This window comes from Adiantum capillus-veneris, chromosome 8, assembly GCF_014529385.1.
Source record: "Adiantum capillus-veneris isolate H3 chromosome 8, ASM1452938v2, whole genome shotgun sequence".
NCBI classification, from domain to species: Eukaryota; Viridiplantae; Streptophyta; class Polypodiopsida; order Polypodiales; family Pteridaceae; genus Adiantum; species Adiantum capillus-veneris.
In genome coordinates, this window is record NC_140938.1 from 116,405,038 (window position 1) to 116,535,204 (window position 130,167).

The window sequence follows — 130,167 nt, forward strand, 5'->3', positions numbered from 1 at the left end:
CAGATTTTGCATCCAGGAGCTCCTCCTCCGTAGCGAGCGAGACTACCACTAAAAAGAATGTTCAAACAACAACCATGCCAAATGTAGAGCAAATGATAGAAGATGCTCTAAAAAGGATGGCATCATACCAAAAACCATTGCCAAAACCACTGAAATGGTGTGCTATTGAACAAAAATGGACAAATCATCCAACAGAGGAGTGCTATTACAACAAAGGGTATGTAAGGGAGCGCCAGTATGCACCTCCTGCTCAGGTAGCACCACCTCAGATACATCCAGTACCTCGATACCCAACGGGAAATGTACCGGGACCTATGGGGATAGAAAGACGGCAACCGGTATTGGGACAACAACCACCTTTACCAGGAGCAAGACCAGTGGGCATTAGATATGCACCAACCTTAGGGAATCAGGAAGAACAAGCCTTAGTGCCTGTTCAAGCCTATTACGAAGAATTGGGTGCACACATGTCTACGACAATGTATTACCCACCAGAAGAACCAAAACAACCAGAACGATGGGGCATGATGGGGAATGTTGGAACACCAACAGTTACAAGTGCTTCTGATGAAGAGAGATACAATATGGACGCAAGAACATTGATGTTCATAGCTCATGGAGGGTTAACAGGACAAAGACCATCCTATCCACAAAGGACGAATCAAATGGGACCAAGACCAGCACTAGGACCCTGTTACAAGTGTGGAGGTGACCATCTGATGAATGTTTGCCCACATACGGAAATCATTAGAATAAACGCTTATTGCACTGAGTGTGGGGTTACTCACTTCATTGAGGATTGTTCAAAGAATCCAAACAAAGTGCAAAAGACGACATTGAATATGTTAGAAACTATTCCTACCAACAGTGGGTCTGAAAATGAAACTCTGATACCAACGCAAGTTGTTACTAGAGCTCAAGCTAAGAAAACCACTAGAGAACCTGAGAATGGAAAGTTAGCGATTGACGTGGTTAGTCAAGGACCGCGGAGTCAGAAAAACACATGGAAAGCTAGAAAAGCACGCATGAAGTTGAGAAAAGAACGTGAAGACGCTATTCTAGCTGAGGAACTAAAGCAAATTAAAGCTAGATTAGAAAAACTTGAGAGTCAAAACGGGAAACGAGAGATGAGCCCGGAAAGAACGAAACAAAAGAGTATCAAAGAAACAATGAGCTTAAGCTCAGGGGGCTCAGTGCTAGTCGACAAAGTACACGAACCATTGGACGCACTGATGAGAGCTTACGAAGCTAGGTTAAAGAACAACCAAACACAAGAACAGAGGTGGATGACATACCCAAACGCGGAATTGGAAAAGCAGAGACTTGAAATGTGCCAGAGAATGATCGAGACTGCACAAGCCTTATTAGAACCACCAAAAGAAACAATGAATTGTGGAAAGGAAAACCCAATTCAGCAAGAGACTATCGTTTCACGGGTAGCTGAAAAGACTCCCAGTGCACAAAAGCCTGAAAATACACAAAAGGATGACCGCATAGTATTGAACACAACCGATCAGGAGATAGAGAGTTTTCATCCAGTCATACAGAGGAGTTACGGAAAAGATGAGGATTACAATGAATTTTGGAAACAAGTGAGAGAGGCAAACTTTGCAAACGAGCTAAGTTGCCAAGCTAATCAGACAAATTGGGAAAAGGACATCAGGAATCCTCCCATAGTGGAATTTGAGGCAGGATCTCAAGTGGACTTGGTGTTACCATATACATGTGGTAGTGATGTGTGTGAACACACTAGGACCGCCGGGGCATTTTTTCCCTCTTTAGGAGGTTTTTTCCCCCGTGCATTGTATATACGCCCATCACTCTAGGGCTATCTATCTTTCCATTGCACACTAAGTAACACACTCTCTATTGTGTGCCTTGAGCTTCCTTCGTCTTCTCCAAGCTGTGTGTGTTTCTCTGCAACCCTAATTCCAACAATTGGTATCAGAGCAGGTCACGTCCTCCCGGGCTTAGTTGCCAGCTGCTCCAGCACACGCCTGCTCACTTTCTCCGATTTCAGTGAGCTTTGGCAAGCGTTCGCAGGTCGACAAATATTTTGGGAGAGCTCGAAGAGCTTGGTCTGCTCAGAATTTTGATTTGGGCTCATTTCGGCCTCCGTTTCCACTACGGGCAGTACTGCACAGGCTATTTCGTCATTTTGTGCAGATTTCCTGTCAGTGCCGTTTTCTGCATAACAGGTGCCTTATAGTCTTCTACGGTTTGTGCTATATAGCACAAGTTGTTCCCGCTCCATTTCTCCTATTTTCGGGCAGTTTTCACATCAGGTGCAGCATTTACCATGGCTGACAACAACAACACAGATGTGTTCAAGATGTTTGCTGCTGAGGACAGGTTGGATGGGGACAACTACCCTATGTGGGCTTATATGATGCAACACGTTCTTGTGTCAAAAGGTGTCTGGAACATTGTGCAGGGCATTGATGTACGTCCTGGTTCTGAAGATGTAGGCGATATTGAGGATGTTGCAGGTCTTGCTGCAAGGATTGCAGCTGTTAGAGTTGTTTTGCCTACAGCAGAACAAGCTCGTTGGGATGTTAAGGATGCGCAGGCTCATGCATTGATTGCGTTGTCTGTGAAGCGCACCATTATTCCTCACATCCGTTCAGCAAAATCTGCAAAACAGGCTTGGGATATTCTAGCAGGTCTTTATGCAAGCCGCAATGAGGCTAAAATTGCTTTGCTGCGTAAAGAGCTAGAGTCGAAGATTATGCATGAAGAAGATGATATGGACACTTTCCTTGCTAGTGTCAAGGATATCAATGAGCAACTCATTTCTGCAGGTGAAGTCATTTCTGACAGTTCCCTTGTGCAGACTGTTCTTGATGCCTTACCAGATTCCTACCAGACTTTTGCTAGTACTTGGAGACTGATGACCCAAGGAAATCCTGAAGTTGTCAAGTTTGATGCATTATGCACATTGCTGTTGCAAGAGTCACTTTCTAGAAAAAACAGGACTAGGCAGTGTGCAGTTGAACAGGCTTTTATTGCTTCTCAAAGAAAGGGTGGTAACAGTAATGCAGCCACTTCTTATGGTTCTGCTGCGAGTGGCAAAAATTCTGTTCCTAATGCTTCTGCTGGCAGCACTTCGTCTGGCAATTCTGGTGATAAGGGCAAAAAGAAGATGCGTTGCCATTATTGTAAAGCCAATGATCACTTGATCAAGTCGTGTCCTAAGTTGAAGGCCAAAGAGGCTAAGAAGAAAGAGGGTGGTTCCACTGCAAATGCTGGTTCCACTACAAATGCAGCCATTGTTGAGTCTTCTGTGAAAGGAGATTGTGATGCTGATGTTGATGCAGAATGGGCTTTTAGCACAGAGTGCACTTACAATCCTGCTGTCCATGATGCATGCTTGTCAGTTGCTGCAGATTCACATATGTGGTATTTTGACAGTGGTGCTACAAAGCACATTACCTCACATCGTGAATTGTTTACCTCTCTCGAGTCTGTCCCTCATGGGAATTCAGTCACTTGTGCCAACAACGCCTCTTATCCAGTTCAGGGAGTTGGAAAGATTGTGCTCACTGCTGCTAATGGCAGTTCCTTCACACTTGTTGATGCACTTTATGTACCTGGGATCAAGAAGAATCTATTGTCTGTATCCGCACTTGCTAGACTTGGACTTGTAGTCAAATTTGTGGATGACAGTTGTACAGTTCATGATCTCAGTTTTGGTGATGAAATTGTTGCATCTGGGCTTTTGTGCCGTGGGCTGTATAAGCTCACTTTGTATGACAAGTGTGGACAAAATTTTGCAAATGCTGTTGCAGATTCAAGGGCTATTTCAGATGCAAAACTTTGGCATGCACGTTTTGGTCATCTGAATTTTGCCAGTTTGCTGCGTTTGCAGAAATCTGATATGGTTGCTTCTTTGCCGCCTCTTGAAGCACCTATCAAACATGTTTGTGAAGGCTGTATTCTGGGTAAAATGCAGCGTTCTAAGTTTCCAAAGGATGGTTCAGTTAGGGCCACATGCAGGTTGCAGCTTGTGCATAGTGACGTTTGTGGGCCCATGCAAACTCCGTCCTTGGGCAATTACCTGTACTTCGTGACTTTCATTGATGATTACTCCAGGCATGCGTGGGTATTTCCGCTTAAAGCGAAGTCCGAAGTTTTTATGTGCTTCAAACAATTTTTGGCTATGGCTGAAAATGTCTCAAAATGTACTATGGGCACCCTCCGTTCCGATCGAGGGGGGGAGTATATGTCTCATGAATTCAATGCATTTCTGGCTAGTCGTGGGATAAAACACCAATGTACAGTGCCTTATACACCTCAGCAAAATGGTGTTGCTGAGAGGAAAAACAGGTCACTAACGGAAATGGCACGATGTATGGTCAAAAGTCAAGCTTTGCCGCATTCTTTTTGGCTTGAGGCCATCATGTGTGCCACTTATGTACTTAACAGGTGTCCTACGAAAGCTTTGCAGTCTATTACTCCATATGAAGCATGGCATGATAGAAAACCTTCTATTGAGCACATGCGTGTTTTTGGCTGTTTGGCATATGCTTTGGTGCCACAAGTGCAGCGCAGAAAATTGGATGATAAGGCTGTCAAATGTATTTTTGTTGGTTATAGTGCTGAAAGCAAAGGTTACAGGTTGTATCATCCGCAAACAAAACGTATTTTGGTTTCACGGGATGTAGTGTTTGTGGAAGATTCTGTTCAACCCTTGCTGTCATGTACTAGAGACAGTAATGTAAGCTCACAGGACATTTATGACACTTTGTTGCCTCTTTTCAGTGGTGGAAATACGAATGTAAGTTCCAATGAGGCAAATGTACAGCCTATGGGGGTTTCTGAAAATGTTTTAGAACAGCCTATTACTGATGCAGATGTACATGATGTACTTGATGAGGAAAGGGCTGAAAATGAGCAGGCTAGAGGTATGCCAAAATGGCTGGTGCACACTTTGCGTGACAGTAAATTGGATGCACCTTTATCTAGTCGTACTCGTTCAGGCTCTCGCCATGCATCTTATGCATCAGATTGTTATGCTTTGGCTGTGTCTAGTTTACATGATGTTGAGGAGCCTCTGTCTTTTGATGAAGCACAGAATTCAGAAAATTGGATTGCTGCCATGAAATCAGAATATGATGCACTTATAGAGAATGACACATGGACTTTATGTGATTTGCCTCCTGGCAAAAAGGCCATTGGTACCAAGTGGGTTTACAAGTTGAAACGCAAGCCGGATGGTGAGATCGATCGCCATAAGGCTCGACTTGTTGCAAAGGGTTATGCACAACAAAAAGGCATAGATTATGAAGAGACTTTTGCTCCCACTTGTCGTATGACTACTGTGCGTTTTCTATGTGCATTGGCAGCTCATTTTGGTTGGGATGTACATCAATCAGACATTGTTACTGCTTTCTTGAATGGTGACATATTTGAGGAAGTTTATGTAACGCAGCCTCGCGGTTTTGTCATAAAAGGACAAGAGGACAAAGTGTGCAAATGTAAGAAGGCTTTGTATGGGTTGAAGCAATCTCCTCGTGCTTGGTATGAGAAAGCTGACACTCATTTGGTTAAACGAGGCTTTCGTAACAGTCCAACAGAAAGCACATTGTATGTAAAGCGTGAGGATGATGTATTTCTCATTGTGGTTCTTTATGTTGATGATTTGCTGATCACTGGACCAAATGAGAGACATATTGCTGAATTTAAGGCTGATTTGAATGCTACTTTCAAGATGAAAGATTTGGGGCTGTTGCATCATTACTTGGGTATACAGTTTAAGCAGTGTGATGGTGGTATTGCCTTGTGTCAGAAAAGTTACATAGAGACATTGCTATGTAAGTTTGGACTTGAGGATTGCAAACCTATTGCCACTCCCATGGAAACAGGTTTGAAGTTGAGTCTACATGATGCTGGCGATCCTGCTGATGTCACTCTTTACCAAACTGCTGTTGGCTGCCTCATTTATGTATGCAACACGAGGCCAGATATTCAGTTTGCAGTCTCGCAGGTCAGCAGATTTATGCATAGCCCAGGGTCTAAGCATTGGCAGGCTGTCAAGAGGATTTTCCGCTACCTTAGTGGCACTTTACATCTTGGCTTGTTTTATCCCAAGGGGGGATCATTGCCGCCAGACTTACATGCTTTTTCGGACTCAGATTGGGCTGGTTGTTTTGACACGCGAGTGTCCACAAGTGGTTTTTGTTTCATGCTTGGCAGTTCATGTATATCATGGTTGAGCAAGAAGCAACCTACTGTGGCCACTTCGAGTTGTGAGGCTGAGTACAGGGCAGTCTTCACAGCTACGGTTGAGTGTGTATGGCTCAGACGCCTTATGGCTGACTTGGGTGTTGGACAGGACACTGCCAACACTATCTACACTGACAGTCAGAGCGCATTGGCAGTTGCGAGGAACCCAGTTTTTCATGCTCGCACAAAGCACATTGAGGTGCATTACCACTATGTCAGGGAGAGGCTCTCAGCAGGAGAGATCAGCTTGGCTTATGTGCCAACACAGGACAACCTTGCAGATCTTTTCACAAAGGCATTGTCTCGTGAGAAGCTTGAAGCTTTCCGCAAAGCTTTGGGCTTACTCCCCTTTGTGGACTGATCCTGTCCTCAGGGCATGGCACTTCCCTTTACTCATGTGCCAGCTCTCGTTCACCGCATCACTCCAGGGGGGATTTGTTACCATATACATGTGGTAGTGATGTGTGTGAACACACTAGGACCGCCGGGGCATTTTTTCCCTCTTTAGGAGGTTTTTTCCCCCGTGCATTGTATATACGCCCATCACTCTAGGGCTATCTATCTTTCCATTGCACACTAAGTAACACACTCTCTATTGTGTGCCTTGAGCTTCCTTCGTCTTCTCCAAGCTGTGTGTGTTTCTCTGCAACCCTAATTCCAACACTTGGATCTGCAATCTTACTGGGGAGATGGAGGCTCTGTTAGAATAATGGAGAGCAAACCTCATTCACTGAAAACCTTACCTTCATACTTAGGAGAGTATGAAGCAAAATCCGAGATTAGAGCACTTCCCTCACGAAAAATCTCATCAAAAAAAGTCATGGACTCGCAAGGATTGATAGAGATTTTGTCAACACCAGTGACATGCACTATCACTCTAGCTGAGCTTTTGCGGCTAAGACCACATATGTGGACCACTGTAGGAAAATGCTTGGAGAAATTCGGGATGAAGGATCCAACATCGAGATTGCAAGAGAGCATAGAGGAGTTGAGCAAGCCACAAAAGAACGCTAAGCATGTACCCTTAAACAAGGTCGGAGAGTATTGCGAAGGTGAAGAGGGGAATACAACCTTACCAGTTGAATTCCAAGGAGTGAAGACGATGGCAATACTAGACAGCGGAGCAGGAGTAGCCATTGCTACAAAAGAAATCTGGAAAAAATGGGGGAAACTAGCAATAAGGAAGACTAGGTTGAAACTCCAATTAGCAGATGGACACATGGAGAAACCTATGGGTTTATTAGAGAAAGTCGTAGTGACTTCTTGCGGCATTGAATACGAACATACTTTTGCTATTGTCGATTTTGCCAAGGAGAATAACTATGATATCATATTGGGAAGACCATTCATGAGACAGTTGAAAATGGTCCAAGATTGGGGCTACGATCACATATACTTGAGAAATATGGAAACCACTACACGTGTGAACCTGAAAGACCATAGCTACAAAGATGTGAACCGAACACCGGTGGAGGAGTTTGATTCAGCTACTTTGGCGGGATCCGAATTTCCAGCTTGGTTAGGTAAACCCAAGGAGTTATGGATGTGTGGAGCTTCGAAATGTGGAAGTCTGAAACAAGAAGATTGTGTTTTAGAAAGGGCTATCGAAGACGAAACTTATGTAGGAGAACCCTTTCCAGAGGACACGTTTGAACCATTAGAATGGACACACATTCTAGCAACCCTAGATGTTTGTGCAATTCCGGATGGTCCCACAACGAAATTTTGCGACAAGGACGGGTACAACGTGGTTCCGTATTTCATGTTGAGAACTGTACTCGAAAAAGAAACTGAAAAGAACGATACACTGGAAAAGGAAGATGAAGAAGAGGTGTTTCACGACATTCCCAATCATCCAGAGTGGGGAAATGAAGCAGACAACGAGTCAACGGACAATTCAAGCGAAAACGAAGAAACTATAATGGATGTCCGATTTTATGATTTTCCGAACCAAACTAAACAACGCCAGAAACACTATAGAGCAAAGAAAAAAACAAAAGGGGTTAGAACCAATCCGATGCCTAGAATAAGAGGAAAAAATCAATTCCTAATGCTAGTAAAGGCTGAAGATTGTGTTAAGGATAAGATTTCTGGAAGAATGAGAGGCAGTGATCAAAAGAGCTTACGAAAAGACAAAAGAGGCTCAAGAAATCAAGTTCAAAAGAATGGAACGAAAACTGAGACAGAAAAATCAGAAAAGAACAAGCGCAACAGAGAATACACGGAGTCCAAGTTAGAACGTAGAAACAAGTACAGAGAGCTCAAGAAAACTCTGAAGGAAGTTTGGACGACAGAAATTGAGAGTGGAGAGGACGAAAACGTCAAAATCAAGGAAAACATGGATGTTCCCTCTCACTATAGGAAATTCACAATAGAGAATAGGAAGGTGATATTAACGCCACCTATTCGAGAGAGGAAGGAGAACGAATCTTATGACGGACCGGAGGATGCAAAAAAAGTTGATTTAGCAACTCCAGGTGAGCCACCTAGACCGGTCTACATAGCCACAGATTTGTCTCCAGGCGAGGAAGAGAGACTTTTGAGTCTTCTCAGAGAGTATAGGGATGTGTTTGCATGGTCTTATAAGGACTTAAAGGGAGTTGACCCATCGATATGCCAACACTCAATCCCACTGAAACAAGACGCAAAGCCTAGCAGACAGAGACCATACACATATAATGATACTTTTGCTAAGCGAATCAAGGAAGAGATAGATAAGCGAATGGAAGCTGAATTCATATACGAGATTGAACACACCGATTGGGTATCTCCGATTGTGGTAGTACCTAAGAAGAACGGAAAACTCCGAGTGTGTGTCAACTTAAAGAAAGTGAATGCTGCAACAATCAGGGACAATTATCCCCTGTCGATAACTGATCATGTTCTAGAGCGTGTATCAGGGAAAACAGCATACTCCTTTCTTGATGGTTTTTCAGGATATAACCAGCTAGCCATAGCGCCAGAAGATCAACATAAAATAGCTTTTGCAACGGAGTGGGGGATTTATGCTTATCGAGTTATGCCTTTTGGTCTAACCAATGCTCCCGCAACCTTCCAGAGGCTGATGACACATGCTTTCAAAGCATACTTAAGGCTGTTTCTAGAAATCTACATGGATGACTTATGTGTACATTCTCTACTGAGAGATGAGCATCTAGAACACCTAAGAAAAGTATTTGAGAAATGTAGAACATATCGCATTTGTCTCAATCCTGAGAAATGTGTGTTTATGGTCCGACAGGGCAGAATTCTGGGGCATATTGTCTCACAAAACGGAATATCCACGGATTTAGAGAAGATAAAAGTTATAGTGGATATGCCTAGACCAACCAATGCGAAACAAGTACAGAGCTTTATGGGACATTGTGGATATTATAGACGATTCATTTACATGTACGCTATAATAGGCCAACCACTTTACAGGCTAATAGTGAACTTTGAATGGACAGAGGAGTGTGAGGAATCGTTCAAGAAATTGAAAGAGGCACTCATTACTGCTCCAGTCTTGAAATCACCAGATTGGGAGAAGATATTCCATGTGCATATAGATGCTTCGGCATATGCAATAGGATGTATTCTGGCTCAGCCAGAAGAAGGAAACATGGATTTTCCTATCTGTTACGCCAGTCGACAGCTCAACAATGCAGAGAAGAATTACACCACAACAGAGCGAGAAGGATTAGGAATGAACTATGCTGTGAAGAAATTTCGGCATTATCTTCTAGCCAACAAGTTTGTGTTTTTTACGGATCACCAAGCCTTGCTCTACCTAGTGAATAAACCATGCAATACCGGGAGAATAGTGAGATGGTTCATTATCTTACTGGAATTCGACTTCACGGTAGTAGTAAAGAAGGGAAAAACACATCTTAGAGCTGATCATCTTTCGCGATTGACGAATGGAGAAGACCCTATAGGAGTAGATGACGACATGCCAGACGCGTACTTGTTCAACATAGAAATGATACCGAGGTGGTCTCAAAATGTCGTTAACCTATTAACCTATGGAGGAGAGTTCGATAGAAGAGAATACAACCTGAAACATATTGCTATTCAGCAATCCAAGAATCTTCAATTGTTTGCAGGAAGGTTGTATCAATTGGGAAATGATCATGTTTTACGACTATACATCAATCCTGAGGAATATAGTATATATCTGCGTGAAGCACATGTTCAGGAATGTGCATTTCATTGTTCAACAAGGAACACATATAGGAATTTGTTACAATTGGGAGTCTATTGGCCAGGAATGAAAGAAAGCGTACATGAATATGTCACTGTATGTATTGTATGTTCATCAAAACCGCCAACCGAGTATTCGACATTATATCAGGTAATGATCGCTCCAGAATGGAGTCAGTATATTGTTGAATATCTCACAAATAGAACTTTCCCAGAAGGAACGTCAAAAGCTCGTCAGAAATCTGTAGAGACAGAGGCTAGAGAGTACGCTTTAATAGGAGATCAACTCTATAAGAGAGGTAAAGACAACCAGCTTAGGATTTGCGCATCAGAGTCTGAGTATGTGATAATCCTGGAGCAAGCTCATGGAGGAGTAGGTGGAGGCGATTTCTTAGGTGATAAGACAGCAAAACTTGTCTTAGCCGCAGGAATATGGTGGCCAACATTACATATGGACGCTGAGGAATACGTTAAACGGTGTGATGACTGTCAGCGGACCAAAGTACCACTTAAAAGAGATGATATGCCACTTAGACCAATGATGGGGGCAAGAGCTTTTGCAAAATGGGGGATTGATTATGTCGGACCCATTTCACCTCCTGCATATAAGACTCATGCACAATACATCATTGTGGCTACAGACTATCTAACAAAGTGGGTCGAAGCAAAGGCAACTCAAAAAGCAGTTGCCAGGACCACGGCACAATTTCTATATGAATACATCTTTGTACGATATGGATTGCCAATAGAAATTGTGAGTGATCGAGGCACACATTTCATAAATGAAGTGATAGAGATCCTTCTAGATGAATTCATGGTAATCCATAGGAAATCAGCCCCGTATCATCCACAAGCAAACGGACAAGCTGAAGCAACAAACAAAACCATATGCACGGTCCTTACGAAGATTGTATCTGAGTCGAGAACTGACTAGGACCAGAAGTTGCATTCAACATTATGGGCATATAGGGTAGCATATAAAACATCAATAGGAACAACCCCATATAACATGGTTTTTGGGCTAAATGCTATCTTACCAATAGAATTCTTGATTTCAACCTTAAGGGTGGCTAAGGATCTAGAGTGGACAGGGCACGAGCTCTCTGATAGAATAGATGACCTGGAAAAGCTAGATGAGCTTCGCCTAAAAGCAGTAGCTTCCATCTACGCTCAAAAAAGGCGACAAAAGGAATTTTTTGATAAGCATGTGCGGACTAAAGAGTTTAAAGTTGGGGACTATGTCCTAGTTTACACTCTGAAACAGCATGCTAAGAAGCTTAAAAAGCGAGGGATGGGACCTCTGGTGATTAAAGATCTATCACCAAGTGGAGCCGTCAAGCTTGCTACATTAGACGGAGAAGAAATGCCAAATTGGATTAGTGGATGCAGAGTGAAAAAGTATATGTTGCCGCTAACACAAGACATGCTTCTCAAAATACATCAAGAAAAGCTGCGTGTCCAGAAAAAGAAAAAGATTGAGGAGGAAGCGCAAGCCGAGGCAAAGGAAAGAATGGAGAAAAGAAGACTACTGCGTCAGAAACAGCGCAATGAAGGAGCAATACGAATAAACGCAGTCAGTATAACAGAAATGGATAATGACAAAGAAGAACCCATCGTTGAATGCAAAGTAGGAACCAACCAAATCAAAGCCAGAGCACTATTGGATTCAAGAGCTCAAGCTAACCTACTTTCACTCAGTTTGTATAGACAATTGACAAATGACACTAAACTACAAACTGCCAAGCAAGAGTTAAAGAGTTACTCTGAGAATTCAATCAAAACTGTCGGATGCACAGTTTTACATATACAGATTAACCAATATGTGTATCCTCATATGTTTTACGTGGTTGAAGATCAAGCTACACAACATCCATTATTGCTAGGACAACCATGGCAGAAGCAATATAATGCAATGATTGACTGGAGTTCTAATTCAGTGCTTATGAAATACGAAGGTGAAAGTCAATCAGTTAAGTTCACCAAAGGAGAAGAGCCAACTCCAAAGGACGAATCCAAAGACAAAGATAAACAACCACCAAAGAAAAAGAAGAAGCAATGGCAACCAAAAGTTTCTATACAACCGGATTACTCTTCGACGAGGAATTCTCAACAGTGGATAAGGAAGACAAGCAATAATATAACAGCTCAACCTTGGAAAAAAACGGAGTCAAAGTTGATATGGAGACCAAAAAAGGCTGTGCCAGAGAACACAAAGGTGGAAAACAGAGTCTTCAATACCAGACAACAGAGTGATTCCAGACAATCAAGGACAGAGAAACAGATCTGGATTCCAAAGAAGTTCATGACGGCACAAAGCTATAGCAAGCAAATTTGGATCCCAAAGATTTGTAAACAGGAACTCCCTTCAATACAATCAACGGAAACTCCTAGGTATTTCAAGGCAAGGAAATCAACACACAGAACAAAGCAGGTTTGGGTCGCAAAGAGTTTGTGGCAAGCACAAGCAAAGCGGAAGCAGATTTGGATTGTGAAAAAAGACAACAAGGTAACGAAGAATCCATCTACTGATTCTACTACCGAAGTGCCAAAACCAACCCAAAACCCGACCACCAATCCTTCAATCAAACAAAGAGCAGCTTTATTGGAAAGACTGTTGTATCATCGCTCTACAATTGCATTGGAAACTGATGACCAAAACAACTACAATGCTTCACCCACAGACACTTCATAGTCGTCCGGGAGGACTCAGACTAGGAGGGGGGGAGGTATACAGGAGCTACAAAGCAGCTACAAGCGGAAAAAAACAAAGAAAAACAAAAATTATATTACAAGGGCAGTGTCTTACATGATTTTGCAATTTTTATGTTTGATTGCGGATATTGATAATATTTATGCCCTTATATACCTTGTTTTGCAACAAGAAGAGATCAAATGATGAATTTGGGTCTCTAGATGTGTAAATATCACTAAATAAGAGTGTTTTTGGAGCTAAAAAGTGGAAAAAAGTGGTAATCCAAGTCCAGAAATCACAAAGAAGTGTATATTCATATACACAGGGTTACCAGCTATTTATCATGTATGTTTGAAATTTTTTGGCTTCAATTTGCTATTTTCCTTTATTTTTTATGATTTTCTTAATAAAAATAAAAGAAAAATAAAAAAGCAGGTGAAATGAGATCGGAAAAAAGAAAAGAATAGACGGTGATGATCCTAATGACAAGGGCAACCCATGGTAAAAATGGGGTACAATTCTGAAAAAGTTGCGGAAAGCCCGAAATGACAGAATTTTGGCAAAGTGGACAAATTTCTCAGAAACAGGTCAAACGGAGTCCAAATTGAGAAATTTCAAATCCTAAAGTGCATTTCACGACGAGATAGGAGCACATGTCAAATTTGGTAACAAGTGATCCGGGAAGCCCGAAGTTAAGTATTTTTCACCTCACTATCAAGCTCATTTCCACTATTACCTTCTTGGAGAGAGCAAAGAGCACACAGGAGCATCCGACCTTCTACCGCCTTCTACGACTGCTACGAGAGCTCAGAGGACACCAGACATGAGAGGTAGACTCGTTGCCATAAGCTTTTGATGCTTATTGTTAACTTTTGTCGCGAAAACTCACCAAAACCAAGAAACAAGAGCAGACGGGGAATGGGGAGGAACGCTAGGTAGGGGCACAACCGCCTAACCAAACCTTGCAAGAACTTAGAGGTGGGTTACCCTAGTATAGGAGATGAGTTTCTAGCACTCAAAGCTCGAGAAAGAACGACTGGAAAAACCCTAGGTCAACAGAGCCTGCAAGAGGCAAACAGAAAAAAATTGTCGGAACGACACAAAACTTCTCAGGAAGCTTAACAACATCGAGGGCAATGCAACCTTGGAGTATCTCCGGGTTTGGATCACGAAAAGTAGGTCGGAACAACCGATTCGGCTGAGGACACACAAAGCGTCATTTTGGCATAACGGTTGAAATTGACGACCGAATGAGATGAAACTTCACGAGCAATTTCCACTATACATGGATGACTTATGTTTGCAAGCAAAACCCAAAAGAAAGCTGATTCACTTACCGATGGTGAAAAAGACGCTTTCGGGCAACCAAATGGAGAAAGATGGAGAACGGGGAGCCAAAGTCAAGTTCAACCAAATAGGTGGCTTCACAACATATCCAATGAGCTGGAAATGCAACTCTCGAGAAGAAAAGTTGAAGAAATTCAACTCCAAGGCAAAAAGACGACTTCGGAGACTGAAATGCCTATAAGGGGGCTTTTTAGCTAAACTAATGACTTTTTAAGTTGAAAACTAGTTAGCAGGGCTTAGGGCACTAGCACAAAGCATTCTTTGCACAAAAAGACCAACATTTCAAGAAAAGACATCATACGCGTATGATGTCTCACAGCATAATTTTCACATCCATTTCAACATTTGAGTGCATAGCCTCATTCCACATGTTAATCACATCCTATGAACCAAGTATCATGAGAATTGGAGTTAGAAAACCCAAGGAAAACCAAAAAGACTCAAAGTAGGCCATAAAATTGATTTTTGGTCCTAATTTTGTCAAAATAACTCCAAACTCATTGAAACTTTGTAGGATTGTTGATTAACACATCTACAAGCTATCTGGAACCAAAAAGCACCATTTTGACACAAAAGACATCATACGCGTATGATGTCTATTTGCACTTACAGAGCCAAAAATGCTCATTTGTCATCATACATCCATTATATATATCTAATACATGCTACATATGAAGTTTGGAACCATTTGGTCAAGTGGATCACCCCATTAGCCCAATTAAGAGAAAATCCTTCATACAAAGCCTATTTTTGTCCCAAATCCAACATATTCAAGTCCAAACCAAGATTTGAGTATAAACAGTCCTTCACTAGCACATGGAGAGTCCACAGAACCAATCCCATGAAAAATTGATGAAAAAGACATCATACGCGTATGATGTCTCCAGAGCCATTTTTAGTCCAAATTCTATCCAAACTTGATAAATCCACTGAATAAGCCTATCTAAAGCCAAAACCAAGCTTATAGAGAAAATTGGTCCAAAAATGCACTAAAAGACATCATACGCGTATGATGTCTCACTATGTGATTTTGGCACCTCAGGGCTTCAACCACCAAACAGAAGTGATCTACATGCCATTTGAAGGTGAACCACCAAGTTTTATCCAATTTGGATCATAAAATCCATTTCCCTTTCAAAATTTTGCCAAGAGCCTGAACTGGACTGAACTGGCCAAAACTTAACCAAATGGGATCCAAACTCAAATCCAAGCATATGACACTCATGTATACACTATCAGCTACAAGCACAACCAATATGAAGTCATTCTGACACAAAAGACATCATACGCGTATGATGTCTCAAGCATGTTTTTGAGCCCAGTTTGCATATTTTTTCACCTATATTGCATCCTTAGGCCCTGAATAGCTCATGTTTCAATTTTCAAGTCATTTGAATAGTTAAAAGCTTCATTTCGGCTTTCAGTATTAAAAAGACGCTAACTTCTGAAATTGGAGTTACAGGATCCATGGATTCCGCTAAGTCATCGGCAACTAAGAGAAAAAGACCAACCATCAAGGATGCTCTTGCAGAAGCAGAACCTTTTGATATTCCCACAGAAACCCTCAAGCCAACCAAGACTTAGGTGGAGGAAGCAGTACTAGAAAAAGAAGGAATAAAGATCTACCAGGGGACTTTCAGAGATCCTCAAGGGCAATCGGTCGATGTACCTATGATCCCACGAGAATTAGTGGATTATAGCAGATCAGAGAACATCAGCAGATACCTGGAAAAGGCTGACTTACACAGGTTCTTCACCTCGAGACCATCAGGTGTAGACACAAGAAGAGTGTATGAGTTGGCAACATCCATTCAGAAGGATGGAAAAGCCACGTTGACAGCCATGGATGGAGAAACAGTTCAAGTACAGATCACTCCACAGCTCATTGCAGATGCATTGAAGCTGCACAACAAAGGGAGTTCTGTCAGAGAAAGAAGGGAGGCCATAGAGGTCTATGGATCAAAGAAACAAAATACAACCTACGGAGATATGGCAGATCAACGAGCGGCAACCCTTTGCCGATTATACAACCAGTTTTTCCATGTGTGCAGTAAAAGACCGCAGAAGTATACTACACCACCCCATGCCATTGCGACAACCATCACATGGGCACTGAAGAGCAACATGCCAAAAGAGGTGAATTATGCTCAATACATCCACGAGCAAGTAATCGCCATGCACAACCAGAAGCCAAAGTACATAGGAGGAGGAGAAATCATAACAAGAATAGCTTATGAAGCTATTGGAGCTAGGGATCAAGGGCCACGGGTTCCCTCCCAGAATGAGTGGCTTAGAGAAGCCGATGAAGAGAAAGAACAGCAAGAAGTATCCAAGAGGGCGTCCACAAGAGCACGCCGAAAACTAGAAATAGTTTCAGAACCTGAAGAGTCTGTGGTCGAGCCGCTAAAGAAGAAAGCGAAGAAGAAGGCTGATCCCAAGCAAACCAAAAGTCAAAAAGCCGCAAGAATGGAAAGGCTGGTGGAGCAGTTTAGAGCGGAAAGAGCTCTAAAGGGGGACTTTGAAGAAATGTGGGTGCCAGACCCCACTAAAGTCGGAACTAGCTCTGCCAGGCCACATGTTGATCAATATGATCAATATATTAGAGCTTATGAGGAGTCGGAGGCCATACTGGAGCAGCAACCTGTCGAGCCTTATACTGAAGAGGAAATACAGCTTTTAAAAGCTGAGCTGAAAAAGGACGACAAGGAGAAGAAGGAAGTAGATGAGTCTACTGAACTTCGAGAGAAAGACGGGCAAGCAAACAAAGGGAAAGCCAAGATGTCTGAGGACAATCAGCCCTCTTTTACTGATGTACCAAGCCGGAAGAAGATGGAAATTATTGTGGGGGAGACCACAGTAGAAATAGAAACAGAAGTTATGGAAAAGCCGGAGGCCGGGACCAAGGTAAAGGAGATAGATCCAGTTCAGCAAAAGAAAGATGATTATGAGGATCTGGTAGCGATCGGATACAGTGAAGAAGAGGCCTTGGAGGCAGTTTATGGGATATCCCTACGAAAACAAGATGATCGGAAAGGGACGAAGGAAAAGACAAAAGGTACAGTGGAGAGTGAAGAGAAAATGGACGAACAGAACATACTAGAAGAGCCGAAGCCATCGGAGGTGGTGGCAGAAAGAGCTGTCAAGTTGACAGATGAAGATGAAAAAGACATGCACATGGTGCATGAACTGCTCAGCAAGATTAAAGAAAGATCCAGAGCAAAGGAAGTAGCAATTGAGACAGCAAAACAAAAGGAAGCAGAGTTGCAGAAGAAGTTAGAGAATGCTATGACTGAATCTGAAAGTCATAAAGCATCACTCTACGACGCAGAAAACGAGAGAGACGGCTTGATACTCCAACTAGCCGAAGCTTCAAGAGAGGTAGCAAGTTCACAGGAAGTAAAGGAGCGAATAGAAGATGAGCTGGAGGCAGTCAAGGATGAGCTCATTGAGCTAAGGGAAAGAGTCGAACTTCAAGAAAGGACAATCACGAGACTCAGGACCACCCCTAGAGCTAGCAGAGCAGGAACAGAACAAGAGGGAGCCCTCGTACCAGCTCTGGAAGATCAGGTCAGAATTTGCAAAGAGAGCTAAGGTTAGAGCAAGTGCAAAGATTGCACATGGCGGAGGGATCATTGGCTGCAGAGGAGAGGCTCACATCAGAAAACCAAACACTAAGGACAGAAAATGAGGCCCTCCGCAAACAACTCCAAGACCTCCAGGAGAAACAAAGAAGAGAGACAGAGCCACCACAAGAAGAAGCAGGGGGAGCAGCCATAGAGCTACCAGAAACTGGAGAGGCAACCACAATTGAAGATCCAGCCCCAGTTCAAGAAGTGGCCTCGACTTCAGGAATCTCTGAAGAAGAAGAACAAAGGCTCCAGGACCAAATAGAAAAGTCAACAGAGGAAAGTGCCAAGGCGGAAATGGAATGGGAAAGGAGACTCCTCATCTCCATTAGACTTCAAGGTTTAGACACAAAAGTGCTCCATGAAGAGTGGATGCAACCCAACCTGCCTTTCCCTCTGATGAAATTTGAAGTAATAAAGACGAAAAAGAGAATAGAGGAGGAGCAGTATGTCGCTCTTTACGAAGGCAACATCACAAAGGATGAACAATCAAAGAAGATTGTAGATTCTCAACCTAGATGGAGGAAAGGTTGGCTGAACAAATACCCAGCCTACCTCATCTACTTGGTAGAGGCTCCAAAGGAGATTCGGGAGGATGCAACCTTCTGCCCGGTGCCAAGAGTCAGAAACTGGAAAGAGCATGGCAGGATTGCAGAAAAGAAGCCAAATTGGCTTAATTATCCCAGGATGCCAGGACCAAAGGAAGGAGAGAGAATAGGTAAAGCCTACATGGTGAAAACCCTAACGGGCACCATCAAACTCTTTACTGGCTCTCCTGACCTTTCGTGTCAGATGCTAAAGAAAATCTGCAGGACTCTCTTAGCATGCATTGAAGTGTTCCCGCCAGATAAAGCCACGACCTCGAGTCTACTATCGACGGCCGACACAGTGACGGATATGATGTATGATCTTTCATTGCAGCCATCACCAAAGGTGTTACATCTCTTGTACCAAAGAATTATGTTTTTGCCTAGCTTCCACATGCAAACATTCGAAGAAGCTTTCTACACCGGCTTTTTCACTCACGAAAGCAAAATATTCGGCCCAACCTTGACCATCGGCAACCTACGCTACGAATCACATTTGTAGATGCTCAAGACGACAGGACTCTATTGATCAAGCCTAAAAGTCATGTCAGGGACGACATGAACGCGGAGGGGGGAAGTGTTGAGCCAGCAGAGGATCACACCCGCATTTTTGCTCACACCCATCATTTTGTAACCATTGATTGTAATAAATGTCTTTTCGACATTAATTTTGATTTGAGCCATTCATTAAGTAACGGGACTCAATTGAGTTTCCAGCTTGTAATCCCGAAGTAATTTCACTTGTTGATGTTATTAATTAGAGATGTTCTCACCTCCAAGGCTGAGGTATATAAGCCAAAGTTTTGTAACCTAAGGGAGATTCAATTATTAATCAAAGTGAGTTTTTGAGCGCCGTGACTGTGTCTGAGAGAGAGAGAGAGAGTCTTATCTTCTTGCTACGCGAGCTACGGGGCCGCCATTGGAGAAGCGTCACCGCCATTGTGTTAGCAACGGTGAGAGCTACGCACAGATACCAAGAGTGCGCGCTATCGGCTTCTACGTGTGGTAAGTTCCTACGAGCTTCGGTGTGAGTTTTCTTTCAACTCGTGTGTCGGAATAGAGCGTGCAGCATATCTATAGAACCACAACGAGTAGAGCTACACATTAGTACCATCGGGGTCAAGTTTCGGTCACTTGTATTTTTCGGCCTATCTTCATACGCGTTTGCCGCACGGAGTGGTTATAGGTTGATTTTGCAGTTCAAGTCTTTAGGGTGTTGTTCTTACCTAGTGTCTAGACTTCCCCTTGAGTTTGAGATCGATTCAATGATTCTAGATCCTGTTTCGTATAGCATTCGTTCGTAGTACGGATTTCAGTCACTTGCGTATTCTAGAACTTAGATTTGATTTCCTTAGTAGTGATTGTCATTAGAAGGTCGAGTAGGTGATTTGACACCCACCTAGTTGTTTCCATGCGCCTGCGGGTCAAGCTCCGTCCTCGTCTGACAAATTCTGTTGTTGGTTGAGTTCTCGCTATTTAGCTTCCGCTAGCGGCGTAACCGCCTTAACAGCAGGTTCAAGAGCAAAGAAGGACACCAAGTGGAACTGCAAATGCTATCAAAGGAGATATATGATGTAGATGCAAAGCCAGACACCAAAGAAGCCAACAGAAGGCTGGGCCTAAGAGACTTCTATGACCAGGAACCATGCGGCGTGGATTTCCAAAAGGCATATGAGTTACTATCTACGATCAAAGAAGATGGGTCAGCCCAAATCACTGATCAACAAGGGCAAAAGGTAGAAGTAGTAATCACAAAGGAGATAGTGACCGAGGCACTGAAGTTTCCAACTGCAGGTATGATGATGCGGGCCAGAGACAGAAAGACAGCAGGTACTTTCACCAAAGATATTGCTGCTGCCACCTTTTTTTATCTCAGCCAAAGGCAGGTGGAAGAACCAACTCACCTCTACCATCAACACTTCCACTTCTTATCAAAGAGACCGCCGCGGTACACCACCCCGAACCATGCGGTTGCGACCACCTTCACTCAAGTGTTGAATTCGACAACCAAGCAAGCAATTGATCATGCGTAGTATGTGCTTACAACATTGAAAGGCACAAAGAAAGAAGGAAAAATCATATATCTGGGCGCCCCTGAAGTGTTGACAAGAATAGCATATCATGCTATTGGAATGGCCGACAATTTTCCGCCAACCCTAGATCAGAACACCTTGATTGTGGCTGCTCAACCTTCTCCAAGAACCACGCGTTCAACAAAGAGAGTGTATAAGTCAGATGAAGAATCTACAGAAAGCTCCCATGAAGCTCAAAGCAGCGAAATCTCGGACAACAAATAAAGACGAGCAAGAATTGAAGAAATGAAAAAGAAAGCAGTAGCCGCACACCAAGAAGAACCTCAGCAAAAGAAGGCAAGATTTGAAAGAGAAAAGCAGACTTATGAAAGAGGCCGCCAAGCTGCAAGTGAGGACCCTGAAAGATGGGTTCCAAGAGATATAAGAGGACCCAGAACCAAGAACCTTGCAAGAAAAGGAGCAGAGGATCCCAAGGATTTTCTTGACCGCATGTATGCGGAAGCAGAAGCCTTGAAGCTGAAGGAAGCTCAAGAAGTTGAAAGAAAAACAAAGGAAGAAGCAGTCGAGCAACAAAGACAAGCAAAGGCTATTGAATAAGGTGAGTCACATCACGACCAGGGGCATGTGTCTCCAAAACCCACTTCACCCACTACAAAGAAAGAAGACCATCCAATGCCAAGCCCAAACCCTTGACCAACAACTAAACCCAATGAGGGTGGGAAACCAAGGAAAAAGAGCCTGAACAGCAGGAAGAGGCCAGATTTGAATAGTCAAAAGAAACAAAACAAATTAAGGCAGGACCTTCACAACAACCCAACCAGAAATAGCCGAGGCATCCACAAAGCCTCAAGCAGCAGACTCAACCGAGGCAACCGCAACACCTCAAGGAGGAGAAGTAAAACCCCCGTCACAACCACAAGCAGCAACCACAACACAACCCAAAGAGCCACAAACCGAAACAACTAAAATCTCTAAACATTCTCAGGTAGATCCTGAAGAATGGCAAACAAATGACGAAGTCATCATGCAAGTCAATGAATATGCCAAGCAAATGCAACTGATGACAGATAATATGCGAACAACAGCACTTAACTGCAGTGCTAAGGCTAAGGAACTTGAACTCGTCATTGATGCTCTACAAGGAGAGCTAGATGATAGGATGAACATCATTTTAGATCTACAAATACATATCAAAGAGCTGAAGGATGAAGCAGAACAACACCAGCTTGCCAAAGAGAAGCAATAGAAAGAAATGGAAGAGCTGGGAGAACTTCTAACTAAGTTATCTGATCCCTGCAAAAGCAAGGATTAACAACTGACAGAAGAAACCAATGAACTTCTAATCACTACTCTATCAGTACAAAAGATCCAACTGCAGCTCGACGTAGCAAAAGCTTCTCTGAAATACTCTGAGCAAAGGATCAATTATCAAGCAGTCTTTTTAAGACAGATAAGAGAGAACCCTGTTGTCGCTTCAATCAAAGGTACAGAGGAAGTCTATAAGACTTTGGAAAAGAGAAACAAGGATCTCGAGCTAGAGCTGAAGCTAGAACAATCGCAAAGACAAGACCTTGCCTTGATGCGGGTCCAACGAGAAGAGCAACTGCTCAAAGAGATAGCCGAATCAAAGAGAGTCAATCAACTGCTGAGAGAGGGACAACCAGAACATCAGGAAGAGGCAGGAACATTTGAACAACCAACTATTGACATACCCTCAGTCTCATTTGTTGAGATGGAAACATAGCCGTCAGAAGAGACTGGCAGGAGAATTAGACTTTCAAGTACCACTCATTGAAGCTGAGCAAGTGCCCATGGTCCAGTTTTCTAAAGTTGAGGAAGATGCACTAAAAGAGGAGATTGCCCAAGAAACAGATGTTGAATGGAAAGCAGCAATGGATTGGTAGTTGAGAGTTCTCCACTCGGTAAATGTAACTCAATTCACTCCCAACCAAATCAATTCTCAGTGGCATCAACAATCACTTCCATACCCCTTGATCAAAGTGGAGCTACTACAGGTAAAAGAAAGACTATACAAAGATATTGAGGCAGAAGGCTCAGAGGATTTCCACCCCAAGTGGAGAAAGAGCTGGTTGAACAAGAATTTGAGATATCTAATTCTGTTCACAAGAACACCTGCAGTCCTCCAGAAAGACCCAACATTCTGTCCTGTACCAAGGGTAAGGACCTGACAAGCATATGAAGCACTAAAAAAAGAAGAGGCGAACATGGCTGAACTACCCACGACTACCAGCTCCAGAGCAGGGACTAGCAATGGAAGAATACATGGTGAAAACCCTAACAGGTGCCATCACTTTCTTCAAGATCCTCCCTGACCTCTCATGTGCCATGCTGTATAAGATTGCAGAATGCTGCTCACCTGCATTCAAGCTTTTCACGAGCCTGAGCAAGCCGGAGCACCATGGATGTCTTTCCTTGAAGGCAATAAAGGTCTCTGTTATGACTTAATGTTCTTTTCAGGCTCTAGGCATTCATTTTTCTAGTGATCATCTGCACCACAATTATGACAGTTCTCAGTTCTTGGCTTAATCATGGGTCTTACCATCAGAGGTCTAACACCTTGATTAGTTACATAGTACATCGGTGCAAGCTCTGGTGTAGTATGAGTCACAGGTTCTTCCATTGGTGGTGGATGTGAATCATACCAGTCTCCTTCTACCATTATTGTAGATGGACTAGGCTCAACATAGGGTGTAGCAGGCACTAGTGCCTGTTCATCTATGACTCCTTCTGAATGCATGTACTTTACAGCCACTGCATTATGTCTAAGATATGGAGGTTGTTGACTCAACACATGTTCCCACTTGTGCTGGTTTGGTGGATGCTCTTTTTCTCACTTTGATTATCCTTAGGAACATCTTCTTCATTGAAAATATCACAATTGTCTCCTAAGTCAATAGCAAATCTGACACACACTCTTCTAAGGTCATGTGTTTCTTGCTATATAATATAGCATGAAGTTCTTTGTTTAGCAGTCCCTCTAAAAACAATGATACTAATCTTTCTTCTGCAGGTATTTCTAGTTCTGGGCATCTTGCAATGTATTGTTTTATTCTAGTTACACAATCCCTAACAGACTCACCTTGTTTCTGTTTGAAGCTATATATTTGAGCTACATTATTATGTTTGATCCTCGTTTTGGAACATGCAGCTACAAATCCTTGAGCTAATGTATTTAAGTCCATGATTGACCTTGGTGGAATGTTTTGGAACCATGGAGGATTCCTCGTTACGAAGAAGAGGGAGACGCCGCTACGCCGTGCTCAACCGCCTCGCCGTCGTCGTGCCGCCGCAATGCTCGATCGCTCTCTCTCTCTCTCTCTCTCTCTCTCTCTCTCTCTCATGCATACACACACACACACAAGGAGATGAAGAAGAAGAAGATGGAGATGGAGCAAGAGCACTCTTCAATTGCACAAATGAGAGAATGAGTGAATTTTAGGTTTAGTTGACTTTTATATGAGCTCGCCCCATTCACACTTGGGCACTCATGCTTAGCCAACTAATCCCTTGAATGTCCCAGTTAGAGTGTACCTCTCATCGGCGATCACTCTTACCCTTTTCCTATTGGACCAACAAGCCCGGTACCTGACTCTACCAAATAAATAATACAACGTCCGTCGTGGGTGATAGGAATGTGCGTGAGAGTTAACATGCCCCCCTTACTGATGTATATTCCGTCCTCGGAACCTATTGAGTTGAAGCTCGTTCATTGAGGTGGAAGAGCATTTGAGATGAATGTCCTTAGCCTTCTTCAGTCACTGCAAAATCAAACAACATTGGCACAGTAATTGCATTCTCATATACAATTAAAAAGCATATGCAGTTGTAGGCAGACAATTTGATTGGTAACAGAATTTTAAACCATTTGTCAGCAATAAACATTAAATTGCAATATAATCAAACGCGTAAACAGTTGTAAAGGTAAAAAATTAAACAAGTCTGGGGTCGTTAATTTAACGGTTGAAAGGCACTAAAGATTGACTATTAATACCATGGACAAGCTTCTCAATTTTCTCTGGTCAATTAAGTTGTTTAATCGCGAGAGCCAAGTATTTCATGTCTGAGGGTTGACTAGAGGCTATACCTAGAAGACCTTGTAGTTAAGCTACGATAAAAGGAATTTCTCATGAAATCATCGCCTGACTGTTTACCTTTTCTTTGAACCCCCAAAGTCTTTTCACAGTGATTCAATTTTGATGTGTGTGCTTATTTTGTATGCCTTGGGTTTTTTGCTTTTCAAGGAAAAGCGCCCACACTGGGAACCTCTAGGGCTCTAGTACCATAGGCGATACATGTGAGTGGAGTACCAAATCAAGCTGAGGTTTCTCTTCCAGCTTAAGATTTTACATTATGGCACTTTGATTCTTTTGTTTGTTCGTTTTCAACATTTTAATTTTATAACTTTGGGGGTTCATATAACACTGTTACCCTCCCCAGGCTCATCACACTAGTAAACTCCCTCTATAATACTTAAGCTAAAGGTCAATAGGGACTAAGCCCACTAGAAAGCCCTAGTACATTTCACACAATTCTACCTAAATCGGATTAAGAACCTAAGTAACCATTGATTATTAGGAAGGCATTCCCTATGGTATTAAGAGAAGATCTCTAACGCCTAGCTTGGTCAAACTAGCTTAGTCGGACTGCTTGATTTTTAAACCTAGACAAATGATTATGACAAAAAATTACATTGAATTTAATGTTTGATACTAAGCAAATGCATTGAATAAATTATGCTACCAATCACAATTAAAGCAGACAAACATAGATGCAAAAAAGATAAGGGGCAATGCTAATGGACAAGAAACACTTGTTTGTGTTGATGATCGCGCTTGATTTGAAAAGTGAATGAGAGAAAGATCCCATGAAGGTCTAAATCCTAACAACAGCAACGCATTCCTGTACACACTAGGAAACACAAAGAATACCTCTAGGAGGCACATCGGTGGGAAGAAAGAACTTTGCTAATCACTAAACTCTAAAACAGAAACACTCCTATTCTAATAATCCTACCTACCCTCCATCACTCGAGTGATGAGGATCAAAGGTGTTTTATGACATAGGTTTCTGTTTCAGTGTACTGGATGTGAATGTGTAGGTCTGAGTCAATGTTTTGACTTTTATTGTGCATACTCGTTTGCTAATTTCTCTTGCTCTTTATTATTTTTGTTTTTTTGTGAGTATAAGGCTTTATATATACATTCCCTAAGATTGGGAGATTCAGAGGTCAGGGAGGAAGGTTGAGAGGGGAGTGAGTGAATGATGACTGTCAGCAAACACTCCCCCCTTCCTTGGGTAGATCATACCATTTGAAATGTGTTGGTCACCCTTTGAAACCAATTGTTCCAGTTGGTAATAGGTGAGGATTTTTGCTAGTAGTTTTCTATTACTTTAGGTGCCTCATCGAGTTGCAAGGGTGGTAAGGTACTCTCCCAGGATCAAACTTGAACTGGTTCATCGGGTAATTCTTGAACACTGGGAGGTGTGGATTCCTTTGTAGCTTCATGGAGGTCCACTATTGTAGGTGGAGGCTGTGGAGAAGCTTTTACCCCTATGGATACATTACATGAGGAGCTAGAAGCTTCATGGGACTCACCCCTTCCTGAGCTAGGTGGAACAAATTGTTCTTTCTTTGGTACCTAAACTAGCTCTGGAGCGGGTGTGTAGCATTCTGTGATTTTCTTCTTTCCACAATTGTCAATTCGTTTTGGAGCTACAGGATTGCTCACATGGGTCAGGTAACAAGTAAGAACACAATCTATGTTTTGGCACCCAGATTTGATCATTTCCTTGATAGTAGCCTTGGGCTTCCAATAGTTTTTAAGAATCCAACACCACGTTTCCTTACATTTCTTGGAGCGAGTGGGACGTTTCTTATAAGGCTTCTGTTTTTTAGCACTAGCTATGGTCGCTAAAGAAGCTTTAGGGACCCACTTGTATGTTTTCTTCGTTATATTAGGATGAGTCTTGTCAGAGGCTATATGCATTGCTTGTAGAATATTTAAGGGTACATGCATTTCACCCCCCTCAGGTGTTACCCAGGTCGTCCCCCTGTTTCCCCAAGTGTCTATGGTTGCTGCTAGGTGGACCCAATCCACATTGTCCGACTCAGTCATCCCAGGTAGTACATCCATATAAGGAGAATCTTTCCCAACATCAATGTCCGCTTTACACGTGTAACAATACTGCAATGGGTCCGAGTGAACTGTGGTGTCAGATCTATGATCAATTATAAACCTGTTTCCTAGAGGATGTGTTCGACCAGTTACAAGATCCACTCGGATGACAGAATCTTGGAACTGCAAGTAGACAATGGTTTTTAGACCAGTCATGCACCATTTTTGCTTCCCTCATGAAAGGACGTCCTAAGATCATCTCCGATGCCATAGTGTGTTTGGATAAATCCATAACAATGAAGGTAATCCTTATTTTATGTCCAAAGACCTTGATCTTGAGATCTTCTAGCATCCCATTAGGTTTAACAATAGACCCATTGTCCATCTTCACTACTATGGTTGTGGTCGCAAGGTGAGGTCTTCCCATAGTTTCCCAGCAATTTTTAATCACAATGTTAACCCCAGCACCACCATCAAGGATTCCCTCACAGTTAATCCCTTAGTAGTGATTGGTATGGTTGCATTGGATTCATCACCCTCAAAGTATTGTCCCAACTTGTTAACAGGTATTTCTATAACAAGGTTCTCATCTAGGTTGGGTTGTGGATCTAAGTGTTCCTCCTCTATTGGCATCTTCCCAGCTCCATCCATCTGTGAAAATTGTGGTAGCCCAAACTTTAGTTCTCCATTGAGGAAGGCTCAAAGAGCTGAGACTAGCTCAGGGTCTTTATATAGTTTGGACATGATGGTGGTTCTAACTTCTGAAGACATGAAATCCATCAATTTGGCAATGTTTAACGGCACCTTTTGGACTTCAGTCCCTTGACGTGGGAAGATGGGATCTCCATTTCTTTGATAGGATCAAGTAGTCCCTCTGTAAACATTCTTTCCATCAAGAAGTGAGTACGCCCACTTTCCCATGACTTTAAGTCACTTTCTTCTTGGATGACACTAGGTATGGCTAAGGGTCTATGGACTTGGTGAGGTTGTTGTTGCGTAGGGAACACGGTGTCTATAATCTGGATCTGCCTAGGTGTTGGTTCTAGGTCCCTTTGGGTATTTTCTACCAAACTCCTTAATTGCTTGACTTGCTCAATCTCCTCTGTAGGGTTTGGATAAGTTCCTATCTTCTTCTTGGATTCTGGCCATTGTGGCTCATGAAGATCTTCCTTGTTGGTTTCTATCTTAGTGGTCGTTTTGGTCTCCATGGTTTCACCTGAATTAGAATCCTCTTCAGCATCGTTCATATATACGGGGTCGTCACCAGTCCCTATGTTGGTCTTTGAACTGAGGTCTGACTTCGCTGCTTTTTGCGATCTCTTCCTTCATGTTTTCTTCTTTTTCTAAGATTGGGCAATTGATGCCACGTCTCTTTCCTCAAGAATATAGTTTTGTTTTTGGAGCATCGATCGTGTGAGTATGTTTACTGGTACCACAGGTGTACTTTGTGATGGCTCCTTGGTAACTTCAATCAAGTTTAATGGCATGATCTTTGGTGCATTTGGATTATTTGGACATTGGGCAATCAAATGATCTATGCCACATCGATTACACATGAGTATCGGCGTTGTAGACGTGCTCGCTTGATTGGTTTGCATTAGTGTGGCGTTCTTTTGTAGCCTAATAGGACACTCGGCTACACGTTGTGGACCTCCACACTCATAGCATTGAAGAGTTGGTCTCTTAGCAGTGTAATTGATATTTTGGCCTCTTGCAGCAAGAGCAGCTACTTGATAGACAGGTTTGACTTGTCCTCAATAGTCCTCCATGTAGTATTGTGGATTTTCTTCAAGAACATCCATCCCATAGGCAATATTAGAATCTATATCTTCCTCATAGCCTTCCAAACAAGCAATAGATGACTCACAACCCACTTGATTCATAGAAGTGATTCTCGGATGTGGTGGTTGCGGTCCTAGCACTGGAGGTGGTAAGGGTGTTGTTTGAACAACATTTTGGGCCCTAGGGACCATGTGTTGTGACGTTTGTTCAAGAGGTGGGGCCGGCATCAATGTAGGCACTCGAGGTGTGTCTGTCCATGCTAAGGTTGGTCTATTGGCCATCGCGCGCTTAAATACTATGCAATCCTTAGCTTGATGACCATACCTCCCACAGGCATTGCAGTTCCCATTGAATTTTACTCTAAAAGTAGGGCATTCACTGATACTATGTGGTCCATAGCATACTGAGCACCATTGTTGCTCCCTTCTTGGATACATATGATTGTTTTGTGGAGCACGATTGTCTCTAAGCCTCTCTCAAATGGCCTTAGTGAGATCTGCTAAAGTCATCTCAGATATCTTTGACTCCTTAGCAATAGGCTTTAGGGTCACTGGTTGATGCCCCGATGCTTGCGAGCTAATAGATTTAGGCTCAACAGACACTCTTTCTCCATGAATCACTAAATTATCCTCCAATTGGATCGCATTGGTGGACACTGCTTCCCAAGTGGTGATACCTCAAATGACTAGGCCATTGTAGATATCCTCATGTCATAACCCCCTAATGAATCTATCAAGAAATTGATTATTATTGAAGCGCTCATTTGGATTACGACGAGAATTCAAACGATTCAAGTGACTAGTAAAGTCTCTCACCGACTCTCCTTCCTCTCGTTGGGCTTTCTGGAGCTGAGAGGCTACACCCCAAAGCACTCCCTCTCGTATGTATTCTTTCAAGAACAGTCTCCTAAGAGTAGGTTAAATCGTTTTTTCTTCCACCCTTAGGGTTCTATATCAATCCCGTGCCTTCCCACTTAAGGTTAGGCTTAAAGCATTACTCTTATGCAGGTCATTGTGTTCTCTTAGAGAATCGCATATTTGTTCAAACACTTCGATATGTTTTCTCACATCTCCGTCTCCACTAAATTTTTGTGTGAGCTTGGCTATTTGTACTGCCTTACTTCTAGGCTCCCTATCAGGTGTGTTACGCATATTCTCAACAATAGATCGACCAATAGCTTGAGCAAATGTTGCCAAGTCACCTAAGTGAGTAGGCACCATGGGTGAAGGTGCTCCAGAGACTACATGTGGAGTAGGTATTGGCATTGGGCTTGGCGCATAGGAAGCCCTTGGGTTCCACGTTGGGTATGATGTTGTGCCATGTGGTGGCCCAAAGTTCATGTGTGTGGCCCTAGGCATAGTAGATGTCGGATGTAACATGCTAATGCTAGCCGGTATAGTCCCATGGAAATAAGAGCTTGGGTGTTGTGGTTGTGGAGCATAGGTAGTTGAAACAATGGGAGGGGTAGTAACTACATGCGTACGAGGATCCATGGGTGTATACGATTGGTACACACTTGTAGGTATTTTTGCAGGCATTGAGCTACCATGTAACGGTGCTTTACTAACAAATGAGGTCCATGGAGTGTTTCTTGGCATGCCCATCATTGAGGTAGGCATGGTAGCCGTGGTGTCATCAAGGGAAAGATGAGCTAGACTTCTAAAGGTAAAGCTATCACTTGTGGGCTCATATTGCACCGAGACCCCTGGCGAAACAACATATGGAGGATCCATCGGACTTACCGAGGGAGTCTCCATTTACGATAAGGTCGGTTGTTTAGCCTTTTCTGTATCCAAGAATCTCATGAGACTCGTTGAAGGCATGTTGATCCCCTTGTTCTGCCTCTCTAACTCAATTACCCTATGGATGACCTCACAAACTCTTTGTTGTTGATCCTCCACACTAGTAGCACCCATTGTGGATTGTAGGACATCTAACCAACCCACGTGATAGGTGTGACCTGTGTATAGGTCGTTTAGAGTTTTCGTTTGTAGTTCGTACTCCCAGTTCTCATTTAAGAATGCTCCATCTAAGCTTGAGGTGCTAGGGGTGTCCTTTGAGCTAGATGCAATATTGCTTTCTAGGGGTTGGTCCTTAGCGGTTGCTAAGTCAGGACCACTCGATTTCTCTCCTAGAAAGGATATTGACATAGGGGCTTTCGCTTTAAACTCTCTTTGTTGATCCACCTTGCATAAGCTCTCAATTTTCTTTTCCCTAGCCGCAATGATATATCACTCAACCTCTTGCACTTCGGCAAGGCTTCTACCATTGGGTAATATGACCCCGGAGGGAAATAGCTCTGAAGAGTCAGGGGGTGCAGTGAATAGAGTATTCACGTGTACACTTTCTAAGGGCATAGGGTCTACGTTGGTCATGAATGGTGAATTTACTTCCCCACCCCCCTCATTTACATCATTAGCTCCATGTTCGGAGCGAGTGGCTCTACTAAAGGTTTCCTTCAAGCGGCTAAGCACGCTCAGTCCGGACCATGGACCCATGGCATGCATGTCTTGGCTTGAGCTATCGGGATTAGGCATTGGGAAACCCTCCATGACGTCGTAGTCAGAGGAAGAGTCACTAGCCGCTATGTTCGGTGTTGTGCGCGTGTGGTTGCTTGTATGAAGTGTGTGCAAGAGAGGGGAAGAAGAGAATGGGGAAGGGGATGAAGCACAGTACACAATACACAGCAAGGAGTTTGGGTTAGTGGAGAGGAAAGTGAGAGAGTGGTCAACTCTCTCCCTTTCTCTCCCTATATTCATTTAGGTGAAAGTATAAACAGGCGCGGTTTCCCACGGCCACCTGACCTACACCCCAACAACCTCCCACTTGAAGGTCACGGTGGCCAATAGTGGCATTAGTATAGTTAGTCTATACAAAGTTGATGAAGCATTGCCGAGGCTTCATCCTACACCCATAAGTTCTATACAATGTGTAAATCGCTCCGAGGCTAGGCTCTTTGTGAGAGCATCTGCGGGGTTGTCATCAGTGTGAACCTTGACAAGCTCGATACGCTTGCCAGCCAATGTATCTTGTATGACATGGTATCTGACCTCTATGTGTTTCGACTTTGAGTGAAACACCGGATTCTTTGCCAAAGCAATGGCACTCTGACTATCACAATGTAGTACTGGAACCTCGTGAATGCCCAAATGTCCCACTAAACGAGCCAACCATATGGCTTCCTTGCTGGCGTCAGACGCAGCAACATATTTTGCCTCAGTGGTAGATGAAGACATGCAATCTTGGAGACACGATCTCCAAGAGATAGCTGCTCTAGCAAACATGAACACATAGCCAGATGTGGATCTTCTACGATCCACGCAACCCGCATAATCCGCATCCGTGTAACCTACAATAGATGCATCACTGTTTTCGAAGCGTAAACACTTGCTAGCTGTACCTTTCAAATATCTGAGGATTTTCTTCACTGCTTCCCAATGCTTCTTGCCACGGTTTTCCATGTACCTACTAACCACTCCCACTACATGTGCAATGTCTGGTCTTGTGGCTACCATAGCGTACATCAAACTGCCAACTACTGAAGAATATGGTACTTTCACCATTTCCTCTTTCTCAGCCCACTGTCTTGGGAGAGTCTTTCTTGCTAAGTTTGGAGTATGCTTGAATTGGGGTACTCAATGACTTCCCCCCCTGCATACTAAAACGTTGCAAGACTTTGTGAATGTACTTTTCTTGAGATAATTCAAGAATTCCACGTTGTCTGTCTCTCTTGATGTGCATACCAAGAAAGTGATTAGCATCTCCCAAATCTTTCATGGAAAGTTGAGTGCTTAGCATCTTTTTCAACTGATTGATCTCATCAATTGATTTGCCTGCGAGCGATAAGCATATCATCTACATATAAGATCAAGATGATTAAAGAACCATCGTTCAATCTTTTTGTGTATAAGCAGTGATCCTCTTAACTTCTTATGTAACCCTGAGATTGCATGAATTTCTCTGGTTGTTTCATGTAGACATCTTCATCTAGATCCCCATGAAGAAATGATGTGTTCACATCCATTTGGACAAGTTCCATGTCCTGGATAGCAACCAAGCCAAGCACGGTGCGAAGTGTAGTCATCTTGACTATTGGAGAGAAAATCTCATCAAAATCCACACCTTTTTGCTGCTTGAAACCCTTGGCAACTAGACGAGCCTTGTATCTAGGCTCAGGATCTTCCGCTGTATACTTCTTCTTGTATACCCACTTGCAAGGTAAAGCATTTTTGCATTTTGGTAATTCAACCAAATCCCATGTCTCATTAGCCACAATCAAATTGTATTCTGATTGCATAGCCTGCTCCCACTTAACACTATCATCCATTTGTGTAGCTTCTTTGTAGCAGGTTGGCTCTCCACTGTCAGTGACCAAAATGTGGTGTATACCCGGCTCAAACCACTCAGGCGCACGTGATACTCTCTCAGAGCGTCTCAGTGCCTGACTGTTGGACTCTGGTCTCTCCGAAGCAATAGTAGTATCTTGCACTTGAGGAGTAGGTGCAACACTACTGAACTGAGTTGGTTCAAAGGCTACATCCTCAAAACGAACACGTCTGTACTCAACATCTTTGATGGGCTTCTTGTGAATTTTTGATTCATTGAAAATCACATGTGAGCTACGAATGACTTTTTTTTATTCTGGGTGCCAGAGACGATATCCCATCTCTCCGTTTGCACCATATCCAATAAAAATGCATTTGTGTGCTCTGGATCTAACTTTTGATGAAGTTCTTTGGGCACATGTGCATATGTCTCACATCCAAATACATGTAAATGCTCATAGCTTGTCCTTTTGCCATTCCATAATTCCTCTCGAATTTTGAAATTCGAAGGAGAACTAGGTGACCTGTTGATGATACTGCTGTCAGAACAGCTTCCCCCCAAAACTCTGGAGTAAGCTTTGCCATAGACATCATAGAGACAACTCGCTCTTGAATCGTACGATTCATTCTTTTAGCTATCCCATTTTGTGCACGTGTGTATGGAGCAGCAAACTGCCGTCGAATGCCTCTTCCATTGCAAAAATCCTTGAACTCAGTGGAGACGTATTCTCCACCATTGTCCATGCGAAAAGCTTTGAGCTTTTTTCCTGATTGGTTCTCAACCATGGCGAGGAATTTTTGGAATGTCAAAAAGACTTCTTCCTTACGCTTAAGGAGATACACCCACACCTTTCTGGTAGAATCATCTATGAACGTGAGAAAGTAGTTCGCCCCCCCTAGAGTTTTATGTGGCATTGGACCACACAAATCACTGTGCACCAAGTCTAGAGGTTCGCCTAGTTTCTTATTCGATGGTGAAGATGTCAATCTAGTCTGTTTGCCATATAGACAATGCTCACACAATGGAAAGTCAGTGTAATCTAACACAGGTAAGTAGCCAAAACGTTGAAGTGTTTTCATTCCCTTTTGGCTAATATGCCCTAGCCGGCTATGCCACAACTCAGGAGACGACAGCTCGGCAACATAGATAGAGTGTTCGTTGACACTCGAAACAAACAAAGAGTACAGGGATCCGTTTTTATTAGCTTTCATCATGATAAGGTTGTTCTTCCGGATCATCCAAGACCGATTACCAAAAACTGTAGTGTAGCCAAGATCATCCAATTGCCCTATAGAAAGCAAGCTTTTCGTAAGCTTGGGCACATGTCTGACATTATGTAGCACAAAAGTAGTGTCATTATGCATCTAAAGTTTCACATCACCAATGCCAATAATGTCAAGCTCATAGGAATCACCAAGCTTGACTATTCCATGCATGGATGCATAAGAGGAAAACCACTCTCTATGCGGTGTGACATGAAAACTTGCACCAGAATCAAGGATCCAATTCTATGCATAACCCTCATCTTGTACAACCAAAGCATCTAGAGTGAGATCTCAAGTGAAAATGAGAACATCTAAGGCATCTGCTGTCACCTCGGCATGAATCTCTGTGGGCATAATGAGCATCACTGGAGGAGGAGCATCCTCTACTGCATTGGTAGGTATGGGAGACTCAACAATATTGAGCTCCTCAATATTTACTGTACTTTTGCCTTTGCCAGAATTATCCTTTTGCATGTTTTTCTGATCTCTTAGGAAATTGCGACAATCCTTTTTGTAATGACCCTTCTTGTGGCAATAGTAACACTCGACATTTCTGGCATTGCGGTCTCTACTTTGGTTCCTGTGTCTGCTAGGACTACGAGGATTTCGCTCTCTACTTTTGCTTTTGTATTTGTTCCTGTCACGGCCTCTTGCCTTTATTGAACTACCAGCCATATATGCATCTCCATGACTAGCACCATCGAGAGATTTACGACATATCTCTTCAGTGAGCAACGCATCTGTGACAGCATTGAACTATAACTTGCCATTCGGAGCCGAATTGCTAATGGCTGTGCAAAAGATATCCCATGAACTGGGTAGAAATCATAACAAGAAGATAGACTTGAGTTCATCGTCAAACTCCTTAAATCCCTGAGATGTCAGCTGACTGAACAAGGAGTTGAACTCATTTAAGTGACCAGAAACTGTGCTACCTTCTTTCATGTTGAGCTTCATAAGCTTTTTCATGAGAAAAACTTTGTTGGATGCACTTTTGCTCTCCCATGCTGAACATAAGCTATCCCATAGTTCCTTGGTTGTTTTCTTCCCTATGATAGTGAAGAAGACTGACTCGGCTAGATGTAGACGTATCGTAGCCATGGCTTTTGCATCCAAAAGCTCCCATTGAGCTTGTGTATAATCATCATCCTCTGCGCGCTCTTTTAACGGTTCTGAGAGGCCTTTGTTTATCAAAACATCTTTCATGTGCTCTTTCCACATGGTGAAGTTGCTGCCATCGAACTTCCGAATGAAATACTCCTCCTTTTTTGAAGAAGAAGCCATCGCTGACAAGAGGGTTTGAGAGGTGCCAAACTATGGTGAAAATCTGTAGAAATTTGGGCAGAGTAACCTTTGTATCGGGAGTAAAATCTCAACCGAAATAGACTCAAAGGTGCTGATGGGGGCTTTTCACAAGCCAAGCTCCCATACCCCTCTTCTCTCGTCCCCACCCCATGAAAACCCCCTCTTAGGGAGGGAGTGATAAAAGGCATTGGAAAAAGTAACAAAAAAATAAAGTATGATTATGTAAATATATAAGAAAGGTAAAATAGGCCACCTCATGCCTGCGGGGCAGCCCATCCCCACCTTGCCTCCTTTTTTCTTCACTGTTGCCCCGCCGTGTGTCCCTTTTCCTCTCCTCCACTCAAAAGGTCAATCCCCTCTCTCTTCCCCTTGTCCTTTCTCCTTTCTCTCTCCCCTCAAGCTACCCCACCTCTCACCAATAATGCATTCTAACTCACCAATAATGCACCAACTCACATGCAACTTACCCTATCTTCCAAAATAGTATACCCCACCCCCTCTTTCTCTCTCCTATCATATCCCATGACCCAAATACCCCCCTCTCTCTCTAAAGGGCGCCATGTCTCTTGTCTTGTAGCTAAATAACCTCCCCCACACTCACACACACTCAGTTTCACTGAAAAAGGTGCCCACAGACCCATCCCCACCCGGTGGTTACCTGATTTTTCTTGTGTTCACACACATCTGCACACAGATTCACCTCTGAACACACTCCCCTCTCTCCCCTCTTATAATTACTTTATTCTCCATGTCACCTCTCACTTTTTTTCATCAACCCATCTCTCTCTCTTAGTCTCTCTCTCATGAGACTGCTGTTCTGGCACATATACACACAGCCAGACAAGTGGGGCCCACAGTCACATGGCCTATGTAGATAATGATTTCTTCATTTCTAAATTCTAGAATTTCTCCCCCCTCCTCCCCTATATAAAGAGGGGTCACCATCACACAAAAAACACACAACATCACCAAAGAACACACTATGCACTACGTGTGCCTAGTACACACACACACACACCCACACCATCACCATCACCGCAATCACCATGCTTGTCTTGAGCATGACCTCTACACCCTTGGCTATGGAAGATGAAGGGCAACTAAATGAAGGATGATGGCCATAATCCTCGTGCGAGTCTTCGCCATCAACTCCCACCTATCTGCCATGTGCTCTACCACTCTCTCCCTTCTCATTCCCCTACCCTATGCTCCCCATTTCATCTCCTAATTCTCTAAATAAAGCTTGAGTTTTTGTGAGTATGTTTTCTTGCAATGTTTTACCCATGTGAGGTGTGCGGAATCGCCACCTAGTCTTGTGTTTTGGAGTGAGCTTGTGTATGTGTGAAGGGTGTGCGGATTCGCCATCCTTTTGTGATGCCTAAGTTGTAAGCCACTATACCCCCTCCCTCCCTCTCTCTCTCTCTCTCTCTCACTTGATCTCATTCCCTTTCCTTTTCATCATTACTCCCAAGCATCCATCTCTCTTGGATGAAAACTTTGTTATGGTGGTGTGTTGTTTGCGTCCTAGCCGCTGAAGCTAGGTGGTGCCCCCTGTTTGCTTTGCCATGACAGGCTCGAGGCGCGCCATTCGGTCCCCGGTGTTTTAGAGGCCATCGGGGTTCGGGGTTCCCTTTGCTCCCGTCATTTGGTGCCCCCACTGAGGATCTTTTCATGAAACCCTTCAGTTTACAAGACTGAAACCCTTAAACTATTGTGAATGGATGAATGGCTAGCAGGATTTGCTAATTGGACGACAGAAGAAGAAGAGCTCCAAGCACAACTAGACGAACTCCGCATCTCCATCGAAGCTCGAGTGCCAGGTGTAACGGTAATCGATTTGCAGTGGGAGAGTCAACCAACACGCAAAACCCAGTGGATATACATAGGCCAAGTGCCAAGAAGAAGAAGGAGAAGGTCGAAACCATGTCCGCAACCTACAACCAACCCACAACAACAAAATGGAAGGAGCTCTACACAATAGAGAATCAACACTATTCTACTTTGAGAATCGTGTAACTCAAGTCACCGAGGTAATTATCACAGTCAGTTTTCAAGTCGCACCTGATGCTGCAGCACAGATAACGGAAGCATTGGCTCACACTCTCACTAGAGAAACTAGGGATCTACTGAGTTTGTTTCAGGAAAGAACACCACCCTCTCCCACAAGCTTGGACAGTGACTAAGCACCTCTAAGCTTCACATGAATCAATACAACCTACCTCAAGACAGATCACACATACCAACACGTGTAAGCTCAATCAAGGTAATACTGGATTTGAAGGCTCACTACCAGCACGTCATTGACACCATGCCGGGTGGGAGCGGTTTTTGGAGGTTCTGGCATCAGATCAACCATTTGTCTTACCTTTGGTACAAGGCAATGTACCGTTTGAAGTTTTAATCTATGTCCTAGTATAAGAGGGTATACACGCCTCCTTGTAAAGAAGAAAAAAACTTTTGCAAGTTAAGCAGTGTGTCTTTCTAGCTATCTCTCAGTAATCATGGCAAGTGTAGCATTTCCAACATTTAAAGGAAAGAAGGGGGAGGATTTGGTAACAGACTTCCTAGATGACTTTGAAGTAGCATGTGTAGTGAGCAACAAAGATACGGATGAATCCCGGGTTAGAATCTTTAAGCATCTCATGAAGCTAGAAGCTAAATCATGGTACAATGCACTTCCACAAGCAACCAAGGATGACTGGGAACCCTTAAAAACCGCTTTTAAGAGGCGCTTTGGGGGAGGTACCACTTCAGAAAAGTTGTGGGACAAGTTGAGAGACTTGAAGCAGGAGGGTCTTTTAGAATATGCCACCTATGAGTCCAAATTTGTGGATTTGTGGGAACGGTGGGTTGAGTCACTGGCTAGGGGGGAAGCTGGACCCAATTTCCTAAAAAAAGATCGGTTCACGCATGGCTTATGGCCGCTTCTCAAGGAGAAGGTGAAAGGTAGATTCCCGGCTACGTACGAGTTAGCCGTTGAGATTGCTCGCCTTAAAGACAAGAAGCTGCGAATGAAAGCCAAAGAAACTGAGTCAATAGAATCAGGAACATCGCGTCGACCAGCAACTACGACAACCACCATTCCACCACCACCACCGGCTCTTGGGGTAAGAGATGACCAACAAGATATGTTGGCCCATATTACTGACCAACTGCAGAATTTTTCTGTCCACTTAATACAACAAGGGAGGAGTCAAGAAAGAGATCAAGACCCTGGAAGAGCACGACGACAAAACAGGGAGTATCATTGCTACAACTGCGGAGAAGACAGTCACGGTATGTACTACTGTCCCAAACCACGACAAAACTATAATAGAGGAGGTAGGAGGAACCAACTGTCACCCCCTAGAGAAAGAACACCCCCACCCCGAGCACCACCCCCACCAACACAAATTCTATGTCCACCCCAGACACCACTACAAGCATCCATCCCACCTCTTCCACCAGCCCCACCACCTGATCGCCCTGTAAACATCATAAGGCTACAAGAGAAAGGAAAAGCCATAGTAATGGATCCACCCCGAGCAAAGGAGAGGGACAAGGGTAAGGAGAAGGTTACCTTTTTAGAACCACTTGAAGCCATGACTGTGAAAAGATCTAGGAGGGAGAAAGCTACACAATCAGATGATGAGAGAAGCATGAGAGGAGAAACTAGCAAGAGGCCATCCAGGCCACGACGGAAATTGGGCATCACCGACTTCCAGCTAGGGGAAAGTTCTAAGCCCTATGATCTAACATTGGATGTGGCAGAGCAAGGACCGAAGATTACATGGCCACAGCTGCTACATCTTGCACCAAAAGTAAAGCGACAATGGTCTAAAATGGTAAGTACAAGACGCTCCAAAACAAAGGTAGCCGGAGCAATTTCGGGATGCAACATGGATGACATCCTTCCAATTGTCGACATAAACATAAAAGGAAAGAGGGTTGGAAACACCTACATTGATGGAGGTGCACAAATCTGTGTAATGAGCGAAGCTATGATGCTTCGATTAGGGCTCGAGGTTGACAGGCCTTCTCCATGCAAGGCAAAGATGGCAAACAACGCAAAAGTAAAGTGTGTGGGTGTGGTAAGTGCCATGAAAATCAAATCTTTCAACACTGAGGTAGAGGTAGATGTTTTTGTACTGCCTACTAAGGGGGAGGGCTATCCACTAATTTTGGGAAGGCCATGGTTGATGGCCATGAAGGCAAAACAGGACTGGGGTACTGGCCTTCTACGCATGACCGGTAAGAAAGGGGAGACAATCTACTACGACATGAGGATTCGCAAGCAGAAGCAAATGAATCTGGAAACATCGGCAGATGAAACCACTAGCGAATCTTCCAATTCTGAGGAGGAGACCACATCCACCGACGAAAGTGACAGTTCCATTGATGTGATGGGTATCATTATGAAGGATCCACAAAGGGTAATCACAACTGGTGATCCATCACCAAAAGGGAAACCCAATGAAGAGGAGAGAAAATCACCTGGCCTAGGAGAAAGTAGGTTGAAGGGTATGTTGTCTACGGAATTAACACTTGAGGAGAAAGATAGTTTTTTGCAAATGTTGATGGGATTTCCTAACCTGTTCATTGACAACTATGAAAGAATCACAGGCATTACAGTGGTGGAACATCATATTAAGCTGAAGGAAGGGGTAAAACCAGTTGTGCAAAAGCTACGACGATTGGGGGTCATACAAGAAAAGGCACTCTTGGCCGAGGTAAGGAAACTGCTGGAGGCAGGATTCATCTATCCTGTAGAAAACTTAGAATGGGTGTCACCCGTAGTGGTGACGCCTAAAAAGAATGGTAAGTGGAGGGTCTGTGTTGACTACAAACCACTAAATGCAGCTACAAAGAGAGACCACTTTCCTCTCCCTTTCTTGGATGAAATTCTGAATGAAGTAGCGGGTTTTGAATGCTATACCGTCTGTGATGGTTATTCTGGATACTTTCAAATACGCATAGCCTTGGAAGATCAGCTAAAAACCACTTTTATCACGCCATGGGGTTGTTTTGCATACAGGATTATGCCATTTGGTCTCACAAATGCACCTGCCACATTCCAAAGATATGTCACATATGTTTTTCAACCGTTCTTTGGAACATCCATAAGAGTGTTCATTGATGATTTTTGTATATATAGCTCCCGTATTTCACATTTAGAAAAGGTAACTGAAGGTTTGGCCAGGTTGCAGAGCCTAGGTGGGCAATTAAATGTGGATAAATGCCACATTGGGGAGAGTAAAGTCATTCTACTAGGCCATGAAATTTCAGCAAAAGGTATCAACGCCGACCCAAGTAAGGTGTCCGCACTCATAGCCCTACCTTCACCAACGACCGCACGTCAACTGGTCTCTTTTCTACAGAAGGTGAGGTACTTAAGTAGATTCATACATCTACTATCACAACTTGTTCTACCACTGCAACAACTCACTCAAAGATCAACTTTCACTTGGGACGAGGAAAGCGAACATCACTACAACAAGGTAAAGGAGGTCTTAGCCACTCTGCCAACTATCTCACCACCTAAGTGGGATGAAAAATTCTATGTCACCTCAAGTGTTGGTGATGACTCATTGGGGGCTGTGCTACTCCAAAAGGATACGACGACATCTTTCATGAGGCCAATCTACTTCTCTAGTCGAATGATGACAGCAGGAGAGAAAGGTTTCACCCATGTGGAACACTTAGTCCTAGCTCTTAGATTTGCAACGACAAAGTTTAGGTCATATTTGCTACCTAAGCAATTTGTGATTCTAACCACGGATGAAATATTTCCCTATGTTTTACAACACATGGATGTGTCTGTTAGAATTACTAAATGGCTAGTTCGTCTGCAAGAGTTTGACTACACGGTACAGGTAGAAAGCATGACAAGGGCAAGTTTGGGGGGACTCATGACCTACCAAGTCTTTGAAAGGAAGGAGAAGAAATCTAAGGAAGGAGAAGTCCGATTACCTCCAGTACCACCGATGGTAGAGAGCATACTCTCTCTACTTTGATGGAGCCTACAAGCGAGCGTCCGACAAAGCAGCTGCAGGCATAGTGGTCTTTGATGACAAAGGTATTTTCGTTGGGCCAATTGTTAGATTCACATTCTAACAATGAAGCTGAGTATGCAGCACTAACCAAGGGTCTACAATGGTGCATCTCGCAAGGTGTACAATGCCTTAATGTATTTGGGGATGCTCTACTTCTGGTAAGGCAAGTAAATGGAGCATGGACATGCAAGAATCCTAGTTTAAGGACTCACTTAAGTGGTGTAAAAACCTTGTTGGGTAAGTTTGAAGAAGTTCAAATACACCATATCCCAAGGGCTCAAAACCAAGAAGCAGATGCCCCAGCAAGTGAAAGACTACAGGAAGTGGTGGTTGGAGCAATAAAACTAAAGCTCCCTCTATTTCAAGGACGTGATGCCTTGCTTAACATCATGCATTTTTTGGAAACAGGGTAATGCCCATCAGATTTAACAAAGGGATAGAAGCAATGGCTGACGCGGAAGGCCACAAGGTATCGACTCATCAATGACGGTTTGTACTGTAAGGGTAAGGACCAAATACTCAGGAAGGTCCCTCTCTCTCAGGAAATCATGGGAGTAATTGCTAGCTGTCACGACGGGGTTTGTGGTGGTCACTTTTCCCTAGACATAACAAGTAGGAAAATCTTGCAGGCAGGCTTCATATGGCCTAGCCTCAACCGTGATGTACACCACTGGTGCAAAACATGTAAGTTGTGTCAAAAGGCCGGCACTAGGTCACTTATGCCTGAACCACAGACACCTATTCTCTTATATGGCCCATTTGAAAAATTGGGTATCGATGCCATTGGGCCATTACCTAGGGCTAACTCAGGAAAATTCTACATTATCATGGGGGTCGACTACATGACTAGATGGGCAGAGGCTACAGCCACCACTAGAATCACAGCGGTAGAGGTAACTAAATTTATCTACGAGCACATATGCTGTAGGTTTGGCACACCTTTAGAGATCATCTCTGATAGAGGGCCAGGTTTCAGAGCAGACTTGGTAGGAGAATTAATGCAGAAACTGGGCATTACAAGGAGGCACTCTTCACCATATTACCCTCGATGTAATGGCCTAGTTGAAAAGGTAAATGGAATGGTTTCTAAAATTATTACCAAGCAGGTAAACAATCATCCTGGAGACTGGGATAAGTATCTACTACCAGCTTTATGGGCCTACAGAACTTCATTTCGTACATCCTTGGGATTCACACCATATCATCTAGTATTTGGTAAGGAAGCAATCTTGCCCATTGAAGTGCAACTACAAAGTCTCAGAGTAATGGCAAGCCAGCTTCAACAGCCCAACATGCATTTGAGAGATCACATCATCAACTTGGAAAGACTGCAGCTGGACAGAGAAGAAGCAATAAATTATTATGCAGCACAAGCAGAGCATAGAAACCCCACCTCCTAGAACTAGACCTTTTCTTATCAAAAAAGCAAAAAGCAAAATGATCACTTATCCTAAATAAATACAATCTAATCTCTCAATCTTTTGGTACAATCCTTGTCTCTCCCAAGTTCTCAAATGGGCTTCAGAACCTCTTTATGTGGTGGCTAGCTCTCTTGTGATTTGGTGTATAAGAAATCTGGATGCTTCACAACTTATTTAAGATTGTGCCCTAGTTGCCCTACATATGATGTCCTTCAGTGATTGGGTCAAAATTTTGGCTACTCTTGACAAAGATACTATTGAGGGCGCGCTATGATCTCACATTACATTTCCCAGCTACGTGTATTAGCTTTGCAATATAATCATGATCTTGCTCAATTTTCATCTCCTGGTGCTGAACTTGCCAATTTTCTCAAAAAAATGTGTGGGCTTTATCCTACTTTCGTTAGATCTCCAGCTACCCCTATTGTCCCACAATCAAGTGGCCTCTTCTGTAGAGATAGTGCTACACTAGAAGCTCTTAAAAAATCTCAAAATAACTTATGTACCCTCATTGACTCTACCCTTTTAGAAATGGTTCCGGAAGTCTCTAAAGTTTTCCCTTTCCTATTAGTCAGACAAATTAAGGTGGAACCCTTTGGTGTGGATCATTAGCTTTAAATTCTCCCCAACAAGGATTTTTTTGCACCCATACTTAGTGAAACTTGGGTCTACCTTGCCAACCTACCAGCTTCTACAGTTGAAGATTTCCGGCTCAAAATACTCAAAGGAGGACAATTTCTGGACAAAGGGGATCTTATAAAGGCCCCTTTTAACCTCAGTTTTATTGATCAAACTAAATGTGCTTCAAATGATGGACTTTATATTTGCACCAAAGGAAATATGGGTTCGCAAGCAACCCTGACTTCCATACAAAATCAATCTAGAATGTATATCAACCTTACCTGAAATGCCTCTGTACATTCCTTGACCCAAAGGCCACATGTGAATCTAGTATTATGTGGTTTGACCATGCTATTTGGTATATTCTTAATCATTTGTGTGAGTGCGCGAATGCGGTGCGTGGCCGAGAGCGAGAAGGAGAGAGAGAGAGAGAGAGAACACAGGATGTAGGTGGAGCAGCTCAACACAATGTGTGTGTGAGAGAGACCCTTATTCTTCCATCTAGTAAAGAATAAGGTGTGTACAAGTAATGGGTGGTCCGACGTAGGTGGCGTGTTCAACCAGGGTAAGAGGTACACCGCCTTTACCCAACAATCTCCCACTTAAAGGCGAATGTGTCGATAAGTGTTACTACTATAGGACCTAGTAGTATGTACAATAGGTAAGGGAGAAAACTTGTCTCAATCTATGCCCACTGGCTCTCTCAAAGCCAATGCATGCCGCCATGTAGGATCTAGCGGTGTGCAAAAGTGTATATCCCTGCTAGAAGTAGCATTCATACCCTGCGAGTATCCTGAATGACATGCACCGCTCCATGATGCATCATGCTAGTGTCAATCATCACACAACTAACAACCCCAATTGCAAACGCTCCCACTGCAGCTGCTTTGTCAGATCTCGACACTAAGAGGTCTTACATGAGTCCCAAAGGATGATGACAAACTCATAATCTCTGCAAGCATATCCATGCCAATCACATCAACACCATGTGTAGTGACCTTTGCCAATCTATCCACAATAGGTATATCAACCCTCCTTGCATCACCACCAAAACTAGTCACATATGGATGCGTCAATCTTGACTCCAGGGTAGTCATCACTCCCTCATCGTCCATAGTGGCTATATCCACATGCCTTGGCATCATCATATCAGCCTCTAGCATGAGCATATCAAAGAACTCCACATCGCTCATCTTTCTAGTAGGAGGCATCTCTATCCTAAGAGAATCAATCTGCTGTGTCTCGCTAGAGCATGGCCACTCTAACTTTGCATCAGACATGTTGTGTACAACACTCTAGAGCTCATCCGCAAAAGTACATGTCTGCAGTCACTGAGACTGCACTGTCTCGTACTTGTGACTCACTGCTTTGCTCCCTAATTGGCAAGGCCTCAAAATCTATCAACCACCACCGGTGCGTGCTCTAGTCGTGCACTCAAAGATCTCTCCTACTGTCCATGTCTATCCTCAAACCCTGCATGCACAATGAGTGAAGTGTCACACTGCTCATTAGTAAAGTGTACTTGCCTAGACTACGAATGTCTTCATGGCAATGGACTCATAGAGACTATGGTGTCTCTGACATCAAGAACATAGAGAAGAGTCGAATGAGCACCACGATGGCTTCGTGCTATCACAAGCAAACCTCTCCTCATCAAGTATGACTCATCAGGCAACTGAACATGACACCCATGATCCTAAGATGCCAGATGGAGGTCAAACTCCTACGAGCATCAGACACATATTGAACATCATGGAGCACAAGCATACTCCCACTTGAAAAACGCTAATGAATATCACCCACAGCATGAACACCATCTTGTCTCAGAGTAGAAAACGTGCTAAACCACTCCCTGCGAGGAGTAACATGGCATAAAGCGCCGCTCTCTAGCTGCCAATCGTGAGACAATGTCCACGCATGCCTAAGTGAACCTGTAGAAGTAGGAGTGTCTACCACACTCACTCAACACAATGGAAAAGAAAACCATCTGATCAAACATCAATGTCGCATAAAGTGTATAACCCACTACCAAAACCAAGGACCAATCATGCATAAATAGTGACAATACGCAATGAGAGCGCAAGAAAAATGACCATCCGCATAGGTACAAGCCAAAACTTGGCTAAAACAACTCTCTAGAACTTGTCACAAAACACATAAACACTGGTGAAAAATCGTCAGAGTTTCCTTTGTAATTGGAGTAAAATCTCAATGCAAATCTCAAGCATAAAACTACATCCAAGATGCCAAAGTGGGAGAAGCTCTCGACCACTACAAAGTGACCAAAATTTGTCAAAAAAAGTTATGGCAAAGTGGGAGTAAACCACTATAGTCTCTGAAAGAGGACTCTAAACCATGAACCATAACACTATTCAATGCCAATAAGTAGAAAAGCCAAAATGGCTCCACAATCCCCCATACAATGGCAATCCGCACTCAATGTATATCCACGGAGTGACCATGTATAAACAAGTACCAGAAGAGTTGCAATCCAAAATTTGATCAATGCAAAAACAATGCTCTCAAGAGAGCTAACCAACACTCATATATTCTCGCCAAAATGCATGTATAAGGGGCATCAACCGTGCGCCACAACCATATGCAAATCCATCTTCAAAGATCATAAATTGAAGCACAAAATCACTGCCAAAGCATCCTGTGAAAATAAGAAGCTCCACCTGTGTATGCGTCTCTCAAGAGACCGCGTCGATGGTGTGTAAACGCCTCCATGACTCTTTGCCCAAATCTATCAGAAAACCCTCAAACTACAAGCTTTGCACAAGCAGCAATTGCATCTTCATCGCAGAATTTATGAAGCCAACCTTGAGCACTTGCTGTGCTTCCAAAAAGTGCATAAAACTCGCACACTATGCAAAAACAAAAAAACTAAAATTTTTGTATACAGTCAGTCTAAACTGAATATCAGCAAAATGGTGAGGAATTTGCAGAAAGTTTCTTCTACAAAGTTGTAGACCATGTCAAAACAGAGAGGCCAATACAAAAAATATTCAGATCTTCATTCTATAAGTAGAAAAACAAATTTGAAAACAGTGCTGCTACGCACACAGTTTTTAGGGTAGCACCTTTTCTTATACACAATCTTCCACACTCTTTTCTGAGCTTCCACAAGAGTATCAGCTGAGCTCACAAGCTCCCATTGCGTTCTCACAAAGCTTCCAAGCTTTCTTGATCTCTCCATCACTGAGAGCATGCGAGCTATCTCCTCAAATCTCTCAAAGCCATCGTGCTCCCCCCCATCGCCAAGCCATAGCTATGATACCAATTGTGAGTGTGTGAATGCAATGTGTGTGGGTGGAAAGCAAGAAGGAGAGAGATAGAGAGAACACAGGATGTGAGTGGGGCAGCTCAACACAATGTGTGTATGAGAGAGCCCCTTATTCTTCTATCTAGTAAAGAATAAGGTGTGTACAAGTAATGGGCGGTCGGATGTTTGTGGCACACCGCCTTTACCCCAACAATTTGGAGAAACTCTTCCCTGAGAAACTTGTTGACTTCCACTTATCTCTAATCTACTCCTAGCTTGGTGGTGGACAAGCTAAATCACTTGTTATTTCCTAGATTTCCTTCAATGCCTTTCGAAACGTAGTGCTTGCCATCCTCGAGGAACTCAAGTCTGATGAGCCTGACATGTATCTCACCAACTCTACCAACTACAAAGGAGTCAAAATGGCTACTGGACTACTCAAACCATGTATTGAGGATGATAACTCCCTATCTCTCAAAAGACCTAACTCACTAACAGCTCTTTTACATCTTTTCTAACTCCTGGCTCTTCTACTAGTTTTAATACAGGAAAATCTTACAGTTACACAAGAGGAAAAGGAAGGAGTACACCTATTCGACATCTTCTTGACATGTAACTCATTTTGGTCTGCACTGCATGTTATTTCTGGCCCCTGCATAAGAAAGACTATTTTCGGCAAATCTTTAGAGTGTGATTGAATTTTTGTACATTGTTTATACCACAATGAACTCCTTGATTGGTTCCTCCTAAATCTATGTTTTGTGAATGTTTTGATTTACTTTTTGGTAACCATAACTTATTGAAAAATTTCATGATACAATGGACATACCATCAGCCAATTAAACACCTTATTTACAATAATGACTTTCTACAAAATAGTGCCATTCCAGAGTCTTTTTCATGAAGAGTATGAGTTGTTTTGCAAAGACTTCGGTGAACCGGGGAAGCATGTTTGCAATGTTGATCTTAGGATTATTAATAATCATACAGCTCAGAAGATCATTGGTAAAGGTTTGAATAATAATCTTGGTGTTTCCAAAAAATCCTTACCTAGCCCTTTCAACTTTACTTTGTTGTTTGACTGACTTAGTCAATACTATCCGACTGAAGACAGTCCTATCGGACTTAACCAATTTGGTTGAAAAATGTTTTTTTGCAAAATATAGCTCTCTTGCCACATAATTGGTTATCCACTACTAGTACAAGCTTGGATCACCCCATACATTAGCTTAAATTTTCAAAAACTTTCACACAAATGGTTTATTGTGGGTCTGGACAAGGCTGCTAATTGTCCTACTTTTATCTGCAAGAATCTTGCTTAGAAGGTTGCTCATTTACATCTTGTTAGGGATGAGTTTACTTTACTAGACCTATCCCCTAATGATGCCACCAGTCTCATTATAGATCATTGTTACCCGTGCTATTCCCAACTTATAAACCACAAATACAAATTCCAAAGGATGCATCTAATGGTATCTATACTTTAGACATTACTCTATATCTGGATCTCGTACTAACTAAATTCGAACTAGTATGTGCCACAAAATCAAAAATATGTTTGGATTTTCTTAAAATCCAATACAATCTCATATTGGCTTGTTAAACTTTACTGAGGTAACACTCAATCTCCTTGAAAAGATTTTTTATCTTTTCTTGGTTGATGTCACTCAATGTTTTTCCCTCAATGGGGGCCACAAACTTTCCCTCTTTTCTCACACCTACAAATATATGGATGATATTCTTAACAATATATTTTTTCAAAACAAAATCTCATATATATATATATATGTCCAAATTGCCTCAAAATTGAACCAACTATGGGAAATGGTTTCAATACTCCTTCTGGATTCTTTTCTACCTCTATACAATACTTAAACTTCTCAATTTTGTTATATAGTCCTTACAATGGGGATTTTGATCTCCGTTTCATCTAGAAAAGGGACAACTTGAAATATATGCTACAAAGTTTATAAAAAAGGAAAGTAATTGACCACCTAAGGCTGCATTGAATTCTTGTTTAAGTTTACTTTACATGATCTTGTACTCCTCTTCTGACAGTTTCATTGCTTGGGAAGAAATCAATCATTAACGAATACTGCTCCAATGGTTTTAAAAGGGCTGACTTGATTAATATCATCACAAAAGCTATTACACAAAACAATTGACTTGGTTTAAAAGTTAATCATTCCAATATCATCACATTAATTAGGCAGTAGACCCATACTCAATGGGCCTACTGCTGACTCATTGAGTATGGTGCCTGGGTAAAGGTGGGTGCACGCGCGCGCACACACACACACACATCAATGTCAATCTGTTGCATACTATTGACTTATCTTGCACCTTGAAATATCTGTCCCAAACTGGTTAACAATTTTATTAATCTAGACCTGAGCCTATGCATTGAAGAACCTCCCATTAGAGACTGAAATGATAGAGCCCCCTTTTGGGGCTAATACCCTTTTCGCACCCTTTTGTTTGAATATAATGATGAGGATGGTCTGCTTTGGATGCGACTAAACTAGTAAACACTTCAGTGGGGACTAAACCTTTCTGTAAACATTGGGGTTGACTCACCCTTAAACACCCTTGCTTAAGTTAAGTCTTTTGTCCTAGGGACTTGTCACTTAATGCCTATAATATATAGCTCTGTTGGTAGTGTTTTAACCCTAGCATGTACCTACCTGGCTTTGGCACAAACCATTGGAATAACTGTTGGTGGAAATCACCTCTAAACAACCTAGATTACTTTGACTCAATAATGGGTTGTGAAAAAATCTCTAATGTATTTGTATCAATCGGTTATCAACCCTTGCACTATTGGGTACACTCATTTAATGGTTGGTTCTCTTCCCGAGCATGATGGGTAGAGTGCTGCCGGGCTCGTCCATGCCAATTGCTTAGCAACATCCCCATTTATCCCCCCCCCCCTCTCTTTCTCTCTCCCTTGCGCCATTACCATAATCTCTTGCTAGCTTATTGAGAGTATGACGCCGCCTGCTCACTTGGGTTTTGCGCGGATTCTGTAAGTGATACCTGCGGTGGTTGTTGAACCAAAGTAACCATTGGAGCTGATCTTTTTGAATGGTAGCATGTAACTTAACTAGGGCTGGGATGGAAACCTTAAATGACTTAAACTTAAGGGGTTGATTACCATGAATGATAGCTATTGGGTCCCTAAAATTAAGCAATTTTACTACACTATGTGGGCTGCATGCTCTTTTAATCCTATTACACTTATTGCTTGAAGTTTCCAACATGTTATCTGTTATGGTAATTTTGAAGTGTTTGATAGAGAATTTAATACATTAAACTTAAATGGGCTAAATGATATACCCGCCCAATAAGCAGAAAGAGGCACTACTAAAGAAGAGTATGAGAAACTACTCATAACCCTCATAGATGAAGAAGCTATAGCTCTCCCTAACCATCTCTCTCTAGAGATGGCTTTAGAAGCTATTGCCTTTAACACCTACCTACCAAATATAGTTATATCCCAAATATAGGCATAGAACTAAGGGTATGCAAGATAAATTCCTTGTGACATGTATGGATAAGGCGCCAAATAACTGTGTACTCATATGCTAAAAGATCATATCATGGGAGACTGAATATTGGTTTCTTACCTTTGGACACTCATTGTCCCAATGGGCACCATCACAATGCCGAAATTTTCTCCAAGGCAAAACACGACTCACGGGACCTCCCCTTTGGTTCTCACCGAGTAGCTTCTGCTGGCCGACGAGGCACTGCTTGAGGTACTTGGGTTGTGGTTCCAAAAATTTCCATAGGGTCAATTTTGGTTACTTGTGGTTCTAGAAGCCTCACTCCTCTGGGGCCCTGAGCTTTGTTGTATACATCTTCTTAACACTCTATCGATCCCCAATCTGCCAATATTTTGACACATATTCTTGAAGCTTGCTTTCACCTTGGGACATCCCTCTCCATTTGTCTAGTAGTTTGAAATCCTCATTCTTGGGAGCAAAATAATCTTGCATATTCGCCTTGAGGTGAGAGTCCAAGTGAGGAATGTGTTTTTCTTTTCTTCTGATAGTAGCCAATTGTATGCATCCCCCTCCAAAAAGTGGGAGACCACCGAGGGCTAAAGACCTTCGTTCATTTTGCTGGTTTGAAAGAAACTTTCCGAATCACGGATCCACTTTTCTAGCACCAGGGAGTCCTGTTGGCCGGTATAGGACGTGGGATTGATTGACTTAAATTTCCCCATCCCATCTTCTCTCCTTGCAGTATCCCTAGATGTGCCTTCAGGGGCCTTTTCCCTATCTACATGCGTGTTGAGTGTGTTTTGAGTGTTCATTACTTGGATCCTTAGGATCTGGTCCATTAGGTTCTCTATACGGTTCATCCTGTCTTGCAGGGGAGGGACACCATCCCCTTCATGATGAGAGCCTTCCCCTTGGTGGCTCATTCTTGTGGAGGACGAAGGTGCAAACGAAAATTTTGGGTTTACCTCATCAAAGTTGTCCTGCCGTTGCAACCTTCCTTCTAGACGCATCCACTTAGAGTTCTCCCAAGAGATAATCACACCATCTCTGTTCGGTTGGGAGGGGCGAACTGCTTACCAACTCTTCACCTTATCCTTTGTGAAACCCCCATTCAGACCATGCTTCTTATTAAGAATATGAGAGAAGCATTTTATTGTGGAAATGACCACTCCCTACTGAAACATATAAGGTATACAAGAATGCCTTTAGATGGATAACATGTGGGGCCTCATGTTGCTAATCAAATCTATCCATCCTAATGGCATGCCTACTAAAATCTTGCCTCCCTATGCTCAAGGAAAGGACTAGCAGAATCAACCAAGAAGACCTTCTATGTCATAAGAACCACATCCAAAATGTAGAATTCATTTATGATTGTGTCCTCGACCTCCCTAAAAAAGCTAATCACTTGGTTTTTATGTTTATAATTTTTATAAATGAATGAAAAGCTCAACCTGAAAAGGAAAAGGAGAAAATTCCATTGTATTTGGAAAAGCTTCTTCATGAGTTCAAGAATGATTTTCTTGATGACCTACTAGGTATGTCTCCTCCTTGATCACTAGACCATGGGATAGGGGAATCGAACCATACTCACGAGCTTCAACAATTTCAACATAGATGAACTTAAAGAACTGAAACTCCAACTGGACAACTTGTTGAAGAAAGGATTAATCAAACCTAGTGTATCTCCTTGGGGCAGCTAAGTTCTTTTTCAAAGAAAGAAAGATGGACATATTGATTGTGCATTGATTTTTAGGGTCTGAATAAACAAACCATTAAAAATAAATATCCCCTCCAACACATCGATGAGTTGCTAAGTCAACTTAGCGGTGCAAAAGTGTTTTCAAAGCTTGATCTATGATCTAGATACCACCAGATCAAAATTAAGAAAGGAGATATTTTCAAAACTGTTTTTCATCAAACTTAACATAATATGGCGGAAGGAAGAGCCCTTTACACGTGTCAAAATCTGCAACATGAAGGCTAAACTCCAAAACTGAGAGAAGCCCCCGTGCACGCGATAAAGAGGAAGAGAGAGACCGCCGAAGGCGGCCGGTCGTACTAGTACACGATATGGGCACTTTGAATTTACAATTTTGTCTTTTGGTTTGACTATGCACCTACAACATTCATGTGTTTAATAAAATATATATTTCATCCTTATCTTGATGACTTCGTTTTGGTGTCTTTGCATGATATTTTTGTTTATTTTAAGAATGAAAAGGATCATGAGATGCATTTAAGCCGGAGAAATTAGGAAGTATTATGTGAACATCACTTGTATGTCAGACTATATATATTTTATCCTTATCTTGATGACTTCATTTTGGTGTCTTTGGATGATACTTTTGTTTATTTTAAGAATGAAAAGGATCATGAACTTTGGAAGTATTGTGTGAGAACTTTGGTTGTGTGAACATCACTTGTACGTCAAACTAAGTGCTTCTTTGCTAATGAAGAAATTGCATATTTTTGGGAAGGATAATCTCTAAAGAGGGCATTCATATTGATTATGACAAGGTCAAGGTAATTGTAGAATGGCTATCATAAAAAATTGTGAGAGATGTGAGGAATTTCACGGGGTTAGCATAGTATAAGCGAGCGCATATTAATAATTTTTTAAAGAGTGCGAGTCCTCTAACTGAACTAACAAAGAAAAACAAGGGGTTTGTATGGTATGAAGAATATTAAGCTGCATTTGAAACACTAAAAGAAAAAGTGATTGAAAATTATGTTTTAAAAATTTCAGAATAAGAAAAACCTTGGTGGTAACATGTGAGCAAGCGGGAAACAAATGGGATGGGTTTTATATCAAGAGAGAAGAGTTTTTGCATATGAATCTAGTAAGATCGGATGGGTTTTATACCAAGAGGGAAGAGTTTTTGCATATGAATCTAGTAAGTTGAGAATTACATGAGGTAATTTATCCTATGCATGATTTGAAATTAGGAGCTATTGGTCATACTTTGAAACATTGGCGTTATTTGTTGCTAGGTGTGAAATTTGAATTAAGGAGTGATCATTAGAGTTTAATATATTTTTACTCAACCATTACTCTATAATTGGTAGAAGTGATGGCTTCAACTATTGTGTGATTATGATTTTGATCTTAATATTTGATTGAAAAAGAGAACAAGGTTGCCGATACCTTAAGTCGAAAGCCTATGTGTAATTTGCTTCATATTATGTGTCGTGATTTGATTGATCAAACTCAAAGTGAAGTGGATAATTATCCTTTCTACTCTAACATTATCACTTTTTTGAATTCTCATGTGGGAGAGATATTTAAGTAAAAAATTCATTTGTATATGAGTAACTTGTATTATCATGATCGCCTATGTCTACAAATTCCTCTTTGAAACATCCAAATTTGTAGGAAAGTTACAATACTCCATTTGCAGGTTTAAATAAAACATATGCTAAAGTGAAGAGCTCATTTTTTTTGGCCAAGCATGCGAGCTGTTATCTTGTTACATATGCGTGAATGCTTAGAATGCCAACAGGTAAAGGTTGAGCAAAAATGCTTACTTCATGAGTTACAACCTATAGATGTTCCTAGTAAAAAGTGAGAATCTATATCAATGGACTTCATCACCACATTATCTACAACTAGAGAAAATTTTGACATTATTTTTGTTGTGATTGATAGATTAATAAAAATGGATATTTCTTTTCAACAAAGAAGACTAATAGTACTTTGCATGTGGCTAAATTGTTTGTTAAGGAGATTCTTGGATTGTATGGTATGTCCAAGAGTATAGTGTCTAACCATGACTCTAAATTTACCTATGGACTTTGGAAGGCTACTTATCAAGCCATAGGAACAGAACTAAGAATGAGCATTGCTTTTTATCGTCCAAAGAATGGAGAAACAAAATGGATAAATCGAATATTGAAAGGCATGCTTATGATGTATGTGAGTGAGGGGTAGACTAATTGGATAAAATACTTACCTTTGGTTGAGTTTGCTTATAACAATTCTTGACATACGTCTATTCAAATGGTATCTTTTGAGACAATATATGGTTGTGATTGTTTCACTCCTTTAAATTTTCTCGATCTCGAGAACAACCAAAGCAAAAGAGTAATATAAACATTTTTATCTCTAAGCAAATGCTTAAGAGAATGAACCTAGAACTTTCCAAGATTAAGCGTCACATTAAAGAAGCACAAAAAAAACAAAAAAATGTATTATGATAAGCATATGAAACCATTGTCTTTTGATTTAGTAGATTTGGTTTTCATAAAGGCCATTGTATACTAATCTGATTCTTGATAAAGATAAGTGATTTTCTTTGAGATTCATAGGTCCTTTTAAGATTTCAAAGGGAGTTGGATCACTTACTTATAAACTTGAATTCCTTGCACATATTAAAGTAAATCTGTCTTTCCATATAAGTTTGTTAAAGAAGTATGTGTGTAATACTCCACATGTTTTGAAGGAGAACTATGGTAGTCATGATGATGGGTCATTGAAGGGTGTTAATGTCAAAATTTGGAAAAGTTTTGTATGTAGAAAACTTAGTCCTATACACAAGGAAAAATATTTGTTCTGTGAGTATTTTCAGATTTCATTGTTTTGATGCTTGTTTGAGCCCGTAGATTAAGGAGAAAAAGAGAAAATGCTAACTCACATCATTTTTGTAGAATTTACCAACTTGCAGATTAATTTTTGAAAAATCCAAGCAACGTCACAAGACTGTCGAAGAGCAGGGAAGCCCCAACAAATATCTTGGATAAAAGCCAATACAAGAATATCCAAGCATCTTTGTGCACCGAAAAGCTCAGCTTCTCCTTGCTGGCTGTACATTCCAATGCCAGCAATAGGAGATGGGAGAATATTATAGGGGCATATTTTGCGCCTTCTTTGCTAGCAAAATCCGGAGAGGCAACAGCAAGCGACGGCTATCCTCAATGACAGAGCAAAAAGACGCAATTAAAGCACACGAGCAACATTAGATTGCTGCACGAGCTGCCTTGAGGTGTTTTCAACACACTCTGTCAGGCCTTCATTGCCAAGCCTGATTGTTGTTTCGCATGTTCTGGTTTTCTACATCATTGCTTGAAGAAGGAGTTACTCCCAGTGGGCAGAGCATTTTCTTTAACTTTACACAGCAGCTTTCTGGTCCGGAATCCTTATCACCATCAACACTGAATTCTGTGTAGAATTTGGTAGACTTCACCGACCTCGATCTCTGCAAATCCACTTTTTGGCTCCCTTGTCGAAGCATCATTGACATGACAGATCCTGCAAAACAGATGATAAAGATAGTGTTGTAGTCTTTCCAGCTCCAAGAAAAAATATTCCTCAACTTTGACAGACTCAACAACCGACAGCTTATGACCTGACTATGCACATGACAAGCGGGAGACCAAGTACCTCCTCCTCGGAAAACCAAGTCGTCTCGATGCTGGCAGCTGCTCCAGATGGGTTGCTTTGGCACTGGAATGCACTTAATTATTGCAGCCAGTGGCATGCTGCATGCAAATCCTTGCATTCATGTACTGAACAGCTAATAGCCTTAAGTAAATGCTTTCATCAGAGGTAAGAAGGGGCACCTTACAGCACCAAGTGCAACACACAACAACCACCTATGCCAAGTTAGGTGCACTGTTGATGTGAAGGAGCCACAAAACTCAACAAGCAACACCTGTACTTTCAATAAAACACTAAAAATGTAAGGACTTACTATAGATAGATGGTTACATATACACGTAAGGATCTCTTATATGACTAGTTAATCATGGTGAATCCAGATATTACTACTACCCCACTACCTTAACCTCAATGCCCTCCAGCTTATTTTTAAACATCAGCTTCCTTGCAAGGAGTTTGAAAATCCTTTTCATGCCTGTCAAAGTGTGCTCTACAAAGTGCCATTGTTTCATGATGGTCAGTGAGTACATGCCCTGCATGCTCTTCACAAGTTCACATGTATCTTCGACCAAGAATGACCAATTGAGGTTCTGGATGGCCGAATCATGCTTTGGGCTCCAAGTCAAATAGCATTCGAAATCAAAACATCCGTGTCGTTGAAATGTAGTAATACATGGCAACTCTTCATGTAGCTCAGACATACAATGAAAATCTTAGAATTTGACCCACAGAAAGCTCCAATTTGCCCCAATGCTTCCTGCTCTCATTGCCCTTCCACACACCACCTTACCTTTGCATAGGCGGCGCACACACATGAGGATACAGGCCTATGCAAGAATTCATGAGATGACTCATCATTTTTGCCTCCCCTTTTAGTGTGTCCTCCTCATTGACATTCCCCCATTCTACAATTTGTAACATGAAATTGTATCCTACTTGCCTACCAGCCTCATTACCTTTCTACTGGGATTGTTTTAGGATCTAGGATGTTCCTTTTATGCCTTATCTCAGATGATTGTATCACATTTGATGCAGCTGTAACTTTTGTTCTCACAGGTCATTTTGGCCTTTCAAAGATGTTAATATAACATGTCATTTCATTTAATTTCTACTCAGTGGCTACTTTATCCATGATGCATAAGGACATGGATATCGTGTACAATGTTTCAGCCTGTTAATCAAAGCTTTCTTTTTTTATTTCTTTCTCCACATGATGGTGTTTTCTCGGTTGCCTATACAACTTTGCAGCAAGGACATTGACTAAAAACTTTGCATATCTACTTTGAAGTATCTTGAGTCTATTGAGAAACTGAAATCTAGGGTTATTCCTACTTATCAAGTGAGGAAAGCTTAAACTTGGATCGATCAATAACAACTAGCTCGATTTCAAGGTACTGACCTGGACAGCTACTGTGAAGGCAATCACATATAAAAATACCCTGTTTGCCATTAGTCCTCGGAAAACATTGGCCTCCTCTGGTTTTCTAGCATTTAATTCATTACAGACCTTGAAAACAGAGGGAACTCTTCAATACAGACTTTTTTGAAAAACGTTTTGGGAAAAAAATGCAAGCTGGAAAAACTGCGAGACACTTCAACTCTCCAACAATGTTTACAAGCAGTTGAAAGACTCTCCATGCCACATACTTGTGTAAGAAAAAAAATAAAATCACATGTTCTAGAAGTCATACAAGCAGTTGGAAAAAAGCAAGTTGCAAAGATGTACTTGGTGTCAAAGTTCGTCAACCCTTAGAGAACATGACTAACACAGGAAATTGTTCATAATTTACTGCTTCACTGTTGTGCCAAACTTCTCCCTGGTGTTTCTCAAACCCTTTGCAGCCCCTGCTCTACATGGGCTATGTTTCAGTGGTGGTGTATGCATTTCTATCGGGCTGCAATGGGTATCTTGGGTAGAAAGAAGGGAAAAGCATAAATATCTCTACAAGGCAATGTTGCCTATGAGCCTAAAACAATACATTCAATGAAATGTGGCTCTCATCTGGGAGAAAAGAAACAAGCCTAAAGATAAAGTTTATTTGAAAGCACATCACTAGTTCAAAGTGGCGGTTATGGGCTTTTGGAGCTGGACCTGAGGCTCATAGCACGGGACTGTAGCTCACGCCGCTCTCCAGGGCACCCTCCATGTGAATGCCCCCGGCGGGTTTACTACCACTTCTGTGAGAAGTCTGGACATGAGGACAAGGATTGCTACTACCTCAAAGGATTGCGCCAAATACAACAAAGTCTTGGTCCTACTCTTCAACAAGGGCCAACACCTGCATCCAACATGGTTTTCCCCTATGGCCATCCAAACCACATGCCACCTTTGTTGACAGCCCCTCCTATGCAAGGTATGCAGAGCACTTTTCCCTCTCAAAGCTTTTATCATACCATGCTCCCTCATCTCCTCAAAGCTTCTACGTCTCCACCTCCAACTCCATGCACCAGGAGCAAGGAACACCTTGCCCTTCGACTCGCCCATTGGATCGGCCTATTTTATGCTACAGATGCGGAGACTATGGACATTACCAAAGCAAATGCCCTCTGCCAGAAGGGTCCCCTCCCTGCCGTCATTGCCTTAAAGCGAAGGATCACTACATTAAGGATTGTCCCAAACATCGTGCATCTACATCTTCGAACCCGAGTCAAAGCCAAAATGAATTTACCTTTCCCAAGATCAATCTGATAGCAGTTAGCACCATCCCTCAGCTGTCACCTTCTACCCAAAACAAGCTACAGCTGGTAGAGGAGCCCGCTAGTGTCCTCACTCGGGCCCAGAGGGCAGCTCTTGGTCTCAGCATTCCAAAAAGTTCCACTATTACACCCACTATCCCACTAGTGGGTCCCTCGCTTCCAGCTATTGAAAAGCAATCCCATAGTGCAAAGCGAGGCTCCTCATCTCCGCTCTCAGATATTGATGAAGCTTTCTTGGAAGCAGTAGACGAGCTCCAGCATATCAAGGTACCAGAAGAACCACATGTAGAAAAAGAAAAGCTTACAGCAGAGACAATCTTAAAGAACACTTTCCAACAAGTGTCGCTCTATGATATGCTGCGGCTAGATGTGAGTTTTAGAAGTGACACCCTTGTAGTTATTTAGTCACTTTACCCAGGACCAGGTCCTAGTGGCGGGCACCTCCCGGTGCAACCATCAGAGTCCTATATGATATCCCATCCTGCTGCTCCCCTCACTGATTATAGAAGTCCTCATCTCACCGTGTCCGTCGTGGTGCAAACATTCTCAGGAGTGATAGTGGATGGTGGATCTGGCATCAACCTGATGGCCGAGTTCACTATGTTGGCTTTAGGTCTACAGCCTACTCGACGTGCCCCATTCACAGTGACTTTGGCTGACCAGAGAATTGTTTATCCTTTGGGCATAGTCGACAAGGTGCGGTTGCAAGTGCAGGGTTTTACATTTAGTCTGGATTTTGTGGTGGTTCAACTTCCACAGGTTGAGGGAGGCTTTCCCTTGCTCATTGGCAGACCATGGTTGCGGCACATTAAAGCACTTCATGACTGGGGCAATGATGCTATGTGGATAAATACTCCAGGTGCCCTAAGGAAACCCATTCACCTTGAAGGTGGTACAGATCCAGTAGTTCATCATATTTCGTTGTCAGTAGAGTCCAATCCCGAGCTGGAGCAGCCTACACCACCCGAGTCCGACGACGACCTCTTGCAGTAGTTGGAGGCTACTGCTTCTATGCCCTGCTATGGGGTCTCTATTCAATGTTTCCCTGAGGATACACACTCTTTCACAGTTCCTACACTACCTACGTCCAGCGAGCCATCTGAGCCAGCAGCACATGTGGAGGATCTATAGGAGCTCACACACACCTCAACTTCAGCCCCATTTGTGTCGGACTCTTTGATCCAGCTAAAGTTCTTTGTGACAGGTGTACTACCCTTCAACAAGATTCTTCAAGGTGGGTTACAACAAAAAGATGTTGATTTCAACGTGGATGACCCAACTCAGCATGTCTCTCTACTCCGAGACGATGCAACAAATTCTTCACCTACAATGCAATCTTCGGTGGGCCTAGCTAGAGATCCAATAAAGGGCTGCAGTGTTTCTCATACCCACCCCGCTTTGCTGAACCGTATGTAGAGCAGACAATCCTACCCACCTCCCCCTTGACCCTACCTACTCTCCCTCGTCCCTACCCACCCCCCTAGACCCTCCCTATCCCCTCGTCCCTACCTACTCACCCTAGACCCTACCCACCCCCCTAGACCCTCTTTATTCCCTCGTCCCTACCTACTCTCCCTAGACCCTACCCACCCTCCATCCCCCCTCGGCCCTACCCACCCCCTCCCCTCTTGCTCTCGCCCCTACCCAACCCCCTCTTGCCCTCACCCACTCGCCCCTACACTCCCCTCACTCGTCCCTACCACCCCTTCTCTCTCCCCTCGCCCTATTCACCCCCTAGACCCCTACCCAACCCCTCACCCTCCAATGTTAGCAGCAACTTTTACAGGCCGCATTAAAGTCAGAGTTTGAGCATTGACTTGAAGGAAACCAGGAAAATTTCACAAGTTTAATTGCGGCAGAGGCACCATGTGTAGACCTAAAACCGGGAGTATTTCAAGTTTTCCCTTATTGTCTTCTATTCGGACAAATACCATTCGTGGTAGCCAACTCCTTGCTCTTTTGGCTGCATTTACACTAGCGTCGTGACTCGCTGAAATTTGTTCATCTTGGTTAGTCTTCACTTTCTACTTTCTGGACAGCTTACCACATTGGACAGGGTTATTGCTTCTTCGGTATATCTTGCAAATATCTACATTGCTTCATTGGTACCTTCCTCCTAGGAACTCAAAATCTTCTCCAAACATCACCTTCTTCATTCAGAGTGTACTATGTTTTTTCTGCTTGTTTCACTATTCTCTCTAGTTTCAGTGTTCTCTCTCACCGGGACGGTCAGTGGTCTTGTGGCAGGCAACTTGTAGCAGGGCTATAGTGTCACTGGTGCAGGACAGACAGTTAGTCAATTAGTCACAGTTGGTCAGAAGTTCACACTGGACGAACTCTCGCCGAGGCAGTGACTCATGGCAAGTGATACGGATGGTGGTCTAGTGGACACCGAGGCCAGATCACCACCACCTTAGTTTGGAGATAGGCTTAGCTGGATTGGGATATCTGCTAGCCGTTGGTGGCTCCTTACGTATGAGTGGTTGGGTCCAAGGTCGGGGACGCTATCAGGATCATCTACTTTTGTGTGGTCACTCGTCTAGAGTCTATCATCTTGAGTTGTACACAGCACGTCTGCACCATCCCTACACGACACCCCCATTGTACCTATGAGATCTGGGCTAGAGCTGAGTGTGCTGCCATGCCCTAAGCCTGTATTGGTTTCTTTGAGTTTGTCGATGTTTCTGCTGTTCATGTCAGGTTCTGCTAAGTCGTACTGTTGTTGCTCTGTTGTTCATTATCATTTGTGTTTGCATTCTGTGAAGTGAGATCTCATGCACATTGCACTGAGGAGCGCACGACACATTATCTCCGCTACACTTCACAGCTCACGGGCTCAAACCAGAGCAAATACAGTTTCAGAGATGCGCGATAATGATCACTTGTATCATTTCACAAAAAAAATGTTACAAAGAGGAGGAAAAAGCTGGCATCGTCTTCAAACTACTTCAAATCACAGGTAGGAGGCTTGTTCTCTTATTTTCAAGTTTTTCAGAAATTCAAATAGAAACACACCATGATGCCATACAACAAAGAGTCTCCAAGGAAGTTAGATAAGAACCACCATGAAAGTGCATACTCTTTCTCATCTATGCTGAGCATTCATGCTGATTTTGAATGAATTTCTTAAATGAAACAAAGGCAAAACATTTTGGAGAATAAATGTCAGGTATATACCTTTACAATAGAAGCGAAGTTATCATCCAAGATAATAATATCTGCACTCTCTTTAGCAACTTCCGTGCCAGCTATTCCCATAGCTAAACCAATGGATGCCTACAAAAGAGTTATCAACTTAAATTTAGAGATTGATTGAAAAAAGAATTCCATTTGAAACAAAGGTTATGATTATAAAACAAGAAACCTCGTGAAGTGCTGGGGCATCATTAGTGCCATCACCAGTAGCAGCTACTACATCCCCCATCTCCAAGAGCCGTTTAACTAAGGTGTGCTTGTCTGTAGGGGAAGATCTAGCCATAACCTGGACTAAAACAAGAATTAGCTTTGAAAAAGACATACCAATAGAGGAAAGGTATTTCATACTATTTTATGAGCAATGGATATGCCATTACAAGCATAAGTTATACTTTTATTTTTTGGGTTGAGGAAAACAAATGAAAAAATTGATTCAAGATTATTGAGAAACTTGTTTGAAGCACCAAATATGCCATTGTAATCACATGTCAACAATCAGACTACTGAATAAATTGATTCAAGAAAATCGAGAAACTTGTTTGGTAAGCACCAAATATGCCATTGTAATCACATGTCAACAATCAGACTACTGAAGTTGTCTGCTGGATTCATTTTTTGGCTCATTGTGGGCCTCATAATACCTGACCACCTCCCTCTAGACTATGAATAACATGCATTTATCTCGTCTTCCATGAGAAACCCTAGGTCTACGGTCCCTACTTTGTTCTATCCGAGAAACAGGGGAGGATCAATGAGGAGAGGCAATAGGTTATCAATAAAACATTCTCATTGGATTCATGTAGAGTCTCATCACCTGTTGATGACATAAAACGCCGCTTGATAAGAGCTCTAAACCCCCCCAAAAAATGCAGGATTGCTGAGGAAAACTCATCTTCAACTCTTTGATGATTCCGCTTCAATGTGAGACATTTCCTTCAAGCACATATCGGCATAAGATACCAAAGGCAGGCTTTTATATCCCATGTTGGTCTCACTTACTCAGGTACAAGGACCCATAAATTATGCCTCACTCTTGCTTTTTGCATAGATTTACATGTGTTTTCTCTCTCTCGTCTCTTCTAAGATTTTGAGGGGAAAAGTGGGGGAGGGGTAAGAAAGAGAGATATACTGAGAATTGGACACGTCCTATTCATATGCATAAGGGCACCCCCTTTACACAAGGTGGTTATCTCAAGCTCTTTAACAGCCCTTAAAACTGATATCATAACATAAGCTCTAAAAGTTACATTGTGAGACGCCTTTCCCATATACCTCCGACGTTGATTGAAGAGTGTGTGTGCGCGGATGCATGCGTGCGCAGTGCGGTGTACGTGTGAGAAGGGGAGAAGGAGAGGGAGAGAGTGTGTGGGTGGAGTCAACCTCACAAATGAGGAGCTCCTTATTCTTGATATATGTACAAGAATAAGTGGTGTCAGTGGGTGGGCGCCCATAGCCTGGGCGGCCGGGAAAGGCACAGACGCCTGTACCCCAACAACCTCCCACACTTAAAGGCGAATGTGCCGATAAGTGGGTCCTACTAGCTAAACTACTACTATGTACAAGAAAACAGGTGAGAGATTCTCTCAACCTACGTCCACTGGCTCGCTCAGTCGATCTACATGCAACCATATCGGCTCTCGTGGTAGACGAGCGTGCGTACCCACGCTAGAGTTTGCATGTAAATCCCACAGACTACTCTATATGGTCTGCAAAACTCCACTATGCATCATGCTAGTGTCAGTCACCATTCGACTGACAATCCCTGCTACAAATGCTCCCACTGCAGCTGCTAGGTCGGGCCTCAACACTAATAGGTCGTACATGAGACGTCCGAACACTGACGAAACCTGTGTAATCCTGGCTATCCCAACCACCTTAGCACTATGTGCATACTCTGCATCATCAGGACTAGCTATCACAAATGAGTGTGTCGACTCTCACTCCTGGAGGACCACCTCCCCTCATACATAGGGACTCGATGCGCGTGTCTTGATATCACCTCATCAGCCTCTAGTGTCACAAATTGATGATGTGGCAGTGCAACCCGGACACACACATGGCAAAGTGATGACGTGGTTGACTATATGGAAATCCCTGATTTTGCGATGACAACTGACATGGCAGATTGTACGGATTTCCACGTCACGCTACCCACTCACATGGCAGGGCTGTACGGAATTCCGTAATTTGCGCTTGCTGCTTTTTGCCAGTTTTTGAGGATCAGCTGCTTTTGGAACTTTTGCTTTTGAGTTAGACTGATTTTGGGACTCTGCTTTTGGCATCCCTTGTAAGAATAAAAGAGCTCTAAGGGCCTCACTCTTCAGAGCATCTGGACGCAGAGTTTGAGAGCGGAGGACCCTGTGGGAGTTGCACTTTTCTCAAAGATTAATATAAAAGAAATACCGAAAGGGGCGCCAGTCTTTGGGGCCAATCTCTCTGGGCACGAAATTACGCCGGGCCGTGTCGACCAAACGGAACTGAGATTTTAAATTTGTGAAGTATTTTAAGTGATTCTCTCTCGTGTCGCAACACATTCTAGACTTGGGGTGCCCAAGTTTGTTACAATGGTATTAAAGCATCAGGCGTGTGCTTTTCTCAAAGCATACAGGTCCTACTAAAGAGCAAACAAGGCACTTTTCACAAATTTGAAAATTGTTATTGAAGAACCCTCGTGCTCCATCCGGGCTTACTAGCCACTCCCACCCTTACTTCATCGTGCATCGGGCGCGCTCCCGTCTTCATCGCTCTGTCTTACAGGGCATAAAGCCATTAAGAATCCCAGATTACACTTACAGATTTCGACAAGAATCAGTCGACTTCTTCTGCATCTGCTGGTGCAGGAGGAGACCATGCAAAAGATTTTAACAATTTAACAGAGAAGAGTACGGGTCACCTTGGCCTACTCAGTATGAACTTCATGAGATGCAACGTTGACAACAGGTTGATGAGTGCACAAAGCAAATGATTCAATTTGCGAAAGACCCTCAATTTGCAAAATTTTTGTCTCAGCAATCCATTGTTGAAGTGCACACTCAGTGGCAGAAAGCCACCGAGCCACCAATCAAACCGACAATCAAGAAGCCTCCTACTCCGAGAATGTTTACTGAAGAAGAACTCCATGATACGGTCCAGGCCCATATCAATCAGCTTTTGGACACGAAGAAGCCATCGAAAAAGCAACTGAAGCAACGTAACAAGGGAACTAATTTCCCCGGTTAATTGGGTCAAAAATCCACTTTTGAAAACGCCAGAAAGCAGAAGAAGCGTGTACGCTTCGAAGGATTTCCCAGTTTTTCCTCATCTTCTGACAGCTCGGACACCTCATCTTCTGCTGATTCAAGTGATGAGGACAGGAAGGGCAAGAAACGAAGAAAGATCACATGTTTTATGCAAAAAGAAAGCACTTTATAGAGCCAATCAATATGATTTCCTCGACGACAAGGGAAAAAAGCCCAAAGAATTCAAAGAGGGAGGACATGCAGTAAAGTTTGAGCATTTTTCAGGGTTTCGAGATGCTCCCAAGGCTTTAGCCTTTGTCCAACAATTTGACATAGCATTTTCTAGAGGCCGCTATACAGAGCACTCCAAGATCAGACGGGCGGCATCCTTTTTGAAAGGCAATGCACGGACATGGTGGTCCACTCTGTTGTTAAGGAAACAAGACCCGACAAAGTGGTTGAAATTTAAGAAACTCTTTATTTCTTCATGGCTCACACAAGAATACGAACGAGACGTGATTACTGACTGGAACCATGTTCGGATAGTCAAGACAAAATCTTTGGATTCTTACTGTGAAAGATTCTAGAATGTCTCGAAAGTAAGTCCGAGTCTATATAACAATTGATGGGACACGCGAAGCGAGGATTTGCTATACATTTGGGTAACTTGACTTACCCATCAGATGAACCTTCCACGAGTCATAGCAGAAACAATCGATGACCTTCACTCACAGAAGACCAAAGAGATGAATATTTCAAAGCAGGAAAGTGTTTTGAATGTGGAGAACAAGGACATATCCCTACACGGTGCCCCAAAAGGGCACAAGAATCAGGATGACTGGCAGATTGAAAGGACAACAGGACAGGGTGATACTCGTTCCAAAACAGATTTTTGACCTAGCATTATTTCACTTTATGGATTTATGAAACAAGACTTTTTTGGAAGATGATTTTAAATTTTGAATAAAACTAATGTTTTATGAAAGAATCTGTTAATTCTGGAAAAATAAAAGAGCAGAGTTAAGAATGAGATGGAGCAGTGGTACTCCCGAATGAACCTGATAACGAATCATGAATCACGACTGATTCAATGGAATGAATGACTGGACCACTCTGTTTGGTATGAACTTAGTAATGGATTGGGATCCCCGAAAAGAATTCTCGCACACGACAATGCTTGAGGCGAATGATTCTCGCACACGACAGTGCTTGAGGCGAAAGATTTCTCGCACATGACAGTGCTTGAGGCGAATGACTACTTGCACACGATAGTGCTTTAGTAAAAAAAAATCTCTATAGACATGATCGCAATATGGGATTAGTTAACCGACATAAATGAGGTCGAGAATGGATCTACATGTGGTTACTAAATACGTTGCTGGCAGTCATTGTCTGAAATTTGGAATGAATGTTTCTGTGATTGATTGTCATGTGATGTCCTATGATGTCATGTGCAGTGACGTGACTTCGTGTAGCAGGGCTACAGTCACTTCACAGGACATATAGTTGGACAGTGGGTTACACTGGGACTGGTTCACACTGGACGGACCTTGGTTTGGGAGTGACACGTGGTAGGGTACCTACCTACAACCGACGGTGGTCTAGTGGACCTTGTGGCCAGGTCACCACATGGCTGACATTTATGAGCCGTTGGTGGCTCTTTACGGTGGTACATATGAGTAGTAGCGGTCGGTTATCTTATCATCTTCTTCACCTTTGGTCCAGCATCGTTGGGGAGAGCAGCGAGTCTTACACAGAGCACTGCTTCACCATCCCGAAACATCTAAGCCTTGACACCCCATTTGTACCTGTGAGTCCTGGGCTGGAGCTGAGTGTGCTACCACGCCAGAGTCTGTACATGGTTCTAGAGTCTGTACATGGTTCTTTGAGCTAGTCGAGTCCACATGTTCTGGTCCACTGTTGTGTCTATGTTGTTATCCATTGTTTCTGTGTTTCATTCTGTTTGAGAGAGTTTCCATTTGTTTGAGTGAGATTGTCACGCACATTGCACTGAGGGGCACCCACACTGTAGAGAGCACGACACATTATCCGCGCTACAGGTGCTCTCATTTTGGCGATCACGGTGGGATCTCAACTAAAGTCTCACTCTGTTGAGTAGCTGGGTTCTTCGCTTCGCCTGTGCAGCCTGTTGGTCTGGTCCAGTTTCACCCTTGACAGCTTAATCTAGCTGGTCTAGTCTCTCGCCTTGTTGGTCTGGTCCTCTCTCGCCCTTGTCCACCCAGTGCTCGTCCTGGTCTAGTCCTTCTCGTCCCTAGTCTAGTCCTTCCTCGTCTTGGTCTAGGCCAGGTGGTCTAGTCACTCGCCCTGGTCTAGTAGAGTCTAGACCAATGTTCAGCCAAGTGAAGGTTGTCTTGCCCAAGTGAAGGTATTCTTGCCCAAAGCTTGGTGGGGTTGGCGGTTATTGCATGACACATACAAGGAGGTCTTTGGAGCGTCAAAGTGCACTACTGAGTCCTCTGAAGTACTACCACAGACGGCGTCAACCCTTGGTGCCTAGTAGAAGCATATTAACCCCATCACCCATACCTACTCATACGGCTACCTCCATTCCTTCGACTGGTTCTATATCCTCCATGTCACCTTCTCCGGTAAGGCTCTCCCACATTTTGTTACAGCAAGCTAGTGAGCAACAGACTCAGGAGCAAGAGGCCATGGAGGAGCTCACAAGTGTTCTGGCAAAGGTGAACATCAAGTTCCCTACCTTTAAAGGTCTCTCCACAGAAGATGCAGACGACCATGCTTAGAGGTTTGTCTCTCTTTGCAGAGGTCGTGGCCTCAACAGAGAAGACGCATACCTGGTGCTCTTCCTGTCCACCTTGGATGGTCTTGCAGATAAATGGTACAGTCAATTTGCTGAAAACCACTTTACTACTTGGACCATGTTAAGACAGCAGTTCTGTGAAGCTTTCCGACCAGGGGATTATCAAGAGAAGATTCTAGATGAGTTGGCCAATCTGTTGCTCCAACCCAAGGAGACATTTGCAGAGCTCATGACCAGAACAAAGTCCCTGGTCGCCAAGATGCCTCAGCAACCAGGGGAATTCATGGTGAAGAAGTGGGTAGAGAAGGCTCTGCCTAAGACTTCTCAACAAAAGCTCAAAGAAAGTCTCCGTCCTGAAGCCAGTCTGGAGGACTTTGTTGCTACTGCTACTAGAATAGAGGGAGCAAGAAGGCAATTCACTGACTCTCCTCAGTTAGATACTGCCCCTGTACTCATGGACAGTCCATCAGACCCCTTGACTTCTTTAAGAAGGGAACTGGAAGCCCTAAAGTTACAGCGGGCCCTTCACGAAGAGAGATCCTTCTCTCTCAGACAGGAGAAGCCTCCACATCAAGAGGCTTATGATCAACTTAAAAGAGAGTTAGAAGAGCTCAGGTCTCAGCAGGAGACTAAGGCTATGGTATGGTGTAGTTCATGCCGCTCTCCAGGACACCCTCCACAGGACTGTCCCCTTCGCTCTTATTGCCACTTCTGCGAAAAATCGGGTCATGAAGATAAGGATTGCTACTATATAAAGGGATTGCACAAAATACAACAAAGTCTTGGTCCTACTCTCCAACAGGGGTTAGCACCAGCATCCAACATGGTTTCCCACTACAACCATCCCAACTACATGCCACCTTTGCTCAATACCCCTGCTGTCCAAGGTATGTCAAGTACTTTCCCGACTCAAAATTTTTATAATGCTAATGCCACCTCAACCTGTCAAAGCTTCTACACTTCAGCCTCCAACTCCATGCAGCAACCACCTCGTCCCCCGTTTCGTCCTTCCAATCGGCCCATACTCTGCTACAAATGCGGAGAATATGGGCATTATCAGAGCAAGTGTCCTTTACCTGAGGAGTCCCCTCCTTGTCGTCATTGCCCTGATTCGAAGGATCACTACAGTAAGGATTGTCCCACACAAAGGGCATCCACGTCTTCAAGCTCGACTCAGAACCAGCAAGAATTCACCTTCCCGAAGATAAACTTGATTACTGTGAACACCGTGCCTCAACCATCACCTGCTACTCATGTGGTTAAGCCACTGCAAGTGGAGGAGCCTGTTGGTGTCCTTACTCGGGCACAAAGAGCAACTCTTGGTCTCAGTCTGCCCACAGGTCCACCTCGCCAGTCCCCACTTCCTCAAGCTGGTCTATTTGACCCAAAGGACGAGTCCTTCAAAATTGCTCAGAGCAAACCAACTTCCCTGTTATCTGACATTGATGGAGCCTTCTTGAAAGCAGTGGCTGACTTGGAACAGATTAAGGTCCTAAAGGGAGCCCAGTTCGAAGGCGCCAAGCCCACAGTAGAAGCCATCTTGAAAAATACTTTTCGGCAGGTGTCACTATACGACATGCTAAGGCTCGACACAACACTTAGAAGTGACACCCTGTCAGTCATTCAGTCTCTGTACCCGAGGGCTGGGCCTAGTGGCGTGCACCTCCCTGTACAGCCCTCAGAGTCTTATTTGATTTGCAACCCATCCTCTTAGAAGGAGGCATGGATCCAGTGGTGCAGCAAGTTTCCTTGTCAATGGAAACCAACCCTGAACAAGAACAGCCTACTACACCTGAAGGGTCAAATGAAGATCTGCTGGAGTGGCTGGAGGCTACCAAATCTATGCCTTGTTATGGAGTCTCTATTCACTCTTTGCCTAAAGGTACACCCTCTTCAAATATTTCCATAGTAACTAAACCTAATGAGCCACCTGAGCCTCTAAAGAAGCGTAGAAGCAGCAAGAAATCCCCTCTACAGGAGTTCGCTCCCCCTCAAACATCAACCCCTTTGGTGTCTGCTTCTCTGACCAGAACAAAGCTCTCTTTTGTGCCTAGCAAACTCCCTTCTCAGAGCCCGTCCTACAAGATGAATTCCAAGATCATGATAGCTGTCTTGCTCATGATAGCTGTCTGCTCCTTACTTGTACCTATCTACCCTTACCTCCTCGACCTTACCCACAATCAGAATGCCCACATCCTTAGGGTTCAGAGCTGTGGCAAAGAGATCATCAAGAGCGCCGAACATTGTTGTTCCCATCATCTACATGAGAGTCACCAAAACAATATAGAGCAGGCACTAATGTTCTCCCCAATGTTGTCCCCTACTGCTGTAGGCTCCTGGCGGCAGGCCCTCCTCCATTGGTGTCGGCTCCTACAAAATCCTCCTTTGGTGCCGGTTCTTGCATTCGGTTGTTCAGAGATGAAATTGTCGCTTTCCATAGGGACAAGCATGATGATCGCCTGTGCGGTAGGGCGGTGTCGCCTTGGCATATCCTTTCTTATATTGACTTTGGGTTGCAATCAGTAACGGTAAGTGATGGTGAAGCTCCGTATAACTCACAGGCCGCTTCTAAAGCTGCAGATTGTAGCAAGAAGCTTAAAGCTTCAACGATAAATGAAGGCTGGTGGAGGAGAGCAGCTCCATCACCCCCCGCCACTCCTCGTCCCCCTTGTCTATCCCTCTCCATTGCCCAGCTCTTGCCCTATTCACCCCACCCCTTCCCTACCCCCCACCCCCCCTTGTCTATCCCTCTCACCCCCTACCCACTCGCCCTCGCCCCCTGTCCCTCCCCCTCGCCCTCGCCCCTACCCACCCCCTCACTTCCCCTCTCGCCCCTACCCTCCCTTCCTCACCTCCCTCTCGCCCCTACCCTCCCCCTCCCCCCTCGCCCCTACCCACCCCCTCACTCCCTCTCGCCCCTACCCTCCCCTCTCGCCCCTACCCACCCTCACCTTCCTCTCGCCCCTACCCTCCCCCTCCCCTCTCGCCCCTACCCACCCTCACCTTCCCCTCGCCCCTACCCTCTCCCTTCCCCTCGCCCCTACCCTCCCCCTACTCACCCCTACCCACCCCCTCTAAGCCCTCGCCCCTATCTAGGCCTCCCCACCCTCGCCCCTATCTAGCCCTTCCCACCCTCGCCCCTACCCACTCCCCCTCCCCCTCCCCCTCGCCCCTATCTAGCCCTCCCCACCCCTCTCAGGTTCAGCAAGTTTCCCCCCACCCTGCATGATCGGCCCCATTCACTTGGTTGCCATCCTGTTTGCTGTGAAGGCCCTTTCATTCTGCCATCATGATGGAGCTTAACCCTATTTGCGGTGTTACTCGGGCTTATGGTAATCCATCTTTTCGAGAAGAGTGTTGTTGCAGAAAAGTATGGCAACTGCAAGCATGGACCAAGCTATGCAATCATACATACTAGTTCCTGCTTAGTTGCAAGCTTAAGGCGATTGCAATCAAGAAAAGATGTATGGATGCAGTAGCTAGTAGTTCCTGCTTAGTTACAAGCTTAAGGCGATTGCAATCAAGAAAGATGTACGGATGCAGTAGCTAGTGGTTTTCCGTCACAGTTTTTTAGTATTCCTCTCACCGAGACGGTGAGCCGGCCTTGTGGCGGGCAACCTGTAGCAAGGCTACAGTCACTTCACAGGACATACAGTTGGACAGTGGGTTACACTGGGACTGGTTCACACTGGACGGACCCTGGTCTGGGAGTGACACGTGGTAGGGTACCTACCTACGACCGACGGTGGTCTAGTGGACCTTGTGGCCAGGTCACCACATGGCTGACATTTATGAGCCGTTGGTGGCTCTTTACGGTGGTACATATGAGTAGTAGCGGTCGGTTATCTTATCATCTTCTTCACCTTTGGTCCAGCATCGTTGGGGAGAGCAGCGAGTCTTACACAGAGCACTGCTTCACCATCCCTGCACATCTGAGCCTCGACACCCCATTTGTACCTGTGAGTCCTGGGCTGGAGCTGAGTGTGCTGCCACGCCAGAGTCTGTACATGGTTCTTTGAGCTAGTCGAGTCCACATGTTCTAGTCCACTGTTGTGTCTCTGTTGTTATCCATCGTTTCTGTGTTTCATTCTGTTTGAGAGAGTTTCCATTTGTTTGAGTGAGATTGTCACGCACATTGCACTGAGGGGCACCCACACTGTAGAGAGCACGACACATTATCCGCGCTACACTTCGTCTTTGTACAAGTGCTAGATGTGTCGTGTCTAGTGCGTCGGTACTAACAATCAATGTCTACTAAGATAGTTTATGGCCTCTTATCTATTTTGCAGGCGTAATCGAGGGCGATTACAATTCTTTCAAGAGGGGGGTATGTCACAAATTGATGACATGGCAGTGCAACCAGAACACACACATGGCAAAGTGATGACGTGGCTGACTGTACGGAAATCCCTAATTTTGCAATGACAGCTCACGTGGCAGTATTGTACAGATTTTTGATTTTTGCGTTGACATGCTGACGTGGCAGATGATACGCATTTTCGCATTTCACGCTAGCTGTTGTCGTGGCAGGGTTTTACAGAATTCCGTAATTTGTGCTGGCTGCTTTTTGCCAATTTTGAGGATCAATTGCTTTTGAGTTAGACTAACTTTGGGGCTCTGATTTTGGCATCCCTTGTAAGAATAAAAGAGCCCTAAGGGCCTCACTCTTCAGAGCATCTGGACGTAGAGTCTGAGAGTGGAGGACCCTGTGGGAGTTGTACTTTGCTCAAAGATTAATATAAAAGCAATACCGAAAGGGGCGCCAGTCTTTGGGGCCAATCTCTTTGGGCACGAAACCTACGCCGGGCGTGTCAACCAAATTGAACTGTGATTTTAAAGTTGTGAAGTATTTTAAGTGTTTCTCTCTCGTGTCACGACAGATTCTAGACTTGGGGTGCCCAAGTTGTTACATCTAGAATAAGCACATCAAAAAACTCCATACCTGTCATCTCGGCATGTGCCTCTAGGGAGCAGATCCGCTCTACCTCTATTTGTACACACTCGGACGACGCCTGTTGTGTCTCACTCGAGCAATCCCGCTCCACCTCTGCTGCTGTGTCGACTGATATGTCCTACACAGCTAAATTCTCCGTCTCCTAAGTATATTGGAGCACACTCGCGAAGGAGACACGTCTAGTCTCACTCCTCACATGTCATGGTGGTAATGGACACTATACCGTCTAGCGCCTGAGAAACCTGCAGTGGGTATACACTGTATCCCTTAGCACCTCGCCCAATGACTAGGTGACCCAACTGCATCTGGAAAGACTACTCTCGAAGCAATACCTGACATCCACTGTCTTTCAGGCATCTCATTGAGATCAAGCTTTGTGGGATCCCAGGAACATAACGCACATGTGTAAACGTATAAGATGCACCACTGGATAGTAACAGACATATATCTCCTGCACCCTCTATGTTATATGCTGAATGATCACCCAGATGAACACGACCATAACTCCCACTAGTAAATGTGCTGAACAAGTCACAACATGGTGTGACATGAAATGCTGCAGACTCATCTAGCAGCCATCAGTAGGTGGAGGCTAGAGGTAAGTGTGACATAACCATCACAAGTATATGTAGCCGTCTCTCTAGTCTATGTCATAACTATCTGTGCATCACGCATCTGTCTCCGCTGCTGTCTCATGCGTCTAAAATAGCAGCGCCTAATGTGCCCTGTGTGACCACAATACCAACATCGCATATGTCGGGAAGATCGAGACCTCCGTCTCTCATGAGCCGTCACTGTAGTGTAGCAGGCTACAATGTCACTTTCACAGGACACTCAGTTAGTATAGTTGGTCTAGTCTAGTTCAAACTGGATGGACTCTCTTGGCTGGGCAGTGACACATGGCAGGATACGGACGGTGGTCTAGTGGACATCGTGGCGAGGTCACCAGCACCACTCACTTTGGAGATTGGCTTAGGTGGCTGACATTTATGGGCCGTCGGTAGATCATCTTCTGGATATATGGTCCAGCGTCGTCGTCTAGGAGCATAGAGTCTATACACACAGCACGTCTTCACCATCCCTGCACATCTGAGCCTCGACACCCCATTGTACCTGAGAGTCCTGGGCTGGAGCTGAGTGTGCTGCCACGCCAGAGTCTGTATCAGTTCTTTGAGCTAGTCGAGGGTGAATTTATGGTTAAGAAGTGGGTAGAGAAGGCGCTTCCCAAAACTTCTTAGCAAAAACTCCGAGAGAGTCTCCAACCCGACGCCACTCTGGAGGAGTTCATTGCAGCTGCTACTAGGATAGAGGGAGCTAGGAAGCTGTTCAATAACTCCCCTCACATAGAGACCCCTTCTGTGTTTTCGGAAAGTCCTGCTGATCCATTAACTTCTTTACGCAGGGAACTAGAAGCCCTAAAGTTACAGCGAGCTCTTCAAGAGGAGAGGTCCTTCTCTCTTGGAACAGATCAAGCGTGAGCTAGCAGAGCTCAAGGGTCAGCAAGAGACTAAGGCTACGGTTTGGTGTAGCTCATGCCGCTCTCTAGGGCACCCTCCACAGGAATGCCCCCTTCGGGTTTACTGCCACTTCTGTGAAAAATCTGGACATGAGGACAAGGACTGCTACTACCTCAAGAGATTGCGACAAATACAGTGAAGTCTTGGTCCTACTCTTCAACAAGGGTCAACACCTACATCCAACATGGTTTCTCCCTGTGGCCATCCACACCATATGCCACCTTTGCTGACAGCCCCTCCTATGCAAGGTATGCCAAGTACTTTTCCGTCTCAGAGCTTTTATCATACCCATGCTCCCTCATCACCTCAAAACTTCTATGCCTCCACCTCCAACTCCGTGCACCAGGAGCAAGGACCACCTCGCCCTTCGACTCGCCCTTTGAATCGGCCCATTTTGTGTTACAGATGCGGGGAATATGGTCATTACCAAAGCAAATGCCCTTTGCCCGAAGGGTCCCCTCCTTGCCGTCATTGCCCCGAAATGAAGGATCACTACAGTAAGGATTGCCCTAGAACTCGTGCATCCACGGCCTGGAACCCAAGTCAAAGCCAGAATGAGTTTGCCTTTCCCAAGCTCAATTTGATAGCAGTTAGCACCGTTTCTAAGCCGTCCCCTTCTACCCACATGGTTACCCCCCAAAATAAGTTGCAGTTGGTAGAGGAGCCATCAGGTGTCCTCACTCGGGCCCAGAGAGCTGCCCTCGGTCTTAGTATTCCAACACGTTCAACTCCCCCACACATTCTCTCAACAATGGATACCCTGCCTACAGCCGCTGACAAGCCATCACCAAGTGGCAAGCAAGAATCCAAATCTTTTCTCTCCGATCATGATGAAGCTTTCTTGGAAGCAGTTTCCGATCTGCAGAAGATCAAGGTACCAGAGGAACAACAAGTAGAAAAAGGGAAGCTTACAGTAGAGACAATCTTGAAGAACACCTTCCAACAAGTGTCCCTCTATGACATGCTGCGACTAGATGCGAGTTTTAGAAGTGACACCCTTGCTATTATTCAGTCACTTTACCCTGGAGCAGGTCCTAGTGGCGGGCACCTCCCAATGCGACCATCAGAATCCTATATGATATCCAATCCCATTGCTCCACTCATTGATTATAGAAGCCCTCGCCTGACTGTGTCTGTTTTGGGTCGGCAATTCTCAGGAGTGATAGTGGATGGTGGATCTAGCATCAACCTGATGCCTGAGTTCACTATGTTAGCTCTAGGTCTACAGCCTACTCGCCATGCTCCCTTCGCAGTTACATTGGCCGACCAGAGGACAGTCTACCCAGTGGGCATAGTGGACAATGTGCCTCTGCAGGTACAAGACTTTACTTTTAACTTGGATTTTGTTGTGGTTCGTCTTCCCCAGGTTGAGGGCGGATTTCCCTTGCTCATTGGAAGACCATGGCTTCGACACACTAAAGCACTTCATGATTGGGGAAATTATGCCATGTGGATACATACTTCTGGCTCCCCGATGCAACCCATTCACTTAGAAGGAGGTATGGATCCCGTGGTGTAGCAAGTTTCTTTGTCAATGGAAACCAAACCTAAACAAAAACAACCTACTACACCTGAAGGTTCAGACGAAGATCTGCTGGAGTGGTTGGAAGCTACCAAATCTATGCCCTGTTATGGAGTCTCTATTCACTCCTTGCCTAGAGGTGCACTCTCTTCCAATGTTTCAACAATAACTAAACCTGATGAGCCTGAGACAACTCAAAGATTGAAGGTCATAGATGCTGCTCCTGATACGCCCTTGGTGAAAGTCTTTGAATTTGATGAGCCTATGAAGAATCATAGAAACGGGAAGGAATCTCCTCTACAGGAGTTCACCCCCCCTCAAACATCAGCCCCATTGGTGTCTGCTTCTCCAACCAGAACAAAGCTATCATAAGTGCTTAGCGAAAGCCCTTCACAGAGCCTGTCCTGCTTGATAAATTCCCTACTCATTATAGTTGTCTGCTCCCTCCTCGCCCCTATCTACCTCTATCCCCTCAACCCTACCCTACCCTCCCCCTCCCCAACTCGTCCCCCTTCCCCTCCCCAACTCGCCCAACCCTCCCAAACTCGCCCCTTCCCCTCCCAAACTAGTCCCTCCCCCTCCCCAATTCGTCCCCCTTTCCCCCTCCCCAACTCGCCCCCCCTCCCAATTCGTCCACCTACTCCCTCTTCCTATTCGGCCTTTTCACCAATTCAGCCCTCTCCCAAATTCGCCCCTCCGAACCCACCAATTGGCCCTCTGCCCAATTAGTCCCTTCCCAATTCAGCCCCCTCCCAATTTGTCCCCCTCTTTCCCTCCCAATCCAGCCCTCTCCCAAATTTTCCCCTCCCCACCCCAATTGGCCCTCTACCCAATTAGTCCCTTCCCAATTCAGTCCCCTCCCAAATTCGACCCACCCTCCCAATTCATTCCCCTCTTTCCCTCCCAATTCAGTCCTCTCCCAACCCCAATTGGCCCTCTACCCAATTAGTCCCTTCCCAATTCAGCCCCCTCCCAATTCGTCCCCTCTTTCCCTCCCAATCCAGCCCTCTCCCAAATTCATCCCTCCCAACCCCAATTGGCCCTCTGCCCAATTAGTCCCTTCAAAATTCATCCCTCTCCCAAATTCGCCCCTCCCAACCCCAATTGGCCCTCTGTCCAATTAGTCCCTTCCCAATTCAACCCCCTCTCAATTCGTCCCCCTCTTTCCCTCCCAATTCAGCCCTGAATTGTCATCATCTTTGCATAAGAATCCGCCATCCTGTGTTCGAGCAGAGAAACCTCCTCCTCTAAGTGTTGAGTTCTCTTGCCAGCTGCAATCATTTCTTGCATGGTTGGGCCTAGCACTTGCTTCAAGAAAGATGTAATATGCGGTACCTAATGGTTTTATTTCCTAGTTTTTCAGTATTTCCTCTCACCGAGACGGTGAGTGGTCTTGTGGCGGGCAACCTGTAGCAGGCTACAGTGTCACTTTCACAGGACACTCAGTTAGTACAGTTGGTCTAGTCTGGTTCACACTGGACGGACTCTTTGGGCTGGGCAGTGACACGTGGCAGGATACGGACGGTGGTCTAGTGGACATCGTGGCCAGGTCACCACCACCACTCACTTTGGAGATTGGCTTAGGTGGCTGACATTTATGGGCCGTTGGTGGATCATCTTCTGGATATATGATCCAGCGTTGTCGTCTAGGAGCATAGAGTCTATACACACAGCACGTCTTTACCATCCCTGCACATCTGAGCCTCGACACCCCATTGTACCTGAGAGTCTTGGCTGGAGCTGAGTGTGATGCCACGCCAGAGTCTGTATCAGTTCTTTGAGCTAGTCGAGTCATTTGTTGTGGTCTGCTGTTGTTGCGTCGCTGTGAGCTCAATTGTTCTCTATTGTTTCTTATTTTAGTCTGTTTTGAGTGAGATTGTCATGCACATTGCACTGAGGAGCACCCACTGTAGAGAGCACGACACACTATATGCGCTACATGTAGACTCAACTGCGTCACACATCATGTCAACGCCTACGTGTCAAAACGTAGGAGATCACTCGACCACTGCGCTAATCAAGTATAAACCAACTAGTAGCTCAATAGTGAAAACCTGTAACCTGCAGCTGTAGTCTCACACTTGGAATATGCGTCGACGTGAAAACATGAGGCAAAATCAAAGGAAACCTATAACCACTACGAGCATACCATAAATGCACTCCTGCGAGAGTGGGTACAAGAACACTAAACCTGTGTCCAAGCATCAAAGTGAGAGTAAACACTCGATCACTGTCAAAGTGGGAATAAATCGACCACTATACGATCATGAAACCATGATCAAGATGCATCAAACCCGATGCTCACATATACCCAAACAGAGAGCAAACTAGCTCAAAACGCATCTCACAATAGAAAGTGCCTACAAAAATCTGCAAAAAAACCCTATGAAATCTGTGACTGTCTGTCTGTAGCCACACAAGCATATGCAACCCTCACTTCTACGAGAGTGGGTACAAGAACACTAAACTGTGTCCAAAATGACAAAACCTGTCAAAGTGAGAGTAAACACTCGATCACTGTCAAAGTGGGAGTCAAACTCAACTACTAAACCATCAGAGAGTAGGCTGTGAATACGTGCAAAACATGCGAGAATTTGGGGACAAACGGACAAAGTTTCACCTGTACTTTGAGCAAAATCTCAAAAAATCTCTCCAAAAAAATGCACCAAAATAGACACTCAGTGTCTCAGTAAACAGATCCATAAATGGCATACATGCACTGCCAAACCCTGACAAACTGGCTCACTCTTGAACGAGTGGCTCTATGGACATGCACTTGTCCAAAAAAGCTCTAAATCTGTGAACCTGGTACCTGTGAGCTGATTCAGCTCAAGTTGTGTCCTCAAATGCATACATAGCATGAAACTTCACCAAACCATGTAAAAACCTGCTCTCTGGAATACTCCACACAATCATATATAGTCTGCACTACAAGAAAGTGCAAACTACGAGCAAAACTGTCGAGAAGCTGACACACTATATCGTCGGTCGGTAAGCATGTCGACCGGAAACCAAGAGCAAAGCACAACCAGCTGCCTATGGTCGCAATCCCCGTCCGAGAGCCACGCTCGTGGGAAAACTGCTCCATCGGAGCCGCTATGTGTCGGTGTGTGCTGCCGATACCGAAAACTGGAGAATCGTCGAAGTCGAAATGGCCAAATCGAAGTCAATATGTCGGGGGATGTCTGTCGGAGCAAATCCGCTCCGGAATAGGCGCTGGAGGGGAGTCACTGGCAAAGCTATGCTAGAGTAGAGCTAAATTGCTCTCTCTCTCTCGAAGCCGAGAAAAACCTGGTTGATACAGCCTTCTGCCGCCGGACGGAAGTGATCGGCAATGCGTAGTCGCTGCAAATCGCCGAGTCACCGATGCCGAGGAGAATTCCGGAACACCGAGAAAACCGCCAAGATCGGTGTTGATTACCGATGCGTCGAGCCGTCAATGCGAAGCCGTGGAGGAGAAAAGTCCGGGAGAAGTGCTCTCAACCGGGAAGAGAAAAAACCACCGAAAGATGTAGGGCCGATGCCGGGGAAACGCCCGGGCTTACTCGCCTGTGTTCGCACATGCCTATCTGTATGTGTGTGTGCGCCCGCGCCAAGATTGTACGCGTCTGCTCTCTTCCATGCTACTGATGCCGGTTTCACACTCTCTTTCTCAATCTTAAGTCAATTTCATGATTCATTGGGTGTGTGGAAACTGCGCTTACACAAAGTTTTAAAAAATTGACTTCTCTGTTGAATTGCCAGGCTCTGTCAACTCTTCTGCAATCCCCCCCCCCCTAAAGCTCCTCTGTGCATGTCTGTGTGTGTGAGTATCACACACACTCAGTTCTATTTCCCCCAGTTTGGCTCACGCTGCCCTGCTCCTTGCTCATATCCGATTCTGCTTGATTCTTGCTAGCTCCAAAGTCGCCTAGTGCTACCCGGTTCTGCACTGGCTCGAAAATCCCCCAAATTTGCCAATTTGTGTTCCCTTTGCCTTCGATTTGCTTGCCCGAAATCCTTTTTGCGAGGCCTGCTCGGTGCCTAAATTCTCCAAGCCTTGCTGGCCACTCGATTCCGACTCCAACCCCGATTCCTTCAAAATCTGCAGATGCTCGAAAACACCTCTTCGAACTCAAGCTGCTCGGTTCTACCAAGCTGCTCAATTGCACTCGATTTACCCTCAATTCCTTCTTGCTCTGCAGATTCCTGCTCGATGCCTTGTTGCCTTAAAGCAAATCTTATTGCTCACTTCGCTTCCAAGCTTTTCGATTTCTCTTGCATACAAGATCAAAGGATCTGCCTGCTCAATATGCCGAGATCTCGCCCGATCTCCGGGTGCTCACCGAGAAGCTCTGATCCGATGTCGTCAAGCCGGATCCACCACCGTCAAACTCATGCTGCCATAGCTGAGCTCCGTGCTTCTGTCTCGCCGGGAAGCCGTCGTTGCCACCAAAGCTCTGATACTAGTTGAAGAGGGCATGTGTGCGGATGCGTGCGTGCGCGGTGCGGTGTATGTGCGAGAAGGGGAGAAGGAGATGGAGAGAGTGTGTGGGTGGAGACAACCTCACAAATGAGGAGCTCCTTATTCTTGATATAGGTACAAGAATAAGTGGTGTTAGTGGGAGGGCGGCCGGGCCTGGCACATAGGCCTATACCCCAACTTTGATCACTGTCAAGTTGCCTACAAGTAGTTACCAAGATAGCAACAAAGATTTATTCCTGTCAGAAGCCACATAAGCTACGATTTTGCCATGCTTAAATTCCCAGAAATGCAAGGTCCTTGGCTGGAAGGTTAAGAAGGCTACATACAATGTCCCAAGGTTGGATAAGTCTTACCAACATTCAATACAAACACGGTAATAGATTATTTGAAATGCCATGCACAGGCTTGATGACTTTCTAATATCCAAGGCAACAAATATAAATTTACACATCATGAGGAGTAGTACTCTATGGGCCATGCAAAACGTTTACATGTACCCACCCCTTACCATAAAACTCTTGTGTGACATGGATTTGTGCAATGAAGTTTGGGACGCTAAATGCGAATTGTATGCATTGGGGAGGATGAAGCTGCCTGCCCTCCCAAGACAGCACTGCCAATCGATAGTGGAATAGAAACAGATATGCCATTCAATATGAAATCTTTTTATTTTTCCAAGGTAAGCATCAGTTTAATTGCAAAATCCATCACTTGTAAAGAAGGAATGATTTTGTATTGCTCTTCTGGTTCCATTTCATGAAACTTCTTTCCTTCAATGGCAACTCCATCTTTCAGAATGCCACATTCAGCTGCTATTGCTTTTGCTGTCATAATATTATCTCCAGTAACCATACGAACCTGCACAAAGCATTTTATTCTATCTTAAGCAATCAAAATTACTTGTGTACCTATGTATTTGTATGTATCTTGCTTTTTGAAACAATAGTCTGATTACATATAAGAGGAAACACCTAACCATGCTGACATGCCATAATAACACAATTCAATCAGCAAAAGTAGAACAATCAGTTAGAAGCTGCAATGGAGGTGCATATATTCACTTAGGGGGATTGTAGGAAATATATACTCACATCGAGGTTCATCTCACAGCAAGAACGAAAGGAGAAAAGACAGATATATCCATGTCCTTATAGGCCAAAATGGTCCGTGAGACCAATTCAATGAATGACTGATGATGATATTTCTCATCATAAGGTACCATGTAAGCAAAGGCCACAATGGAGATGCACATATTCACTTAAGGTGATTGTGGGAAATATATAGTCACATCAAGGTTGGCCATCTCACAAGAAAGAAAGAGAGAAGGAAAGACAGATATATACACATCTTTTTAAGGCCAAAATGGTCCATGAGACCAGTACAACGTATGACTTAGGTTGATACCTCTCATCATAAGGTATCACAGAAATGAATGGCAAAGAAAAATCTCTCAAGTGACTCTAGTATTGTAGGCTACAATCGGTGAGTTGTAGTAATTGTCTTTGCTTTGCACAATATTACCATTAAGGGGTGCCTCAAGAGAAACAGACCGTTGAGCCGTCATCATGCATTACTCCTCCAATAGCAGGTGATGATGGCTTAAATCTGCTGAAAACTGCTATCAGATTGATCTTGGGACAGGTAAACTCATTTTGGTTTTGACTTGGGCTCGAAGACGTGGATGCAAGAAGTCTGAGACAATCCTTACTGTAGTGATCCTTAGCTTCAAACAATGACGACAGGGAGGGGACCCTTCATGTAGGGGGCATTTGCTTAGGTGATGTCCATATTCCCCGCATCTGTAGCACAAAATGGGCCGAACCGATTGGCGAGGTGGTCCTTGCTCCTGGTGCATGGAGGTGGAGGTGGAGGCGTAAAAGCTTTGAGGGGATGAGGGAGCATTCGCATGATAAAAGCTCTGAGAGGGAAAAGTGCTCTGCATACATAGGAGGGGCTGTCAGCAAAGGTGGCATGTGGTTTGGATGGCCATAGGGGGAAACCATGTTGGATGTAGGTGCTGGCCCTTGTTGAAGAGTAGGACCAAGACTTTGCTGTATTTGTCGCAATCCCTTTAGGTAGTAGCAATCCTTGTCCTCACGTTCAACCTTTTCACATAAGTGGCAATAAGCCCGGAGGGGACATTCATGTGGAGGTGCCCGGGAGAGCGGCATGAGCTACACCAGACCATAGCCTTAGTCTCCTGCTGAGATCTGAGCTCTTCTAGCTCGTGCTTGATCTGTTCCAAAGCCTCCTGATGTGGACGCTTCTCCTGTCTAAAGAGATAAGGACCTCTCTTCTTGAGGAGCTCGTTGTAACTTTAGGGCTTCTAGTTCCCTGCGTAAAGAGTCAACGGGTCATATGGACTTTCCGAGAGTACAGAGGCAATATCTACTTGAGAAGAGTCATTGAACAACTCCTTGCCCCCTCTATCCTAGTAGCAGTAGCAACAAACTCCTCCAGAGTGGCTTCAAGTCGGAAACTCTCTCTGAGTTTTTGTTGAGAATTCTTAGGAAGAGCCTTCTCTACCCACTTCTTGACCATAAATTCACCTAGTTGCTGAGGAAGCTTAGCGACCAGAGACTTTGTTCTGGTCATGAGTTTTGCAAAAGTCTCATTGGGCTGGAGCATCAAGTTGGCCAACTCATCCAGAACCTTCTCTTGGCAATTCCCTGGTTTGAAAGCTTCACAGAACTATTGTCTTAATGTGGCCCAATTAGTAAAGTGGTTTTTGCAAGCTGACTGTACCATTTATCTGCTAAGCTATCCAAGGTGTATGGAAAGAGTACTAGGTAGGCATCTTCTCGGTTGAGGCCACAACCCCTGCAAAGGGAAACAAATCTCAGAGGATGGTCGCCGGCATCCTCTGTGGAGAGACCTTTGAAAGTCGGAAACTTGATGTTCACCTTAGCCAGAACGCTTGTGAGCTCCTCCATGGCCATCTGTGCAGGAGCTCACAAGCGCTTGCCGTAACACAGTGGGCGAGGACTTTACTGGGGAGGGTGACCGGGGAGGTGTAGAACTAGTTGAGGGAATGGAGGGAGCTGCGTAGGAGGGTAGGCGTAATGGGAGTGGATTTCTACTTGGCACGCAAGGTTGATACTTTCTGTGGTAGTACTTCAGAGGGCTCAGTAGTGGGCTTTGTCGAGCTTTAAACTGCCTTGTATGTGTCATGCAGTATTAGCAGCAACCCACCCAACAAGCTCTGGGTGTCGCGATCCTCGAACTTGCTGGATAGTCTAGACCCGCTAGACGAGACCCCACTAGACTCTAGACGACTCTTGCCGAATAGGGGCAAGAGAGACTAGACCAGCTAGACCAAGCTGGACAAGGCGAAGCTGGTCTAGACCAAGCTGGTCTAGGGAGAGGCGAAGCTTGTCTAGGGAAAATTTAGACCAGACCAATCCGGATAGGGCAAAGATGGTCTACACCAAGCTGGTCTAGGGCGAGGCAAAGCTGGTCTAGGGCAAATTTGGACTAGACCAAGCCGAACGAGGCGAAGCTGAAGCTGGGGACCAAACCAGTCGAAACGAGCAGATTAGCACAGACGTCTCGATTCGACTCTTGATAGAGTGAGACTTCAGTTGAGGTCCCACCGGGCGTGCCAAAAATGAGAGCACCTGTAGCGGAGATAGTGTATCGTCCTCTCTACAGTGGGTGCTCCTCAATGCAATGTGCGCGAAATCTCACTCCAACAGAATGAAAATACTCAAGACAATGAATAATAGAGCGAACAAACACAGCGACTCAACAGTAGAACCTGAACAGCATGGGACTCGACTAACGCAAAGAACCAGTACAGACTCTGGCATGGCAGCGCACTCAGCTCCAACCCAGAACTCACGGGTACAATGGGGGTGTCGAGGCTCAAATGTGTAGGGATAGTGTAGCGCCGATAGTGTGTCGTGCTCTCTACAGTGGGTGCTCCTCAGTGCAATGTGCGTGACATCTCACTCAAAACAGAATGAAAACAAGGGAAGCAATAGATAACAGCTGATCAACACAAAGACACAGCAACACAGACCAGAACATATGAACTCGACTATCTCAAAGAACAGACTGTAGCATGGCAGCACACTCAGCTCCAGCCCAGAACTCACAGGTACAAAGGGGGTGTTGAGGCTCAGATTTGCAGGGATGGTGCAAACGTACTGTGTGTATAGACTCGCTGCCCTCGACGACACTGGACCATATATGAAGAAGATGACCATCCTTACCCAATAGATGCTACTCACATGTACCACTATAAAGAGCCACCAACGGCTCATAAATGTCAGCCATCTAAGTCTATCTCCAGACTGAGTGGAGGTGGTGACTTGGCCACAATGTCCACTAGACTACCGTCCGTATCCCTGCCACGTGTCACTGTCCAGTCCAAAGAGTCCGTCCAATGTGAACCAGACCAGACCAATTGTACTAACTATGTGTCCTGTGAAAGTGACACTGTAGCCTGCTATAGGTTGCTCGCCACAAGACCGCTCACTGAGCACAGCGGAATACTGGAAAAATTGTGAAAGAAAACCACTAGGTACTGCATCCGTACATCATTCGTGAAGCAGCTGCTAGGCCCAACCATGACCTTACATGCCTCAAAAAGTGGAGATAAAAACACTGCATTGCTTGCAAACGCCTTAAGCCTTTGAAAAGGTAGGAACCTAGTATGATTGCATAGTCCAAGAATCCCAATTTGCAAAACAGAAAGAGGCTCCACAACAAAGAGATATGCTCGGTTTGGATCCAGCGCATCTTTACCTTCCATAACCATAGTGAGAGGAAAATGACCTGGTCCATGCTTGTAGATGAACCTTGCAACACTTTCTGCACAACACTCTTCTCGAAAAGAGGGATGACCATAAGGTGGAGTAACACCGCAAATAAGGTTAAGCTCCATCGTGATGACAAAACGAAAAGCATTAACAGCAACGGGATGACAACCAGGTGAATGCTTGAAAGCCACAAGAAAACAACCAAAAGGCTCTTCATCCTGGTCGTCTGCTGTGAAACACCAAAAGACTTGCTTCAAAAACTCTAAAAGCTAGCAGCCCTTGCAGAGCAGAGTGTACAGATTGCTTTCTTTTTCCTGCATTTTTTCTAGAGAGGAAAGGTTGGTAGGGCTAGACAGGGGCGAGGGGGGCTAGATAGGGGCGAGTGGGTAGTAGGGGCGAGGGTAGTAAATGGCCGAGGGGTGGGTAGGTAGTAGGTAGGAGGCGAGGCCTAGGTAGGGGGAGGGCGAGGGCGAGGGCGAGGGGTAGGTAGGGGGCGAGGCCTAGGTAGGGTGAGGGCGAGGGGTAGGTAGGGGGTGGGTAGGGGGCAAGGCCTAGGTAGGGGGAGAGGGCGAGGGATAGGTAGGGGGCGAGGCCTAGGTAGGGGGGGCGAGGGCGAGGGCGAGGGAGGGGGTGGGTAGGGCGAGGGGGAAGTAGGTAGGGGCGAGAGCAAGGCGAGGGTGAGTGGGCATGGGCGAGGGCTGGTGAGGGGGACTAGGGGCTCATGGACGAGGGGGTGTGGGGGGGCGAGTGAGTGTGAGGGGGAAGGTAGGGTGTAGGAGATAGGGGGTAGATGGGGGTGAGAGGGTGTGAGGGGGTGGCAAATAGCAAATATATATTCATCTCCAATGCAAGGTATAGCCGGAAGAATTCATGTTCCATTGTATATGAATTCCATGGTCCACTAGCTGAAAGAGGAGATGCTACAGAGCGCAGTAGTTGATGGAGAGCATGAGGAGGTACCATGAGCAAGACAACTATCATGAACAAGGAATTCATCAAGCAAGACAAGCTCTGTGAAGGGAGATCACTAGACACAGAGGAGAGCTTTGTTCTGGTCGGAGAAGCAGACACCACTGGGGCTGATGTTTGAGGGGGGGTGAACTCTTGTAGAGGTGATTTCTTCCCGCTTCTATGATTCTTCATAGGCTCACCAAATTCAAAGGCTTCCACCAAGGGCGCATTAGGAGTAGCTTCTGTGACCGTCAACCTTTGAGCTGGCTCAGGTGGCTCATTAGGTTTAGCTACTATGGAAACATTGGAAGAGGGTGTACCTTCAAGTAAAGAGTGAATTGAGACTCCAAAACAGGGCATAGATTTGGTAGCATCCAACCACTCCAACAGATCATCATCTGACCCGTCAGCTGGAGTAGGCTGTTCCAATTCAAGGCTGGTTGCTAGGGACAAAGAACTATGTTGCACGACGGGATCCATGCCTCCTTCTAGGTGGATTGGTTGCATCGGGGAGCCAGGAGTATGTATCCACATGGCATCGTTTCCTCGATCATGAAGTGCTTTAGTATGTCGCAGCCATGGTCTACCGATGAGTAAGGGAAATCTGCCCTCCACCTGTGGAAGACGAATCACAACAAAATCCAAACTAAAAGTGAAAACTTGTACCTGCAGAGTCGTAAAGCCATCATAGTGAACTCAAGCATCATATTGATGCCAGATCCACCATCCACAATTACTCCTAAAAATTGCTACCCCAAGACGAACACGGTGAGACGAGGGCTTTTATAATCCGTGAGGGGAGCATCGTGATGGGATATCACATAGGACTAGGATGGTTGCAGTGCGAGGTGCCCGCCACTAGGACATGCTTCGGGGTAAATTGATTGAATAATTGTAAGGGTGTCACTTTGAAAACTCGCATCTAGCCGCAGCATGTCATAGAGCGACACTCGTTGAAAAGTGTTCTTCAACATTGTCTCTGCTATAGGCTTTTCTTTTTCTTCCAGTGGCTTTTCTGGTACATTGATCTGCTGTAGATCAGCCACTGCTTCCATGAAGGATTCATCAATATCGGAGAGCAAAGATTTGAATTCTTGCTTCTCACTGAGTGAAAGCTTGGCGCCAACTGAAGGTAGAGTATCCATTGTTGGGAGAATGAGTGGGGGAGTTGAACGTGTTGGAATACTAAGACCGAGAGCGGCTCTTTGGGCCCGGGTGAGGACGCCCGCTGGCTCCTCTACCAACTGCAACTTCTCTAGAGTTGTAGCCACATGGGCGGAAGGGGGTGGTTGAGGAGTGGTGCTAACTGCTATCAAATTGAGCTTGGGAAAGGTAAACTCATTTTGGCTTTGATTTGGGTTCGCAGCCGTGGATACACGAAGTTTAGGGCAATCTTTATTGTAGCAATCCTTCGTTTCAGGGCAATGACGGCAGGGAGGGGCCCTTTGGGCAGAGGGCATTTGCTTTGGTAATGACAATATTCCCCGCATCTGTAGCACTAAATGGGCCGATTCAATGGGCGAGTCGAAGGACGAGATGGTCCTTGCTCCATGGAGTTGGAGGTGGAGGCATAGAAGCTGTGACGTGGGGAGGGAGCATGGGTGTGATAAGAGCTCTAAGAGGGAAAAGTGCTCTGCATACCTTGCATAGGAGGGGCTGACAATAAAGGGGGCATGTGGTGTGGATGGCCACAGGGAGAGACCATGTTGGATGCAGGTGCTGACCCTTGTTGAAGAGTAGGACCAAGACTTTGCTGTATTTGTCTCAATCCCTTGAGGTAGTAGCAGTCCTTGTCCTCATGCCCAGACTTTTCGCAGATGTGGTAGTAAGCCCGAAGGGGACAATCCTGTAGAGGGTGTCCTGGAGAGCGACACGAGCTACACCATACCATATCTTTAGTCTCCTACTAAGACCGAAGCTCTTCTAGCTCTCTCATAATTTGATCCAAAGCCTCATGATGTGGGGGCTTCTCCTGTCTAAGAGAGATTGATTTCTCCTCTTGAAGAGCGCATTGTAGTTTAAGGGCTTCAAGTTCCCTGCGTAAGGAAGTCAAAGGGTCAGACAGACTCTCCAAGAGTACAGAGGCAGTCTCTACTTGAGAAGAGTTGGTAAACAACTTCCTTGGCCCCTCTATCCTAGTAGCAACCGCAACAAACTCCTCCAAGGTGACATCAGGTCGGAGATTCTCTCTCAGTTTTTGCTGAGAAGTCCCATTTCTTGACCATGAACTCACCTGGTGGTTGAGGAAGCTTGGCGACCAGAGACTTGGTTTTAGTCATGAGTTCTGCAAAAGTCTGCTCTGGCTGGAGCACCATGTTGGCCAACTCATCCAAAACCTTTTCCTGGTAGTCACCTGGCCTGAATGCTGCACAAAACTATTGTCTTAAAGCTGCCCAAGTTACAAAATGGTTCTCTGCGAACTGGTTGTACCACTTGTCTGCCAAGCCATCCAAGGTAGATGGAAAGAGTACCAAATAAGCATCTTCTCTATTAAGACCACGACCTCTACAGAGAGATACAAACCTCCTTGCGTGGTCGTTTGCATCTTCTGAGGAGAGTCCCTTGAAAGTAGGAAACTTGATGTTTACCTTGGCCAAAACACTGGTCAAAGCCTCCATGCCCGCTTGCTCAGGAGCCCGTTGCTCAATTACTTGCTGTAACAAAATGGGAGAGAGCTGGGAAGGTGACCTGGAAGATGTAGAACCGGATGGAGGTATGGGTGATGAGGTTGGTGGACCTTTACTAGATACCAAAGGCTGACGTCTTCTGTTGTAGTACTTCAAGAGGACTTAGTTGTGCGCTTTGACGCTCTGATGACCGCCTTGTTTGTGTCATGCAGTGACCACAAACCCAACAAAGCTTTGGGCAAGAAGACCTTTAATTGGTTGAACACAGGTCTAGACTCTACTAGACCAGGGCAAGTGACTAGACCACCTGGCTAGACCAGGGACGAGGAAGGCCTAGACCAAGACGAGAGCTGGTTGGACCAGGGCGAGAGATGACCAGACTAGCAGGTTGCATAGTGCAAGGCAAAGTAGGCGAAGCTAGGTAAAAACCAGCTAGCTCCTCGATTTGTACCTCAACAGAGAGTGAGACTTCAGTTGAGGTCCCACAGGGCGTGCCAAAATGAGAGCACCTATAGTGCGGATAGTGTGTCATGCTCTCTACAGTGGGTGCTCCTCAGTGCAATGTGCGTGACATCTCACTCAAAACAGAATGAAAACAAGGGAAACAATAGATAACAGCTGATCATCACAGAGACACAGCAACAGCAATAGACCAAAACATATAAACTCGACTATCTCAAAGAACCGATACAGACTCTGGGGTGGCAGCACACTCAGCTCTAGCCCAGAACTCACAGGTACAAAGGGGGTGTCGAGGCTCAGATGTGCATGGATGGTGCAAACGTGCTGTGTGTATAGACTCGTTGCCCTCGACGACGCCGTTGGACCATATATAAAGAAGATGACCATCCTGACCCAACAGATACTACTCACATGTACCACCACAAAGAGCCACCAACGGCTCATAAATGTCAGCCATCTAAGTTTTTCTCCAGACTGAGTGGAGGTGGTGACCTAGCCACGATGTCCATTAGACCACCGTCCGTATCCCTGCCATGTGTCACTGCCCAACCCAGAGAATCCGTCCAGTGTGAACCAGACCAGACCAACTGTACTAACTGTGTGTCCTGTGAAAGTGACATTGTAGCCTGCTACAGATAGTGCAGACGTGCTATGCCTAAACTCAAGACAATAGACTCAAGACGCTTGACCACACAAAGTAGAAGATGATAATGTATCCTACGACTCGCACCAACCACACATATGTATCTCCTAAAGAGACACCAACGCCTGGCAGATATCCCAATCCAGCTAGGCCTACTAAATGAGGTGGTGGTGATCTGGCCACGGTGTCCACTAGACCACCATCCGTAACACGTGCCACGTGTCACTGCCTAGGTGAGAGACCGTCCAGTGTGAACTCCTGACCAACTATAACTAACTGCCGCTAGTGACACTGTAGCCCTGCTACAATATCAACTACAGACTGGTTGCCTAACTGAGGTGGTGGTGATCTGGCAACGGTTTCCACTAGACCACCATCCGTAACACTTGCCACGTGTCGCTGCCTAGGCGAGAGTCTGTCCAGTGTGAACTCCTGACCAACTGTAACTAACTGCTGCTAGTGACACTGTAGCCCTGCTACAATATCAACTACAAACTGGTTGGCAATACACACATCTCCAACCAGTTGCTCACAAGATACAATGGGGGTGTCAAGGCTCAAACAGTGCTAAGAGAGTGCTGTGACAATGACTTGTACAAGATTGACTAGGATACATCCCATCCATAACTTCTAAGAAATATCTCTGAGGCACAGCTACACATATCTGGCCTATAGTGGTAAGTGATAGGCTGGCCACGGTGTCCACTTGGCAACCACTCCTCGGTCAATTCACTTCTAGAATTATTATGTTTTCGAAAAAGAACCTAACCTTTATGCCTGCAATCTGACATTTATGCACAGCATCTGTCACACCTGGCCTCAGAGGATCTTTGATTCCAACAATAGCCAAACATGTCAAGTTTTGATCTGGGATGTCTGGCTGCGCTTTTTTAACCCTTAACACCTGGGTTTCATGCTCTGGTAGCTCTCTACATGCAAAGCAAAGAGTTCGAAGTGCAGAGTTGGCAAAAGTAACAATGATTCCTTCCAGCTCTTCCATCTAAGAAAAGAAAAACACAGAGTCAATACCTATGATGAATCTATAAGAACCTGTACATTAATCATACATACCCCCACAATCTTTTCTTTTCATCTCTTTCATGTCATGAGAATGAACATCATCATTATGTCTTAAGAAACATCTTCCAATGATTAGTTGCTGAAATTTCAGTGCTAAATACTGTAGATAAGGTGTAATTGAAGCTAATAATCCACAACATTAACATAGGATGAGCTGAGTAAACCTTGATGGGAAAGAAGCAGATATCCTCACAGAGTCATCAAAGCCGTAAAACTCTGTTGTCCTTTACGTACCCGCGTTCAATTACAAGAAGCGAGATGAAGACATACAATTATCTTGCTGAACATAACTGAATTATGCCATCTCATATTGCTCAAAGGAGCCTTTTCCTCAATCTATCAAGTCGCCACTTCAACACGAAGTGGCAATCTGGTTTCGGCTATTGACCAACTTTGAGTTTAGAAGAAAGACTCTTACTCCTAGTAAAACCTTCTTCTCAACCAGGAAAGAGCAGTCAGGCACTTTGCCATATGTGAATTGATGGCCTGAATTCTTACCTACGCGGCTTTCTAAGATGAGCATCAAACAATGCTTGATGATAGCCCATTTACCATTCCCTTGGAAACAACGACCATTGTCTAGCACTGAAAGCCAACTTTCCATTTAGGCTCATTGGAAGACACATGATCTTTCGATTAAACACAACCTGCAGGGTGGTCAAATGGCAGGTGCGTATGGTTTGCAGATTCACCATACAGCTGTAGAAGATTGAATGAAAATTAGCGAGGGAAAGTGACAAAGAAAGAGTAACACAACATGCTGATGATGATCACTTGTGAACAAGGTGATGTTGTTAACAAAGTGAAGTCCATCCACCATGTCCTATCTAGCAAGCAATCCCTGTTGATAAAGCTGTTGCAAACCAACATAACTATCACACCTTCTTATACGATCTTCAGGGAGTGAGTAAACGTCTGAAGATTTCTTGTGTACATAGATAAATCTGATGAAAATCTGGGGGTCTGGATTTGTTAGTGGTAGCCATAAGCATTTTTCGCCTCAAACAAGGAAACCGAATTCTTGGCTGTCCAATTGGTTGTCATGTTTAGAGCGATGGTGTCCTGGCTAGGCAAGCTCATAATTCTTATTTATCCCCGCCCATTCTTTCTGTTTACCTTAACATGGTAAGATGTAACCTTTTCTTTTGTAAGATCAAAGAGATTGCCCTCTGCATCAATATATCTGGTACACTGTTTTAGCAAGACTTCTGAAGCTCCCTTCCAATGAGCCCAAACACTTCCATTTTTCTCCTGATCGACAAGGATCAACAATCATATACGTTGTTTGATGATGTGTCATAGAAACGAAGAATCTGCTGTGTTTACCTCAATTACCACTCCCATGTGTTTCTTGGTTGAATTGAAAGTGTCCACACAGATAATTGTGTTCTCTCTCTGAATGTCATCAAACACAGCTCCTAGCTACATATTCAGGAACCAAGATTAGAGATACTAAAGGGCGGAATTTACACCTCATCGGAGCTTTCCGGGAAGAAAACAACACCATCAATTTGACAACCCACAACGAAAAATAAACATAGTAAACATGTAATAGAAATCAGCGTCTTTCTTTGCAAAGAGAGAAATGAAATGAAATAAAATGTTTTATTCAATGTCTTCAAAAGGCCAAAATGACCTATGAGACCAGGAGTTACATCCCAATTAAATCTGAATAACTCTGTCTGGAAAGCTATGACATGAACAAAATCTAAAATTTGCGTCTGTCATACATTGATGCAAAGGTGAATAAACATGGTGAACAGGATAGGGGAGATGAGAGTTAGAGACTATTATATACTTCAGTTGGGGAAAGAGGGGGTCGAGGTTCAAGGTGTACAACAACTCATCTGAAGAGGTCAAGAATTTGTCTCTGAGAGAGAGAAATGAAATGATATATTAACGTCTACAAAAGGCCAAAATGACCTATGAGCCCAACAAGTTACAAACTGGCGAATCTAATACAAAGTCTGTGTGCTGAAAGAAAGACTAACATCTTAAACAAGATGTTGTAGTGAAAGTGAAAGTGGGGGAAAGACTAGAGACTCTCTAATCAATACAAAGGTACAAAATAATGAGGGGTGCAAGAAACTTAAGCTACTAAGAAGGGGATAATCCTCTAGCTCAGAGTAAATCCAGCATCGGCCGGTGTTGGATCTCCTCGATGTCCTCCATGGTCAATAACCTGACTAGGCATCGTGCATGGCGCGCCAAAATAATATGAATCCTCCTCTATAATCGTGGGTGGCTGGATCTCCCTAGGTCCATTGAACGGTCAATCAGTGTGCCTCTAGTGGAGGTGGAGTTGAGTTGGCAGCTTGGGAGAGATTATGTATGACTGCGGGTTTCAGATGTGTGGCAGCATTCCAGCTTCGTGAGGCCCCCAGACAGCTTGGCCTTCTCTCGTTCGGACCGCAGAGTGGGAGGCGTGAATCTATCTCGGATAGATCGCTTCTACACTAGTGACCACTTCTGTGACTTGGGTGTGACAGTTGGCATTCTGGCAGGGACTTCCTTTTCAGACCATGCTCCAGTGATCCTTACAGTGACTGATAGGCAGAGGAGGGGGAGCACGATGCTTTGCATCCCAGCGAGGGTCTTGCTGGACTCGGCGCTTCGAGAGCAAGTGGAGGCTCTTTGGACAGAGAGCCTGGACATGCAAGATTCTCCTGCTGACAGAGTGGCCTCAAGACTTGCTAAGCTTAGTCGACTCTTTCTTCAGGAGTCTTCGGCTCGCCTAGCTGCAGCGAGAGAGGAGGAGCAGCGTCTCCAACGGGGTGTTGCTTCCTTGCAGAGGATGCAGGAGCAGCATCCAGACAGTCCTTGGTTGGAGGAGAAGTTACAGCAGGCTCTCCAGGAGCTCGTCAGCACAAAGGAGAGGCGCCATGAGTTTGATTTCCATCGACAGGCATCTCAGTCATAGTTACTGAGGAATGCCACCCCATGGGCAGGGAACGGCGTTCTGGGGGGGGGGGGTACATGGTTCGGAACGGCCAGACGTTCCACAGAGACTTTTGGTACCGGAACGGCTGGGAATGGGCAAATTTTCAGATTTTGGTGATTTGTCTTGTGAGCCTTCCCCTTGTTAAATGTCCCTTCCCCCACCCCTTACCTTCACAATGCACAAAAGCTTTCAAGGGCCAAAGCTAAAGCTCTACCCTCTCAAGTCTCAACTCTCAAGCTCTAGCCTCTTTCAAGCTTTCAAGTCTAGACTCTAGAGTCTACAAGGCTACAAGCTCTCCCCCTCTCTCTCTCTCTCTCTCTCTCAACTTTCAAGCTCTCTCTCTCTCCCTTCCCTCTCTCCCCCTCTCAAGCTTTCAAGCCTACAAGACACACGTTTGCCATAGTAAGACTGAATGGTCTTCAAATCAAGTGTTTTTTGAGTGTTAAGAATCAAAGGACTCTGAGATACTACTTCTATTCAATCACACAGAGCTTGAAATTGCATTATTTGGGTGTTTTTATGCCTCCCGTTCCACGCCGTTCCCGTTCCGCGTTCCGGGTAACTATGATCTCAGTGGGCCCAAGTGGGTGACAAAGTGACAAGCGCTTTCTCTGAGGCAGTGGGACCTCGGCATACGCATGCCAAGGTATGACAATTGAGGAGGCCCCACGGGTCAGTTGTTTCAGAGCCAGAGGACATGCGTGCAGTTGATACTGACTTTTACCGTGATTTACTATCTGCAGAGCCCAAGTCAGAGCGTCAGGATACATGCACAGAGCAGGTGTGGGCACAAATGCCTTGTCTTGTGACTGAGGAGATGCGCCAGAGGCTTGAGCTGCCTCTACAACTAGAGAGGCTGCACATGGCTCTTAGTGCACTCCCCCGTGGTAGCTGTCCAGGTGAGGATGGCTTGACTCCCAACTTTTTCTTGGAAAACTGGGACTTGCTTGGCTCAGATCTCTAAAGTGATTTTCAGTACATCCTGCACACAGGTGAGATGCCTGACACCATCAGTGAGTGCCTGATCTACTTCATTCCCAAGGAGGGTGGCTCCTTGGATGAGATTCAAGAGTGGCACTCCATCACCATCCTTAGATCAGCCTACAAAATTCTTGCCAAGGCCCTGAGTTTGAGGATTCAGCCACTTCTAGAGAGCATTATACATAGGAGATAGACAGGTTTCGTCAAGGAGCGTAGTATCCTTGAAAACATCTTTACTTTTCGGGAGGCTTCTGCCCTCGCACGGCTCCGTGGTGAGGATTTGGTGATTCTTCTTCTCCATTTTGAGAAGGCCTACGACAGAGTTGACTGGGACTTTTTGGAGAGCACTCTACCCAGGATGGGCTTCTCAGATGCTTGGATCAGAGGGGTGTCAGCTTTGTACAGACGGGCACACAGTCATGTGCTTTTGTCAGGAGGTAGAGGTGATCGTTTCATGCTCACACGTTTGGTCAAACAGGGCTGCCCTCTTGCCCCCTTCCTCTTTCTGTTCTATGCTGAGACAATGCAGGTTTTTGGTTTCACAATACGTTGGTTTACGTGGCTTAACGCTCCCTATTCGGGAAGATGAGCTACTGGACGCTAATTTGTAGACGACTCAGCCTTGTACTTGGATGGCCAGGAGGCCAACCTTCCCAGGTGTGAGTAGGCTCTTGAGACTTTTTTTTGTGCATCTGGCGCACTGATCAACTGGAGAAAGACAGTGGCTTTCTCGGTTGGTAGTGCTCCTACGCCGGATTGGATGCCAGGGGAGGGTTTCAGATGGATTCCTCCAAGGACTACAATTCGGTACTTGGGCTGTTAGGTAGGTTTGGACTTGTCTCCCGAGCAGCAGATTGCTCCCCTCCTCTTGTCTATCAGAAGGAAGTTGTTACATTGGAGCTCCGCACGACTTTCTCTGGCAGGCAGAGTTGTAGTGGCCAACCAGGTGTTGTTGGCTACTATGTGGTACATCACTTCTTGTTGGATCTTCTCGAGTTCTTGTATCAGCTAGGTAGAGAGGCTGATCAGGAACTTCCTTTGGTCAGGGCGTGACACTCAGATAGCCCGGGCCAAAGTGGCATGGCAGGTCATCACTCTTCCTTGTTCGAAGAGAGGGTTGTGGATCATAGACCTGCACAGCAGAGCAGAGCCCTTCTTGGGAAGTTCATCGTCAGAGGACTTCTTCCAGGTGAGGAGCCCTGGAAGGATTCTTGCTTTAGCGGCTTAGTGCTAGGGTGCCTAGGGCTGGAGGCCCCTGGCGACCCTCGACTAGATGGATTTTCACAGAGATGCACAGAGTTGGCTTGAGTAGGAGATTGGAGGACTGCTTCGCTCGCTTGTCTGCTCCGATCTTGGGAGCAACTGTAGAGAGGCCTGGAGCAACGTCAGCCTACTTGCACGGAGGAGCGCCTGAGACAGCCCCTTGCTTGGAACCCCATGGTTAGCACTCAGAGATGCCACTTGGTTGGCAGTCGGCCTCATGTTTCCTAGGGTCCCATGGCAGAGGGTCCAGCATGCTCTTTAGGTGACTGTTTACAGTTTTCAGGCTTGTCAGAGGAGCTTCAGGGCATTCAACTACAGGGCATGAGAGGGGTGCACAGCATGTGTCAGGACATCTCAGAGGCAGTACCAGCTGAGTGGCTCACACCTCTGGAGTCAACAGTGCCCAGATGGATGGGAGCCTTCACGCGACTGGAGGTTCTCATCTCAATTCGGGCTTGCTCAAAGACTATACGCTCCCTGTTTTACGAGCTACAGGGTAAGGAACGTTTACACAGAGTTGCAGTAGAGGCTCCACAGGTGACAATGCTGTTTTCAGAGGATCCAAGTGGTGGGCATCTGTGGGAGGACTTGTGTCATAGATCCAAACACAAAAGCTCTTGAGACTGGCCACTGGAGACAGTGGGTTTGGGAGAGCTTTCCACTGGCACGAGTACAGTGGGATCCTGGAGAGTGTCTTTGGAGGGACCCTTTCTCGTCAGCAGCCATCCAAGTGTCCCTTTCTTTCAGTACACTATTCGACTGGGACGTCACATACTGGTAGAGCAGAGAGAGGCTCGTCCTGCTGCAGCACCTCATTGGTAGGAGGAGAGTCTCATAGCTGAGTTCTTGGTAGCTTTTTGGGAGAGGTTGTGGGACTCCAGATAGCCGAGGTGAGTCACTTTGTTCCAGTGGCTGGTTGCACACCGAGCTACAGTAGTTGGGAGCTGGCTTGTACATAGTGGTCTCTCGACCGCATGTGCAGCTTGTGACCATCTTGTGGAGAGTCAGCGTCACCGTCTTTGGGACTGTCCTTTGGCACAGAAGGTGTGTCTTCGTGTTGTTCGACTGATGCCAGCTCTTCCATAGCTCGGCAGTTCACATGGGGAGCAGCTGCTTGGTCTACTCTCACGGGCCTGTCACTTCAGTTTGAGCTATCCTCCACTAGCAGGATGATAGTGATACAGGGGGGTCGACCTACATTCCAGCCTGCTATAGAGCTTACTCCACAGGAGTGGTGCAGTGAGAGAGAGTGTTGGGAGCTCATTAGTGACCTGACACTCTGGTTGATCTGGCGGGCCCACTGCTTCCGTATCTTCGAGGCTCGCCCTGTACCACCAGTAGAAACTGTTTGGGATCTTTGGCTAGAGCTGATCCATACTCTCAGAGGACAGTTTGAGAGACTCCACGGCAGCTCTGACCGCATGCGGGAGAGCGAAGAGGCTTTCCTTCGACTCTGGCGTCTTGGGCCTTTCTTCACCATGGTCCAGGGTGTGCTCAGATGGCACTACTGTCCACCTGTGTGGCTCTTCCCTCCTCCCATCTCTTGATTTAGCCTCATTGTACATATGCTGTTTTTTCATTGGGAGAGTCTCCCCATCATGATTGTTGTAGCCCTCTCTTGCAGAGGTGGTTGTAGCCCCATGGGCAGTTTTCATTAACTAATAGAAGGATCTTTTTCTCAAAAAAAAAAAATAATAATGAGGGGTGCAAGAAACTTAAGCTACTAAGAAGGGGATAATCCTCCAGCTCAGCGTAAATCCAGCATCGGTCGGTGTTGGATCTCCTCGATGTCCTCCATGGTCAATAACCTGACTGGGCATCGTGCATGGCGCGCCAAAATAATATGAATCCTCCTCTATAATCGTGGGCAGTTGGATCTCCCTAGGTTCATTGAACGATCAATCAGTGTGCCTCTAGTGGAGGTGGGATCCGAACTTTGCTGCAGAATCTGTCTGTCTAGCTGTCTAATGGTAATGGCTGGCCTGAAATAGTCCGTAACCTACCGCTGAGTCTGTCTCTCTGGTCGCCTCAACAAGCACTCTCTATGTCTCCTCAACTCAAACAAGAACAGACCCAAGCATCTTTGATCCTGGTATCCCATAACTCTGGAAAGTGGTCCAAAACCCTCCCTGAATAAGCAACAGAATCGCCCGCGAATCTCATAGTATGCAAATCAATAATATATGTAATGCAACTCTGTCTCTGGCTCCCTATGGCATAACGACATACCCTGACCTCAACTGGAACTCCTCTGTATCTGCCTGTCACAATCTCAAGTTGATGTCAGGATGTGCGTATCTGGCCAATAGGACACTGCACCCCATATGGTAAATGTGTATCCATATAGCTGGGCTTGACTACAAAGCCATCTACCGTGAGTTGGAGAAAATGTGCTCTGTAAAAAGCCATCTTCGTGCCCAACTCCTGAGTAGGCTCTATCCAAGTCCCTCTTGTGTCCATCTGAATCAAGTCCTAATGGATAAGTCTAGTAATCTTTGTCCATGTCATAGTGAGAGAGGGGGCCTCCAAAGTGTACTGGAAGAGAGACAGTCTGTCCATGCTGAAATCATGCATCTAAAACCAAGAAGTCATATGTCCATACCAGCAGGCCGTGCATCCTTGTAAGGCCAACTGCTGAGAAGACTCAAGAGCAAGCTATGCATATTTGTTTCTGGGAAGGTCCCACAAGCTATGTATGAAAGAGACTGATCTAGTAAGTGCCTCAATCACCACTCGAGCGGCAACTAGCTCTGCTCTAATAATCTCATGAGGTATTGAGGCCTTGGCTCTAATCATCCGGGAAATCATAGATACCAAGGGCCTCTCCATCCCTTTCCATCCATTAGTGCTGTCAGCTATGCCGTGAAAACCAACTCAGCTATGCCGTGAAAACCAACTGAGGGGCCCCAAATGTGCACCCCATACATAATAATCCCCATATCTATCAAGAATTTTCCATACTGAGTGTGTTCCTCATCTTGTGATAATTTGGATAAACCCATCTCTGTAACATCAAGCTCCCTAAGCATCTCCTTTGAAGTATCATAGAATACTATCTAATGATGGGCAGTCCTAGCATTGAAATCCCCCAGTATGATAATGTCACCATCCCTGGAAAACTCCCATATGCCATTATCCAAGATAGAAAAGGTGCATATACTGACGTACTAGGAGGGAAGTAGCAAATAGCAATGTATAGATATCTGCCTGTCTCTGCCTTCAGTCTCACCTACATGTACCTAGCCTGCTCATCCTTGCATGCTATATGTAGCAATGGCTGCAACTCCTCCCTGAATAAAACTGCCACTCCCCCCCTTGAGCCTCGTCCTCAATGCTCTAATCGGGTCTCATGTGTGCAAGCTGTCTCCCATCTATATTCGCTCACCTGTGGCACGGATTGCCCGGAAGTCTGATGCGTCTAGGAATAGATATGATGTCCCTCCCAGTAAACTATCCTCAAAGGCACCTAAATCAAGGTGTAGAGATCCATTACAGTTCCAGGCAACCACCTTTAATTTAGCCCCATAGGTCACGCACCGTCATGTGGACCGTCGCTCCATTATCACGACCCTCCCATCTCTATAAAAAGCAGTCTTCCCTTTTTCCCTTCCCGCTTTAATCTCTGGCATTATCTTCTTCATATGAGCAATCTACGAGAGTGTGAGCTCATCTACAAGAAAAATACCCGTCTTCTTAAGAGTGGGTCTTTTTTTCAAAAAATCCGCCTTTGCTTCGAGAGAGGGGAAGCGGAGGATAAGCGCTCTTTCCTTGGAATTTTCCCACCTGCTTTCACTTTTCTTGTTACCTACTCGCCAAACCTTTGTATGCACTGGTGCAATAACCCCCATCATAAACATGAGTTCATTGACCTCTTCCTCAAGATTATCTTGGTCTTTGAGGCCGGTACTCCTTACATATAGGGAACACAAACGTCTCCTTTGCTCCTCTGCTAGTGTCAAGTTAATGATGGTGGGTGTGCGGGTGGGGCTCGATTCTTTGCCTTTGCCTTTTCTGGTTACCTTAATCCATTTCTCTGCCTCATCCGCTTTATTTTGAGTTTTTGTAATTATGTCCACCCAAGAAGTCGTCATTTCTTTATTTTGCTCCTCCCCTTCTTTGATGACTCGCACTTGCTCTATTATGGTGTTTGAGCTCTTCCAGTACCGATGGTTGGAGTTCCCCTTCTTCAAGTGCACTTTGAAGCAGACCACTTCAAGCTCCTTCTTGAGTCGTGCAATCTCCTCATCCTTGGCCGTCACCCGCCGATCCTCAAGATCCACTGGTCTCTTGCATTTCCTCTTTGCATTTTGGATGGCATCTTCAAGGGGGTCGGCCATGTCGTTTTGCTTTCTCATGTCCACTTGTTCTATTTGTGTACGCCAAAGGAGGAGCAAAGCCAACACTGGTAACATGCTCCTCCTTTGTGCACGCCAAAGGAGGAGCAAAGCCAACACTGGTAACATGCTAATCAATGGTAGTGGCGGGATCTGTATAAGTGGCCAACACGTACTCAATGTAGGCTACAACAACAGGGATAGCGCTCGAACACCTGAGTACTCCCCTGCAGGTAGCAAGATAGTTTGGCACAGACGGACAGGGAAGCAACACACAAACGGGCAGGACAACAGCGTGGAGGCGGTCAACTATGGCGTGCAAAATAGGTGCAGGTCGTCATTGATTAGCAGGTCTGTGCACGTGCAGATGGTTGCAGGCAGCCAGGTAGGGTTTGCAGAGGCAGAACGCGACGTGTGCAAGCTTGAAGGAGGCAACGTCAGCGGCAGCAAACCCTAGCATAACAGGTCACGACACGCCATAACCTATGGGTTGTGTTAGTGTTAGGGTTCACGACATGCCATAACCTGCGGTGGAGAGAGAGAGAGAGAGAGAGAGAGAGAGAGAGAGAGAGAGAGAGAGAGAGAGAGAGAGAGAGAGAGAGAGAGAGAGAGAAATGAAATGAAATGTTATTTTAACGTTTTCAAAAGGCCAAAATGACCTATGAGACCAAACTGTTATAAAATTGTGAATCTGATACCATGTCTGGGTACAAAAAGACTAGAACAAAAATACTACTACTACTAGAGTCCATCCTCATATGCACTCTGGACGTCGAGAGAGTATGGCTCGAATCCTCTGTTGTAGTCTTTGTCGATGCTGTGTAGCCCCTGTCCTCAATCGTGGCCGTCTCGATCTTTGTAGCTCCAGTGCTCGGTCAATGAGAGTGCCAGTAGTGGTCCAATGAGTGTGGGCCGAGCTCTACAGTGATGGCTGCTCCTCTGGCTATCCCATATCTAGTGAAAAGAAATCTGTAATCTATCTCTGGGACTGTCTCTCTCTAGCTCTTCCCATTAGAAGTGCTACTAGCTTGAACTGTGTGGGGTATGTGTGATCACCGATACAATCGGTGCCCAATACAAGAGAAAGATACAATGGGTGATGGATCCATCCTCATCTGTACTCGCGATGTCGAGATAGTATGGCTCGAATCCTCTGTTGTACTCTCCATCGATGCTGTGGAGCACCTCTCCTCAATTGAGAGAGAGAGAGAGAGAGAGAGAGAGAGAGAGAAATGAAATGAAATGAAATGTTATATTAACGTCTTCAAAAGGCCAGAGTGACCTATGAGACCAAGCCGTTACAACATAGTGAATCTGATACCATGTCCGGAATCAAAAAGAACTAAAACAAAATACAATGTGTAGTACAATGAAAGAAGGGGGGAAGATATGGCTCCTCTCTTCATGAGAGAGAGAGAGAGAGAGAGAGAGAGAGAAATGAAATGAAATGTTATATTAACGTCTTCAAAAGACCAAAATGACCTATGAGACCAAACTGTTATAAAATTGTGAATCTGATGCCATATCTGGGTACAAAAAGACTAGAACAAAGATACTACTACTACTAGAATCCATCCTCATATGCACTCTGGACGTCGAGAGAGTATGGCTCGAATCCTCTGTTGTAGTCTCCGTCGATGCTGTGTAGCCGCTGTCCTCAATCATGGTCGTCTCGATCTCTGTAGCTCCAGTGCTCGGTCGATGAGAGTGCCAGTAGTGGTCCAATGAGTGTGGGCCGAGCTCTACAGTGATGGCTGCTCCTCTGGCTATCCCATATCTAGTGAAAAGAAATCTGTAATCTATCTCTGGGACTGTCTCTTTCTAGCTCTCCCCATTAGAAGTGCTACTAGCTCGAACTGTGTGGGGTATGTGTGATCACTGATACAATCGGTGCCCAATACAAGAGAAAGATACAATGGGTGATGGATCCATCCTCATCTGTACTCGCGATGTCGAGATAGTATGGCTCGAATCCTCTGTTGTACTCTCCATCGATGCTGTGGAGCTCCTTTCCTCAATTGAGAGAGAGAGAGAGAGAGAGAGAGAGAGAGAGAGAGAGAGAGAGAGAGAGAGAGAAATGATATATTAACGTCTTCAAAAGGCCAAAATGACCTATGAGACCAAGCCGTTACAACATAGTGAATCTGATACCATGTCCGGAATCAAAAAGAACTAAAACAAAATACAATGTGTAGTACAATGAAAGAAGGGGGGAAGATATGGCTCCTCTCTTCAATTGTGGGAGAGAGAGAGAGAGAGAGAGAGAGAGAGAGAGAGAGAGAAATGAAATGAAATGTTATATTAACGTCTTCAAAAGGCCAAAATGACCTATGAGACCAAACTGTTATAAAATTGTCAATCTGATGCTACAAAAAGACTAGAACAAAAATACTACTACTACTACTAGAATCCATCCTCATCTGCACTCTGTACGTCGAGAGAGTGTGGCTTGAATCCTCTGTTGTAGTCTCCGTCGATGCTGTGTAGCCGTTGTCCTCAATCATGGCCGTCTCGATCTCTGTAGCTCCAATGCTCGGTCGATGAGAGTGCCAGTAGTGGTCCAATGAGTGTGGGCCAAGCTCTGCAGTGATGGCTACTCCTCTGGCTATCCCATATCTAGTGAAAAGGAATCTGTAATCTGTCTCTGGGACTATCTCTCTCTAGCTCTCCCCATTAGAAGTGCTACTAGCTCAAACTGTGTGGGGTATGTGTGATCACTGATACAATCGGTGCCCAATACAAGAGAAAGATACAATGGGTGATGGATCCATCCTCATCTGTACTGGCGATGTCGAGATAGTATGGCTCAAATCCTCTGTTGTACTCTCCATCGATGCTGTGGAGCTCCTCTCCTCAATTGTGGGAGAGAGAGAGAGAGAGAGAGAGATGAAATGAAATGAAATGTTATATTAACGTCTTCAAAAGGCCAGAGTGACCTATGAGACCAAGCCGTTACAATATAGTGAATCTGATACCATGTCCGGAATCAAAAAGAACTAAAGCAAAATACAATGTGTAGTACAATGAAAGAAGGGGGGAAGATATGGTGGAGATCCATCCTCATCTGCACTCTGGACGTCGAGAGAGTATGGCTCGAATCCCCTGCTGTAGTCTCCGTCGATGTTGTGTAGCTCCTCTCCTCAATCGCGGGCGTCTAGATCTCCCTAGCTCCAATGCTCGGTCTATGAGAATGCCAATAGCGGTAGTATAAGTGCGGGCAGAGCTCTACAATGGTGTCTGCTCCTCTAGGGGTCCAATATCTAGTGTAAAGGAAATTTGTAATCTGTCTCTGGGACCGTCTCTCTCCAGCTCTCCTCAGTAAAGTGTCTCTGTGCCTGTGTAACTCAAGTAGATATAGTCCAAGACATCTCTAATCCTCATAGCTCATGACCCTAGATAGAGGCCCAAAACCCTCTCTTAATAGACAATGAAAATGGCCTCGTATCTCTAGTACACTGTGCAATGACATATGTAATGTAGCTCTGTCTCTAGCTCTAGATGACATAAGCGGCGATCCTGCTATCTGCTGGTATCCCTCTGAATCTGCCAGTCTCAGTCTCGAGCTGATGTGAGGATGTGCGTATCTGGCCAATGGCACAACGCAAGCCATGAGAAAGATGTGTGTCCATATAGCTAGGTCGAATCACAAACCCATCCCCTGTGAGGTGGAGAAGATGCTCTCTATAAAAAGCCATCTTCATGCCCAACTCCTGTACCGGCTCTATCCATGTCCTCCTCGTGTCCAACTGGATCAGATCCTGACAAATGACACTAGTAATCTCCACCCGTTTTAGAGACATCAAGGGTGCCTGTAGAGTACTGAAAAGGAGGCAGCCTGTCCATGGTGAAGCCATGTGTCTGAAACCATGATGTCATTTGTGCATACCAGCATGATGTATCCCCCTGTAGAGCTAGCTGTCTGGAGGACTCTAGAGCCAGCCTGGCATATCTTTCTCTGGTAGTATCCCATACGCTGTGTACAAAGGAGACTGATCTGGTAAGCGCATCAATCTCCAGAGAGAGAGAGAGAGAGAGAGAGAGAGAGAGAGAGAGAGAGATTTTACGTCTATGTCAGGCGGAAATCGGCCTATGAGACAAATCAAATATACATGGTGTGTATGTCATCCGTCTATCAGAAAGACAAATGAAATAAAACTGATACAAAACTGAACTGAACTGAAAATAAGTAGTGATGTGCTGAAGATGGTGATGGTGATACATCCAGGGGATATCTGAGGAGGGATGGAGCTCTATCTCTAAGGGTATATGCATGTCTATGTGCTCAGGTAGTACAATCATGAGAGTGTATCAAGCTATCTAGCTCCATCCTGTACTAATGGGGGGGGGATGTAATATGTGGTACATGGGCGGGTATGGTGCCAGGGCTGCCCGGATGAAAGCTGCAGGGTCGGCCCTCATCTGAGCCACTCGCTCCTCAGTGGCACGTCACTCTCGGGCCCGGATCTCCTCAATCTGTCAATGGTGGAGGCTCGCACGCCTGTAGCCACTGACTGGTGGTCGCTTTCTAACTCGGCTCGCCTCGGCCTGTGGGAGTGTCTCTCCCCTCTGAGTGTCAGATGAGGGGTGGACTGTAACCCTCTGGAAGAAGTCTGTGAGCTACAATTGTCTCCCCTCTGTCTGTGTAGCTGTGTGTGTCTGTAGTAGTATGTCCCGGTGGCTATATATCTAGTAAGAAACTCCCTAGCTGTCTCTGATCTCGGGAATCCATGATCTCCCGGAGAGTGGACTGCCCTCTGAATAAGGCCTCATACCTGCCTCTGATCTCAGTATATGCGCTGCATCGACACACAAAATGCTCCTCGCTCTCCACCTCCTCTGTGCATGCTCTGCAGACTCGCTCCTCTCTGGGGACACCAGTATGTCTCCCGATCTCAATCTCTAACCTGTGTGATGCCACTCTCAACTGATCAATCGCCACCCGTGAGCTATGTGGCATGTATGTGTCCATGTAGCGTGGTCTCTGTATGAACCCATCAGGTAGTATAGTAAGGAACTGGTCTCTGTAGTTGGACATCTTCGTCCCCAAGCCCGGTGACTCCCAAACTCTCCTGATGTATAGTTGCCAAAGGTCCTGTCTCAACGCCAGGTTCCTCTCGCTGCGAGAGAGGTGAACATAGGGTGAGTCAAGGTCGTACTAGAAGGGTGGTAGACTCTCCATATTAAGACCGTGTGCCTCAAACCATGCTCTGACCTGCGAGTACCATGCTCTCTCATGCCCACTCTCTGATAGCTGTATAGCTGTCTCAAAAGCCCTGCGAGTAAGTCTGTCGGGAGGTATCTCTCTCATCCTCTGGATGAAACAGACTGTCTGGAATAGTGCTTCTACTACTATAGGTGGTGTGGCGAGCTCTGCTCTGATAATGTCATGTGGCACTGTGTGCTTGCTACGGAGCAAGCGTAAAATCATATATATCTGTGACCTCTCAATCTGTGCCCACTGGTCATCTCTCAATCTTGGTGCCCATACTGCTGCTGAGTACATCAAGGCCGCGGTGACTAAGGTGTCGAAAAGCCACCCCTTCGTGCGGGGCTCCTGAAAGTGTGCCTGGTGGCATCTCCGCTCTAGCATGGCCAGGGCTGCATACCCTCGAGTGAGCCTGTCAGTAGCTGCCTGCCTCATAGTGAATGGTCTTGGTAGGCTGGTGAATGTAACTCCCAGGTAGACATATGAGGTGACCACATCAACCAGTCCTCCTCCTGCAGTGAAGGTGGCAGCGCTCCTCACTGCACTGGATGTGTGAAAGATCATAACCTTGGTTTTGCCAAGGTTCTCACTCAACCCCATGTGTATGCAAAAATCATCCAAGGCCCCAAGATGGCGCTGCAAGCCCTCGGGTCACTCTGAAATCAACACAATATCATCAACATATAACATGATGTGGACTGGAGTACTTGCCAAGTCGCTCCCCTCCCCTCTTGCTCGCAGTATGTAGTCAGAGATCTCGTCGATGTAGAGCCCAAATAGTGTCGGGGAGAGTGGTCATCCTTGCTTAACACCAATGGTGCTAGCAATGGTCTCTGATAGACCTCCTGGGCATCGAACGCGACCAGTCACCTGCTCGTAGAGAGCGTATATGGCCCAAATCATCTCTGCTGGTATCCTGAGACTCTGGAGGCGTTGGAAGAGCCTCTCACGTGGAACTGTATCAAAGGCCTTGCAGAAATCCACAAAGCAACAGTGAAGTCTCTTCTTCCGCGCCTTTGCCCCATCAATGAGGCAACGCAGGACGAAGATGTGATCGATGGTGGAGAAAGCTCGTCTGAAACCTGCCTGGCTTGGGGCTCGTAGACCCTCGGTCTCTGCATATGAGCTCAGCTCTGCCTCAAGTACTGTGCCATACAACTTGGCCATCATGTGGCCAATCATGATGGTCCTATAGTTCGCTGGGTCCAGGGTGTTGCCAGATTTGTGGATAGGCACTATGGTGTGCTGTGTCCACTCCTTTGGGAAGCCCTCCCCTATAGCCTGGTTGAAGACATGTGCAATCAATGGGGCGATAGTGGATGCCGCGTATATGATGTGCTCACTCTGTAATCCAGTATAGCCAGCTGATCGTCTGTGCTGCATGCGGTGAATGTCTCTACCATGACTGCTGTGAAGGAGGAGCGTGTGGGTCGTGGCTCGAGTGGCTGTGGGATGGGAGGCTGTCTAGGCACCTAATATAGTCTCTCTGCATAATCATGCCATATCTGTGGATCCTCAATAGGTGTAGTTGGACGTGGCTCGCGGAGGGTGCGCCATGCCGTCGCACTATCCATGCTCATGAATAGGCGATATAGCTCAAGCTCCTGTGCCTCCTCAAATGCTCGCCGCTTTTGGCGTGTCAGTGTCTCATTTGCTGCTTGGCCTCTCTCTCTCTCATCTCTCCCAGGGCCCGTCGTGCGTGGAGGCGTCGATATAGCTCTCTGCACTCATCATCATACCAGCGGTTCTCAGGCATAGTCCCAGGAGGGGGGGTGCGTCTTGTGTGGGTGGTGTGTGGAAAAGAGCTAATGGCTGAAGTGTGGAGGACGGAGGAGATATGTGATGTGAGAACTGAGAGTGGTGTGGATGGGTGTAAGAGGCATGGGCCGTGCTCAACCTCGGTTGAGTAAAGAGGGGCTAGCTCATGTGTGAAGTGGATGGTGGTATGTGGAGTGCGTGTTGTAGACCTATGTGGAATGGTGTCTCCGTGATGGAAAGAGAAAGGTATGTGTTGTCGGCTCCAATGGGTATGGGTGGGATGGTGAAGGATGTAATGAGGTGGGTGGCCTCCCTGGGTCCCAGAATGTAGTCGACTGCACTCCCCCCTCCCTGTGCAACTCCATGCGGCATACAAGTCAAGCTCCCTAAAGTGAGCCATTGGGCCATCCCGTTATAAATAACAAGAAGGTGCTGGGAGCCAAGTCGAAGTAGATGTTGCCCGTAGGCCGTGACTGGAGCCGTGTCTGCTGAATCTCTCACCGAAGCCTCCTCATGTAGAGTGTGTAGTATCTCTGGGTCCTCGTGGTCATATGCCTTACACTGCTCACTGTGGGTACGAGCATTGAAGTCCCCCATAAGGAGAAATTCACCAAGTGTGGAGTACTCCATAATCTCCTCCAAAAGGCATGCATAAGGTGAGGCCTCTGTCAGTGATGACTCCTGCTCTGTAGAGGCGAATCTGGAACCTGTGGGAGCAAAGTAGCAAAGGGCAATGTAGACGGTCCTGTCTCGTGAGAGCTCAAAGCGAATCCACATGTAGCGGGCCTGTGGGTCCTAGGCAACAATCTGTAATCTGCTGTGAAGAGCCTGTCTAAAGAGTATGGCCACTCCTCTTGAGCCACGGGATGTGTGCTGGCGGGAACATCCTCGATGTAAAGACTCCCACTGAAAACCATGTATTCGTGGTAATCCTCTCTCTAGGCTCTCGTGTGTCTTTGTAAATAGAATGATATCCCGGCCTCTCATCACCTCCTCAAGTCTCTCTCGGTGTGTCCATAGATCTCCATTGCAGTTCCAAACCGCAAGGTGGATCTCTTCCCGGGTCCAATAGGCCGTGAATCCCTATGCGATGGTCTTGCCATCAATGATGACCCGACCATCTCGGTAGGAGGCCAGTTTTCCCTCTTTTCGGGCTTGATGCACCCGAGGCATGCATGCTCGCCGGTGTGCTACTTGCATCTTTGTGAGGTCGTCATCAAGGTAGATGTGTGGACCTTCAAGACCTCTCAAGATCACCCTCTTGCGAAGGAAGGTGGAGCATAACTCATCATTGGGGAATTGGAGGATGAGAGCTCTCTCTTTGTTGGGGTCCTTGCCGGCTCTCCATGCTTTGGTGAAGGGAGGTGATTCTTCTTCCTTGTACCCAAGCTTGTTACATAGCCCCCTCGCGTCCCTCACGGGGGTAGATCCCTCCTTCTCAGCTATGCCGGTTACTCGTACATTGAGGCGTCAAGCTTGCCTCATCTTCTCTTCCTCAAGGGTGGTGTGTACGATGAGGACCTCCTCCTTTTGTGCGTCCTCCCGTGCTTCCTTCTTGATGTTCTTCTTGACAACTTCCACCCATCCCTCCTTCGTGGCCTCAAGTTTGTCTTCCATGCTTGCGGTCAAGGCCTTGGTGAGATCTTCTTTGAGAGCTTCTTTGGTGGTGTTGTTAATCTCGCCTTCTTCGGGTGAAAGTGATGCCACCGATGCTTTGAGAATGGCAATTTGTTCCTTCATGTCTTCTCTTTCTTTCTTCCACTCCTCTTGTGCTTCTTTCCACTCTCCTTTCTCCTTCTCGTGCTTCATCTCCCATTCTTCTTTCTCCTTCATCCATGTCTCCCGTTCTTTGTTGAGTGCTTCAGTCTCCTTCTCAAGTTTGGATAGTCGGGTGATGATACCGTTGATGGTGGAGTCCATCATCTTCTTGTTGTCTTTGATGGCGATGTTGAGCTTATCTTCCACTTTGGTCAAATCTTCCTTCTTGGCCATGTTGCGTCTTCTTGGTGTGTCCACCCCTAGGTTGAGTCCTTTCGCTCAAGAGGTGATCATGAGTGGGGATGGAAAAGGGGAATGGCGAAGGGGAAAAGGCAATGGCAATGCAACAGTGGCAGGCAGTGGCAATGTAGGAGGCAATTCAGCAGCGGCAACAGGTTGGTATAACAGCAGCAGCAACAGGCGGGTACTGGGGGTGCTGTGCAGCTGGGGTGGGCGCGCTCAGCAGCTGGGGTGACACAACAGCGCGTAGCAGAAAGGCACAACAGCGCACAGTAAAGCAGCAGCGTGTGGAGCAACACAGCAGCGTGTGTGAAGAGAGAGAGAGAGAGAGAGAGAGAGAGAGAGAGAGAGAGAGAGAGAGAGAGAGAGAGAGATGAAATGTTGTATTAATGTCTTCAAAAGGCCAAAATGACCTATAAGACCAATCTGTTACAAAATAGTGAATCTAATACCATGTTTGGGTACAAAAGAAAGAACTAGAACAAAGATACTACTACTAGAATCCATCCTCATCTGCACTCTGGATGTCGAAAGAGTATGGCTTGAATCCTCTGCTGTGTAGCCCCTCTCCTCAATCGTGGCCCTCTCGATCTCCGTAGCTCTAGTGCTCGGTCGATGAGAGTGCCGGTAGTGGTCGAATGAGTGTGGGCCGAGCTCTGCAGTGATGTCTGCTCCTCTGGCTGTCCCATATCTAGTGAAAGAAATCTGTAATTTGTCTCTGGGACTCACTCTTTGACATGGTATCAGATTCACTATTTTGTATCAGATTGGTCTCATTGGCCATTTTGGCCTTTTGAAGACGTTAATATAACATTTTATTTCATTTTCTCTCTCTAGCTCTCCCAAGTAAAGTGATTCTATATTTGTGTAACTCAAGTAGATATAACCGAAGACATCTCTGATCCTCATAATTCATGACCCTAGAGAAAGGACCAAAATCCTCTCTGAATAAGCAATGGAAACGGCCCAGTATCTCATAGTACACTGTGCAATGACATATGTAATGTAGCTTTGTCTCTTGCTCTAGCTGGTATAAGCCGCATATTCTGCTGTCTGCTGGTATCCCTCTGAATCTACCAATCTCAATCTCCAGCTGATGTGAGGATGTGTGTATCTGACCAATGGCACACCGCAAACCATGAGACGTATGTGTGTCCATGTAGCTGGGTCGAATCACAAACCCATCTCCTGTGAGATGGAGAAGATGTCTATAGAAAGCCATCTTCGTGCCCAGCTTCTGTGGCAGCTCTATCCATGTCCTCCTGATATCCACCTGATACCAGGAGCTAGATCAAGTCCTGACAAATGAGTCTAGTAATCTCAACTCGTGTAAGAGACATCGAGTGTGCCTGAAGAGAATACTGGAAAGGGGGCAGCCTGTTCATGGTAAAGCCATGCGTGTGGAACCATGATGTCATCTATGCATACCAGCATGAAGTGTCCCCCTGAAGAGCTAACTGTCTCGAAGACTGAAGGGCCAGTCTAGCATATCTGTCTCTAGTAAAATCCCACAACCAGTGCACGAAGGAGACTGATCTGGTAAGAGCCTCAATCTCCACAGGAGGGGTACCTAGCTCTGCTCGAATGATAGCGTGGGTTACGGACTCCGGAGGCCTTGGCTCTGATCAGTTGAGAGATCATTGATACGAAGGGCCTCTCCATACACCTCCAACCATCCTGGCCTACAGAAGGTCCTCATATCTGCACCATATACAACATAGCTGAGGCTAAAGTATCAAAGAGCCATAACTTTGTTCGAGGTTCCTCGAACTGAACTTGCGAGCACATCCTCTCCAAGCCTCCCAAGGCCGCAAAAGCTCTAGTCAGTCTAGTCTCTACTGCTCTCCCCAACGAAAACCTCGACCCAGTGAAGACAACCCCAAGGTAAGTGTATGCATCTGTATACTGTACAATCTCCTGACCATATGTGAGAGTCAGTGTTGATCTCCTGATCCACTGTGGTGTGGTGTTAAACACCATAATGTTGGTTTTACCAAGGTTTACAGACAATCCACTATCCTCTGCAAAACTGTGTAATGCATCCAACTGTCACTGCATACCCTCTGGTGAGTCAAAGATCAAGACAATATCATCAGCATATAACAACAATGGGATCCACGTCCCTGACAGTTGGGCACCTCTATCACCCTCTGTGTCAATGTAATCATACACCTCATCAACATACATACCAAATAGAGTAGGAGACAATGGGCCACCCTATTTCACCCCAATGGTGGAATGAACCAAATCAATATCCCCTCCGGGGTGCGTATATGTCCCATCACTGATCTGTATAGAGCCATAATCCCCCAAATCAACACTATGGCCACCCCCATCTCCTGCAATCTGCGCATCAATTGAGCTCTCGATACCATGTCAAATGCTTTGCGGAAATCCACAAAGCTACAATAAATCCGTCTCCCATGTGACCTACCCTCCTCAATGATGGCTCTGAGTGTTAGAATATGATCAAGAGTGGAGAAACCCCTCCTGAAACCGGCCTGGCCCTTTGCTCGTACACCCTCACCCTCTGCCCAATTACTCAACTGCTCCTCAAGAATGGATGCATACAACCGTGAAAATGTGTGCCCAACCATAATAGAGTGGTAATTGCTAGGCTTTGTAGGATCACATGCCTTGAAGATAGGCACAATAGTAGACAACCTCCAAGTCTAAGGTAACCCGTCACACATACAACGATTGAACAACACTGCAAGAACCTCTTCTAGCATATCTCTAGCATGTATAAAGTGCTCTGCTACTAGACCATCATGATCATATGCCCTGCTGGTCCTCATCTTGTTAATGGCTCTCTTTTCCATCTCAGTGGTAAAGAAGGTGCTGGTAGGTGGGCATGGCTCTGTAGGATCTGGAAGGGGGTCCTGTCCAAGAACCGTATATAATGATGATGCATACTGGCCCCACATATCAGGAGAAGTAATCACTGGGGGAGGGGAGTGCTCATGAAAGAATCGCCATGCCTCTCTTGAGTCTCTACTCAAGAACAACTGATACAAGTCTCGCTCCATCTGGACCAGGTAAGCTCGTTTCCTCCGTCGCACAAGGCGCCGCGAAGCAATCCAAAACTATCTGTAAGTGATGACTCCTAAAAGAAGATCCCTCTGAAGCTGGGCTCTCATCTCTTTGCACTGCTCATCATACCAACTATTCTGGGGCATGCTCCCAGAATGTCGCCTCTAACCTGGCTGAGTGCGTGGGTATGCCTCTGATGCTGCACCATGTAGTGTCTCAGTCAATAAAGTGGTGCACTCCTCCACTGAGAGGCCACAATCAGCTGTGCATAGACGGCTATATATCTCCTCTGTATAAACCAAGTCAGTCTCTGGTGTAAATGTATAACGCGAATGTGACCTACCTCCTGATGTCTGGGCTGTACTATCGTGAAATGAACTGGGAAATGTCAAAAGATCATGATCCACTTATACGCCCACTGGTGTGGCTCCCACTATGAAATCTTGAATACAAGGAATAAAGCTCGATTGTGTCATAACATAGTCCATTGTACTCGCCCCGTGTCTGTGTGGAAAGCATGTGAAACCGGTTGCTCCAGGAAATCAGTGTAAGCCATTATGTATGGCTAACCCATGTGTAGTCGTCATCTCCGTCTGCTCTCTGTCATGTGAGCATTTGTCAAGCCCCAACTCACCCACATCCAGCTCTCTAAGCATCTCATTTGAAGAGTCGTAGAAGAGTGTCTGAAGATTGCCCATTCGAGCATTGAAGTCCCCTAGGAGGATGATATCACCATCCCTAGAAAAATCCCATATATCATCATTTAGTATAGAGAAAGGCGATTGTCCTCTGGATGCAACATATACTGACGTATTGGGGAGGAAGAAACATATGGCAATGTACAAAAATTGGCCTGTGTGAGCTCTCAACCTCACCCACATGTATCTAGCATGATCATCTCTCCGTACAATATGTAGTAGTGATTGTAACTTCTCCCTTAATAGCACTGTTACTCCTCCCGAACCTCTACTCCCATGCTCAGATCTCGCGATCGTCCTATGGGCTGTCTCCCATCTGTATCCCACCACATGTGGCATAAGTTGTCGAAGGGCCTCATGAGTCTCTGAGAAGAAAACAATGTCCCTGTCTCTAAAACTGTCCTCAAAGGCACCAACATCTAACCTCATCGATCCATTACAATTCCAAGTAGCCATCTTGATTGAGTGTGGTCCCATAGGTCTCACACCGTCATGTAGAGCGCCGCTCTACAATCACCACCCGACCATCTCTATAAAAGGCCGTCTTTCCCTTCTCCCTTGCCGCCGTAATCTCTGGCATTACCTCTCTCATATGCGCAAGCTGTAAGAGAGTGAGATCATCACGGAGGAAAATACCTATCTTCTTGAGAGTAGGCCTCTTTTTCAAGAATTCCTTCTTCTCTTCCAAGGAGGGGAATTGTAGTATGAGAGCTCTCCCTTTTGAAGATTCTCCCGGGCCATCACTCTTCTTGCCCACTCTCCATGCCTTTGTGTGTGAAGGCTTGTCCACCCCCATCATGGATGTGAGGCTTGTGACCTCTTTTTCCACATTGTTTATGTCCTTGAGGCCGGTTACCTCACATGTAGAGCCCGCATCCTCCTCCGTTGTTCCTCTTCGAGGGTCATGTTAATAAGAGTGGATGTACAAGGAGCTTCCTTACCTTTCCCTTTCTTGGCGACCTCAATCCATTTTTCGGCCTCCTCTACTTTCTTTTGTGTTGCGGAGATGACCGCGACACATGACTTCTTCTCCTCATCTTCCTTGATAACACGTATTTCTTCTCTCATGGTATTCAATTCTTCCATCATGGATGGCTGAATTTCGCCTTCTTCGAGCCGCCCACTTTTTGCTGCAAGAAGTTCACCTTGGAGAGTTCGGATTGTGGCTTCTTGTGAAGCCGCTTGCTGTTCGACGCAAGAAATCCTTTCGCACAGGTTCCTCTTCTCCTCTTTCTATTCCTCCATCTTTCAAAAAAAGGTTGCATCCATCTCTTTCTTCCGCTCCTTCACTTCAGCCTCAAGTGTTGATATCCGCTTGTTGGTGATTGAGAACTTCATGTTGAGAGGCGGGCTTTAGCCACTGGGGAGGCCATGTGGAAGGTGTCAATGGGTAGGCCAATGGAGCGAGACCATGGCGTGGAAGAGGAAGGCTGTTAGCAGCTCGAGGGGCTGGCAGGTGGCGCGAAGGGCGGGGGAGAGAGAGAGAGAGAGAGAGAGAGAGAGAGAGAGAGAGAGAGAGAGAAATGGAATGATATATCAACGTCTTCAAAAGGCCAAATTGACCTATGAGACCAAAAAGTTACAAAGTGGTGAATCTCATAGTGTCTGGTACCGTAAAGAAAAGACTAAATGGTACTAAAGGGAAGGGTACTGAAAATGATACTATGACATCCAAAATTGTTGGAAGTGAGCTAAGCAGCTAGCTAGAACTTTGTAGGGTATGAGTAATAGCTGATACAATGAGTGATACAATCTCAACGTTTTAATATATCAATGAGGATGGCTTCATGTCATCAGTAAAAGCTGTTTAAACACCTAACACAAGGCCTCTAGTGCATTATCGGTCAGCTACGCACGCAATCTCACATAATGAGGATAAGTAGTGTCCCTCTAATAAGTCATCACAACCGCCAAACAATCAGCTATCACATGGTTCTTGAGTTGTTTAATCGTGTGAATTATATCCATAACTATTTGAGTCAAAAGAGACATCCTCTGCTGGAAAAGACTAATGAACATCTCTCCAATAAGAACTCCCTGATTAGACCTTCTACAGGCTTATCTTGGAGGACAGCACTCTTTTGTCATAGGGGAGAACATATGCTGGCCAGCCACATTAGTGTGATATCATAATTTAGATAGGCAATTGTACTTTATTGGATGAGACACATGCTGAGAGGTGTTTGTTTGTTAGAGTAGGAAGAAGTGACATACTTTATTCAGGAGCAGTGTGGATTGCATAAAGAACACTTGATATTGATGTTCCTTGATATTAGTCTAAGGAAAAAAATTAGATATTAAGTTAAAAATATGAACAGTTTAGAGCTCACCTTCGTAGCCCAATTCAAACAGGCAACTTCAGTCGGGCTGCCTGAAACTTCTAGCATGCCTTCCTAGCAAAATCATCAAAACATGATATGAAATCTCCAAGTATTTGAGCATGAATCCAAGAACAAGTTTTAACGTTCAAAAATAGAACCACAAAAAAATTAAGGACCCAAGTCTGCATAGTTATCAGTGCCTTAATTATCACTTAAGTTTATCGCTTATGTTCACGACTGTTTTATCATCTAGGAACATAGCTCCTCTTCAGGCATAAACACCATTCCAGCACACATATGTACAAACTAAAGTTTGATCAATCCCACTATATCCTTTGTAGGCCAAGAGCTCCACCTTTGATAAGATTCAGGTAGAGCCTGGGTAGCATTTGTATCAAACTATGTTGGGACAATCAGCACATGACACTACTAGTAGTGAAATTATACAAAACCCTAAATACAACATGCACTATGAGCAAAAAAGGATACCTCAGAAATTCCAACATGACCATTTGTATTAAGACAAATACTTGCAAAAAGTTTCTGCCAATGCACACCATGAGAATTTACATGAGAGACGAGATACAATAGCTCAAAAATTTAAATAAAATAATGTTAAACTGTCTTGCAAGAAAATTACCTCCTCCACGATCTTCTTAATTTCTTTGTCCATTTCAGTCGAAACCCGAAGCTTTCCACAGACCCAAGAGCTAACAACTGTCATCTACAGTAACACCGAATGCTCTTAGATGGCATGATTGGCTCTTGGGCCTGCATAGAGATTTAATGTAAATAATTTCATTTTGAGCATAAAATTTGTGTTTTGGTTCACAGAGAACCACTTTGCCAACAACCGGGGTCCTTTAAGATAAGAAGGGGGTTTAGAAGGATCTTCCTAGCTAGGCTACATTGTAATGTGAACTAGACAGGCAGTTACACTTGGTCCTGGGTTCATACTTGACTGATGGACCAGAGCCGTCGATGATCTAGTGGACCATAGCAAGCACCAAATAAATAATAAACAGCAAAAGAATCCCTTAAGACTACACCTCTGAGTGCATACCAACTAAGTGCAAACAACCCATTGCGCTGGAGGGACACAGAGGAGTGGCAGTCAAGTGGACACCATGGCCAGCCTACCACTACCACAGCAGTCCAGATATGTGTGGCTGTTCTTTCAGAGATATTTGTTAGCAGTTATGATGTTGTGTAGCTATTGTATATACGGTCAGTCTGCTATGAGTCAAGATAGGAGTCTTGAGTCTTGACTCTTTGGTCCAAAGTATAGTCTTACACACAGCACTCTTGTTGCACAATTTGAGCCTCGACACCTCCATTGTACCTTGTGTGCAGTTGGTCTGGAACTATGCATGCTGCCAGCCAGTCTGTAGTTGATACATTCAGAGCAGTTGATGCTTACAGCGGGCTTGGAGTCTATCTTGCTCTGTCTATGTTAGGTGCAGCGGAATGATTGTTTGCGCTTTGCTCAAGATGAGTGCTCCGAACTGTGCTCAAGGTTCCTTTTGTTCTTATGGAAGGGAGAGCCTTCCGATCTTAATGAGAAAGTGCTATGATCACAAACAAAGTGAATGGACACTGTGCGTGCAAGTGTATGAGACTGAGAGATAGAGAGAAGAGAGATACGACACCAGAGACGTTGTAAAACCCTCCTCCTAAGGCTCCACTCTCGTCGGCGAGAGTGGTCTACTTTTGATTGCACAAAGTGGTACAATGCGGATGCAATGGACTGATGCAACTTGGGACTATGCCGATGACGACGACGACTCTAGGGCTGAAATCTGTGATCTTTTATCTGCTGAATTTCGGGGCTGTTTTGGTGGCTGAAAATGACTGTTTTGGTTGCGTTTTCGAGGGCTGAAAATGGGGGATCTTCTGCAACTGATGGGGGCTAAATCTGTTGCTCTGCTATAGGCTGAAAACGCTGCTTTCCTGATGTCGCTAAGGCTGAAAAACCAAAAACGCTGATGCTTGCTGAGCGTTAGTAAAAACACTGGGCCTTTATGGATGATTGGCTGAAAATCAGAAAATGCTAGGGCTGCCCGATGATGATGGTGATCATGCAATGGGTGAAAACGCCAAAACCTTGTGATGCTGACGATGGTCTGCAAAAATGCTACACAAGCTGTGGTGATGGCGATGATGCACTGAGAAAAACGTTGGGGCTGATGTTTGCGGCGAGGATGGATGAACCAAAACGCCAAGGATCTGCTGGGGGTTCTGCTGAGAAGGTGCCTGTTGAGCATGTGCTCCTGCTGCCTCTTCTGCCAAATAGTGCTAGCTCTAGTTTGCTTATATACAAACTTAGCAAAATTGCCCTACCTACTTCTGTTGGAAAGTCACTTAAAAATAATAAGTGAAAGCGATAGATGGCGGACCTCACCCAATAGCAGTGCTACCAATCATCACGGTTGGCCTAGGCAGCCAGGAAGACTACAACGCCAACTTCAGAGTTGTGCATAAAATGTGTTATCGGCAGTGCCAATGGCCAACCTCAAACAACAGACCTCCCCTTCAGGCGCATTCAGATCTTTAAGAAATGTGAGATTGGCAGGTGTATAATGGCTTAGCGTTGAAGAGAATCAAGATAATGCGTTTGGAAGGAGTATCATTTTGCTGCATCTGTTTGCAGCTTAAGAGCTTGCTCAGATTTGGGCTGGGTTGAAAAGGGGCTTGAATTACATACCAAGACTGAAAGGTGTGCAATTATGCTAATGCTAGATTAGGTCTCTTTAAGAATGCAATAATTTTTTTTGAAACATTTTCATTCATGAATGCGACTCGTGGAGTGCATTGCTAATGGGGTGTGCAAAATATGTTGTGATGAGAAAGTGATAGAGCACTTTGAGTAAATGCAACATGAGAGAGGAACTTGTAATGCTGTTACTTTTCTTTGAAGCTTGAAGTCTTGTGGAAATTTAGGAGCGTTTGAAAAGGGCCAAGGTATAGATGCTAAGCTTCAAAGGCTGGGATGGCTGATGAGAAACCCTTCTTTACTTGGTAAGCCTAATGAGCTTTTCTGGATTCTTGAGCTTAGAAGTGACCACTTGGCATGATCTAAGCCATTGGCCTCAAGCAAAATAGAACGGCCAACAACCAGTTGTTCACTTGAGCATGCTTTTATTTTACTTAATTGCTTAATAAATTGGATGGCACACAACGCCGTTTAAGCTAGTGTTGGGGTTTTGCATGCTCATGTTGAAGGGAACGTCTACGTTGAGGTAGAGATTGGCATCGGCCATGGCGTTCCAAGTAGAGAGAGGCTGCAAGCAGAGTTGAAGGAGGTGATGGTGGCGTCTAACATGGAGAAATTGGGCGTTTTGGGATGCAGCACCAAGTAGAGGATGAGGGCGGTGATTCCCAATACGATCACTATGGCAGGAGAGGACCACCACAGATGTATGCAATACGTTCGATATTCTGGAAACCTTTGCTCCCAAGGGCTGGGGTAGCATCGACTTCCAAGGGGCCTCCAATGATCACGGGAAAACCGAGACCCATATCTCCTGACTCTGTCCTTATTTGTACACATGCATAGCACCTGTGATCAAATCACGTCAAAAACCAACCTGATGTGGCCCATGAGTCGTGACACTTGTGATGGATAGTGTATTCTCACATGGCTTGACCAGTAGTAAGGCTCTTTCAAGCACTGAGAAAATCCTTTCTACATATCACCATGGCACCATGCCCACCACCTTTCAACAGTTTTCTCTATGGCCTCCCTTTAGCCGGCACCAAGAGTACCATCCTATCATCATATGGTATTGTGAAGTTTGAACGTCCCCCCAAAAACTAAAAAGCTGGCCTTTTCACTTTATGTTCCCGATCGACTTACAAGCCTGCTCTCGGCCTTTTTGCCATGTACGACAAACAACTTTGCACATACCTTTCACCTCTCGCCCTTGTTGTGCAGCCCTCCCTCCATTGGAGATACAGCACTCACGCTTCCTATGTGCACCAAGCCGTCCAGCTCACCAAGTAATTAGGTGCAAAATCAAATAGTGTTAAGCCAAAAGTTGCACGCAAGGATTCAATTGTGCCAAGTGACGTCCATGAAGCAGCACTTGTCCAAATTCTGGTAATTCCCGGTGCACGTCTTCTCAGCCATCACCGGGACACATGCAACAACTTGTAGCATTGCCGCCACCATAATCATATCACCCAGCATCACTACCCAGTATACTATGAGATACGAGGCCGCTTTCACTGTCTATTCAAAGAGGGTTTTGGGCCACTTTCTAGAGTCATGAGATACCAGGATCAGAGATGCCTCGGATTATACTTACTAGAGATTCGCAAACACACAGAGGATCTCTTGAAGAGGGGCACAATGAGAGAGATCCAGCGACATTGGAAGATTACAGATTTCTTTCAGTCACAGACAAAGAAGTTTGAGCAGCCCCACAGCGTAACAACACCAGAGGCACCAGAGGCATACTGCTTGATCGGGCGATAGAGTTGGGGCGGTCCCCTCGCCCATGGTTGAGGGGCCCTCTCGATATCGACATAGATTGCGACAGAGGATCCATACCATATTGGCGCGACATAAGAGCCGTCCCGGATACTGATGTATATGTATATGATACCTCGACTGTCAGAGAGCTCCATTGCATTGTATCAACCCACCCTTTGTATTTCCTATTTCCTTTGTATCAGCTTTCACCCCATCCCTATCCACTATTTTCTTTTCAGTTTTTTGTACTTTTTGTACCCAGATCTGGTATTAGATTCACCACATGTAACCTTTTGATCTCATAGGTCACTCTCGGCGTCCAAAGTGCAGATGAGGATGGATCTCCACCATATCTTCCCCCCTTCTTTCATTGTACTACACATTGTATTTTGTTTCAGTTATTTTTGATTCTGGACGTGGTATCAGATTCACTATGTTGTAACAGCTCGGTCTCATAGGTCATTTTGGCCTTTTGAAGACGTTAATACATCATTTCATTTCATCTCTCTCTCTCTCTCTCTCTCTCTCTCTCTCTCTCTCTCTCTCTCTCTCTCTCTCTCTCTCTCTCTCTCTCTCTCTCTCTCTCTCTCTCTCTCTCTCTCTCTCTGCGCCGTCACGCCGTCCCATGCCACCCCGAAGGGCTGCCGAATTTGGGCGCCACCACAGCTGCAGACAGGCGCTGCCTTTGCCGAAGATGCCATAGGTAGCAGGGGTCGCCACATTTGTGGCTTGGGTTCGATGGTTTCTGCCTACCGAAGGGGAAGGGCCGGGTGTAGATAGTTACACCACCCCAGAAAAAACAACAGCTACATTTAAACGGAGAAACAGAGATACTGTACTATCACCAGGATCCTTACATGTTGGGAAAACCTCCAGGATACATGATGAGCTAATGATGGAGAAGGTCGAGGTGATGCTCAAATCAAAGCTAAACTATATGAGGGATGACATCAGGAAGGAAATGCACGCGACCGCTGAAAGCTAAAGGAACTCCATGTATGGAGACATGATGAGAGAACTAAGGAGAGAGATCCGGGGGAAGCAGAATGAGGAAATTCAGATCTTGAAAACGGAATTACGAAACCTAATCAAGGCCGAAGTAAATGTAAGAGAATGCGTTATGCAAAAGAAACTCGATGAGGCAGTAGCAAGTTTTGAAGCATGGAGAACAAATATGGAAAAGCACATGGGGAAAAAGATGCAATAACCGAGGAGCTAAAAGGAGAACTTGCGGCTTGCAAATCTGCAACTAAGGAGAAGGGAGACGACCGACCTTCGGTGCTGAAGGAGCTCGAGGACATGAAGGATCACATGAAAGCTCTACGGGAAGGAGATGAACAGAAATTGAAAACGGCATCTTCATGGGCGGAACGTCTTTTTAAGACACAAGAAAAGGTTGACGAAGCAGAGAAATGGATTGAGGATGCGAAGAAAGGGAAGGCCCAGATGCCTGAGACCACATCTACCTCCACCATTATTAATATGACCATTGAGGAAGAGCAGAAAAGGAAGAATCGGGCTCTGCATGTGCGGGTCACAGGAGTCAAAGACAAAGAGAATGTAGATGAAGAAGTGAAGGAACTGCTACAACGCATGGGCATCACAGAGCCTACTCACACAAGTGCATGCAAAGTGGGCAAGAAAGGAATCGATGAGAAGGGAAACGTGAAGGATAGGGCACTTATTCTCCGCTCCCCGAATATAGAAATAAGGAAAGAATTTCTAAAGAACAGGCCAACTCTTAAGAAAACCGGTATTTTCCTGGGAGATGACCTTACATTGGCACAAGTGGCACACATGCAAGAGTTGATGCCAGAGATCAGGGCAGCAAGAGAAAAGGGGAAAATCGCCTTTTATAGAGGAGGGAAAGTAGTGGTTCTGGAAAAGCGCTCATCATGACGGTGCGAGACCTATGGGGCGACGCTCCGGATAGCGGCGTGGAATTGTAATGGATCATATAGGCTAGATGTAGGTGCCTTTGAAGAAAGCTTTAGGGACAGAGACATAGTTTTCTACTCAGAGACACACCAGATACCGGGACAGCTTACGCCACATGTGAAGGGTTATTTATGGGAAACAACTGGTCGATCAAACAAGAGATCTCTACGGGGTAGTCGGGGTTCAGGAGGAGTAGCAGTCTTATTTAAAGAGGAGCTGAAACCACGACTACAGATTATCAGGAAAGATGAGCAAGCAAGGTATATGTGGGTGAGAATGAGAGCCGAGACAGGTAGATTTATATATATCGGTATATGCTACTTCCCTCCAAGTACATCAGTCTACTCCTCACCTAAAGGACAGTCCCCTTTCTCCATATTGAATAATGACATATGGGAGTTCTCTAGAGATGGAGACATCGTTCTCTTAGGAGACTTTAATGCCAGAACGGCCAACTCTCAAGCAGTATTCTATGATACTTCTGAGGAAATGCTCAGAGAAGTGGATTTATCACAGAGGGGGCTTACTAGAAACTCACAGGATAAAGAAGACACTGAATATGGGCGACATCTCATGGAGATGGCAACTATACATGGTTTGGCCATACTTAATGGTCTAGAGAATTTCCCTTTATCTGGGGGATTCACATGCTTCCCGCACAGGCATGGGGCCAGTATAGTGGATTATGTCATGACTTCACCAAGCTTTATTTCTAGTATCGAGGACTTTAAGGTGGGACCCAAACCGGTTGGGATTGCAATGGATCATGCTCTCTTGACCTTATCAATCTCCTTCCAATACAATGCCTCTGAAGTACAAAGGAAGAAGACACACACAAGATATACTTTCACGCCAGAGACTGTTTCAGTCTGTGTGGAAAAGATCTATAATAGGATGTGGGCAGCCGAGCCAGTATATATTGTAGAGGAGATTACTTCTCAGTTAACAGAGATACTACATGGAGCAGCACAAGAGGCATACCCACATACTCAACCTGATCAGAAGAGAGGATCTGGGAACATGCCTCAAAACAGTTGGTATGACGAGGAATGCAGAGAGACGAGAACCCAGGTCCAGAAAGAGCTTACACTTGGGATCATCACATATAAGCAATCTCGGATTGCTCTTCGGCGTATAGTACATCGCAAGAAAAGGGCATTTTTAGCCAAACTAGAGAAGGATTTATATCAGCTCTTCTTGAGTCAGGACTCACATGAGGCCTGGCGTTTATTTCACGAGCACTCACCGCCTCCGACGATTACTTCTCCTGAGATTTGGGGTCAATATGTAACATCATTATATATGGTATCTGGACAGCCTCCATTACCAGATCCGCTAGAGCCATGCCCTGCTACTAGTACTTTCTTTACTACGGAAATGGTGAAAAAAGCCATTGATAAGATGAAGACAAGAAGAGCATACGATCATGATGGTTTAGTAGCAGAACATCTGATCCACGCCAGAGATCTACTTTCAGAAGTCCTTGCTTGTCTGTTTAATCGGGTCATGTGTGAAGGATTACCTGAATCTTGGAAATTATCTACTATCGTACCTATTTTCAAGTCAGGGGATCCTATGATACCCGGGAACTACAGTACCATTATGGTAGGTCACACATTGACCCGACTGTACGTATCCATTCTTGAACAAAAATTGAGTAGATGGGCAAAGAATGAGGGCATAAGGGCAACAGGACGAGCTGGATTCAGGAGGGGTTATTCCACTTTAGATCATATTCTTACGCTCAGAGCCATTATTGAGGAAGGAAGAGCAAGCGGGAGAAGGATGTATTGTTGCTTTGTGGATTTTTGGAAAGCTTTTGGTACAGTACCAAGGGCCAGATTGATGCGCAGGATGCAAGAGTTAGAGGTCCCCAAAGAGATTATTTGGGGGATCATGGCCTTATACGGGTCAGTAACTGGTTATGTACGTACTCCAGAAGGGGATTCCGACATTGTTCATTCCACCGTTGGAGTAAAGCAAGGATGCCCACTGTCCCCTACTTTATTTGGTATGCACATAGATGAGGTATCAGATTACATTGATAGAGAGGGTGACAGAGGTGCTCAACTTGCAGGGTCATGGATCCCTTTGTTGTTGTATTCAGATGATATTGTATTGATAGCAGAATCACCAGATGGAATGCAGAGGCAGCTAGATGCATTACATAAATTCGCGGAGGACAGTGGACTGTCGGTAAACTTGGGTAAAACCAAAGTTATGGTGTTTAACACCACACCGCAGTGGGTTAGGAGATCGGCACCTACATTTGCATATGGCCAGGATATAGTAGAGTACACAGATGCATACACATACCTTGGTGTGGTATTTGCAGGACTGAAGTTTACTCTTAAGAAAGCAGCGGATGCTAGATTGTCCAGAGCCTCTGCGGCCTTGGGAGGGTTGGAGAGGATGTGTTTACAAGTGCAGTTTCAGGAACCACGAACAAAACTTTGGCTCTTTGATACTATGGTGACTTCGGCTATGCTTTATGGAGTCCAGATTTGGGGACCATCTGTGGATCAGGATAATTGGAAGTCAATGCAGAGACCTTTGGTATCTATGATTTCCCGAATGATTAGAGCCAAGGCCTCCGTACCACACGCGATTACCCGAGTGGAACTAGCTACCCCTCCGATAGAAATTGAAGCTCTTACCAGATCAATGTCCTTTATACATGGTTTGTGGGATACAAATAATTGCCAATATACTAGACTGGCCCTGGAATCCTCTCGACAATTAGCAATGAAAGGGGATACATCATGCTGGTATGCGCAACTGTCCTCGTGGTTTCAGAGACACGAGTTCAGTATGGAAAGATTACCCCCCTTCCAATACTCTCTTGAGGCTCCATCACTGGCAATTACACGAACGGAGATTAATAAAATCACCCGTCAGGATCTTATACAGTTGGCTACTAAGAGGACATGGGTAGACCCTACACAAGAATTGGGCACGAAGATGGCCGACTACAAAGAAAACTTCCTACAGCTATCTGAAGATGGATTTGTGATTCGCCCAAGCTACATGGATACCCACCTGTCTCATGGTTTGAGATGTGCTATTGGTCAGATTCGTACATCCTCACACCAGCTGAAAATTGAATTTGGCAGATTTAGGGGAATCCCACCTAAGAGCAGAATTTGCAAGTTATGCGGAATGGAGCCGGAGACAGAATTACACTACATATGCCATTGCACCGTATACTATGAGATACATGGGCGTTTCCATTGCCTATTTAAAGAAGGCTTTGGACCTCTAGATAGAGTCATGCAATACCAAGATCAAAGATGCTTAGGCTTGTACCTACTGGAACTACATCGGCACAGGGATAATCTAATGAGAAGACAAAGAGCACTACAGCCTCAGAGGCAGATCACAGATTTCTTTGGATCGAGAGAAGCAGGAGTGGAAGGAGAAGCAAGAGGCCAGCAGCCAGCACAAAGGAATACCCACATTCATACCAAAGGCACCCTCATTGACAGGGCGACTGAGCTTAGGAAATCGAGACGACCACGACCGAGATGCAGAAGCACACTTCACCGGAGGAGACTACAACAAAGGATTAGAAGCATTCTAGCCAGACACCCAGAATGCTCCTAAGAAGTTTATTTAATACTTTGTAATTAGTTTTTTCACATTTATTTTCACACTTTAACACTTTTCACACTTAGTACTTTAGTACTAAGATACCGAGACATTGTAACAGATTCACCACTTTTGTATCAGTTTGGTTTCATAGGTCATTCTGGCCTTTTGAAGACGTTAATATAACATTTCATTTCATTTCATTTTCTCCCAAACCGCTCAGCAAGTCAACAAGTTCAGCAAGTCCCACCATTTCACAGGACCAGCGACTCCCCTGCTCGCTCAGCAAGTCCCGTCATTTCGCGACCCTCTGTGCTCAGGTCCTGCTGCTGCCGACTTTAGCTCTTATGCTGGAGTACGCACATGCCTGCCAAAGTTGAGCTTAAGGAACTTCCCTAAGGTTCTAGGTGAGCGCTCACCTGTGCTGGGGTCCTGCTACTGACCTTGGCTGTGGTCGAAGGGCTGTACGCACATGTTGAGCTAAGGAACTTAACCCTAAGGTTCTAGGTGATTATCAAATGCAAATCTTGTTCCCCACAGAGTTTACTTTCAAGATTTTTATGATGGCAGCGCGACAACCGACTTTTGCTACGGTGGTGGCAGCTGCCAGCAAAATTGATCGAATCACACAACTTCAAGCAGCCCTTGATCAAGTCATGGAGGAAAACCGCGACCTCAAAGCTCACCTTAGTGAGCTAGAGGCGCGCTTTGATTCCGTGATTGGTCTTACAACCGACAAAGTCAAGGAGGTGGAAGCAAAGGTCACACACGTTCACTCGGCAACCATTGCCAAAGTGCACACATGTGTGACAACGGAACTCCGCGAACAAAGATTATAACAAGAAAACGCCTTGAAGATGCGCATAGGTGGGCTTCCCTCACCATGGTGTACTACCGAAGACACCCTTGAAGAGGCAATTATTAAGCTCAATGACACTCTTCAACTTGTTCAAATCAAGCTGGAAACGATCTCTTGGATCAACGAGATACATAGGCATGTGCCACCCGAGAAATGTGTTCTCACTTTCAGAGACAAAGAGGAGCGGTTGAAGCTGCTACAACAGTCCCACCTTCTCAACGGAACAAAACTATGGATTACAAAAGAGTTGACTATGAATCAACTTAGGAATAACAAAAGTGAGCTTAAGAAGATGCATGAAGCACGCAAGGAAGGTAAATGGGCAATCTATCAAGGAGGTAAAGCCATCATTCAGGAGTTTCGAACTCCCAAAGGGACTCCCCCTCATCCGACTCCCACTAGGTTTTTGTTTGTTACCCTCCCAATGGACTCTCAGTCCTTAACTGAACACTATCATTGTAATGTTTTGTATGGTTTACCCTAACGGACTCTCAGTCCTTAACCGAAGACTATCGTTGTAATGTTTTGTATGGTCCCATAGGTCATATCTGACCTCCATGGACGATAATTCAATCTATCTGAATCTATATCTGTCTACCAGGTTCGCCCTAGAGTCCTCCAGAGAGTTAGCTCTACAGGGGGATACATCATGCTGGTATGCACAGATGACATCACGGTTTCAGACACATGGCTTCACCATGGACAGGCTGCCTCCTTTTCAGTACTCTCTACAGACACCCTTGATGTCTCTGACATGGGTGGAGATTAATAGACTCATTCGTCAAGATGTGATCCAGCTGGACACGAGGAGGACATGGATAGAGCCGGTACAGGAGTTGGGAACGAAGATGGCTTTCTATAGAGAGCACCTTTTCCACCTCACAGGAGATGGGTTTGTGATTCGACCTAGCTATATGGACACAAATCTTTCTCATGATTTGCGTTGTGCCATTGGCCAGATACGCACATCCTCACATTAGCTTGAGATTGAGACTGGCAGATTCAGAGGGATACCAACAGATAGCAGGATATGCCGCTTATGTCATCTAGAGCCAGAGACAGAGTTACATTACATATGCCATTGCACAGTGTACTATGAGCTACGAGGCCGTTTTCATTGTCTATTCAGAGAGGGTTTTGGGCCTCTTCTAGGGTGATGAGTTATGAGGATCAGAGATGTCTTGGACTATATCAACTTGAGTTACACATGCATAGAGAGACTTTACTGAGGAGAGCTGGAGAGAGACAGTCCCAGAGATAGATTACAGATTTCTTTACACTAGATATTGGACACCCAGAGGAGCAACCTGAGGAGCAGCCACCACTGTAGAGCTCTACCCACACTCATACTACCATTATTGGCATTCTCATAGACCGAGCATTGGAGGTAGGGAGATCTAGACGACCGCGATTGAGGAGAGGAGCTACACAATATTGACGGAGACCACAGTAGAGGAGCTACACAGTATTGACAGAGACCACAGTAGAGGATTCGAGCCATACTTTCTCAACGTCTTGAGTGCAGATGAGGATGGATCTCTGCCATATCCCCCCCCCCCCCCCTAACATTGTACTGGGCACCTTTTGTATTAGCTAGCACATCCATACAGTCCCAGTTTGTAGTAGTTGTATTTTTTGTTTCATTTCTTTTTTATTCTTGACATGGTATCAGATTCACTATGTTGTAACAGCTTGGTCTAATAGGTCATTTTGGCCTTTTGAAGACGTTAATAAATCGTTTCATTTCATATCTCTCTCTCTCTCTCTCTCTCTCTCTCTCTCTCTCTCTCTCTCTCTCTCTCTCTCTCTCTCTCTCTCTCTCTCTCTCTCTCTCTCTCTCTCTCTCTCTCTCTCTCTCTCTCTCTCTCTCTCTCTCTCTCTCTCTCTCTCTCTCTCTCTCTCGGACACACACATGTATATTTGATTTGTGAGCGGCTACCCACCATGAGCAGCGTCCACAGCGCCGCACGCCCACGAGAAATGAAATGTTATATTAACGTCTTCAAAAGGCCAAAGTGACCTATGAGACCAGAAAGTTACAATGCGGTGTATCTCATACAAAGTCAGAATAACAAAATAAATTAAACTAGGATAACAAAATATAAATACTGCGGGATCCTAAACTAAGCAGTACAATGTGAAGACAATATGGGAGGGGAGTAGAGATCCATCTTCATCTGCACTCTGGACGACGAAAGAGTATGGCTTGAATCCTTTGCTGTAGCCTCCTTCGAAACTGTGTAGCTCCTCTTCTCCATCGGGGTTGTCTAGATCTCCCTAGCTCCAATGCTCGGTCTATGAGAATGCCTGAAGTGCGGGTAGACCTCTCCACCGTTGGCTGCTCCTCTGTCTGTTCTTTTGGGTGTACAATATCTAGTGTGAAGAAATCTGTGATCTGTCTCTGGGGATGTCTCTCTTCAGCTCTCCTCAGTAAAGTTTCTCTATGCCTGTGTAACTCAGGTAGATATAGCCCAAGACATCTTTGATCCTCATAACTCATGACCCTAGATAGAGGCCCATAACCTTCTCTGAATAGACAGTGAAAACGGCCTCGTATCTCATAGTACACTCTGCAATGACATATGTAATGTACTTCTGTCTCTGGCTCTAGATGGCATAAGCGGCATATCCTGCTATCTGCTTGTGTCCCTCTGAATTTGCCAGTCTCAATCTCGAGCTGATGTAAGGCGTGCGTATCTAGCCAATGGCACAACGCAAACCATGCGAAATGTGCGTTTCCATATAGCTAGGTCGAATCACAAACCCATCCCCCGTGAGGTGGAGAAGATACTCTCTATAGAAAGCCATCTTTGTGCCCAACTCCTGTAATGGCTCTATCCATGTCCTTCTTGTGTCCAGCTTGATCGGATCCTAACGAATGAGTCTATTAATCTCTACCCGTGTCAGAGACCTCAAGGGTGCCTGTAGAGAGTATTGAAAAGGAGGCAACCTGTCCATGGTGAAACCATGTGTTTGAAACCATGATGCCATCTGTGCATACCAGCATGATGTATCCCCATTAAGAGCTAATTGTTTGGAGGACTCTAGAGCCACCCTGGCATATCTGTCTCTGGTAGTATCCCACAGACTGTGTACAAAGGAGACTGATCTGGTAAGCGCCTCAATCTCCATAGGGGGGGCAGCTAATTCCGCTCGAATCATATCATGCAGTACGGAAACCTTGGCTCTAATCAGCCCCGAGAGATCATACATACCAAGGACTTCTCCATATGCCTCCAACCATCCTGGCCTATAGAAGGTCCCCAAACATGCACCCCATATAACATAGTAGAGTCAACCAAAGTATCAAAGAGCCATAACTTTGTCCTAGGTTCCTGGAACTGAACCTACGAACACATCCTCTCCATTCCTCCCAGAGCGGCACCAGCTCTAGTTAGTCTAGTCTCTGCTGCTCTTCTCAAAGAAAATCTCAGCCCAGTAAAGACTACCCCTAGGTAAGTGTATGCATCTGTATACTCCACAATCTCCTGACCATATTTGAAAGTAGATACTGATCTCCTGACCCATTGCGGTATGGTGTTAAACACCATAACCTTGGTTTTACCTAGGTTTACACAAAGTCCAATATCCTTTGCAAAACTGCATAGTGCATCCAAATGTCGTTGCATACCTTCTGATGAGTCAGATATCAGCACAATATCATCAGCATATAGGAACAATGGGATCCACGTCCCTGCCAGCTGGGCACCCCTGTCACTCTTTCTGTCAATGTAATCAGACACCTCATCAACATACATACCAAATAGAGTAGGAGACAATGGGCAGCCCTGTTTCACTCCAATAGTAGAGTGAACTAAATCAGATACCCCTTTCGGAGTGCGTACATGTCCCACCACTGATCTGTACAAAGCCATAATCCCCCAAATCACCTCGATGGGCACCCCCATCTCCTGCAGTCTGCGCATCAATCGAGCTCTTGGTACCATGTCAGGATATGATCAAGAGTGGAGAAACCCCTCGTGAAGCCGGCCTGATCCTTTGCTCGTACACCCTCGCCCTCTGCCCAATTACTCAAGTGTTGCTCCAGAATAGATGCATACAACCGTGCCAATGTGTGTCTAACCATAATAGTGTGGTAGTTCCCAGGCTCTGTAGGGTCACCAGCCTTGAAGATGGGCACAATATTAGACAACCTCCAAGTCTCAGGTA

At 45.1% G+C, this 130,167-nt stretch overlaps 1 protein-coding gene and 4 pseudogenes across 1 annotated transcript; all 5 read right to left on the reverse strand.

The window, feature by feature from the left end:
* Positions 1-55,012: 55,012 nt before the first annotated feature.
* LOC147452818 (calcium-transporting ATPase 10, plasma membrane-type-like) lies at positions 55,013-115,862 on the reverse strand. Its single transcript, XM_086519027.1, has 12 exons — positions 115,779-115,862; positions 115,628-115,681; positions 115,148-115,210; positions 91,932-92,027; positions 91,743-91,856; positions 90,295-90,525; positions 61,791-61,907; positions 61,604-61,702; positions 57,129-57,236; positions 55,912-56,003; positions 55,733-55,830; positions 55,013-55,600 (listed from the first exon to the last, which is right to left on the reverse strand). The coding sequence occupies exons 1-12, from the start codon at positions 115,860-115,862 to the stop codon at positions 55,362-55,364; spliced, it is 1,395 nt and encodes a 464-aa protein (XP_086375153.1). The 3' UTR covers positions 55,013-55,361.
* Positions 97,646-98,199, reverse strand: LOC147452819 (uncharacterized; annotated as a pseudogene).
* LOC147452820 (uncharacterized) lies at positions 101,786-112,706 on the reverse strand (annotated as a pseudogene).
* On the reverse strand, positions 104,803-105,894 carry LOC147452821 (uncharacterized; annotated as a pseudogene).
* LOC147452822 (uncharacterized) lies at positions 108,172-109,080 on the reverse strand (annotated as a pseudogene).
* Positions 115,863-130,167: the final 14,305 nt, after the last annotated feature.

What these genes read in the sequence shown, in the direction of transcription:
- LOC147452818 (XM_086519027.1), bottom strand. Translation starts at nt 115,862, where the DNA reads ATGACAGTTGTTAGCTCTTGGGTCTGTGGAAAGCTTCGGGTTTCGACT. An exon ending in ACTTCGCTTCTATTGTAAAG is followed by an intron (nt 57,237 to 61,603) that starts GTATATACCTGA and finishes TCTGTTTTCAAG; the next exon opens with GTCTGTAATGAATTAAATGC. An exon ending in GTTGCACTTGGTGCTGTAAG is followed by an intron (nt 55,831 to 55,911) that starts GTGCCCCTTCTT and finishes ATTTGCATGCAG; the next exon opens with CATGCCACTGGCTGCAATAA.